The sequence below is a fragment of the Lampetra planeri genome, chromosome 45 (genome assembly GCF_965212315.1).
Source record: "Lampetra planeri chromosome 45, kcLamPlan1.2.h2, whole genome shotgun sequence".
Classification (NCBI taxonomy): Eukaryota; Metazoa; Chordata; class Hyperoartia; order Petromyzontiformes; family Petromyzontidae; genus Lampetra; species Lampetra planeri.
The window spans coordinates 8750760-8854975 of NC_136151.1; the positions used below are offsets into that span (position 1 = coordinate 8750760).

At 46.6% G+C, this 104216-nt stretch overlaps 3 protein-coding genes, 2 long non-coding RNA genes and 1 pseudogene across 11 annotated transcripts; 4 read left to right on the top strand and 2 right to left on the bottom strand.

Annotated features, from left to right (window-relative positions):
- Positions 1 to 6674: 6674 nt before the first annotated feature.
- Positions 6675 to 18755, top strand: LOC144733111 (E3 ubiquitin-protein ligase TRIM11-like; annotated as a pseudogene). The gene is made up of 6 exons (XR_013588311.1): positions 6675 to 7441; positions 8389 to 8484; positions 13845 to 14078; positions 14200 to 14222; positions 14986 to 15089; positions 17740 to 18755. The product of XR_013588311.1 is annotated as an E3 ubiquitin-protein ligase TRIM11-like (transcript).
- Positions 18756 to 25000: 6245 nt separating this feature from the next.
- On the top strand, positions 25001 to 37816 carry LOC144733112 (E3 ubiquitin-protein ligase TRIM11-like). Of its 3 annotated transcripts, none has more exons than XM_078614873.1 (7): positions 25001 to 25752; positions 26994 to 27531; positions 28068 to 28163; positions 29952 to 30185; positions 30317 to 30362; positions 30714 to 30817; positions 36723 to 37816. In XM_078614873.1, the coding sequence occupies exons 1-7, from the start codon at positions 25619 to 25621 to the stop codon at positions 37164 to 37166; spliced, it is 1596 nt and encodes a 531-aa protein (XP_078470999.1). In that variant the 5' UTR covers positions 25001 to 25618; the 3' UTR covers positions 37167 to 37816. The 3 variants fall into 3 exon arrangements, with proteins under 3 accessions (XP_078470999.1, XP_078471000.1, XP_078470997.1); XM_078614874.1 differs by having other exon boundaries at positions 25005 to 25752; positions 36628 to 37816; XM_078614871.1 differs by having other exon boundaries at positions 25005 to 25752; positions 30317 to 30339; positions 36628 to 37816.
- An 8066-nt stretch (positions 37817 to 45882) lies between these two features.
- Positions 45883 to 55402, top strand: LOC144733120 (E3 ubiquitin/ISG15 ligase TRIM25-like). The gene is made up of 6 exons (XM_078614883.1): positions 45883 to 46906; positions 47617 to 47712; positions 48830 to 49063; positions 49681 to 49703; positions 50889 to 51004; positions 54671 to 55402. Exons 1-6 carry the CDS (start codon positions 46349 to 46351, stop codon positions 55210 to 55212), a joined length of 1569 nt encoding a protein of 522 aa, XP_078471009.1. The 5' UTR covers positions 45883 to 46348; the 3' UTR covers positions 55213 to 55402.
- A 7424-nt stretch (positions 55403 to 62826) lies between these two features.
- On the bottom strand, positions 62827 to 64830 carry LOC144733138 (uncharacterized). The gene is made up of 4 exons (XR_013588322.1): positions 64770 to 64830; positions 64445 to 64603; positions 63365 to 63460; positions 62827 to 63232 (listed from the first exon to the last, which is right to left on the bottom strand). It is a non-coding gene; the product is annotated as an uncharacterized LOC144733138 (long non-coding RNA).
- A 7-nt stretch (positions 64831 to 64837) lies between these two features.
- LOC144733137 (uncharacterized) lies at positions 64838 to 73295 on the bottom strand. Of its 4 annotated transcripts, none has more exons than XR_013588321.1 (4): positions 71831 to 73295; positions 69286 to 69403; positions 66730 to 66845; positions 64838 to 65825 (listed from the first exon to the last, which is right to left on the bottom strand). It is a non-coding gene; the product is annotated as an uncharacterized LOC144733137 (long non-coding RNA). The 4 variants fall into 4 exon arrangements; XR_013588319.1 differs by having other exon boundaries at positions 66730 to 68487; XR_013588320.1 differs by having other exon boundaries at positions 68418 to 69403.
- Positions 73296 to 82170: 8875 nt separating this feature from the next.
- LOC144733124 (tripartite motif-containing protein 16-like) lies at positions 82171 to 98181 on the top strand. The gene is made up of 6 exons (XM_078614889.1): positions 82171 to 83104; positions 84980 to 85075; positions 85694 to 85927; positions 86982 to 87004; positions 88203 to 88318; positions 96984 to 98181. The coding sequence occupies exons 1-6, from the start codon at positions 82796 to 82798 to the stop codon at positions 97529 to 97531; spliced, it is 1326 nt and encodes a 441-aa protein (XP_078471015.1). The 5' UTR covers positions 82171 to 82795; the 3' UTR covers positions 97532 to 98181.
- Positions 98182 to 104216: the final 6035 nt, after the last annotated feature.

Consider the following 104216-nt stretch of genomic DNA (forward strand, 5'->3'; position numbering starts at 1 on the left):
TAAAGGTTAAAATACCTGCGACCTTTGGAGACGAACTAGAATTGGAATGATTCAGCAAATACTGGCACAAGGCTCAGCGGCATTCCACAGTGAGCGCCTTACTCTTGAACAGGTACAATGCGAATAGTTTACGCATGAGTTGTCATTCCATTTTGCACTTTAAACAAAAGCAAACAAATCACATGACATATTTCAGGCTATTTGGGGACAAAATGAGGGTATAGTCTATCGTCTCAAAAGTAATCGAGACTGCCTGAAACCACAGATATAGTAAGTTCAACATACATAGTATCCATGCATCTTGTCTGATATTTCTTGAAGTCTGCATGACATTTTTCAGATGTCCCTGAAGTTCCTGATGTTTTTTTGTTATCGTTTACTGGATCAATGAGGTGCACGAAGTCCCATCAAATACAAATACTTCACGTGTGGTTGTCTGGGTTGGGCTGCATGTTGACCGTCACGTCTCTCAAGCATTCTCCAGGTGCTAAAGTGGTCATTTACAGGCGTTCAATACGAAATACAAAAGTTACTTCTACTGTGACTCCTTAAGATGTCAGCAGTGTGCAGCCTAACCGAAGACAATGCACTTGGATTACGAGCGGATGTGAGCACTTGAAGGTTAAAATAAAAAATACTATCCGGGTTGGTGAAGTGGGGTCAAGGCCCATTTAATGATCAACTCTTCAATGATGTTAGACGTGTCCAGGTATTTAACTCACATCACCAGACTCGCCTTGACATCTCTTCACCATTGTCACTGTTAGCCACTCTCCTCCCTTCATTGGCCTCCTGGAATGTCACTTCAATATCAGCGGTCCAGCACTATGTTAGATGATGTCCGGTCAAAGCGGGGAGTCTTTGTCTGCGAAACCGAGCTCCCATGGAATGTCACTGTGCGAGGCCAGGGCGGGATGTATACTGTTGTGTGTACACCCCAGCCACGTGGTGTAGTACCAGCCCTAGTGAAGGATTGGGTGAGCGCTGGTTAAGCGCGGTAGCACCACGCACAGCGTGCGGTGCCGGCTCCCATTGAGAAAGCGAGAGAGTGTCAGCCAGCTAAGGTTACGTTGGGGGCATGATACTCTGGTTGACCCAGGGACACGTGACCAGATGATACTGGAGGGGGGCCACCGGCGGAGGGGGCCACCGGCGGAGGGGGCCAATGGGTGGTCACATGGTCCAGGAAGAACTCTCGAGAGCCTTCGGGCAAGGGCGAGAGAGATCGAGAAGGTGGGTGGGGCGATAGGCGGAGTCGGCCCCAGCCTGGCCCGACATAAGGGTGGGCCCTGAGAGGGGCTCGGGTTTTCACTGTTGGAGAGGCAGGAGATTCATGTCAAGCTTGAAGAAGCCTCCAGCCAAGCGGTCCGGGACCCAGCTTGTGGTCCGGACCTGGATAGTGGAACCGTGTCTAGTTCCGCTGTAGCGTGGTTAGTTGGGTGGTCACCACCCGAGAGTATGTTGTGTTAATCGCTTGGAGTATGTTGTGCTAAAAGTTTAATAAAATGTGTTGCTCCTGGAGTGGATTCCCACGGAGACCCGAGACGTAGCTATTAGAGGCAACACGTTCATTGCAATAAACGTTACAATAACGTTATCTGTCCCTAACACAAAGGGGTGACGGCCCCTTTACCCGCTACCTGGGGAGGTATGGCTTCCGGGCTTACGTGTCCTATCACTGGGACCATGGACTCTCAGTCCTCCAGCTAAGGGTGACCTAGGGGAGGCTACGCTGACCCGACCCAGCCAGGGTACGGGTCTTGACCACTGGCCCGTGCTCGGCCCCGGCCCTTACAAGGACGTCGGGTCCCGGGGGTCCCCATGGTCCGAGCCTAGCTGGTCTTCAGTCTTCGTCTTCAGAGCACTGCCTTGAGCCGTCCTGAGGTCTGTCTTTTATATCCACCACAGGGACTCTCCGCCCCCGGTACCGCCCCCTTTCTGGAACCTTCCAGGGGGCTCTGGAATAACCCCCCAACCCCTCACCTGGGATCGGGGCAGCTCGGCACCCCAACGGTCCGGCTCTCTTTCTCTCCCTATCTCAGCGTGGCACGCCCTACAGACTCATGCCCACAACTATAGGTAAGTGTCCATAGGGCGGCGTGTGCTATGTATTTCCGATGCTACACTCCCAAGACAACGTCTGCGACTCAGTTGGACTCACTACAATAAGTACCGTAACTACTTTGTTTCATCAAACCCTATGCATTTATTAACATTGTACTTTTTTACGATTGATAACCAAATAGTTGCAAATCTGCAGTAAAGGTTAAGAACCACTGCCTTTATATATCTGTTCCTCCAAACAAAAACAAATTCATTTATTACAGATCTCATCAGGCCCATTACCTTCTGGGAGAGTCACATGTCAGTAGCATTGATAATTATACAAGCAGATTCTGCATTGGCTTTGACGTACAGTGTGTCATCAGTAGTCAAATATAGTTTAATCAATATTTGTAAACTATGTTATTCATCAGTATTTCTTGCATGAGGAAATACATTTTGCTCATTAACTATCTAAACACTATAATAACTCCAAACAAAATGATAATTTCTGTTTTACAGTAGAATTTATAATATATATGGATCCTATGTTAACGCAGTATATAACACGTACTGCATGAGAATAAAGTAACATTAGTTATGTATTATATCATTTAACACGAAATATGATTCACAAATATATCATTTGTATCGACCCATATCGTAAAGATAGGCAACTTGCCTATTTTATCTGAAAGTTCAACCAGCATTGATTCGAGAAAGCTTGACTCTGCTGATGAGACACTGTTGTGTCAAACACCGATCTGGAATATGCTTGTACTGAATCAAAACTTTTCAAATGATGCACTCCCAGGAGTCCGTTGGACTGATCGGTGTTATAAATAATAATAAATAAATAATGACACACACATTTGTCAGCTTGTCTGTGTTCTTTCACACAAAGTTATTTGGCCACGCACCGCCAATTGAAAACCCCTACGACCGGTTGTGGCTTCAAATTATCTTTCTCTGCGTGGAAACAAATCTCGGCTTAGAGCAGTGGCTCTCAGTCGAGGGGCACGCCGACCCCTGGTGGCAAGCGGACCCCTGGGGGTACGTGGCAATGTCCCAGGGGGTGAAACGTCAGGTGATTTATAAATTATTGAATACATTAGAGTCATTGGTAAACAATCACGTATGAATCTGGCAAGAAAAATAACTACGACACAATTTATATCCGTATGGTAACCTAGAGCGACACAACATAGCTTTATGAAGTCATTTATCGTAAACCACGTGGTTTTCAAGAGTAACCCACGAACTCCAACAAATGACATCACGCATGCAGAGCGTCCTTTGATTTTTTTTAAGTCGCTTGCAGTTACGAGCCAGTTAGGAAACACCTCACACAAGGGAAAATTGGTTAAAATATTGACGTTTATTCTTCATACATTTATTTCGCAGACCCATGATGGGTCAGGCAAGGGCGGTACTCAGTTGAAACTAAACTCAACAAGGGGGTTAACAGTGGCCAACAAAGGTTGAGAACCACTCCTCGAGGCTGCGATGGCATGAGGGTGTCACTCAGAGCTCCTCAACTAATCAATGAACCCTCGCAGCTGAGTCTGACCCATATATATAAAAAAAATAACATTTTATTTAAAATTTTCTTGGTTTTTTTCGTGTGATGCCATTTGATGCCGTCATAAACCAAGAGCGATGGTAAATCAACGGCTGAATCGGGACAGCTCTGTACAGGATCCGTATGCAACGTGAGGCTTATGATTGTGCGTGACAAGATTCCATTGTATTTTGATGCTTACTAAGGGTGGTGGGGAGGCTTGAGGTGGTTTAGGTAGCGCAGTGGATCTTTTTAACCTGGGGTGCACGCACCTTCTGGGGGTGCGAGATGCGGTCAGGTTTTTTTTTTAAGGTGAATCGAAAAACAAATTAGGTACAGGTACGTAAGTACATTTACTTTGTTTCATCAAACCCTATTAATTTATGAACATTATAATTTTGTTAACGAGTGAGAACCAAAGGGGTGCAAGGCTGCAGTGAATGTTAAGAACCACTGGTGTAGAGAGATAGAGATCTGCAGGTGAGAGCGGAGGGGTTCAGAGTGGGGGTGGCCACACACAGAAGTCGCGTGATGCGTGGGAGGCTTCAGCTGCTTTAGAGACAGCGGAGATATCGGCAGAACCGGCTGAGCACGACCCCCGGAGAACGCCGATTTCGTACCGGAGAACGTTAAAACAACAACAAGAAACCCGTAAAAACAAAGTTTTTCACTATAAATCCTTTATATGCGTGGCGGCTAGAGTCCTCTCGTCCTCTGGCTTGAGATGGCTGCCACCTATGGGTCAGATGATTGTCTGCCACCATTAAGCAATTGGTAATTAAATATTTAATTTGTTTTCCCTAAACAGTGTAAAATTTTGGAAAAATTTTTCACGAAAATGAATTGTCACACACAACGAGTCTGTGTGAAAAATGTCAGCTCGATTGGATCACGGGAAGTGGGTTAAAAAACGAGCGAAAGATTTGCACGGTCGTAAGCAAGCAAGCACGCAAGCAAGCACGCAAGCAAGCGAACTTAATATAAAGGATTTAAAAATAAATGAAATCAACAAATCTACAAAGTCTCTACGAGTAAGAATTCACAGCAAAGCTGGACGAATAAATGTACCCGCCCCCATCATTCGCTCGACCAATGAGAGCGTCGTATGCTCTGAACCAATCAGATGCCACCCCCACACGATTCGATTATCACGATTTGTGGTAACGATTTATATAAAAACATCGATTATTTAGATGTTTTCTCCCCAATGTGATCACGGTGCATGTCGCCTGGTGTGTGTAAGTCACGAGCCCAGGACAGAGTCTCGGGCTCCAGCTGAAAGAGTCCTCGTCACAGGAATGTCGACTGAGGGCCTCGCTAGGACCCGGGGCTGAGAGCGCAGCAGCGGTCAGCGCCTCTAGCCGCGTCTCCCGCTGCTGTCGCCTTGTAGGATAAGTGCAGTAGAACGCGCTCGTGAGTACAGCACGGAATACTTATTTGATGTTATTAAACTAAATTAGTTTTTTTATTTGTGAAATGTTTACCATCTCTATGATAAAAATAAAACATAATAAAATAATTCTCATGACGTTTCGGCCACAACACAAGCAGCCGTGTTGTGGCCGAAACGTCGTGAGAACTATTTTATTATGTTTTATTTTTATTATTTTATTACTTCCCTTCTACGTGACTTTACCGAAAGAACCAAGAAGATGAATCCCTGCAGTCACGAAAGCTTTAGATCGAAATTCATCTCTATGATGTTAGTGTTTGCGATGCCATTTCATACTCTAATATACCATTAGTTGTACATCTAAAGCTGAATCTAGACAGCTATGTACAGTCACCAATAACTGCACAAAAATGCCCATCACGTTGAATCTCGGCACGTAACTTGACTACATTCCATCTCCCCGAAGTTAAAAATAAAACACCAGTTGGCTCTTGGAAAAACGACTGCCATCGACTGTGCCCATGGACCAGAGGTCTCCACTTTGAAGGTTTCTCAGAGGTGCCTCTGTGATGTCTACTTACGTGGGCCGTTATCTAACACAGAGCGCACCGCACTGCTATACGAAGAGATCAAGACTCGATTCACTGATTCATGACGTGACAACGATAGCACAAATGGGTTAATGTGTGTGGGGGAAATAGATAGCTCTGGTGACATCACCAAGCGGCGTGATGACGTCACTACGCCGCTTGGTGACGTCACCACGCCGCTTGGTGACGTCACCACGCCGCTTGGTGATGTCACAACGCCGCTTGGTGATGGCGTGGTGACATCGCTGCCACTTAACGGCGAATGTCGATTGCCGTTTGTGTTGCTGCATGTGCATGCGCGTTAAATAACCGTGCGTGCGTGTGAATGTGAAACAACAATGCAGGTGAATTAAGCAGTGGGTGGGGCTGTGATTGAGTGGCACGGGGATCTCAAATCTCGGTCAAGGTGAGAGTTAGAGAAGGTGACATCGCCAGCAGTGGGTGATGGAGGCAGGTAGAGTTGGTGATAGATTCACACTGCAAGGAAAAGGCTGAAGATTCCAGGATGGGTCACGGGAGGCTCCACACAAATTCCATCTCAGATGCCACAATGACATTCAAGCAACTCGTCACATTGGGGTAATTACCCGAAGATGGAGTTACAGGACATTATGAGATATCTACAACTACACAAACTCTTTTTAACTTTACCAAGTACGACTCACTGAGCTATGTGGCTCTTTGTCAGAAGCGTTCTGCCTATTACAAATGAGAGCGCAATGAAGCGGCTTATGTGGAAATTGATTGCAGCCAAAAGCTCTAAACGTGTGATGTTGATTCTAAATGTAGAGGGGAGAATCGGAGGACCCAGATACAAATTCACGCGATCAAGGGAGACAGATAGAGAGACACAAACTCTAAATATAAAGCAATCAAGAGGCGAGGGAGATAACATCTCTTAGAGACTGTGGCATGCAATCCATTGCTCTGTCTTACCATAGACATCAACTTGTGCGTTAAGCTTTGTCATCTCTCGATGCTCATTTCACGAATCAGCCATCGCAGCTGAACCTCTACGACTTATATTAACAACTACTATCTTTATTTTTTAAAGAGTAAGTTCCGTTGAAACATTTTGTTCATGTAGCGGTGTCTACACTATCATGTGTTCAGGCTGCTGTTTTGAGTAATTCAGGGCGAGGGTTCACATTCCAGGTAGTGTCTCGTGCTGTCAGTGACGACAATGAAAATATTTTTAGTATTTTACTTCCTTCTTCACCGTCCCTATAAGAGAGAGGTCCTGGTCCAGCGTCTCTCTGAGCCACACAGCGAGCGATCCCAGCGAAGCCCATGGGTCATGGCGAGCGCGACTCCCAGTGAGAGTGTGGATAGTGAGCTGCGCTTCTCCATCTGCCTGGGCACGTTCGTCTGCCCCTCCACGCTGAGCTGCGGACACCGTTCTGCCTGCGGTGCCTGAAGGCCGCCGGGTAGACGTCGAGCAGCTTCAGCTGCCTGCAGTGCCGAGCGACCTTCCCTGTGCGACCCCAGCTGAGGAGGAACGTGGCCCTCGCCATCCTGGCGGAGCAGCTCAGAGTTGGAGACAGGATGGCCGCGGCCGTCGTGTGTGACCACTGCTTTGGTAGCCAGACCCCTGCAGTGAAGACCTGCCTGAGATGTGAGATGTCTTTCTGTGCGATGCACGCGAGGCCTCACGTGGAGAATCCCAGGCTGAGAGACCACGTCCTGGTTTCTCCCATCGTGAACCTGGAGGAGCGACGATGCCAGGAGCACCGCAAGGAGCTGGAATTCTACTGCACAGTAGACAGCAGCCTGGTCTGCTCAACTTGCATCATTGTAGGAGAACACAAAGGACATGATGTCACCACGCTGAAGGACGAGCACGAGACACGGAAGGTGAGGCCCTCAAAGTGAGACACCCCAACACGATCTGACCAATTCTGTCACTGGGCTTCACAGAATCTGATGTAAAAAACGTAATTATGTGTTCATGTTTCGATTTAAAGCTTTCGTGACGGCAGGGATTCATCTTCTTGGTTCTTTCGGTAAAGTCACGTAGAAGGAAAATAATAAAATAATACAAATAAAACATAATCAAATAATTCTCACGACGTTTCGGCCACAACGCAAGCAGCCGTCTTCAGGTGGAGAACAGGTCTGTCGAGAGACAGAGTCTGAATGGCAATCCCCAGGCTTGGAGCGACTATTTATGCTGGGATGGAGGGGCTAAAAGCGTATTGACAAAATAATTTGCATATCAATAGGGATTTAGCATATTTATGGGAAATGCAGATATGCGATTAGTACTACTTGTGAAATGCGTAGGAGGTTTGGCGAGGGGTTTAAAGTCATTATGCTCATGCATTATGCAGGATTAGCAGTATGTGTTCATGCTCTCTCTTAGAAATCTCCGTCTCTGCCTGTACAGCTCATTTCCTGCTTGGTGTTTTAGGATACATCCTCAGGATGTATTTCATGCCAGGCTATCACTAAACATAATTCCTGTGTAAAGGAATTAAGTGAATAGAGATGTGAAACCGATATCATTGTCACCTGATAGACAATTCTATTAAATGTATCTTCTAAACTAGACAGCTGTGGGCACATGGACTCTTGAGTCCGAGTCCGTAGGGCCAACAAGCCAGCACGGCTCCCACCGGCTGCTGCTACAACGAGGCATCAGCTTGCCCACTTCCCGTTCCCCCCTCTTAGTCGCCATACAGAGGCGGCGTGGAGATGAGGACCTTCACTGTGGAGGGGTCGGTGTGGAGGGAAAGGCGGTGTGAGGGGTGGCTCAGGGGGGCTGGAGTCACCCCCTGGTGACGTCTCGTCTCTCTCTACAGACGCGCGTTGGGGAGGAGACGCGAGCGGTGGAGGAGAAGAGGAAGAAGGCGGAGGAGTCCGTGAAGTGGATGGAGGCCGCTCGCAAGGAGGCGCAGGTACTGTGGCCGGATCTGGCTCTTTGACCCCCGTGACCTCCATCCAGTGTGGAAGTCTTAGCGGTCAAAATTATTTGGAGCGAACTTCATGCAGCTTCATAACTGTGATACCTCTTACTATAACTATATCATTGACTTTCAAACTCAACATTAATTCCAAGGGGGTTGCACATTTACCACATTAGATAGCCGCATCGGCGAGTCTGCCGCAAGGTCGGGTTACTCGGCTTGGCGTCTTCCACTCCTGTGGCATAAAAAAAAATGTAGAGAGTGCCACGGATTGTCGGGGTGGAGCTGTCGTGCAGCTGTTGCACTGCACTGGAGATCGCGCACCGGCACGGAGGCAGAGGCACGAACACCACACAGCTGCACCTCATGCCGTAACTAATCGCGTCGCCAGAGTTTATTTAAACTACAACTATTTTTATTTTACCAGGTAAGGCCCCCTTAAGCTGTGTAGATTTTTTCAGAAGCTGCCATGGCTGTCACAAACGATAGCAGCTCAACAAAGTGGCTGACCTGATCATCATCATCACGTGGAAATATATAGCAGCAGATCCATAGAGATTACATAAAGACCCATAGAGATAAATAAAGACCCATAGAGATACATAGGGACAAAGAGAGGTACAAAGAGAACCAAATAATTACCTAGAGACCTATAAAGATGCATAGGGATATATAGATACATGGAGACCCATAGACTCAACTATGTTGATTTCACCAGGTAAGGCCCCACTGAGCCATGTAGCTCTTTTGCAGAAGGAACCTGAATATCACAAATGATACCTCATTGAAATGGATTATCAGGTGGAAATTGATAGACGCAACATACTCTATATACTGTACTCTAATCGCTGCTTGAATCCTGAGACACTCTTGGGCTCTGCGGGTTGTTCACAGCAGATAACGAATGCCTTGAACTCTAAACCCGAGCCGCTCTTATGGGAAAACCAGACCTGGATTACGCCGATTTGAAATGTGGAGGTAAAATCTGGAGGACTTGGAGAAAAATCCACGTAGGCATCAGGGTCGTTGTCGAATCCACGCCCACCTGTATACCAGGCGAGGCAGTTAACATCTCGCCACATTATGAGATCACTTTTACCAGTGGCAAAATATAGTAGTAGGTTTTTACCCTTTTAAACTGGTACAAAACTGACACCTTTATTCAAGGCATCATGTTTGCAATAACCACAACACAAGTAGTCAAAAAACAAACAAAAATAAGCAACTCTGATAATGATAATAATATGCACTGTCCTTGAAGTTGATTGGTCCACACCCGAGACGGCTTTCTTTAGAGCCTAGTCCCCATTGGTGTTGGACCAGATGACACCAGAAGGCGTACAACTCAAACAGAGTGCAATATCAGAGTATTGAGAGCTCGGGGTAAGCATTTACACTATGAGATCTCTATTACCAGTAGCAAAATATAGTAGTAGGTTTTTACCCTTTTAAACTGGTACAAAACTGACACCTTTATTCAAGGCATCATGTTTGCAATAACCACAACACAAGTAGTCAAAAAAGCAAACAAAAATAAGAAACTCTGATAATGATAATAATATGCACTGTCCTTGAAGTTGATTGGTCCACACCCGAGACGGCTTTCTTTAGAGCCTAGTCCCCATTGGTATTGGACCAGATGACACCAGAAGGCGTACAACTCAAACAGAGTGCAATATCAGAGCATTGAGAGCTCGGGGTAAGCATTTACACCAGGGGTCCTCAAACTTTTTAAACAGGGGGCCACTTCACTGTCCCTCAGACCGTTGGAGGGCCGGACTATAGTTAAAAAAAACTATGAACAAATTCCTATGCACACTGCATATATCTTATTTTGAAGTGAAGAAACAAAACGGGAAAAATACAATATTTAAAATGAAGAACAAGTAAAGTTAAATCAACAAACTTGCCAGTATTTCAATGGGAACTATGGGCCTGCTTTTGGCTAATGAGATGGTCAATGTCCGGTTACATATTTGTCACTGCTAGTCGTAACAAGTGATGCAAGTGTGCATCCGTTAGTCTAGATCTGGTTGGAGATTTCAAATGTTTCATTCTGGAAAAAGTCTGTTCACAGACATAAGTGCTGCCAAAGATGGTTGCCATATTGAGTGCATGGTTCCTGAGATGAGGATATGTCTCAGAGGGGAGAGATGCATAGAAATTATGAAGGCTGCTTGACTTGAATGCGTCTTTCAGAGAGTCACAATTCTGCAGTTCAGCCAGTTTCATTTGGTAAATTGTATCCACATTTTCAATGTCAATAGAAAATGGGTTACGGAAAAGCTGTATGTCCTGTTCATGGAGATGAAGCTCTTTAAATCTAAATTGGAACTCCTTTTGCAATTTTTCCAGTGAATCCACACATGTTTTGTTTGGGAATGCAACCAATGGTTTTTCCGCTAATAGATTTTGAGTTGTGGGGAGATGGCAGAAGTTTTCCTCCTTCACTTGTTTGATGAGGAGGCCTAATTTTACTTCAAATGCTTTGACATGTGATTGCATATCACAGATGAGCTTCCCCTTTCCTTGAAGTTGCACATTGAAACTGCTGAGTAGTTCTGTTACATCTGTCAGAAAGGCAAGGTGCCATTTCCATTCTGCATCATTGAGCTCTGGTACTTTTTTGTTTTTTGAAAGCAGAAAAGCTGTAATCTGTGGAAGTAAGTCATAGAAACGTTTCAAAACTCTCCCTCGACTCAGCCAACGGACTTCTGTGTGGTACAGAACATCTTCATAGTCAACATTTAGCTCAGACAGAAATTCCTGAAATTGTCTGTGGTTTAGTGCATGAGCTCTAATGAAGTTAACACAAGATACCACAATTTTCATAACAGAGTCCCACTTCAGTGATTTACTACACAGCGCTTGTTGGTGGATGAGGCAGTGTATGGCTATTGGATGAGAATGGTTATGTCTGTCCATCTCTTGGTTAATGCGAGCAATTACTCCTTTCTTAGACCCCACCATGCTAGGAGCACCATCAGTTGTCACGCTGGCTAGTTTAGCCCAGTTCAGCTCCAAACCATTCACAGTTTGGCAAACCTTTTCATAGATTTTGACTCCCTAGGAAACAATGATGTCAAGAAAGAGAAAAATTGACTCGGAGTGTAGGATATTCAAATAACAGTGGACTTATGATTACTTTTTCATGCAGTACAAGGAAAGAGCTGTGTGTCTGATATGCCAGAATATAGTGTCTGTGTTCAAAGAACACAATTTACGTCGACACTATGAAACTCAACATAAAGATAAATATGATTGTTTGGTCGGAGAAGTGAGAAATGATAAAATATTAAAACTGAAAAATACATCTTCTTGGTTCTTTCGGTAAAGTCACGTAGAAGGGAAGTAATAAAAGAATAAAAATAAAACATAATTTTATTATTTTATTACTTCCCTTCTACGTGACTTTACCGAAAGAACCAAGAAGATGAATCCCTGCAGTCACGAAAGCTTTAAACCGAAACTGAAAAATACATTAACAACTCAGCAAAATACTTTTGTGAAGCAGAAGCAGCTACATATTTCATCACTGCGAGCAAGTTTTCAAGTTGCCAAGCTAATAGCGTGCACTGGCAGACCATTCGTGGAGGGAGAATTTGTTAAAGAATGCCTTCTTTCTGTTGCCAAAGAGATGTGTCCAGAGAAGACCGATTTATTTAGTACTGTGAGTCTTTCAGGACCTACAATTACACGGAGGATTGAAGAAATGGGAGACAATTTGCATCAGCATTTGCAAAACTCCACAAAAAAACTTTCCTATTTTTCCTTGGCAATCGACGAAAGCAATGATGTTCGTGATTCTGCACAACTTCTAATTTTTATTCGTGGGACGAATGACTATTTCAAAGTCACAGAAGAGCTTGCTGCACTGCAGCAAGCTCTTCTGTGCTATTAGTAAAATACCAATATATATACAGCGCTACAAAAACAATATACCAGCAATAACTTTGCCCACACAGGGACATACAGACTGCACTGCCCATCAATGCAGTCTGATTGGGGGAACTCCGCTTTTACCCCAGGCTAACACTGGTGCGGGTGCCATTAAAAAGTTAATTACACCTGCAGTTTTGTTCACAGATCGCAGTGCGGTGGGCACAATGAGTGCCCACCGCCGCAGCTCAATCAGTGCCCACCGCCGCAGCTCAATGAGTGTTCACCAGCGCAGCCCAATTAGTGCTCACCAGCGCAGCCCAATTAGTGCTCACAAGCGCAGCCCAATTAGTGACCATGAGCCGGATAAATGTCCTCAGCGGGCCGCATGTGGCCCGCGGGCCGTAGTTTGAGGACCCCTGATTTACACTATGAGATCTCTTTTACCAGTAGCAAAATTTAGTAGTAGGTTTTTACCCCTTTAAACTGGTACAAAACTGACACCTTTATTCAAGGCATCATGTTTGCAATAACCACAACACAAGTAGTCAAAAAAGCAAACAAAAATAAGCAACTCTGATAATGATAATAATATGCATTGTCCTTGAAGTTGATTGCTTTTTTGACTACTTGTGTTGTGGTTATTGCAAACATGATGCCTTGAATAAAGGTGTCAGTTTTGTACCAGTTTAAAAGGGTAAAAAACTACAATTATATCTCGCCACATCTCGTCGGACCCACGAGGGGGCCCCCACCAGACTCCGAGTGCCCGAGTCTCAACATCCACGACCCCAACGCCCTCTAGGGGAGAAACAAGAAGAGAGCGGCACCCATCTTGCACAATTGGCATGGATAGACTCAGTCCCATGGGCGCTTCGTCACTGGGGCATGATTCACCACTCGGGAATATTATTTTAATATTTTACCAGGTAAGGCCCACTGACCTCTACAGCTCTTTATTGGAAGTGACCTGGCAATCACGAATTATAGATCAACCAAGTGGTTTACATCATCATCATCACGTGGAAATTTATAGCAGCAGCAAACTATACAGAGAGACCCATATCGATACATAGACACCCATAGAGACCCATAGACTGAACTAATTTTTATTTTTCCAGGAACGGCTCCACTGAGCTGTGTAGTTATTTTTCAGAAGCGACCTGGCTATTACAAATGAGAGCTTAGAAAAGTGGCTGATTGCAATGTGGAAACTGATAGCAGCCAAATACTCTAAACGTGCCACGTTGATCCTAAATGTGAAGGCATAAACAAGGGGACTCGAAGAAAAATCCATACAACTACAGAGAGAACAAACTCCAAATCTACAGGCATCAGGGTCGGGATCAAAACCACGACCTGCTGAAAACCAGGCGAGGGAGTCAACATCTCATAGCCACCACGATGCCCACACGCACACACGGAGTGACTCATGGCTCAAGGAGCCAACCGTGGTGCCCGCGTCTCCGCAGGAATCGGTGGCCGGGATCAGGGGTCGCATCACGGGCAAGTTCGCCTTGCTAAGGATGTCTCTGAACGAGGACGAGAGGGAGGCTCTCCAACGCGTGGCCGTGAAGGAGCGCGAGCTGCTGTCCCGGATAGACGAGGACATCGCTCGTCACAAGCGGGAGATCGGCGAGCTCCAGACGGCGGCCGCTCGCCTGCGCGCTCTGCAGCACGAGAGGGACTCGCTCGCCTTCCTGCAGGTGGGGAGCGCCTCTGTGGAGACGCCATTTGGGTGTCCAGAACAACAGAGCAGGCAGTGGCAGAGGGGAGCTTGTGGTCCAAGGGTAGAGACTTCACTCATGATCTCTCTCTCTTCCATAGGGTCACGTGGAGGTGACGCGCAGGTACAGATCCTTAATGTATAAATACTCACAACACAGTAGATGTGTGTAAGACACTGGCTGTGTGTGAGACACGGGCTGTGTGTGAGGCACGGGCTGTGTGTGAGACACTGGCTGTGTGTGAGACACGGGCTGTGTGTGAGACATGGGCTGTGTGTGAGGCACGGGCTGTGTGTGAGACACTGGCTGTGTGTGAGACACGGACTGTGCGTGAGACACTGACTGTGTGTGAGACACGGGCTGTGTGTGAGACACGGGCTGTGTGTGAGACACAGGCTGTGTGTGAGGCACGGGCTGTGTGTGAGACACTGGCTGTGTGTGAGACACGGGCTGTGTGTGAGACATGGGCTGTGTGTGAGACACGGGCTGTGTGTGAGACACTGGCTGTGTGTGAGACACGGGCTATGTGTGAGACACTGGCTGTGTGTGAGACACTGGCTGTGTGTGAGACACGGGCTGTGTGTGAGACATGGGCTGTATGTGAGACATGGGCTGTGTGTCTGACACTGGCTGTGTGTGAGACACTGACTGTGTGTGAGACACGGGCTGTGTGTGTGATACGGGTTGTGTGTGAGACACGGGCTGTGTGTGAGACACGGGCTGTGTGGGAGACACGGACTGTGTGTGAGGCACGGGCTGTGTGTGAGACACTGTTTGAGAGACACGGGTTGTGTGTGAGACACGGGCTGCGTGTGCTATGGATGCTGAGTGTTGCAATGCTGTGGTTATACGATGCTGTGTGTGATACTGTTGGTGGTTGTCCCAGGAGAAAGTTCCCAAAGGGAACTGCACCACCACCTCCCATTTCAATGGACGCCACCACGATCTGCTCCCTTGAAAGGGTCGTGAACAGATTCCTGCCTGTCCTCTGTGAGTTCCTTCGTCTTTCACACACGTGTCCCGCTCTGTTGCACTGCACTTCTGTGCTCCCCACCTTCGTCAACATTTTATTTCACCAGGTAAGTAACCCACTGAACCATGTCGCTTTTTTGTCGCAAGCGACCTGACTATCACAAATGACAACTCTACGAAGTGGCTCATCACGTGGATATTTATAGCAGCAGCCAAATCCTCAGAATGCAGATTGATTCTAAACGTGGAAGTAAAAACGCGAGGAACCAAGGAAAAATCCAAGCTACCATGGGGAGAGAGACGCCGACTCTGGAAGAGAGTGACATGGATCAGTGGGCTCTACCTGGTGAAAGATAATGAGTTTAACAGTTTCAATATTCTACTAAACCCTACTGCTGGGTACGGGGGCAAGTGCTGTTAGCGAGTAGCAGCAGCACCTATGAAGGTCGGAACGGCACAAGAGGGAGTGGGTTGCCAGCACCACGCCCGGCCGCCATTGTCTCCCTCGTGCCGAATGTTTACACATCACACCAGCAAATGTCAGTGCAGCGTGAACCATTGTTGTACTGCACCTCTACGCTTCCAACTTCACGATCCCCACCATCACCAACGAGCACCGACAAGAGTGGTGAAGTATTGTCAAATAAACCCCCCCCCCTCCAGGACGCACACGGAGCGGGGAGGCGCTCATCCAGCAGCGGAGTGACACACAATATCTGTGTGTGTGGATGTGAGAGTGTGCAAGGCTGTGACACACAATGTCTGTGTGTGGATGTGAGAGTGTGCGAGGCTGTGACACACAATGTCTGTGTGTGGGTGTGAGAGTGTGCGAGGCCGTGACACACAATGTCATGTTAGTGTAGTACTATTATTATTTATTATTATTCACTAATTCTTATTCACAAGTGATTAACAGTACTAACGGATATTAGTATGTGTACACTAATACTAACTAATCATAGTATGTGTACACTAATACTAACAAATATTAATATATGTATACTAATACTAACGAATATTAGTATGTATACACTAATACTAACGAATATTAGTTTGTGTACACTAATACTAGCGAATATTAGTGTATGTACACCAGGGGTGTCCAAACTTTTTGCAAAGAGGGCCACCTTTGATAAAGTGAAGATGCCCGGGGGCCAATAGTTCCTTCTGACATTTTTTTAACCACAAAAGTTACTTGAAAATACACACTGTTATAAAACAATGTTCATTGTCACAATTACCTTTATTTTTCAAATGACAATGTAACCAAATATAAGCCACTTAGGCAGACGTGAACAACTCTAAAAACACAATTCTGCCTTTCATTCAGGTATAGAATACCTTAAATTTCCATGAGTTAAATATCTGTGCCTCATGAACATTTTAAACAGGAGTTATAAGTAATGCAAAGTGGTCTGTTATCATTAAACTTCATAACAAGTTAATTTTGCCCTTATCTTTACAAGATCTTTCAGAAAGCAATAGTTTGTGTCACATCTACAGGTACATAACATCAACAGTTATAACCAAATCTTATTCAAGAGTTTAATAAAACAAGTGCCATAAGTCCAAGTGCATTAGTGTGCTTTAGGCTTTTCACTGTTAATAGTGACAGATGTTACCGTTCAAAACACTCAATTTCAGATTGATCAAGGAACAGATAACTTGCTGACACTGATGAGAAGTGATACTGAGATATAGATTTCAGTAAAGAGACCAGGTCTGGCTTGAGGGCAGTTGTTGAGATGCGTAAAATGCCACGCAAGTGGGAGTCGCTCATCCTTGACCTCAATTGGTTATTGATTAAGTTCATGACTGAGAATGTTTGCTCACACAAATATGTGGAACCGAATAAGCTCAGCATTTTCTTAGCGAATGACCGCATTTTGTTTGTTGCAGTCGCCATAGCAGAAATGACTCGAGAAGGAGTTTGCGGCACGGATGCAGAGCCAGATAGAATAAGAATGGTGCTGCCACCGTGTGGTCACAGGAGAGTTTTATGATTTATGAGACCGAAGCTGCGGGCCGTGTGAAATCTGACCGCGGGCCGTGATTGGCCCGCGAGCCGGACTTTGGACATGCTTGATGTACACTAATACTAATGAATATTAGTGTGTGTACACTAATATTAACGAATATTAGTGTGTACACTAATACTAACAAATATTAGTGTGTGTACACTAATACTAACGAATATTAGTATGTGTACACTAATACTGACGAATATTAGTGTGTGTACACTAATAGTAACGAATATTAGTGTGTGTATACTAATACTAACTAATATAAGTAAGTGTACACTAATACTAACTAATATTAGTATGTGTACACTAATTCTAACTAATATTAGTATGTGTACAATTATACTAATATTAGTTTGTGTACACTAATACTAACTAATATTAGTATGTGTACACTAATACTAACTAATATTAGGGTGTGTACACTAATACTAACGAATATTAGTATATGTACACTAATACTAACTAAAATTAGTGTGTGTACACTAATACTAACGAATATTATAATGTGTACACTAATACTAATATTAGTATGTGTACACTAATACTAACTAATATTAGTGTGTGTACACTAACACTAACTAATATTAGTATGTGTACACTAATACTAACTAATATTAGTATGTGTACACTAATACTCACCACAGATGGACGCTCACCGATTCTGGACAAAAACTCAGCCCACGACCACCTCCAGATTTCCTCGGATCTCAGGACGGTGACGCAGAGCGGTGTCTCCCAGGGTCGCCCCCATCACCCACACCGCTTTGATGTCTGGCGACAAGCGCTGTGCTCTGAGAGCTTCTCGTCGGGTCAGCACTACTGGGAGGTGGACGTGGGGAGCGCGAGGGGGTATCGGGTTGGAGTCGCGTACGGGACGATCCCACGGAGAGAGGATGGTGCTGAGTGCTGCCTGGGAGGGAGCGACGTCTCCTGGTGTCTAGAGAAAGATGGCGACAGCTTCTCAGTGTTGCATGGCGGGGTAGTGACGTCACTGTCGGTGCCGGAGCCTCCGTGGAGAGTCGGGGTCCACCTGGACTGGGACGCGGGGCTGCTGTCGTTTTACAGCGCCGACTCCATGGCGCCGTTGTACTCGTTTAATAAAACTTTCACTCAGCCCCTACACCCTGGGCTGGGGGTGTGGTGTGATGTTGGTGACTCAGTGAGGATTGTGGATCTGAGTGGTGCGTCCTGAGAGAGGTGAACGTGAAAAGCGCAGAGGGCAGACGCCACCACGACGCACGGCGCTCGCCACCCTCGTCACCGCCACGCGCAGCGCCACGTCCGTGGCTGGTTGGTGGCTGTCGGTGGCTAGGGTCTGCGTGGCTCTCCATTACAACGGGGGGGCTGAGCGTAAACAATCCTCACAACCTTCATTGGGGGGGGGGGGGATAAAATAAGTACCGCTCTGTGTGTGTGTGAAGCCAACGTGGATGGATTCACCCTGCCAGAGGAGTGTGACAGTAGTGTAGGGGTGCAGTGATTAGCAATGATGAACTGGGATGTGTTTATACACTGGTGGTGTCATGGGTTGTGGGAGAGATACAACAAGAATGATATTATTAATTTTAAAAAGTATAAATGTGCGCGTACGACAGTGGCAATGTAACGCTTGTATCGTCGATTCTACAAAAAAAATACAGAACACAAACAACAACAACAATGTAGTTGTGTACAGCGTCATTCGTGCTCACTGCATCCCGCAACGCCGTTCATTAATTAAACACGAGGACCAAATCCTCTACACAGCCACTGCCAAGCAAATTAAATCTACAAATTAATAAACAAATAAAGAGACGGCGCCAAACACAAAAGGCGCCAACAATGTCCGAGCTGTTCAAGTTGTCTTCTGCTGCTGCGTCATGGACGTGGTGACGTCACGCTCCCCCAATGCGGTGACGTCGTCACGCACGCTCCCCCAACGCGGTAACGTCATCACGCACGTCAACCCCCCCCCCCCAACGTGGTGACGTCACGCACGCTGCCCCAACGCGGTGATATCACCACGCAAGCTGCCTCAACGCGGTGACGTCACCATGTCACCCCCCCCTACCCCAACCCCCCCACGCGCTCCCCCCACGCCCGCCCCTCACCACTGCACCATCTGTGAACACAAAGAACTTCACAGCTCATCGGATTCCTCCTGCACCACAAACACAGATTCTGACGTTCTGGATTCCCGCCACTGGGGGAGTCCCTCGCTGTGACGTCATCACGTCACCGCGCTGGCGACAACAAAAACAAACAGATCCTTCTACTGGCGTCTCTGAGGTCGTCCTCTCTGCGCGAGAGCGAGCGACTGACCGTGCAGCGTGCTACAAGTTGAAATTATTGTTGTTGTTATTCTTGTCAACCCACCCCTGGACTCCAGCACCTCTGATTAGCACAGTTGGCTACGTACGGTGCGAAAGAAGTTCAACACGCGTACCTCCGTACACAGACAGAGGCCACTCGATGCCGTGCGGGTTATGGGAGTTCTCTGACCGTACTTCGCCACGCTGCCAAGCGCGGGTCGTGAAGACGGGTCACGTGGACAGACGCCGGGAGCCAATCACAGAGCAGGGACAGCCACGGATGTCGCTGCACTGCCCCCTGCTGCCCACGACGTCGTCTCAGCGTCGCGACCGCAAGGAGCGTCACGGAGACGAAGGCGAGGAGCGTCAAGGAGGGTGTCACGAACCTGCTCCACGTGGCGCCATCTGGCCACCTCGCAGCCCCTAGCGTGACCCTCGCATTCAAAAGGCGTCGTCACAAGCCGGGTTCCATCGCGCGGTGTTCAGCAAGATGGTCGTGAAGCGTGCTCAGTGATTGCAATCGACTGCCATCGCTATGCTTATGGAGCGTCTCACCCCCTTCTCGTTCCTTCCCCCCCTCCTCCTCCCCCCCTCCTCCTCCCACCCTCCTCCTCTCCTCCCCCCTCCTCCTACCCCCCGCCTCCTCCCCCCCCTCCTCCTCCCCCCTCCCCGTCTTCCGCCTGCTCCCTCCTCCCCCTCCTTCATATTTTATGATCTTCATAAGTTAACAAGCGATTAATATTTTATTTCTGTTCAGGATACCGACAGCCAACTAAAGGGTGACAATATGATGAGAAGAATCTTGGTTCACAAGACACTGACACGATGCTCAGAGCATTATTCCACATCAAAGCGCTACGGTGCCTAGGAGATGTTAACTACCTCGCCTGGTGTACAGGAGGTCGTGGGCTCGATCCCGACCCTGACGCCTGCTGTATATTGAAGTTTCCGTGTCTCTCTATCCCCGTGGTCGCGTGGATTTTTCCGATTTGACCTCCACATTTAGAATTATGAGTATTTGGCTGCTATAAATGTTTTTGCAACAAGCCACTTCATTGAGCTGTCGTCACGTGTGGCGAAGTCGCTTCTGTGAGTAGAACTATAAAAGAGCTGCATAGCTCAGTGGGCCTTGCCTGGCAAGTCGCCCGATGCAGCTGCTTGTTGTTGTAGTCACCAGCGAGACGTCACGGAACTCAAATCGTCAACGTTGTAGTGGGTTCACTCTCCAACACACAATCGGTGAGTGCTGAAGTAGTCACCGATTGTCACGTGTTGTGCGTGGTGACGTCACCCTGGGTTTGGAGGCGGGGTTAGGGGGCGTGGTAGGGGGAGGTTTAGGGGGAGTGGGAGGGGTAGCGGGAGGGGTTGGGGTAGGGGGAGGGGTTGCGGGGTGCTAAGGAAGGGGGCGTGAGGTGGGGGGGTTGTCTGGGGGGGGGGGGGCTTGGGGGTTGTCACGTGAGAGGAGGGACCCCTAGGGGGTGGGGGTGTTTGGGGGTCACGTGGGGTTCATTGTTTCACTGCCGGCCCTGCTCCAGAGTTGCGGACCGAGTCACGAATCGCGACCGATTCCCAGACGTCGTTTGGGTCCCTGCGGGTCCTGGAGCGGTGTTGGTGCGCAGGAGATTTCACAAGAGGCTGTGGCCACATCAACCCGGAAAGTCGCCGATTTTTTTTCCAGATCTCGGAAGCTACACAAGGTTGAGCCTGGACTGTGGAGCTGGGATTGGTGAGCGGCGTGCACGTCGCAGCAGCACGGGAACGGTACCGGGGGCAACAGAGCAACAGGAACAAAAGAAACCCGTCACGACCTCAGCGGCGACCACCGACTCAGCAAAGTCAATTTGCAACCGCGTGCAACGAATAGCAGAAGAACATTAAGTAGCAAATAAAGTGAATAATAAGTAAAGAAAATGAATAAAAAGTTAAGGAAATAAATAATAACATTCATAAGATGAATGAATAATAAAATGAAAAAATATATATAAACAATTTATAAGTTACATGAATTTACAAATTTAAATAAAATAACATAAACAATATATTTTTGTTTTCATAATTTTAATAAAGTTAATTATGTACGAATAATAAATTAAAAATGGAATGAATAATTTCAATGAACGTAATAATTTAGATAAATAATATTAGAAAATAATATTTACGAAATATGTAATAATTTAAATCAAATAAATTATCAATTAATAATAAATGAATAATAAAATAAATGACAAGCAATTTAAAAGAATAATAAAACACCGGTCCCCCCCTCCGCCTTGTTAAATGGTGGCTGTTAGGGGCAGGCGAGTGTGAGTAGCTGCGTCTTGTACAGAGCACGGAGTTGAGAGACACTGGGCGCGTTGTGGACGTCGGGTGGACAATCCCGGTGCGGTTTGGATGAATAAACACATCTTAATATCTCATCATACCGTGCTAATCGTGAATATTTAAAACAAAAACGCTTCTCATATCCGAATCAGCCACTGCAGTCATCTCGACCAAGATGTGGAACCAACTCGGCTCGCGACAAACGCTCAACCCGAAGGCAGCCATTTTGTACGTTTTAACCATTAACACTTTAAAAAAAAACATTAAATTGAACAATCTACACAAACAACTGCCTCTATTTATATGTTCGTACCATTGAGAACGTTGTAACCGCATTCCGATCGCTATGTGCGCATTAATTTACCTCAGAATTTCCATAACAAAGTTATCAAAGCTCGTTAATTGTAAATAAATAAGTAAGTAAATGTAACAAAATGGAGTCTGCGACGCCATTTTGTATTTACACTTTTGGCGCCAAAAAAATGAAGCGGCGAATGAGGCAACGTTGAAGACTTTAAATCATTGGCGGAGTTTGACTTTCATATTTGTCCCTCACATTAGGAATCGCGGGAGTATTTAATTTATTTTTATTTGTAAATCATGAAAATAAATTAATAAAGGTGTCCAGTTTTTTTAGGGGGGGGGGGGCGTTGTCCCCCGTGCCCCCTCATCTCCCCCCTTCCCACCCAAACTGGGCCCACGCTGAAAGTTAACTTCTCGCACCGTCACCGCTGGCCAAGAGACCCACGCGGCCACAGACCACTACCACCACCACTACTACTAACACCACTACCACCACTACTACCACCACTACTACCACCACCACCAACACTACCACCACTACCACTACTACCACCACCACTACCAACACAACACCGCTACTACCATCACTACTGCTACTACCACCACTACTACCACCACTACCACTAACACCACTACCACCACCAACACTACCACTACCACCACCACCACCAACACCAACACCGCTACTACCACCACTACCACCACCACTACTACCACCACCACTACCAACACCAACACGGCTACTACCACTACTACCACTACTACCATTACTACCACCACTACCACCATTACTACCACCACTACCAACACCACCACGATCAACCTCAACACCACCACTACCGCCACAGTAAGGGCAGGGGGTCACGGCAAGTTACAGCAGCAAACAATGCTAAATTAAACAGGGGTGTAAAATAGGGAGAAAGGTAAATAAATCACTTAAAAAAGTAAAACTATACAGATTAAATTATACAAAATATACAAATAAAACTAAACGATGTTTTATTTTACCAGGTAAAGTTCGATTACATTAACAACTTGCACATACAACTGAATTATAAATGTGTTTATGTAATTGTTATCCTTGTACAAATACAAATAATTGGAAGCTTTCGTGACTGCAGGAATCCATTCTCTTTGATTCTTTCGGTAAGCCACGTGGGTAGAAATGTGCAGCGATTACATTATCAACTTGAACACACAATTCTAGATTTGAAGCTTTCGTGACTGCAAGGATTCATACTCGTAGTTTTTTTCGGTAAAGTCACGGAGGGAAAAATAAATAATAAGCATAAAAATAGAAATAATAATAGAAATAAAATTATAAATCACGACGTTTCGGAGGCAACACAAGTCTCCGTCATCAGGAGGGACCGTCACAGCTAAATTTGCTGTATCAAGTGAGGCAAAATTCCAAGAGACCAGCTCTTAAATACAAGTTAAGGAGGAGGGGCTTATCTGAATGTGGTAGCCAATGAATGGAACGTGGGCGGGGCTAAACATACAACTGAATAATAAATGTTTATGTATTCGTTACCCTTGTACAAGTAACCAACGAGCGAGTGGCGCGTGTGTGGATGTGACAGTGGTCACTAAACGGCAGCGCACAGACAAAGATCCCCCGCGCAGCCTCCACAGGCGGCGGGGGGCAAGTGCTGTTAGCGAGCGCCTATTAAGACCGGAACGGTACACGGGAGGGCTGTGTGGAGAGCACCACGCCCGACCGCCTTTGTCTCCCCGGTGCTGGCGATGTTTACACGCCGCGCCAGGGAATCATTTGAGGCTGAGTCGACCTAGATAATCGTCGCCGGTGTTAGCCGTGAGCAGGGATCGAACCCGGGTGGCACAGCGAGCTGATCGCTACACACAGCACACACGGGGGCCTGCGTCTCTCTCTCTTACTCACCGCTTGTGTGAAGCCCTCTGTGTCCTGTCTGTATACCACTGTGCACGATTCTGTGCGTCTCTGTGTAGTACTGTACACTATATATACACTTCTGTGTGTATCTGTGTAGTACTGTACACTATATACACTTCTGTGTGTCTCTGTGTAGTACTGTACACTATATATACACTTCTGTGTCTCTGTGTACTACTGTACACTATATATACTTCTGTGTGTCTCTGTGTAGTACTGTACACTATTTATACACTTATGTGTGTCTCTTTGTAGTACTGTACACTGTATATACACTTCTGTGTCTCTGTGTACTACTGTACACTATATATACTTCTGTGTGTCTCTGTGTAGTACTGTACACTATTTATACACTTATGTGTGTCTCTTTGTAGTACTGTACACTCTATATACACTTCTGTGTGTCTCTGTGTTGTACTGTACACTATTTATACACTTATGTGTGTCTCTGTGTGGTACTGTACACTCTATATACACTTCTGGGTGTCTCTGTGTAGTACTGTACACTATATATACACTTATGTGTCTCTGTGTAGTACTGTACATTATTTACACTTCTGTGTGTCTCTGTGTAGTACTGTACATTATATATACTGACAGCAGTGGATCTTAACCTTTTCTGCAGAATTGCACCCCTTTGGTTCTCAATCGTAAAAATGTTGAATAATGTTAATAAATACCTGGGGGTTTGATTAACAAAGGAGTTGTACTTACGTGCCCGTGCTTAAATTGTGTTTCGATGATTTACCTTCTAAACAAGTCTGGCCACGTCTCACAGCCCCCAGAAAGGGCATCTCGCACCCCCAGGGGCTGCGTGCACGCCAGGGTAAGAACCACTGTCTACAGGGACCGATCTCCGCTCATAAACCACGTGACCCCTGAGGCCTAAGGGTCGCCTCCTTCTAAGGACTCCGAGGTCAAGGCTCTGTTCGTGTGGTGAGCGAGTGGGTGAGTAAGTGGAGGTGAGTGGGTGGGTGAGTGGAAAGGTTGGTGAGTGGGTGCGTGGGTGAGTGGAGGTGGGTGAGTGGGTAGGTGGGAAAGTGGATGAGTGGTTGAGTGGGTAGGTGGGTGAGTGGGTGCGTGAGTGAAACAGGATGCGCAGCCGGGTGTGGGCTGTCACCTAACCGGCTCTCCCGGGACGCTGCGAGGATTTTTTTGGCTGCAAAACCCGCGACGGATCACGTTGCCTGTCTGGCCTAGAGCCACTGCACCTCACTCAGCACTGAGCCGTCGCTGCTGCTGCTGCACCGAGGAATGAGCCGTGGACATCGTGGGAACCCCCTTCACTCGCATTGGTGACCTTGTAGAAGGAAGCTTTCAAATGCAGTGTCGCGTTTTTTTCCCGTTAGTAAGCAAAGCAGATGAGTCCAGGCCGTGTGTTCAGTGGAATCAAGGTCGGGTTTTCCCACGAGTCTGGGGTGTAGCGTCCAAGGCATTCGTTATCTGCTGTGAACAACCCGCAGAGCCCAAGAGAGCGTCTCCGGGTTCAAGCAGCGTTTAGAGTGCAGTATTTAGATTATTTGACTGCTATGCATTTACAACATGATGAGCCACTTTGTTGAGCTGTAATTTGTGATGGGCAGGTCGCTTTGGAAAAATAAGCTAATAGCTCAGTGGGGCATTACACCTTGTAAAATAAAAAAATAGTTTAGTTTTATTCGTATTCTCTTTTTACAATCATGGTGAACGCCAATGGGCATTTGTGTTGCTGCGTGTGCATGCGTGTTGAGTAGCCGTGCGTGTGAATGTGAAACAACAACGCAGGTGAAGCAAGCGGTGGATGCGGCTGTGAATGGCCGGCCCGGGGATCTGCAGTCCCGGACAAGGTGAGAGTGAGAGACGGTGACATCGCCAGCAGTGGGTGATGGAGGCAGGTAGAGTTGGTGATAGATTCACACTGCTAGCAAAAGGCTCAAGATTCCAGGATCTGTCACGGGAGGCTACACGCAATTTTTTTTTATTAATACACGCTTTCTTTTAACTCACTCTGTTGTCTGTTGTCGTTGTTGTATCCTCAAATATTGTAACTCAATTTTAACCCACTTCCCAATGTGGCATCGACTGCAAACTTGGTATACTTATGTCACACTGATGACAATGATATGTTCTATCATAAAAATTAAAAAATATATATTTTGAAACATTATTTTTTATATGTTATGTTTCGGTTTGGGTCTAATTGTCCACGGTCAACTGACATTGGCTGTAATTGGCCACGGTCATTAAGTCATGGCAAGCTTCGGGGCCACTTCCTGGAGTCGTGGAGTTCTGCCATTACTAGTACATTTCATAAAAGCGTGTTTAAAAAAAAGTTTTTTTAAATATTACTTGTTTTTCTGATGCCACGATGACATTCAAGCAACTTGTCACGTTGGGGTAATTACACGGAGATGGAGTTACAGGACATTATGAGATATCTACAACTACACCAACTATTTATTTTAATTTTAACAGGTAAGGCTCACTGAGCTGTGTAGCTATTTTTCAGAAACGACCTGGCCACAAATGATGGCTTATCACGTGGAAATGTATTGCAGACAACTACTCCAAACGCGTGATGTTGATTGTAAATGCGGAGGGAAAGCAGGAGGACCCGGAGAAAAATTCACGCGACCACAGAGAGAGAGAGACGCAAACTTTAAATATAAAGCAGGCGTCAGGGTAGGGATCAAATCTCACCACCTCCTGTATACCGGGAGAGGGATATAACATCTTGCCACCACCTTGATGTAGAAGGATGAGTTAATCTCTCGACACTCATCTCACGAATGAGCCAACGCAGCTGAGCCTCACCGATTTATATTAACAACAGCACTAATGTCTTTAAATGTCAAGGTGTGTACAGTAGCCGTGTTCACCTTGAGGCTGCTGTTTGCTCACCTCAGGGCGCGGGTTCACATTCCAGGCAGTGACTCGTGATGTCAGTGACGACAATGAAAGCATTTCAAGTATTTTACTTCCTTCTCCACCGTCGCTATAAGAGAGAGGTCCTGGTCCAGCGTCTCCCTGAGCCACACAGCGAGCGATCCCAGCGATGCCCATGAGTCATGGCGAGCGCGACTCCCAGTGAGAGTGTGGACAGTGAGCTGCGTTGCTCCATCTGCCTGGGCACGTTCGTCTGCCCCTCCACGCTGAGCTGCGGACACTCGTTCTGCCTGCGGTGCCTGGAGGCCGCCTGGGAGACGGCGAGCAGCTTCAGCTGCCCGCAGTGTCGAGCGACCTTCCCTGTGCGACCCCAGCTGAGGAGGAACGTGACCCTCGCCAACCTGGCGGAGCAGCTCAGAGTTGGAGACGGGATGGCCACGGCCGTCATGTGTGACATCTGCGGTGATGGCCAAACTCCTGCAGTGAAGACCTGCTTGAGATGTGAGATGTCCTACTGTGTGAACCATTTGATGCGTCATAGAGAGAATCCCAGGCTGAGAGAACACGTCCTGGTGGCTCCCATTGCGAACCTGGAGGAGCGACAGTGCCGGGAGCACAGCAGGGAGCTGGAATTCTACTGCACAGTAGACAGCAGCCTGGTCTGCTCAACTTGCACCATCGCAGGAAAACACACAGGACACAAGGTCCTGACGCTGAAGGACGAGCACGAGACACGAAAGGTGAGGCCCTCAGAGTGAGACACCACAACACGATCTGACCAATTCTGTAACTAGGCTGCGCAACATGTAAAAAAAATGTGTGTTCATGCTCTCTGTTATGGTTGTCTGTCTCTGCCTGTGTAGCCATCTCCTGCTTGTTGTTTTAGGAAACAGCCTTATGATGTATTGAATGCAATTCTCTCACTAAACATCATTCTCGTGTAAAGGAATTCAGTGGATAGATATTTGACACCGATATCACAGCTACCTGATAGACAATTCTACGAAAGTTATCTTCTAAATTAGACAGCTGTGGGCACATGAGCCTTTGGGTCCGAGTCGGTACAGACACCAAGCCAGCACGGCTCCCAGTGGCTGCTGCTACATCGAGGCATCAGCTTGCCCACTCCGAGTTCCCCCCATCTCAGTCGACGTACAGAGGCAGCGTGGAGATGAGGGCCTTCACTGTGGAGGGGTCGGTGTGGAGGGAAGGGCGGTGTGAGGGGTGGCTCAGGGGGCTGGAATCTCCCCAGGTGACGTCACGTCTCTCACTACAGACGCGCGTAGGGAAGGAGACGCGAGCGGTGGAGGAGAAGAAGAAGGAGGCGGAGGAGTCCGTGAAGCGGATGGAGGCCGCTCGCAAGGAGGCGCAGGTACCGTGTCCGGGTCTGGCTCTGACCCCAGTGACCTCCACCCAGTGTGGACGTCGTGGAGGTCAAAATGCATTCAAGCGATTTTCGTGCAACTTCATAATTTTGATCCATCTTACTATAACTATATCATTCACTTTCAAACTCAACATTAACTACAATGGGGTTGAATGTTTACGGCATTCGATAGCCGCATTGGCGAGTCTGCCGCGAGGTCGGGTTACTCGGCATCGCGTCTTCCACTCCTGTGCCAATAAAAAAATGTAGAAAGTGCCGCGGATTGTCGGGGTGGAGCTGTTGCGCTGCACGGGAGGTTGCGCACCAGCACGGACGCAGAGGCACGACCACCACACAGCTACAACTCACGCCGTCCCTAATCACATCTCCAGAGATGATTTAAACTACAACTATTTTTAGCTGTGTAGATTTTTTCAGAAGCGACCCTGGCTCTTGCTAGTGATAGCAGCTCCAAAAAGTGGCTGATGTCATCATCACGTGAAAATATATAGCAGCAGACCCATGTAGATATATAGAGATACATAGAGATACATAGAGACCCATAGACTCAAGCATTTATATTTTACAAGGTAAGGCCCCACTGAGCCATGTAGCTCTTTTGCAGAAGTAACCTGAATATCACAAATTATATCTCAATGAAATGGCTTATCAGGTGGAAATTGATAGCAGCAAATAATCGAAATACTGTACTCTCGACGCTGCTTGAACACGGAGACGCTCTCTTGGGCTCTGCGGGTTGTTCACAGCAGATAACGAATGCCTTGCACTCTAAACCTGAGTCGGACTTATGGGAACACCCGACGTGGATTACGCCGATTTTAAATGTGGAGGGAAAAGCCAGAGGACTCGGAGAAAAATCTACACAGTCATCAGGGTCGTGGTCGAACCCACGTCCCTGTACACCAGGCGAGGTAGTTAACATCTCAACACATCTCGTCGGACCCACGAGGGGGCCCCCACCGGACCCCGAGTGCCCGAGTCTCAACATCCACGACCCCAGCGCCCTCTAGGGGAGAAACAAGAAGAGAGCGGCGCCCCTCTTGCCCCCTTGGCATGGATCCACTCAGTCCCATGGGCGCCTCGTCACTGGGGCATGATTCACTACTAGGGAATATTATTTTATTATTTTAACAGGTAAGTTCGCACTGAGCTGTGTAGGTCTTTTTCAGAAGCGACCTGGCAATCACAAATTACAGATCAACCAGATTGCTGATATCAGCATTATCACGTGGAAATGTATAGCAGCAGAAAAATATACATAGAGACCCATATCGATCCATAGACACCCATATAAATACTAGACCCATAGAGATACCTAGACACCATAGAGACACACAGATAAACAGAGATATATAGAGATCCCGAGAGAGGCTTAGAGACCCGGAGAGACCCGTAGACTAAACTCATTTTTTATTTTACCAGGAACGGATCCACTGAGCTACGTAGTTCTTTATTCAGAAGCGACCTGACTATTACAAATTATAGCTCAACAAAGTGGCTAATTGTAACGTGGAATGTGATAGCAGCCAAATACTCTAAACGCACGGCGTTGATCTTAAATGTGGAGGCAAAAACAGGGGGACCCGGAGAAAAATCCATAAGACTACAGAGAGAACAAACTCCAAACATACAGGCGTCAGGATCAGGATCGAACCCCGACCTGCTGTATACCAGGCGAGGGAGTCAACATCTCCTAGCCACCACGGCGCCCACACGCACACACGGCGTGACTCATGGCTCAAGGAGCCAACCGTGGTCCCCGGGTCTCCGCAGGAATCGGTGGCCGGGATCCGGGGTCGCATCACGGGCAAGTTCGCCCGCCTAAGAAAGGCTCTGAACGAGGACGAGAAGGAGGCTCTGCAACGCGTGGCCGTGAAGGAGCGCGAGCTGCTGTCCCGGATAGACGAGGACATCGCTCGTCACAAGCGGGAGATCGGGGAGCTCCAGACGGCGGCCGCTCGCCTGCGCGCTCTGCAGCACGAGAGGGACTCGCTCGCCTTCCTGCAGGTGGGGAGCGCCTCTGTGGAGACGCCGTTTGGGTGTCCAGGACAACAGAGCGGGCAGTGGCAGGGCTGGCTCGTGGTGCAAGGTTAGAGACGTAACTCATGATCCCTCTCTGTCTCCTCTCTCTTCCACAGGGGCACCTGGCGGAGACGCGCCGGTACAGATCCTTAACGTCTCACGGTTAAACACTCACAACACAGTATGTGTGTGTTAGACACACGGGCTGTGTGTCTTAGACACAGGGTGTGTTTGTGTGTGTGTTAGACATGCTGGCTGTGTGTGAGACACTGACTGTGTGTGAGACACGGGCTGTGTGTGAGACACGGGCTGTGTGTGAGACACAGGCTGTGTGTGAGACACTGGCTGTGTGTGAGACACGGGCTGTGTGTGAGACACGGGCTGTGTGTGAGACACGGGCTGTGTGTGAGACATGGGCTGCGTGAGACACGTGCTGCGTGTGCTATGGATGCTGAGTGTTACAATGCTGTGGTTAAACGATGCTGTGTGTGATGCTGTTGGTGGTTGTCCCAGGAGAGAGACCCCAAAGGAATCTGCACCCCCACCTCCCACTTCACTGGACGCCACCACGATCCGCTCCCTTGAAAGGGCCATGCGCAGACTCCTGCCTCTCGTCTGTGAGTTCCTCAGTCTTGCACCCGCGTGTCCCGCCGTGTTGCACTGCACTTCAGTGCTCCCCACCTTCGTCAACATTTCATTTATTTTACCAGGTAAGAAACCCACTGAACCATGTCACTCTTTTGTCGGAAGCGACCTGACTATCACAAATGACAGCTCTACGAAGCGGCTCATCACGTGGATATTTATAGCAGCAGCCAAATCCTTAGAATAAAGATTGATTATAAACGTGGAAGTAAAAACGCGAGGAACCAGGGAGAAATCCACGCCACTACGGGGAGAGAGACGCAGACTCTGAAAGAGAGCGACATGTATCAGTGGGCTCTACCTGGTGAAATTAAATTAGTTTAACAGTTTCAATATTCTACCAAACCCTACTGCTGGGTACTGGGGCAAATGCTGTTAGGGAGCAGCAGCAGCACCTATGAAGGCCGGCACGGCACACGAGGGGGTGGGTGACCAACACCACGCCCGGCCGCTTTTGTCTCCCTCGTATCAAATGTTTACACATCACACCAGTAGATGTCAGTGCAGCGTGAACCATTTTTGTACTGCACCTCTACGCTTCTACGTTCACGATCCCCACCATTGCCAAGGCGCACTGAAGAGAGCAAAGTATGGTCAAATAACCCCCCAGGATGCAGACGGCAGGGGGAGGCGCTCATCCAGCAGGGGAGTGATGCAAAATGTCTGTGTGTGGATGTGAGAGTTTGCGAGGCTGTGACACACAATGTGTGTGTGGGTGTGAGAGTTTGTGAGGCTGTGCCACACAATGTCTGTGTGTGGATGTGAGAGTGTGCGAGGCTGTGACACACAATGTCTGTGTGTGGATGTGAGAGTGTGCGAGGCTGTGACACACAATGTCTGTGTGTGGGTGTGAGAGTGTGCGAGGCTGTGACACACAATGTCTGTGTGTGGATGTGAGAGTGTGCGAGGCTGTGACACACAATGTCTGTGTGTGGATGTGAGAGTGTGCGAGGCTGTGACACACAATGTCTGTGTGTGGGTGTGAGAGTGTGCGAGGCTGTGACACACAATGTCTGTGTGTGGATGTGAGAGTGTGCGAGGCTGTGACACACAATGTCTGTGTGTGGATGTGAGAGTGTGTGAGGCTGTGACACACAATGTCTGTGTGTGGATGTGAGAGTGTGCGAGGCTGTGACACACAATGTCTGTGTGTGGGTGCGAGAGTGTGCGAGGATGTGACACACAATGTGTGTGTGTGGGTGTGAGAGTGTGCGAGGCTGTGACACACAATGTCTGTGTGTGGGTGCGAGAGTGTGTGAGGCTGTGACACACAATGTCTGTGTGTGGATGTGAGAGTGTGCGAGGCTGTGACACACAATGTCTGTGTGTGGGTGTGAGAGTGTGCGAGGCTGTGACACACAATGTCTGTGTGTGGGTGTGAGAGTGTGCGAGGCTGTGACACACAATGTCTGTGTGTGGATGTGAGAGTGTGCGAGGCTGTGACACACAATGTGTGTTTGTGGATGTGAGAGTGTGCGAGCATGTGACACACAATGTCTGTGTATGGGTGTGAGAGTGTGCGAGGCTATGACACACAATGTCTGTGCGTGGGTGTGAGAGTGTGCGAGGCTGTGACACACAATGTCTGTGTGTGGGTGTGAGAGTGTGCGAGGCTGTGACACACAATGTCTGTGTGTGGATGTGAGAGTGTGCGAGCATGTGACACACAATGTGTGTTTGTGGATGTGAGAGTGTGCGAGCATGTGACACACAATGTCTGTGTGTGGGTGTGAGAGTGTGCGAGGCTATGACACACAATGTCTGTGCGTGGGTGTGAGAGTGTGCGAGGCTGTGACACACAATGTCTGTGTGTGGGTGTGAGAGTGTGCGAGGCTATGACACACAATGTCTGTGTGTGGGTGTGAGAGTCTGCGAGGCTGTGACACACAATGTCTGTGTGTGGATGTGAGAGTGTGCGAGGCTGTGACACACAATGTCTGTGTGTGGGTGTGAGAGTCTGCGAGGCTGTGACACACAATGTCTGTGTGTGGATGTGAGAGTGTGCGAGGCTGTGACACACAATGTCTGTGTGTAGGTGTGAGAGTGTGCGAGGCTGTGACACACAATGTCTGTGTGTGGATGTGAGAGTGTGCGAGGCTGTGACACACAATGTCTGTGTGTGGATGTGAGAGTGTGCGAGGCTGTGACACACAATGTCTGTGTGTGGGTGTGAGAGTGTGCGAGGCTGTGACACACAATGTCTGTGTGTGGGTGTGAGAGTGTGTGAGGCTGTGACACCCAATGTCTGTGTGTGGATGTGAGAGTGTGCGAGGCTGTGACACACAATGTCTGTGCGTGGGTGTGAGAGTGTGCGAGGCTGTGACACAAAATGTCTGTGTGTGGATGTGAGAGTGTGCGAGGCTGTGACACACAATGTCTGTGTGTAGGTGTGAGAGTGTGCGAGGCTGTGACACACAATGTCTGTGTGTGGGTGTGAGAGTGTGTGAGGCTGTGACACACAATGTCTGTGCGTGGGTGTGAGAGTGTGCGAGGCTGTGACACACAATGTCTGTGCGTGGATGTGAGAGTGTGCGAGGCTGTGACACACAATGTCTGTGTGTGGATGTGAGAGTGTGCGAGGCTGTGACACACAATGTCTGTGTGTGGGTGTGAGAGTGTGCGAGGCTATGACACACAATGTCTGTGCGTGGGTGTGAGAGTGTGCGAGGCTGTGACACACAATGTTTGTGTGTGGATGTGAGAGTGTGCGAGGCTGTGACACACAATGTCTGTGTGTGGATGTGAGAGTGTGCGAGGCTGTGACACACAATGTCTGTGTGTGGGTGTGAGAGTGTGCGAGGCTATGACACACAATGTGTGTGTGTAGGTGTGAGAGTGTGCGAGGCTGTGACACACAATGTCTGTGTGTGGGTGTGAGAGTGTGCGAGGCTGTGACACACAATGTCTGTGTGTGGGTGTGAGCGTGTTCGAGGCTGTGACACACAATGTGTGTGTGTGGATGTGAGAGTGTGCGAGGCTGTGACACACAATGTCTGTGTGTGGATGTGAGACTGTGCGAGGCTGTGACAAACAATGTCTGTGTGTGGATGTGAGAGTGTGCGAGGCTGTGACAAACAATGTCTGTGTGTGGATGTGAGAGTGTGTGAGGCTGTGACAAACAATGTCTGTGTGTGGATGTGAGAGTGTGCGAGGCTGTGACACACAAGGTCTGTGTGTGTGTGAGAGTGTGCGAGGCTGTGACACACAATGTGTGTGTGTGGAGAGTGGCGTCAACATCGTGGTGCTGGCATCATCACCGCTGTTCACTGCCACTGTTCACACACACATGGTCATGTTAGTGTAGCACTTTTATTATTAATATTATTTATTATTCACTATTTATTTGTATTATTCACTTATTATTATTATTCACGAGTGATTAACAGTATGTGTATGCAGATACTAGCTAATATTAGTTTCTGTACACTAATACTAACGAATATTAGTATGTGTACACTAATACTAACTAAAATTAGTGTGTGTACACTAATACTAACTAATATTAGTATGTGTACACTAACACTAACTAATATTAGTATGTGTACACTAATACTAAATAATATTAGTATGTGTACACTAACACTAACTAATATTAGTATTTGTACACTAATACTAACTAATATTAGTATGTGTACACTAATACTAACTAATATTAGTATGTGTACACTAATACTAACTAATATTAGTATTTGTACACTAATACTAATTAATATTAGTATGTGTACACTAACACTAACTAATATTAGTATGTGTACACTAATACTAACTAATATTAGTATGTGTACACTAACACTAACTAATATTAGTATGTGTACACTAATACTAACTAATATTAGTATTTGTACACTAATACTAATTAATATTAGTATGTGTACACTAACACTAACTAATATTAGTATGTGTACACTAACACTAACTAATATTAGTATTTGTACACTAATACTAATTAATATTAGTATGTGTACACTAATACTAACTAATATTAGCATGTGTACACTAACACTAACAAATATTAGTATGTGTACACTAATACTAATTAATATTAGTATGTGTACACTAATACTAACTAATATTAGTATTTGTACACTAATACTAATTAATATTAGTATGTGTACACTAATACTAACTAATATTAGCATGTGTACACTAACACTAACTAATATTAGTATTTGTACACTAATACTAATTAATATTAGTATGTGTACACTAATACTAACTAATATTAGTGTGTGTACACTAATACTCACTGATATTAGTATGTGTACACTAATACTAACTAATATTAGTGTGTATACACTAATACTAACTAATATTAGTATGTGTACACTAACACTAACTAATATTAGTATGTGTACACTAATACTAAATAATATTAGTATGTGTACACTAATACTAACTAATATTAGTATATGTACACTAATACCAACGAATATTAGTTTGTGTACACTAATACTAACGAATATTAGTTTGTGTACACTATTACTAACTAATATTAGTAAGTGTACACTAATACTAACGAATATTAGTAAGTGTACACTAATGCTAACGAATATAAGTGTGTGTACACTAATACTAACGAATATTAGTGTGTGTACACTAATACTAACGAATATTAGTGTGTGTACACTAATACTAACGAATATTAGTGTGTGTACACTAATACTAACGAATATTAGGGTGTGTACACTAATACTAACGAATATTAGTGTGTGTACACTAATACTAACGAATATTAGTGTGTGTACACTAATACTAACGAATATTAGTGTGTGTACACTAATACTAACGAATATTAGTGTGTTTACACTAATACTAACGAATATTAGTATGTGTACACTAATACTAACGAATATTAGTATGTGTACACTAATACTAACGAATATTAGTATGTGTACACTAATACTAACGAATATTAGTATGTGTTCACTAATACTAACGAATATTAGTATGTGTACACTAATACTAACGAATATTAGTGTGTGTACACTAATACTAACGAATATTAGTATGTGTTCACTAATACTAACGAATATTAGTATGTGTACACTAATACTAACGTATATTAGTATGTGTACACTAATACTAACGAATATTAGTATGTGTACACTAATACTAACGAATATTAGTATGTGTACACTAATACTAACGAATATTAGTGTGTGTACACTAATACTAACGAATATTAGTATGTGTACACTAATACTAACGAATATTAGTATGTGTTCACTAATACTAACGAATATTAGTATGTGTACACTAATACTAACGAATATTAGTATGTGTACACTAATACTAACGAATATTAGTAAGTGTACACTAATACTAACGAATATTAGTATGTGAACACTAACACTAACGAATATTAGTGTGTGTACACTAATACTAACGAATATTAGTATGTGTACACTAATACTAACGAATATTAGTATGTGTTCACTAATACTAACGAATATTAGTATGTGTACACTAATACTAACGAATATTAGTTTGTGTACACTAATACTAACGAATATTAGTATGTGTACACTAATACTAACGAATATTAGTAAGTGTACACTAATACTAACGAATATTAGTATGTGAACACTAACACTAACGAATATTAGTGTGTGTACACTAACACTAACGAATATTAGTATGTGTACACTAACACTAACTAATATTAGTGTGTGTACACTAACACTAACTAATATTAGTATGTGTACACTAACACTAACTAATATTAGTGTGTGTACACTAACACTAACTAATATTAGTGTGTGTACACTAATACTCACCACAGATGGACGCTCACCGACTCTGGACACAAACTCAGCCCACGACGAACTCCAGATTTCCTCGGATCTCAGGACGGCGACGTGGAGCGGTGTCCCCCAGGGTCGCCCCCATCACCCACACCGCTTTGAGCGCTGGCTACAAGCCCTGTGCTCTGAGAGCTTCTCGTCGGGTCAGCACTACTGGGAGGTGGACGTGGGGAGCGCGAGTTGGTGTCGGGTTGGAGTCGCGTACGGGACGATCCCACGGAGAGGGGGTGGTGATGAGTGCCTCCTGGGAGGGAGTGACGTCTCCTGGTGTCTACAGAAACATGACGACAGCTTCTCAGTGCGGCATGGCGGGGTAGTGACGTCACTGTCGGTGCCGCAGCCTCCGCGGAGAGTCGGGGTCCACCTGGACTGGGACGCGGGGCTGCTGTCGTTTTACAGCGCCGACTCCATGGCGCTGTTGCACTCGTTTAATGAAACTTTCACTCAGCCCCTACATCCTGGGCTGGGGGTGTGGATTGGCTCAGTGAGGATTGTAGATCTGAGTGGCGCGTCCTGAGAGAGGTGAACGTGAACAGCGCAGAGGGCAGACGCCACCACGACGCGCGGCGCTCGCCACCCTCGTCACCGCCACGCTCAGCGCCACGCCCGTGACTGGCTGGTGGCTGTCGGTGGCTCGGGGCTGCGTGGCTCTCCATCACAACGGGGGGCTGAGCGTAAATAATCCTCACAATCTTCATGGGGGAGGGGGGGGGGATAAAATAGGTACCGCTCTGTGTGTGTGTGTGAAGCCAGTGTGGTTGTATTCACCCTGCCAGAGGAGTGTGATTGTGGTGTAGGGTGCAGTGATTAGCAATGGTGAACTGGGATGTGTTTATACACTGGTGGTGTTATGGGTTGTGTGAGAGATACAACAACATTATATTCTTTACGTTCTTTCGGTAAAGTCACGTAGATAAAAAGAAAGAAAAAAAAAGAAAAATATGAAAAGTTTAATAATAAACATTAAATACAAATTTAAAATGAAAAACCAAAAATTCATGACGTTTTGATCGCAACACAAGCGGTCGTCATCAGTCAAGAAAAGTTTTAAGTCAAAACAATAATATTATTGATTTTAAAAAGTATAAATGTACGCGTACGACAGTGGCATTGTAACGCTTGTATCGTCGATTCTACAATAAAAATACAGAATACAAACAACAACAATGTAGTTGTGTACAGCGTCATTCGTGCTCACTGCATCCCGCAACGCCGTTCATTAATTAAACACGAGGAGCAAATCCTCTACACAGCCACTGCCAAGCAAATTAAATCTACAAATGAATAAACAAATAAAGAGACGAAACACAAAAAGGCGCCAACAATGTCCGAGCTGTTCAAGTTGTCTGCTGCTGCGTCATGGACGTGGTGACGTCACCACGCACGCTCCCACAACGCGGTGACGTCACCACCCAAGCTCCCATAACGCGGTGACGTCACCACGCACGCTCTCCCAACGTGGTGACGTCACCACGCACGCTCCCACAACGTGATGTCACCACGAACGCTCCCACAACGCGGTGACGTCACCACGTCTCCTCACCCCCCCCACGCCCGCCCCTCACCACTGCACCATCTGTGAACACACAGAGCTTCACAGCTCATCGGATTCCTCCTGCACCACAAACACAGATTCTGACGTTCTGGATTCCCGCCACTGGGGGAGTCCCTCGCTGTGACGTCACCACGTCACCGCGCTGTGACGTCACCACGTCACCACGTTGGCGACAACAAAAACAAACAGAGGCCCTGAGGGGCACCCTGCAGCCTCGCTGCTGTGACCCAGCACTGTGGGGGGGGGGGGGGGGGTTAGTGACGTCACCTCGCTGCTGTGACCCAGCACTGTGGGGGGGGGGGGGGGGGTTGGTGACGTCACCTCGCTGCTGTGACCCAGCACTGTGGGGGGGGGGGGGTTGGTGACGTCACCTCGCTGCTGTGACCCAGCACTGTGGGGGGGGGGGGTTAGTGACGTCACCTCGCTGCTGTGAGCCAGCACTGTGGGGGGGGGGGGGGCGCCACGTGACTACGTGGTGCTCGTCAGGAGAAAGTGGTAGAGCAGCAACGACAACCACCACCACAACCACAACAACCACCACTACGACAACCACCACAACAATAACCACCACAACAACCACCACCACAACAACCACAACAATTACCAATACAACAACAACCAGTTTAACACGTAGGCTTTCGCGACCAATGTTATTCATAATCAACGTTTTTGGGTTTAGATCGCGTTATTTATAAATGTGTCGTAACCCTCCACCACCCGACACGGCCAATCAGTAAAAAAGTGTCACGTTGACAAAAGACAAATAGTTCACTGCCCACCGGTGTGTTGAAACCAGCAGAGCCTCACCATTCTGGCGAATTGCCCGATGATGCTGGATGCAATTACCAGAGAATCGTCGTACTCAAATTGTAAATGTTGTGGCTTCAACACACCGGTGGGCTAAAGCAGTGAACTATTTGTCTTTTGTCAACATGACACTTTTTTACTGATTGACCGTGTCGGGTGGTGGAGGGTTACGACACATTTATACAGGGAGGAACAATGTTCCACACTGCCCACCAGGGATTATTTAGCTGTCTGTCTGTCTGACTGTCTGTCTGTCGTACATAAATAAATATATAATACACACAGCTCTTTGATTGGTGGAGAACTTACAAACAGCTCTTTGATTGGTGGAGACCTACTGCCGGGTACGGAGAGGGGAGGTGCCTAAGGGAGGAGGGTCAGGGGAGGGGCCTAAGGAAGGGGGGAGTCAGGAGAGGGGCCTGAGGGGGGGGGGTTTCAGGGGAGGGGCCTGAGGGGGGAGTCAGCGGAGGGGCCTGAGGGAGGGGGGGTCAGGGGAGGGGCCTAAGGATATGGGGGGGGGGGTGCTCAGGGGAGGGGCCTAAGGGAAGGGGGGTCAGGGGAGGGGCCTGAGGATATGGGGGGGCGGGTGGTCAGGGGAGGGGCCTAAGGGAAAGGGGGTCAGGGGAGGGGCCTAAGGGGGGAGGGGCCTAAGGGAGGGGGGGCGATAGTTCAGGGGGCTGTCTGCCTGGCTACCTAAAGTCAAGTTATCTTTTATACATATGAAGTATTGGAAAATGACGGCAGGAAACTCCTTGACGGGAACACACTTCTTTTATTAAATCTTGACTTGTAACAATACAACGCGTGGCCTCTCTTCTTCACAATGCGCTTCTCTTGACTCTGGATTCTGTGCTGCCGGCTCTCTGTGCCTCGTGTAGACTCCGCGCCTCGGCTACACTCCTCTCTCGCCTCGTGTAGACTCTGCGCCTCTGCTACACTCTCCACTCGCCTCGTGTAGACTTTGCATCTCTCTCGCTGGCTACACCGTATGCATACTCGGCTCGTGCAGACCGTTCTCTCTCGCTGGCTACACCGTATACATACTCGGCTCGTGCAGACCGTTCTCTCTCGCTGGCTACACCGTATGCATACTCGGCTCGTGCAGACCGTTCTCTCTCGCTGGCTACACCGTATGCATACTCGGCTCGTGCAGACCGTTCTCTCTCGCTGGCTACACACTATACATCACTCAGCTCGTGTAGACCGTTCTCTCTCGCTGGCTACACACTATTCATTACTCAGCTCGTGTAGACCGTTCTATCTCGCTGGCTACACACTATACATTACTCAGCTTCTACTCTCCATTACTCTCCTTTCCGGGCTCTATCTCTGCACCTTCCTCTTCATTCTTAGATGGTTCCACTTCTGCCCCCTGCTCCTCTGTGCATCACCTTATATACCCCTTCTTCCCGGGAGACGGAGCGGATGCGGACCTCAACGTCGGCACCGCTCCTCTGTTACCCAATCCCCACGCGCTATCCCCACGATCCGGTTCCGCTCAGCGCGTGTTTCCACTCCCCGACCAATCACACCGCGCTGCTACCCGATCACTCCCTCTGGGCGCGTCACCGGCACACAGCCAATCAGCAGCACTACCCCCCCCCGCGCACTGACGCCTGCTCCTCCCCGTCAGCGCGCGTCACCACACACACACCCGTACATACGCGCTGGCACACGACATATACACCCCGCGCGTATCACCACTACACATGCAGGTAGGAACAACAGGTTCCACACTGCCCACCAGTGATTATTTTTCTGTCTGTCGTGCACGAATGCGCTGTCCAACCAAGTTCCTACCTGTTTAACACGTAGGCTTTCGCGACCAATATTGTTCATAATCAACGATTTTTTGGGTTTAGATCGCGTTATTTATAAATGTGTCGTAACCCTCCACCACCCGACACGGCCAATCAGTAAAAAAAAGTGTCACGTTGACAAAAGACAAATAGTTCACTGCTTTAGCCCACCGGTGTGTTGAAGCGTGAAACCACAACATTTACAATTTGAGTACGACGTTTCGCTGGTAATTGCATCCAGCATCATCGGGCAATTCGCCAGAATGGTGAGGCTCTGCTGTGTCTCCCGTTCTTATTTAGAGCAGCAGCAGGGTGACGTCATCATTAACTCATTAACTCATCAGGTGCAAAGATTTGAGGGGGGGGGTTATTGTAATTATATACTTGATTAGTAATAAGGCTATTGTTACGATGCGAGTTGTAGATTAGTAATCATTTGGAATGTGTTCTATTGTGATTATGCTACATTAATAATCAGTTAGTGCTTGTTTCCCTTATAAGGAATTGTAATGCATCTTATTTAATAATACGCTTCCAGGCCGCACTAAGCCTGTAGCTGTCTGAGCGATTAAAGTTATTTCTGTTTCTCTCAATCTCAATGGATTCTCTAATTAGTCTTTGCCAGTAGTAACTAGTTTTACACAACACTTCAACGTTGTCAAAATCAATTGAGTGTCCCTGTTGACAAACTATCGCAAACACAACTGTCGGCAGTGGCAGAACATGCTTGTCAACAGGGACACTCAATTGATTTTGACAACGTTGAAGTGTTGTGTAAAACTAGTTACTACTGGCAAAGACTAATTAGAGAATCCATTGAGATTGAGAGAAACAGAAATAACTTTAATCGCTCAGACAGCTACAGGCTTAGTGCGGCCTGGAAGCGTATTATTAAATAAGATGCATTACAATTCCTTATAAGGGAAACAAGCACTAACTGATTATTAATGTAGCATAATCACAATAGAACACATTCCAAATGATTACTAATCTACAACTCGCATCGTAACAATAGCCTTATTACTAATCAAGTATATAATTACAATAACCCCCCCCCTCAAATCTTTGCACCTGATGAGTTAATGAGTTAATGATGACGTCACCCTGCTGCTGCTCTAAATAAGAACGGGAGACACAGCAGAGCCTCACCATTCTGGCGAATTGCCCGATGATGCTGGATGCAATTACCAGCGAAACGTCGTACTCAAATTGTAAATGTTGTGGTTTCACGCTTCAACACACCGGTGGGCTAAAGCAGTGAACTATTTGTCTTTTGTCAACGTGACACTTTTTTTTTTACTGATTGGACGTGTCGGGTGGTGGAGGGTTACGACACATTTATAAATAACGCGATCTAAACCCAAAAATCGTTGATTATGAACAAGTTCCTACCTGCCCACTCCGAAGGAACGTGTTAAATAACGCGATCTAAACCCAAAAACGTTGATTATGAACAACAACAACCACCACCAAAATCACCACCACAAAAACAGCCACCAGGGGGAGGGGTAGAGGTGGGGGGGGGGTTGTCTGGGGGGGGGGCTTGGGGGTTGTCACGTGAGAGGAGGGACCCCGTGGAGGTGGGGGAGATGGGGGGATGTTGGGGGTCACGTGGGGTTCATTTGTTTCACTGCCGGCACTGGTCCAGAGTTGCGGACCGAGTCACGAATCGCGACCGATTCCCAGACGCCGTTTGGGTCCCTGCGCTGCCTGGAGCGGTGTTGGTGCGCGCCACGCGAGGGCGCTGCCACTCCACCGCAGGGATTCGCGGGGCGCGCTGAGCAATGAAAGTGCACGGGAGATTTCACAAGAGGCTGTGGCCAAATCAACCCGGAATGTCGCCGATTTTCTTTTTTCCAGATCTCGGAAGCTGCGCAAGGTTGAGCCTGGACTGTAGCGCTGGGATTGGTGAGCGACGTGCACGTCAAAGTGCGGTGTGCAGATTGCGCGTTGTGCCTCTCTCCGATGCGCTTTCAGGTTCTGCCGCTTGTTGATCAGCGCGATGTCTGTGACGTTCCCTCCACGTGCTGGGAGCATCGTCAAGATTTGAAGCTTCTTCAGTTGAAAGCGGAAACGTGGGGAGCATTGACAGCTTTCATTCTTCGTGACGGTGGAGCTGAGATTCCAATCATAATTGTTAAGTTATTTAATGAGCTTCAGGATACTCCTCGAGCAATGGGGTAATGTTTTGCATATTTGTTCAAGTAAAGAGACATTGACTGGACACGAAAGGACTCGCTTTTGTCCTCTTCAATCGATCTTCAGTCTGCGTGCCAACGTCGCCCTCACTAAAGTGGGCATCGGTGCACATCGCAGCAGCACGGGAACGGTACCGGGGCCACAGAGCAACGGGAATGGAATTAAAGAAACCCGTCACGACCTCAGCAGCAACCATCTACTGAGCAAAGTGAACTTGCAAATGAGCGCAAAGAATAGCAGAAGACCATTACTTAGCAAATAAAGTGAATAATAAGTAAAGCAAATGAATAATACAATGAATAATGCGAATGAATAATAAAATGAATAAAAAACATGCAAATACAATTACTAAGATATATAAATTTACTAATTAAAATAAAAAAAGTTATATTTTGGCCATGCTGACACCTGATGTCATAACCCCTCTAAAACTCTAAAAACTCCCCTCTCTGCCTCCGGAGGTCATCCCAAGATTGTGTGAGCGCAGATGTTCTTAATTGCCCCTGCTGTGGTGTGTGCCTGTCGTCTTGTTGATTGTGAAGCGGCCTTCCCCCCTCTATAGGTCGACTCATCCTTAATATGAATTCCTGCTGCAGCATGCAATGACAGCCACTGGGAAGACAAAGGCGGTTGGGCAGGCTCTGGATATACCCTTGGGATACATGTTATTCTGGACGTGGAGAATTTACATAATTCGTATGATGTGTTTTTTTTAGAACGTACTAAATCCAGAGAAAAAAACTGATACGTTAAAAATAGGCAATATCACTCTTAATATACATTTTTGGAAAAGGCAAATATACAACACGGACGGGAAACAGATGACTTTTTATAGATATATGCAGGCTCGAGGGAGACGCGCGGGCTCGAAAAGAGACGCGCGGGCTCGATGGAGACACAGATTCATGTACGGGAGCATACAGACGGGACAGAGACGGCTTTATACAAACGGTGAGTGAGAAAGAGAGAGACAGACCGTAGGTCCGTGTGTGAGTGTGCGAGTGAGTGAGTGATTGTGTGTAAGTGTGTGTGAGTGAGTGAGTGTGCGAGTGTGTAAGTGAGTGTGTAAGTGAGTGAGTGTGTAAGTGTGTGTGAGTGAGTGTGTGTGAGTGAGTGTGTGTAAGTGTGTGTGAGTGTGTAAGTGAGTGAGTGTGTGAGTGAGTTAGACAGTGTAACCGAATGCATAGCTGGGTGTGGGCTGCGCGGCACCCGAGGGGTGCTGAGCTGTCACCGAACCGGCTCTCCCGGGACGCTGCGAGGATTTATTTGGCTGCAAAACCCGCGGCGGATCACGATGCCTGTCTGGCCTGGAGCCACTGCGCCTCACTCAGCACTGAGCCGTCGCTGCTGCTGCTGCACCGAGGAATGAGCCGTGGACATCGTGGGGACCCCCTTCACTCGCATTGGTGACCTTGTGGAAGGAAGCTTTCAAACGCAGTGCCGCGTTTTTATCCGTTAGTAAGCTAAGCAGATGAGTCCAGGCCGTGTGTTCAATGGAATCCAGATTGGGTTTTCCCACGAGTCCGACTGGGGTGTAGAGTCCAAGGCATTCGTTATCTGCTGTGAACAACCCGCAGAGTCCAAGAGAGCGTCTCCAGGTTCAAGCAGCGTTTAGAGTACAGTATTTAGATTATTTGGCTGCTATGCATATCCAACATGATGAGCCACTTTTTTGAGCTGTCATTTGTGATGGGCAGGTCGCTTCTGAAAGATAATATTCCAATAGCTTTGTGGGGCATTACACCTGGTAACGTAAAAATAGATTTCGATTTAAAGCTTTCGTGACTGCAGGGATTCATCTTCTTGGTTCTTTCGGTAAAGTCACGTAGAAGGGAAGTAATAAAATAATAAAAATAAATATTATTTTATTATGTTTTATTTTTATTATTGTATTACTTCCCTTCTACGTGACTTTACCGAAAGAACCAAGAAAATGTAAAAATAGTTTCTTTTTTTTTTTACAATAACGATGAACGCCGATGGGCATTTGCGTTGCTGCGTGTGCATGCGTGTTGAGTAGCCGTGCGTGTGAATGTGAAACAACAACGCAGGTGAAGCAAGCGGTGGGTGCGGCTGTGAATGGCCGGCACGGGGATCTGCAGTCTCGGACAAGGTGAGAGTGAGAGACGGTGACATCGCCAGCAGTGGGTGATGGAGGCAGGTAGAGTTGGTGATAGATTCACACTGCTAGCAAAAGGCTCAAGATTCCAGGATCTGTCACGGGAGGCTACACGCAATTTTTTTTTATTAATACGCTCTTTCTTTTAACTCACTCTGTTGTCGTTGTCGTTGTGGTGTCCTCAAATCTTGTAACTCAATTTTAACCCACTTACCAATGTGGTATCGACAGCAAACTTGGTATACTTATGTCACACTGATGACAATGCTATGTTCTTCATAAAAAATTAAAAAATCTATATTTTTAAACATTCTTTTTCATATGTTACGTTTCGGTTTGGGTCTAATTGTCCACGGTCAACTGACATTGGCTGTAATTGGCCACGGTCCTTACGTCATGGCAAGCTTTGGGGCCACTTCCTGGAGTCGTGGAGTTCTGCCAGCGATTACTAGTACATTTCATAAAAGCGTGTTTAAAAAAAGTTTTTTTAAATATTACTTATTTTTCTGATGCCACGATGACATTCAAGCAACTCGTCACGACGTTGGGGTAATTACACGGAGATGGAGTTACAAGACATCATGAGATATCTACAACTATGCCAAGTATATATTTTAATTTTAGCAGGTAAGGCTCACTGAGCTGTGTAGCTATTTTTCAGAAACGACCTGGTCACAAATGATGGCTTATCACGTGGAAATGTATTGCAGGCAACTACTCTAAACGCGTGATGTTGAATGTAAATGTGGAGGTAAAAACCGGAGGACCCGGAGAAAAATTCACGCGACCACGGAGAGAGAGAGACGCAAACTTTAAATATAAAGCAGGCGTCAGGGTCGGGATCAAACCCCACCACCTCCTGTACACCGGGAGAGGGAGATAACATCTCGCCACCAACTTGCTGTAAAAGGATGAGTTCATCTGTCGACACTCATCTCACGAATGAGCCACCGCAGCTGAGCCTCACCGATTTATATTAACAACAGCACTCATTTCTTAAAATGTCAAGGTGTGTACAGTAGCCGTGTTCACCTTGAGGCTGCTGTTTGCGCACCTCAGGGCGCGGGTTCACATTCCAGGCGATGTCTCGTGATGTCAGTGACGACAATGAAAGCATTTCAAGTATTTTACTTCCTTCTTCACCGTCGCTATAAGAGAGAGGTCCTGGTCCAGCGTCTCTCTGAGCCACACAGCGAGCGATCTCAGCGAAGCCATGGGTCATGGCGAGCGCGACTCCCAGTGAGATTGTGGACAGTGAGCTGCGCTGCTCCATCTGCCTGGGCACGTTCGTCTGCCCCTCCACGCTGAGCTGCGGACACTCGTTCTGCCTGCGGTGCCTGGAGGCCGCCTGGGAGACGGCGAGCAGCTTCAGCTGCCCGCAGTGCCGAGCGACCTTCCCTGTGCGACCCCAGCTGAGGAGGAACGTGGCCCTCGCCAACCTGGCGGAGCAGCTCAGAGTTGGAGACGGGATGGCCGCGGTTGTCGTGTGTGACAACTGCACTGTCGGCCAGACTCCTGCAGTGAAGACCTGCCTGAGATGTGAGATGTCCTTCTGTGCGACGCACTTGAAGCCTCACTTGGAGAATCCCAGGCTGAGAGAACACCTCCTGGTGGCTCCTATCTCGAACCTGGAGGAGCGGCGATGCAAGGAGCACAGAGAGGAGCTGAAGTACTTCTGTGAACAGGATAAGATCCCGGTCTGCACAGGCTGCACCATCACTGGAGACCACCCCGGACACAGAGTCATCACGGTGGAAAAAGCGCAACAGACAAGACAGGTGACGTGTAATGCTCCATTGCAATCCACATTGTTACAGGAGGTTGAGAGATTCACATCAGTTGGTAGTGACCCCTCACCTCGACCAGGTGAACTCATGTTAAGACCAAACGCCCCTTTACAGGGAGACCCAGGTAGAGGTGGCAGGGTGGCTCAGACGTCAGAACGCTGAGACGGTAACGCTGTAATGCTCAGTTGGAATATTGTCGGCCGCCCATGGTTTAAACCGGATTCTCAAGTTTAGTGAGTTGATGGTCTAAGCCCAGTCAACATTTGATAGCACGTTAAATAATATTTTACGTGAGAATTCATTCAAAATATTAGTTTGACTAAGTGAGAAAGTTGCTATGTATAGTAGTGCGTGTGAGAAGCCACTTCACTCATCACTGGAAGAGGTTCAAAACATATTTTAGAATGTTCGTGATATTTGTTGATGATGTAGGAGGATATTGCATAGCTCCACGGTAGTTCCGTTTGGATTCTTCATCTCAATATATAACACGGATAGTGCAGTCACGATACAATCATGGTAAAAGTAAAAGTATAAATGGAGACGCATGCTGAAATCTGACAACAAATGTGTGTTTGTGTGTTGAACTTTTTTCGTAGGCAACGGTCCTAATCGGAGAGATGCGGGATGAGGTCTATTAGTGATCCACCAATGGCAATAGTGAGCACCGCGTATTTATTGATTTGTCTACCACAACGCAGGAGGAGCTCAGAGTCAAGAAGGAGGGGAGAGAGGAGAAGAGGAACACGGCGGCGTCACGGACATGGACACTCAGGGACGACTACCGGCGCGTGGAGGTTTGCCTACGAATCGTATTTTATTAAACTTTGCTCTTATCATTGACGAGCACTGCCCCACAGGTTGGCACGAGATATAACTTCGGTGAATTGCAAGCGGTGTGGATTTGAAGCGAATCATTTCCCAATGACAACTCGTTGGCTGCCTACTTTAAATATACAAAATCAACGACGTAAAACTGTAACGAAGAAAAGTGTTAGTTCGTAACCGTGTTTGTCTGTCCGAATTTTTTTTTGAAGCCCACTTTTTGAGCATGTAACCTTTCTGAAACTTAAATCTTCAATGAAATATATTGCTTTTGTGTATGTTTACACATTAGGAAAAAAAAGTGGAAACATTACAACCGGCTTAGGATGGCCCCATTTGCAACACACGTTTACGGCGTGATTATAAGGCCACCACGGAATCACACAGAAACTTAATTGACGACGCAACTTCCAACATGACAGCAGTTTTGGTTTAGGGGGGATGGAATCGATCCGCGCTGGACAATGCATTGGCGACTTGCCCTGTCGATTCCTTTATTGCTCATAGCCACGATGCTAGCCATGGAAGCTTGCGATTCCTCCCTTCTGACCCCCAACATCTGGACAGCACCAACTTAGCCGGAGTGCAAGGGAGAGTGGACGTGAGTATTGCCTTCAAAATCAGCATTGTTTGTCTATTTCAGCACATTTTAATTTTAAACCATCGAGCAATGTCACGTATATTTGTTCTGTATATTCGCAGACCTTTGCCACAATTTCCTGGGAATGTCCTCGGCAAGACTTGGTTTTGATTTAATTCACGTTTCCTCCGACGCATCGTTTGGTAAATCCAGAGTGGGACGGACATACAGACAGATGCGAATGATACCCATAGAGATGTATTTAATATCGCCCAGATTGACACTTAGCAACAGACAGAAGTAATTCCTATACTACCCTTTGCCTATGATATTTTCCCCTTATATCCCATTCTCATTCTCCCTGTGCTTTATATGCTCACGAGCTCCCAATGCACACGTCGCTCACCTCCGTGTACATAATCAAGATATGGTAACAATCATTGCCTGTACGACACCACATTGCGTCGTTACCTAACAAGTGACTCAACAACTCGGCACTGTCTCTGTAGGAGTCTGTGCGTGGGATCAAGGCGCGGATCAGCCGAGAGTTTGAGCGCCGGAGGGAGCAGCTGAAGGAGGAGGAGAGGGAGACGCTAAAGCGCGTGGACGAGGAGGGCCGCTCCGTGCTGTCCCGCATCCAGGCGGACATCGCTCGCTACGAGAGCAGAGCACGCGGCCTGGAGCAGGAGATCAACCAGCTGCTCGCCGCCCTCGCCGTGCAGGACCCGCTCTCCTTCCTGCAGGTGGCACCACCTCCATTCACTCGCCGCGGTGACGAGGAGATGTTAACTACCTCGCCTGGTGTGCAGGAGATCGTGGGTTTGACCCCGACCCTGACGATGCCTGCTGTAAATTTAGAGTTTGCGTTTTTCTCTCTCCCTCCCCATGGTCCCGTAGATTTTTCTTCGGGTCCTCTGATTTTTTCTTCCACATTTATAATCAACATCACACATTCAGAGTATTAGGCAGCTACTATAAATTCCCACGTCATAAGCCACTTCGATGAGCTGTCATTTGTGATCGCCAGGTTGCTTATGAAAAAGAGCGACATAGTTCAGTGGGCCTTACCTGGTAATCTTTTTAAAAGTTAAGTTTATTGAGAGTTCAATACATGAGTTGTTGCGCATTATTAAACCATTCGTGTAGGTGCTGGACTAGACCTGTTTAGAGTGGTTTTGTCATATTTAGACGTCAGTCCGTGTCCAGTTAAACGAACCCTGTTTTTCACCATTTTCAGTGAGCAGGTATTTGCTAATTCCCTGATGTCGCACTCCACTGTAAATAGCAGGTGACTGTGTGGATGCGGGGCATCTGTTTAGGATGTCAATGTTAATGTGAAATGCGGGTTTGTGTTTTTCAGGATCCCCTGCATGAGAGTCTCAGGTCAGTACCAACCCAGACTCAAACTCGAGCTCTGTCTGCCACCTGGTGGACAAATCAGCGAACGGTCGTGATGTGATTCCTAATAAACCCAATTGTATGCAGTTATTTCCCATATGGTCAATTTTATCCCATACAGGCAGTCTTCGGGTTACGCACGTAATTTGTTCCTGAGACTCGTTCGTAAGTCGAACGGTTTGTAAGTCGAAAACAATAATGCACCATATTTAAATTTTGACATCGTTATAAAATGTGTTACGGTTCAACAAAGAGGGAGGAATTGTTAAGCTCATAATAAAGAAGAAATGTTTTACATTTGCATCTAACAATTAAAAAAAAAACTGTATGGTAAATCAAACATAAATAACATAAATAGAAAAAAATATGTTATTTATGTTCTCTTACATTTACGCTAGCTTGAAGTCGGAAGGGGGGAAATGAGTCACCACAACAAACGGGGCACGCATGCACACACAAAGACAAAGACACCCCAACGACAACAATCCCCCGTGTAGCCTTGACAGGCTGTTTGGGGCAAGTTCTCTCAGCGAGCAGCGCCCAAGATGGCCGCCACTGTGGCACACGAGGGGTGGGTGGCCAGCGTCACGGCCCACTGCTTTTGTCTCCCCGGTGGCGATGTTCACACCCCACTCCAGGTGCTGGTGCTGGCCGTGAGCAAAAATCGAACTCGGATCGCCGTTTTCGTAGCACAGCGCACTCAACGTGACACTACCGCTCCCCACACCAATACCCGCCATTCACCACTAAGTGATGGTGAGGTCACCACGGCGCCTGTACCAGGCCAGGTGCACTTTGAGGCCACGTGAAATGTCGAAGGCTCGCTGACAGGAGGTCTCGGGACAGACCCAGAGACTTTGGGTTGGCTTTGACTGAGATGACTGGTAGATGAACCAGCTGTACCCCCCGCACTTTCACACACACAATATTCATACACACGCAAACACTCCCAGCACGAGGTCGACTCATTACATCTCGCGGAGGATCACTCCTCTGAACAAAATAGTTATGATGTTCAGTTTGTAAGTATGGGCGTTCGTAAGTCGAGGACTGCTTTATTGTCCATTTGTAAAGAGACATGGACCCTCATTAGACTGAATCTCATGCTGTGTGTGTAGAGTGACATGGACCCTCATTAGAATCTGTATGTGCCCCGTGCTATGAGTGCAGAAGGAGCTCCGTCTCTCAGGAGACTCAGGATGACCCAACCCCTGTCTCCAGCCGCCTGAACCTCGCAAAAGTAATCTCAGTGGGAGGCGTCCAAAGGAATCTCCTGGCTTCCCTATGTAAGTCTCTCTGCTTCACTCACAGCTGCAGCCCCATTCGCTACAAACACAAGGTTAGCACCACGAGGCGGGCCTATGTCGTGCGTTTAAGCCAGGCGAGAGTGCACAGGCACTTGCCAACTTGGGAGGGGGAGACGTGAGGTGGAATCAGCGATAAACGCGGTCACCGAGGTGATAACAAAGAGAGCCTCAGTGTATCAAGAGGTGCATCACGCAGCGGGCAAAGTGTGCATTGAGAGCAGCCAGGGGTCGGTAGCCAAAATAACAATAAGAGAATTTTGTTTGATTCCAGTATATAAAAAAGACAACTCTATGTTTCAAAAGCCACCACAATGCATGAGGTGAACAAGAGGCGGTGGTGACCTTGATAAATAACATCACAAAGCGGTCCCTTAAGGAGAGTCGCAGGTTACAGACCCCTGGTCTAGGGAGATCAATCACTATGCAGAGTTTCTGCATTAAATGTCGACAATGGTGACCGTAAGGCACCCTCAGGCGGGCACCCATTCTGTCACGCGGGGTGGAGTGGAGAGCGGAGGAGGGTGACGGTGCTGGCTGCCGAGTTGGACTCAGGGATGATGTGAGCCAAACACGTTGTGCCCAGCAGGTGTTCTAAACAAGGTACAGTAATACGAATATATTTTACCCTTTCTGGCAATAAAACAGCTGTGTTAAGATGTTAAAACACCAAACTGAAATCGTTTGCAAGGAATCATGTCTGCATTAACCACGTACACTTGTGGTGAACATGCAAACAAAAAACATATTTTTTATATTTTGATACTGGCAAGGGAGGTCCCATGATGTAGCTGCTGTCCCCGAGCTCTCAATGTCCTGATAGTGGCATTGTCCTTGTGCTGTTCGCCTTTTGGGCGTTGTCCTCTGGTCTAACACCGTTTGAGACGAGGCTCTAAAGAAAGCTGTCTCTGGTGTGGACCAATCAGTTTCAAAGACAATGCATCATATACTACCAGAGCATTTTTTGGTTTGCATGTTCACCACAAATGTAGTAAATGCAGACATGATTCCTTACAAAAGGTTTCAGTTTGGTGTTTTAACATCTTAACACGACTGTTTTATTGCCAAAAAGGGTGAAACCTATTCTTATATTTTGATACTGGCAAGGGAGGTCCCATGAAGGTAGAGCGATTATTGTAGGGGCACAACTCTCACAGAGCAGAGTGTGTGGGAGTCAGAGAAGACTGGGATTAAACAACTGAGATACAATGAAGGGCGGGGTGGAGACTGAATGCAATATAATAATCATCACCCAGGCAGCCTTCACAGCCAGTAATTATTATCACCTTGCCGACTTCAAGACGTGCATTAATTATCAATTGCAACTCTAATTGGGCTATTTATTTCTAGATGCTGGACCACAATTTTTAAAATGATGCCCAGAGCTTAGAGAGTGGATGCCACTGTGGCGAGATGTTCACTACTTCGCCTGACATACAAGAGGTCGTGGGTTCGATTACAACCCTACCAATCCCTGCTGTATATTCGGAGTCTGCATCTCTCTCTCTCTCCTCGTGGTGGTGGCGTGAGTTTTCTCTATGGGTCCTCCGGTTTTTCCCTCTACATTTAGAATCAACATCACACGTTTAGAGCATGATAAGCCATTTCTCGTTGAACTGTCATTTGTGGCCAGGACACTGAGAAAAAATGAACAACTAAATAGCTCAGTGGGCCTTACCTGGTAAAATAAAAATATTTAAAAGTTTTTTAAAATTTATTTATAAAAGGATGCTCAGAGACCCACACTGCAGCAGAGCTGTAAGGAGATGTAGGAGTGACTAGACTCAGTGTAGTCACACACCAAGATGGTGAAGTGCACGCTCCAGTACAAGCACTGTTGTTTACACCACGGTGGCGATGTAGATGTTAACTACCTTGCCTGGTACACAGAATGTCGTCGGCTCAATCCCCACCCTAACGCCTGCTGTCTGTTTGAAGTCTGCATGTTCTCTCCGTGGTTGAGTGGATATTTCTCCTGGTCCACGAGGGTTTCCGTCCACATTTAGAAAAATGTGTTTAGAGTTAGTAATTGTGTACGTGTACTAGTAATGTATGTGTACACAAATACGAATGAATGCTAATATGTGTACACCACTAATAACAAATGTTAGTATGTGTACACAGACACTGAAGAATATTAGTATGTCTACAATAATACTAACGAATATTAGTATTGTACACTTATATTAACGAATATTAGTATGTGTACACTAATACTAACTAATATTAGTGTGTGTACACTAATACTAACGAATATTAGTTTGTGTACACTAATACTAACTAATATTAGTATGTGTACACTAATACTAACTAATATTAGTGTGTGTACACTAACACTAACGAATATTAGTATATGTACACTAATACTAACGAATATTAGTTTGTGTACACTAATACTAACGAATATTAGTGTGTGTACACTAATACTAACGAATATTAGTGTGTGTACACTAATACTAACGAATATCAGTATGTGTACACTAACACTAACGAATATTAGTGTGTGTACACTAATACTAACGAATATTAGTGTGTGTACACTAATACTAACGAATATTAGTGTGTGTACACTAATACTAACTAATATTAGTATGTGTACACTAACACTAACTAATATTAGTTTGTGTACACTAATACTAACGAATATTAGTATATGTACACTAATACTAACGAATATTAGTGTGTGTACACTAACTAATATTAATTTGTGTACACTAATACTAACGAATATTAGTGTGTGTACACTAATACTAATGAATATTAGTGTGTGTACACTAATACTAACGAATATTAGTGTGTGTACACTAATACTAACGAATATTAGTGTGTGTACACTAATACTAACGAATATTAGTGTGTGTACACTAATACTAACTAATATTAGTGTGTGTACACTAATACTAACGAATATTAGTGTGTGTACACTAATACTAACGAATATTAGTGTGTGTACACTAATACTAACGAATATTAGTGTGTGTACACTAATACTAACGAATATTAGTATGTGTACACTAATACTAACGAATATTAATTTGTGTACACTAATACTAACGAATATTAGTGTGTGTACACTAATACAAACGAATATTAATTTGTGTACACTAATACTAACGAATATTAGTGTGTGTACACTAACTAATATTAATTTGTGTACACTAATACTAACGAATATTAGTTTGTGTACACTAATACTAACGAATATTAGTTTGTGTACACTAATACTAACGAATATTAGTGTGTGTACACTATACTAACGAATATTAGTGTGTGTACACTAATACTAACGAATATTAGTGTGTGTACACTAATACTAACGAATATTAGTGTGTGTTCACTAATACTAACGAATATTAGTGTGTGTACACTAATACTAACGAATATTAGTGTGTGTACACTAATACTAACGAATATTAGTTTGTGTACACTAATACAATATTAGTTTGTATACCCTAATACTAACGAATATTCGTATATTTACACTAATACTAACGAATATTAGTGTGTGTACACTAATACTAACTAATATTAGTATGTGCACACTAATACTAACGAATATTAGTGTGTGTACACTAATACTAACGAATATTAGTATGTGTACACTAACACTAACGAATATTAGTGTGTGTACACTAATACTCACCACAGATGGACGCTCACCGACTCTGGACACAAACTCAGCCCACGACCGCCTCCAGATTTCCTCGGATCTCAGGACGGCGACGTGGAGCGGTGTCCCCCAGGGTCGCCCCCATCACCCACACCGCTTTGACTACCAGCCACAAGCCCTGTGCTCTGAGAGCTTCTCGTCGGGTCAGCACTACTGGGAGGTGGACGTGGGGAGCGCGAGGTGGTGTCGGGTTGGAGTCGCGTACGGGACGATCCCACGGAGAGGGGATGGTGCTGAGTGCCTCCTGGGAGGGAGCGACGTCTCCTGGTGTCTACGGAAACATGGCGACAGCTTCTCAGTGCGGCATGGCGGGGTAGAGACGTCACTGTCGGTGCCGCAGCCTCCGCGGAGAGTCGGGGTCCACCTGGACTGGGACGCGGGGCTGCTGTCGTTTTACAGCGCCGACTCCATGGCGCTGCTGCACTCGTTTAATGAAACTTTCACTCAGCCCCTACACCCTGCGCTGCTGGTGGTGTACAGTGACTCAGTGAGGATTATGGATCTGAGTGGCGCGTCCTGAGAGAGGTGAACGTGAACAGCGCAGAGGGCAGACGCCACCACGACGCGCGGCGCTCGCCACCCTCGTCACCGCCACGCGCAGCGCCACGCCCGTGACTGGCTGGTGGCTGTCGGTGGCTCGGGGCTGCGTGGCTCTCCATCACAACGGGGGGCTGAGCGTAAACAATTCTCACAATCTTCATAGGGGGGGAGGGGTGATAAAATAAGTACCGCTCTGTGTGTGTGTGAAGCCAACTTGGGTGTATTCACTGTCAGAGGAGTGTGGCTGTGGTGTAGGGTGCAGTGATTAGCAATGGTGAACTGGGATGTGTTTATACACTGGTGGTGTCATGGGTTGTGGGAGAGACACAACAACAATAATATTATATTCTTTATGTTCTTTCGGTAAAGTCACGTAGATACAAAAAATAAGAAAAATATGAAAAATGTAATAATAAACATTAAATAAAAATGTGAAACCAAAAATTCAAGACGTTTTGATCGCAACACAAGCGGTCGTCATCAGTCAAGAAAAGTTTTACGTCTAAACAATATTATTGATTTTAAAAAGTATAAATGTACGCGTACGACATTGTAACGCTTGTATCATCGATTCTACAATAAAAATACAGAACACAAACAACAACAACAATGTAGTTGTGTACAGCGTCATTCGTGCTCACTGCATCCCGCAACGCCGTTCATTAATTAAACACGAGGAGCAAATCCTCTACACAGCCACTGCCAAGCAAATTAAATCTACAAATTAATAAACAAATAAAGAGACGGCGCCAAACACAAAAGGCGCCAACAATGTCCGAGCTGTTCAAGTTGTCTGCTGCTGCTGCGTCATGGACGTGGTGACGTCACCACGCACGCTCCCACAATGCGGTGACGTCACCACCCAAGCTCCCATAACGCGGTGACGCCACCACGCACATTCTCCCAACGTGGTGACGTCACCACGCACGCTCCCACAACGTGGTGACGTCACCACGCACGCTCCCACAACGTGGTGACGTCACCACGCACGCTCCCCCAACGCGGTGACGTCCCCACAAACGCTCCCACAACGCGGTGACGTCACCACGTCTCCCCACCCCCCACGCCTAACCCTCTCCACTGCACCATCTGTGAACACAAAGAGCTTCACAGCTCATCGGATTCCTCCTGCACCACAAACACAGATTCTGACGTTCTGGATTCCCGCCACTCGGGGAGTCCCTCGCTATGACGTCACCACGTCACCGCGTTGGCGACAACAAAAACAGACGCCCTGAGGGGCACCCTGTAACCTCGCTGCTGTGACCCAGCACTGTGGGGGGAGGGGGTTGGTGACGTCACCTCGCTGCTGTGACCCAGCACTGTGGGGGGAGGGGGTTGGTGACGTCACCTCGCTGCTGTGACCCAGCACTGTGGGGGGGGGGGGGGTTGGTGACGTCACCTCGCTGCTGTGACCCAGCACTGTGGGGGGGGGGTTGGTGACGTCACCTCGCTGCTGTGACCCAGCACTGTGGGGGGAGGGGGTTGGTGACGTCACCTCGCTGCTGTGACCCAGCACTGTGGGGGGGGGGGGGTTGGTGACGTCACCTCGCTGCTGTGACCCAGCACTGTGGGGGGGGGGGGGGGGGTTGGTGACGTCACCTCGCTGCTTTGACCCAGCACTGTGGGGGGGGGGGGGGGTTGGTGACGTCACCTCGCTGCTTTGACCCAGCACTGTGGGGGGGGGGGGGGGGTTGGTGACGTCACCTCGCTGCTGTGACCCAGCACTGTGGGGGGGGGGGGGTTGGTGACGTCACCTCGCTGCTGTGACCCAGCACTGTGGGGGGGGGGGGGTTGGTGACGTCACCTCGCTGCTGTGACCCAGCACTGTGGGGGGGGGGGGTTGGTGACGTCACATCGCTGATGTGACCCAGCACTGTGGGGGGGGGGGGGGGTTGGTGACGTCACATCGCTGCTGTGACCCAGCACTGTGGGGGGGGGGGGGGGTTGGTGACGTCACCTCGCTGCTGTGACCCAGCACTGTGGGGGGGGGGGGGTTGGTGACGTCACCTCGCTGCTGTGACCCAGCACTGTGGGGGGAGGGGGTTGGTGACGTCACCTCGCTGCTGTGACCCAGCACTGTGGGGGGGGAGTTGGTGACGTCACCTCGCTGCTGTGACCCAACACTGTGGGGAGGGGAGGTTGGTGACGTCACCTCGCTGCTGTGACCCAGCACTGTGGGGGGGGGGGGTTGGTGACGTCACATCGCTGCTGTGACCCAGCACTGTGGGGTGGGGGTTGGTGACGTCACATCGCTGCTGTGACCCAGCACTGTGGGGGGGGGGGGGGTTGGTGACGTCACCTCGCTGCTGTGACCCAGCACTGTGGGGTGGGGGTTGGTGACGTCACCTCGCTGCTGTGACCCAGCACTGTGGGGAGGGGGGGTTGGTGACGTCACCTCGCTGCTGTGACCCAGCACTGTGGGGGGGGGGGGGGGTTGGTGACGTCACCTCGCTGCTGTGACCCAGCACTGTGGGGTGGGGGTTGGTGACGTCACCTCGCTGCTGTGACCCAGCACTGTGGGGAGGGGGGGGTTGGTGACGTCACCTCGCTGCTGTGACCCAGCACTGTGGGGGGGGGGGGGGTTGGTGACGTCACCTCGCTGCTGTGACCCAGCACTGTGGGGTGGGGGGTTGGTGACGTCACCTCGCTGCTGTGACCCAGCACTGTGGGGTGGGGGTTGGTGACGTCACATCGCTGCTGTGACCCAGCACTGTGGGGTGGGGCTTGGTGACGTCACCTCGCTGCTGTGACCCAGCACTGTGGGGAGGGGAGGTTGGTGACGTCACCTCGCTGCTGTGACCCAGCACTGTGGGGGGGGGGGTGGGTTGGTGACGTCACCTCGCTGCTGTGACCCAGCACTGTGGGGTGGGGGTTGGTGACGTCACATCGCTGCTGTGACCCAGCACTGTGGGGGGGGGGGGGGTTGGTGACGTCACCTCGCTGCTGTGACCCAGCACTGTGGGGTGGGGGTTGGTGACGTCACCTCGCTGCTGTGACCCAGCACTGTGGGGAGGGGGGGTTGGTGACGTCACCTCGCTGCTGTGACCCAGCACTGTGGGGTGGGGGGTTGGTGACGTCACCTCGCTGCTGTGACCCAGCACTGTGGGGAGGGGGGGGTTGGTGACGTCACCTCGCTGCTGTGACCCAGCACTGTGGGGGGGGGGGGTTGGTGACGTCACCTCGCTGCTGTGACCCAGCACTGTGGGGTGGGGGTTTGTGACGTCACCTCGCTGCTGTGACCCAGCACTGTGGGGGGGGGGGGGTTGGTGACGTCACCTCGCTGCTGTGACACAGCACTGTGGGGAGGGGAGGTTGGTGACGTCACCTCGCTGCTGTGACCCAGCACTGTGGGGGGGGGGGGTTCGTGACGTCACCTCGCTGCTGTGACCCAGCACTGTGGGGGGGGGGGGGGTTGGTGACGTCACCTCGCTGCTGTGACCCAGCACTGTGGGGGGGGGGGGGGTGTTGGTGACGTCACCTCGCTGCTGTGACCCAGCACTGTGGGGTGGGGGTTGGTGACGTCACCTCGCTGCTGTGACCCAGCACTGTGGGGGGGGGGGGGGTACTCAATCCACAGCATATTACACTACACAGACACACAGCCTACTCTCTACCCTGTATACACACGATACACAGTGTCTCCTCCCTGCACACAGAAACACACATACTAGAGACACACAGATACACACACTCGAGACTCACAGAATCGTGCGCAGTGATATACAGACAGGACACAGAGGGCTTTATACAGAGACACACACAGAAGTGTATATATAGTGTACAGTACTATACAGAGACACAGAAGTGTATATATAGTGTACAGTACTACACAGACACACACAGAAGTGTATATATAGTGTGCAGTACTACACAGAGACACACAGAAGTGTATATATGGTGTACAGTACTACACAGAGACACACAGAAGTGTATATATAGTGTACAGTACTACACAGAGACACACAAGTGTATGTAGAGTGTACAGGACTACACAGACACACAGAAGTGTATATAAAGTGTACGGGCGGAGGAGGGGGGGCACGGGGGGAGGAGGGGGGCACGGGGGGACAACGCCCCCCCTAAAAAAACTGGACACCTTTATTAATTTATTTTCATGATTTACAAATAAAAATAAATTAAATGAGGGACAAATATGAAAGTCAAACTCCGCCAATGATTTAAAGTCTTCAACGTTGCCTCATTCGCCGCTTCATTTTTTTTGGCGCCAAAAGTGTAAATACAAAATGGCGTCGGAGACTCCATTTTGTTTCATTTCTTTATTTACAATTAACGAGCGTTGACAACATCGTTATGGCAATTCTGAGGTAAATTAATGCGCATATAGCGATCGGAATGCGGATACAACGTTCTGAATGGTACGAAAATATAAATAGAGGCAGTTATTTGTGTAGATTGTTGAATTTAATGGGGTTTTTAAAGGGTTAATGCTTAAAACGTACAAAATGGCTGCCTTCAGGTTGAGCGTATGTCGTGAGCCTAGTTGGTTCTGCGTCTTGGTCGAGACGACTGCAGTGGCTGATTCAGAAAGGAGAAGCGTTTTTGTTTTATTAGTTCACCATTAGTACGGTATTAATTGCCTAATGAATATGATGAGATATGAAGATGTGTTTATTATTACACTTAAATATTGTTTCATTTCCGTATTATAGCGGGTTTGAATAGCAAATGTCGGCTAACATATATATTTCAGGAGTGTTGGATTGTGGCATGTGGGATGATGTGAACTAAAAACAATTTTTTTTATTTAACTAGGCAAGGCTCACCGAGAGAAGTCGCTCTATTTAAATCCTTTCTATTAAGTTCACTTGCTTGCTTACGACCGTGCAAATCTTTCGGTCGTTTTTTAACCCACTTCCCGTGATCCAATCGAGCTGAAAATCCACACAGACTCGTTGTGCGTGACAAATGATTTTCGTGAACAAGTTTTTTCCTAAATTTTCAACATTTTAGGAATTTTTTTTTTATATTTAATTACCAATTGCTTAATGGTGCCATGCAATCATCTGACCCATAGGTGGCAGCCATCTCAAGCCAGAGGACGAGAGGACTCTAGCCGCCACACATAAAAAGGATTTATAGTGAAAAACTTTGTTTTTACGGGTTATACTTGTTCACATGTGACGTGGTTATCACAAATGACAGCTCAACGGAGTGGCTTGTTATAGCAGCAGCCAAATCCTCTGAATGCAAATTGATTCTAAACGTGGAGGAGAAAAACGGAGGACCCAGAGATAAATCTACGCGACATCGGCGAGAGAGACGTGATGACTCAACATATACAGCGGGCGTTAGGATCAGGATCGAACCCACGACCTCCTGTATACCAGGCGAGGTAGTGAACATCTTGCCACCAATGCAGTGACGCTTTGCCACTGTTGCAGAGATACGAGGGTTACCCAGAAGTGATTTGTTGGCTTTTGTCTAGAGTGCACAATTAAATTATAACTTATTTTAAACTATTTTCACTGGAGATATTCAGGAGATAAAACGCTCCACTTTGCTGAACCTTGTGCCAGTGTTTGCTGAATCATTCCACTTCGAGTTGGCCTCCAAAAATCGCAGGTACATTAAGCTTTAAGCTGGCTGTCAGTCCTCAACGTGAAAAAGCCTCCTGTATAACTTGTAGACGTATTATTATTATTTGATGATACTACGTTGACAGTTGTGCACAAGATAACACACTCTAAAAACATTGCTCAAAAACAGCCAGATAATAGAAAACGCACAACTGCCGACGTTTCAGGCAATTGCTTGAGAGCATATTGCAAATGAATATAAGAAAAATAGCAATTGCTATAAACGTCGCGTTTTATGTGTATGAATGCATTTTCTTTAATGGTGGTGTTATTTATGAATGTGTTGAGTTGTTTTGAAAAACTATTAAGATTATAACAATTCTTAAAGCGGAGCGCTTCGTCAGTATAACACACGGCACAGCCTTAAGAGGCTTCACCACCATATTTATCAGCATCATTCGGTGGAGCTCACCTGAGTGGAAGCCTTTTGATGGAGTTGGGGGCTTGGTGGATAAAAAATATTTGTGAAACTCAAAAATAGCTGAGGCTGTAAATTAGCCAGATATTTAGATTTAAAGCTTTCGTAACTGCAGGGATTCATCTTCTTGGTTCTTTCGGTAAAGTCACGTAGAAGGGAAATAATAAAATAATAAAAATACAACTTAATAAAATAATTATTAATGAAGTAAAAAAAATAAGCCATATTTAAATTATAAAATGTAATGCTTTTTTGTTTTATTATTTCCCTTCTACGTGACTTTACCGAAAGAACCAAGAAGATGCACCGGGATTGTCCACCCGACGCTGGGGGGACGATTTTTGCGTACCTACAAAATGGAATGCCCCTTACTCAGCGGCCCCACGAATCCCTGCGGTGGAGTCGCATCGCCCTCGCGTGGCGCGCACCAACACCGCTCCAGGCACCGCCGTGACCCAAACGGCGTCTGGGAATCGGTCGCGATTCGTGACTCGGTCCGCAACTCTGGACCAGTGCCGGCAGTGAAACAATGAACCCCACGTGACCCCCAACATCCCCATCTCCCCCACCCCCTAGGGGTCCCTCCTCTCGCGTGACAACCCCCAAGCCCCCCCCCCCTCACCCAGACAACCCCCCCCCCCCGCCACCTCACGCACCCTTCCCTAGCACCCCCGCACCCCCTACCCCTCCCACTACCCTGTGGTGGTTTGGGGCAGGGGGCTGAGTGGTGTTGGTGGTTGTGGTGTTGGTGGTAGTAGTGTTGTTGGTGGTGGTACACTGTAAAAAAGAAAAAGTTAGTTCAACTCAAATTTTCAAGGCAACCGACTGCACAGAATTTTTGAGTTGAAGATATCAACTTAATTTTTTAAGTTTTGAAGAACAACAATTATTAAGTTGCGTCAGCTAAGTTAGTTCAACTCAAATTTTCAAGGTAACCGACTGCACAGAATTTTTGAGTTGAAGATATCAACTTAATTTTTTAAGTTTTGAAGAACAACAATTATTAAGTTGCGTCAGCTAAGTTTTTCAAGTTCGTACAACTAAGTTTTTTTAGTTCAAATTACTGGAACTTTTAAGTCTGTAAAAGCTTACTATTTTGAGTTTAAATTACCCCCCCCCCCACACACACACACACACTAAATCATCCACTGACAGTAAAACTGTTAATTTATGCATGTTTATTTGAACGACTTTGGCACAGCTTTACAATTCCATAATGACATCAGTATGGGCATTGGGCAATGTAAACGAGTTATACCCAAAGCAAATACATCTTTTTTTTTACTTTCCGACTCTTGTTGAGACCTTACAAATAATGCAATATTGTCAAAGATGACCGATAAACAGTTGTATAGTGCCTAAGTATTAATTCAGAAATGTGTAAATCCCCAGCTGAAAAAGCCAAATTGTCTAAACGTTCTGAATTATCTGAACTTTGAAATTAGCCAAAAATGCAAACACGCAGGCTATAACAGTAATTGTGAAACACAGCTTGCTTCTACTGAGAAACAATCAATATTCTCGTGACAGTTATATGACAGCTACAAATAACAGATTTTTTTTTAGTTAAAATAAAAGAACAACATAAAAACTATAAGGTGGTCCATGTGAAGACTTACAAAATATCCAAACATAAATGAACAAACATGATAAAATAAATCTTCCCCATGGAAAATGAATCACTGGTTTAACAGCTTGGTCTTGAAGCTCCGGACACGCTGTGAGCAATTGGTGGACATTTCCATGAAAATGTGCTGGATAGTTTCACAGGTATACTTGATGTCTTTTGGGAACTCCATGTTAAGGGCATAAAGCAAGCCAAAAAAATACGCAAGCGCAGTCGGGGTGTCTGGGATGTCTTTCAGGACAATGGTTTCCTCCAACACAAGGGCAATATTAATGACTGTGTCGTCATCATCATCAAGCACTGTGAGGACCCCCATCTTGATGCCTTTCACCTGTTTGTCATCTGCATCAGTTGCCTGACAAAACAAAAACACCACTGAAATAATGTCCTGTAGAAAACTAGTCAATAAAGAGTGATGTCTATTTGTGTATGGCCTCTTTGCTATACAACACTACTAAAAGCTGAAGGTCTTCCAAGCTGCACTCACCAGGCATCTAGAGAAAAGCTTCTCAGTATTCTCCCGCAGAAATATGGGAAGACCTTCCACAGCTGCCTGTCTGCGATGACTTGTGATGTCAGATGTCTGTTTTGGAAGAATATAAAAACAAACAAATACTTTTGTTTAGCTCTGTGAAATGTACTCCTGTATGTGCACTTGGTTCCATTTGTATTCCCATCTCTACAATTGTGCATGTAGGCAGATAAAATAATTGCAGGCTCTGTTAGTTGTTAGTGTTTATTTTTGTCTTTTAAGGATAAGTTCACTATTTTGCACTTTGAGCCCTTGCACTTTTATCTTGGCTGAAATAGAGTGTTTGACGAACACTCAACGAACACCACTAACCAATCGGTGAGTTGCACATCTTTGAAAACGAACGTTTAGGGTTGATTTAAAGACAGGTTTGTGAATGCATGTAGCTAGCCATTCAGAAGCATGGCAGGGCCGATTCTAAATCAGCCAAAAGCTCAAGACTGGACCAATAGTCAAAATTCGGGTGTCAAACACTATTTCATCAACCCACAGAGGAGGCTCAAAGTGCAAAACCGTGAACGTATCCTTTAAATATTACTGTATTAAATAGACAATCAAGATGGAACTCGCTCACCAATGTAGCTGATGCAAAAAAATTATTAAGTTATATTCCATCAAAAGTGCAGAGTGCTAGCTTGGTAGTTCCTTCTTGATTAATGGTTTAAATATTAGTGGACAAACTGAAGAAAAGGGTAACACTTTACAATAAGGTTCATTTATTAAACATTATTTAATGTATTAACTAACATGAACTATACATTTGTTATAGTATTTAATAATCTTTGTTAATGTTAGTTAATATGAATAAAGCTGTTCATTGTTTGTTCATGTTAGTTCACAGTGCATTAACTCATGTTAATAAGATTTTAATAAAGTATTAGTAAATGTCGAAATTAACATTAACAAAGATGAATAAATGCTGTATAAGTGCAGTTCATTATTAGTTAATGTTAACTAATGTAGTTAACTAATGTTAACTAACGAACCAAATTGTAAAGTGTTACCAAGAAAGGGCCTTGTAGTCAATATAACAACCTGTTTGTCAAGCATTTCCAAAAGGGTTTCCATCTCTCGACTAAAGGCGCACTTCCTGGCACGATACAATTTCAGCAGACGAGGGGTCAACATCTCAAGGGCAGCTTTAAATGTTCCCATCAGGTCCTTGGTGGTCACACGAGTGAACTCTTGACAAATCTGAATTAAACAAATGCAATACAAATACAACAAGCTGATAGTGTGATTTCATTGTTATAATTAAGACTGCAAACTCAAAGCCATAATACAAATTAACCTACATACACTATCATGGAAAAAACATAACACAAATGCACCAAGTTCAAGAAAAAAAAAGATTCCTTACCTGTTCTTCAAGAAATAGACCGGGCCACCTCTCCAGAACCTCTGAGACCATGGGCTCCATCACTACAATCTCCATTCTCCTAAGGGAGAATGTGATGTCCATCTTCTGTTTGATGAACTCCATGTCCTTGTTTTTCTTCTTCATGGCTTCAACCAGGGAAGACCTCAGGTCTTCCAAGTCATCCTGGGTGTAGCTTTCAGGATGATCTGGTACATGGTTGACCTCACCTCGTTTTGGTTTTTTCAAGGAAAACCTTCCCTCCGGACCACCATCCCCATCATCATCATCTCTTCTTTGCCTGTTGACACCATGATCATCCGCCTCCTCCCTTCTTGATCTCCTGTTGACACCAACCTCATTACATCCAGCTTGACGTAGTTTTGATCTGTAGTTCCCCATCTTGTACTTTATGCTGGTTGTCCATCCCGCATATCCAGTACCACCACCAGGCTCTTTGAGGCAGGGATGTTTGTTGACAAGTTCAGCAGCAACAGAATCAAACTCATGTTTTTCAGGGTAGGCTTTCACAGAAAATATTTCTTGTGCCAACTTGTCCAGAATCTCTTTTTTCACATCTCTGGTTACATGTAAACCCTTCCCTAATAATTCAAACGTGTCATTCCCCTTGCGGAGTATCAGTTCCACATCATATGAGAATTCTGGTACTGGGAACGGAGTGGGCCACTGTGAAACATTCCTCCTATATGTCCGCACAACTGAAGATAAGCTGTGGATTGAGCCTGGAGATCCAATGATGGCTGTGTCAAGGGAAGAGATGGAGGATGACCGAGTTGGTGTTGGAGGTGGTGGTGATGGCATGTCCTCATTGCTCCACAGAATATGCAAGACAGCCTTTTCTGAAGGTAACTCTGCTATGTCAATCAGGTTGCAAACTGCCTGGCCAAAGTCTGAGTCTTCATACTGTATACAGAATTCACCCACAAGTTCAAGTTTTTGACGCAGTTCATTGTACAGTTCCTCTAAAGTTTCAGGAGCTTTGGTCAGCCGAATCTTACGGACGAGTTTGGGATTTATGTGGACCAGAAGCAACAAAGCCTGTGAGGACAAAAGAAGAACAGATATTTGCATGACACTTTAAACTGAAGCCATATACAGTCATGGCCAAAAGTATTGGCACACCTCAAGAATTGTTGGTTTTTAAGCAAAATTCGCAAACTTTTGAAGGTTTTTTGATAAAATAACCAAACCAGGATATTTTCAATAGCTCAACACAACTGAAACAACAATTGGTTTCCCCAAATGTAACAGAATATATCACCAAAATACTGTGGAAAGTGAATACTGCATGGTCGAAAGTATTGGCACCCTTCACAACAAGTGTCTTTTGCCGTGATAAAAGCACACTTTTCAGTGTTAAAATCCAGTGCTAAGGTTATGGGTAGTCAGACGTCAGCTGTGGTAGCACTCCTGAGAAATATCAGCCCATTTCTAACGGACAAAAATCTCCAGTTTACTTACTATACATCTGTTGGTTTATATGGACAGTATAAGGTTTTCTTCAAGTAGAATCGACTTTATTATCCTTTAGAAATGGGCTTATACTTCTCAGGAATGCTACCACAGCTGATGTCTGACTATCCATAACCTTAGCTGTGGATTTTAACAATGAAAAGTGTGCTTGTATCACAGCAAAAGACGGTTATTTTGAGTGCCAATACTTTTGACCATGCAGTATTCACTTCCCGCAGTATTTTGGTGATATTTTGTGTTGAATTTGAGGAAACCAATTTTTGTTGTTTCAGTTCTGTTGAGCTATTGAAAATATCCTGGTTTGGTTATTACATTAAAAACACCTTCAAAAGTTTGTGAGTTTTGCTCGAAAACCAACACATCCGGAGGGGTACCAATACTTTTGGCCATGACTGTACCTTGAAGACTTAAAATCAAGTCATTAACACATGACAAAATTATGAAAACATACAAACAGAAAGGTGCTTACCATTTCAATTTACTGCAGTAGCCAAGCCCTTGGGGTCACCATCAAAGTTCTACCAACTTGGTATGCAGCCAATGGGTGGTAATCGTTCAAAGTCTCTGGATCCAGGATCTCTACATCTGAGTGACAGTTATCAATAAGTTGGTAAGACCGATAATGTTCCATGTACCAAGATGATAATCTTGCGGTGACAAAATACACTTTACACCACTTGTCCACCAATATGTGTAGTATTCTAAAGAATTCTGGCAGTCCACTGCATTCACCCGCAGACACTATCATGTCCCTCACATACTGGGTCCCATACAAATGTACTTCTTTAGCAAGAGACACATCATCTTCATTTGGGTACTTCTTTTCTAGTCCTGTCCTGAGCTTTTCATCTAAAGATGATATTTTCACTCTATCTACACTACCAACATGCAATTTTGGCTTGAACAATTGCTGTGTGTAAAGAAGATATGCCATGAGGTGTTGATGCTTAGTGGAAAGGGTGAGTAGTACATTCTTAAAACAGTGAGCATCATTGATTGCCTGTTTGAAAAAACTATGCTTAGACTCAAATCTAAACGTCCACAGATCCACTAATGGCCCAAAGCACCGTGTGAGATGCACATAGTGATCAATGAAGTGATGCTTTGGTTTCAACTTAAATTCAGGAAAGGTGTCAGTGAGTAACTGGCGATGGTCAGACAATTTATTCCCCAAGTAACATAATGTTCCCTCTGATAACGTAGTAGACACCGTAATCTCCACAATCTCTTTAAGGTCCATTAAAATTTCCCATGACTGCTCTTGTTCAGGTATATAGTTCCCGATCAAGAGAGGTAGCAAACGTAAAAGTGCCCAGTTTTCATGTCCGTTACCGTTTACCTTTCCAGATACAAGGCTTGTCTTTGTAATTGCATGTGGCTTGTTGACCAAATCAGAGAATTTGTATGGAAACTGTTTTATGCGGTTATTCAGTCCATCGAATGTAATGAAACCTTTTCTAATCAATTCTTTTAAACACAAACTTAATTCCGCTGCGACAACACCTTCAAATAGATCATGCAAAAGATCAGGGGGAAATCCAGTAACTGGGTGGAAGAAAGACAACTTACTTAAAGCACAGGATGATTTAACACCATTCACACATGGCTTAGGCTTATCACTCAACTTGAGTTGTTCCACAAAAGAATCGTGTTGCGTAGCAGTTCTCAGTGGAAAGTTCCTTGGCTCACAATTTCCAATTTGGTCTCGACTGATGCAACAAAATCTGCAGAATTTTTCGACATTTAAAGCTTCCTGAAAACCTGCTAAGCTATGTGCACCAAGGTTATCAGCACAGACACAGAACACTGTTCCCTTTACAAATGTATCTAGAGTCTCAATATACACTCCTATCTTTTCAAGATATCCAAGATCCTTAATCAAAGGATAAAGAAAGGCATCATACCCAAATTGTCTGACATCGACAGTTTTTCCAAGACAAGCCAGTTGAATTAGGGGGAGAGTAGAGCGAAACTTGCTTGGTAAATTCAACAAAATCCAATAGACAGCAGTAATTTTATGGATTTTTTTTGAGGACCCCAAAGGATTACATAGTTCCAGGTCATCTATGTAAAGTCCTATAGAGATACTTGCATCTTGCACACCCAGAAGACCATTGTCTTTGTAGTACTGTCCGTCTCGAAAAGAGCAAAATTTACCTGGGTTGTCCCCTTGACTAAACACCAACTTCTCCACAAAATCTGGCTGTCTCAACAAAGTCCCAAGAACCTGGAGGATTGAAACATAAACAAATGTTTGTTTATGGGTTATTTTATATGTATACTCAGTAGGCTGAATTACAGGGAACTTATCTTTAAAAAAAAGATTTCTCCTGTGATCAGTGGCCAATGCACCCTTTCCTTGAGTGCTTACAATTAATGGATTTGTTTCCAAGACAGCATCATTAATCTTATGGAGAACGCTATCATCTAATTCAATGCCGTGTTCTGCAAGCACTGCTTTGATACCTGGTTGCGAGTGGGATTTTGAAAGATGTAAAATATCATTAAACCCCTCAACTATTTTCTGTACAGCGTGTCTACTAACATGTAATTCAGTTTGCATACGTAGAAAAAATCCAGCAGCCCTGTGTTCAAGAGTCTCAGCATCTACATACTCCTCCTTTTCTTGGACATCTGAATTTCCAGAACTACCTGGAAGTGTATCTTCCTCACTACAGATACCTAATGGTTGGTCAGAGGAATCTGTCTCAATGGACACAGGTTCATTTTCTAAGTCTGCTCTTAAACAGGTTCTGATATCACCATGCTTGTGTTTCCTACTTTTGTGTGAACTAAAAGTCTTTAGATTGTTTGTTTTAAAACTACATCTCAAGAAGGGGCAACACACAGTCTCATGTTTTTTTAAATGGCGTCCAAGGTGTTTGAAGAAAGACTGTTGCGTGCAGATTTCCCGGAATTCACATAGATTACAAAAAAAGGTGAATTTATCATGTATTTTGGCTGTCCTAAAATGTGATCTGGTCAAATGTGACTTTAAGGCGCCAGGTGTTTTAAAAGTACATACACAGTCACCGTAAACACACGGCCAGTAAGCTCCTCTACCGTGCCTGAGCCGATGGTGCCTAAGCAGACGTTCTTGACTGGCACTGGCAAAGCTGCAGAAGCGACACTTCATAGAAAACCTAGCACAAAAATAAGAGGAGAAAATTAACACAGTGACATACTTCGCAACCGTTCACATTAATGCTGTTGAGCTTCAGGGCTAAAACACACAAAGGTAGGGCTGGGTATTGTTCAAAATCTTTCGATCCGGTGCCAATTTCGATACCTCAGTTTCGATACCGGTTCCTAGCGATACTTTTTTCGATACCAATTTTATGAAATCCATTTTAAAAAGATTACATAACTAGGGATGGGAACCGAGAACCAATTTTTCTTCAGAACCGGTGCCCAGTGAATCAATTCCTTGGAACCGTTAGCATGCCTGCTTAACAATTCCGCGTATCGGTTCCGCTCGTTGCAAATGTGTCATGATGTCACACACGCGCTGCATTGTTTTGATTAAGAACGTGGCAAACATGGCAGAGGCAGAAGTTCGACGCAGAAGTATAATGAGGCCTTTAACGGGACGCCATGTTGCTTTCCGACAAGCCATCGCGTGCTATCTCACACACATTCATACACTCACTCACTCTCATGCGCACACACACACACTTGCGCGCGCACACACACTCTCTCGCGCTCACTCACTCACACACGCGCACACATACACACTCACTCACTAGTGCTCACGCACACACTCTCGCTCACTCACTAGCGCACACACACTCTCTCGCGCTCACTCACTCACACACAAACGCACACATGCTCACTCACACACACACTCACTTTGAGAAGTAGCTCACCTATACTTTTAGATTTGTTCTGAGGTTGCTACACATAATTTGTGTATACAGTATGTGCTCTGTCTTCTGATCAGATATTAAAGCGAGTTAATACAAACAAACACATTTGTACTTATTCCCTCACCCAATGAGAATCGATAAGGAATCGGATCGATAAGCAATCGTTAAATCCTTATCAATTCCCATCCCTATACATAACACATTACCTCAGAAAAACTTTGGTTTTATTTTTTTAGTTTGACTCATGCTCCTTAGCCAGTGCACAAAGGAACACATTTTTTTTATAAAGAGCTCATGCTCACCAAAACTGATTTTTAAAAAATAAAAAAATACAGTAAAACTTAATATTGTGAAATAGTATTACAATTTAAAATATTATTTTAATATATTTCAAAATGTAATTTACTCCTGTGATATCAAAGCTGAATTTTCAAAATCATTACTTCAGTGTCAAATGACCCTTCAGAAATATGAAAACAGTTTGCTGCTTAATATTTTGGAAACTATGATAAATTTTTTCATGATTATTTGATGAATAAAAAATTCAAAAAAGATTTATTTAAAAACGAAATATTTTGTAACATTACACGTTGTAATGTCACCCTTTGATAACTTTAATGCATCCTTACAGAAAACAAATTCTGACAAACCAACACATTTTTGAACGACAGTGTGTAACGTTACATTCAGTAGGTTATTTATTGAAATATAAACACTGGAGTGATCAACAAGGTATCTCTTCATTTACCAGTCGAAGACGGAGCAACTTTCTGCTCTTATGTTTACTCCGTGCACTGTCAAGGTCTTCATCATATTTGTCGTGGTACCGGTCTTTGCAGCAATTATTTTAATGCGAATACTGAATCGCGCGCTGTTGGCATTGAGCCTGGAGAAATGTACCCACACTTTTGATCGACTTTTCCACATCTTTAAGGTATTATGTGTGTGTGCTCGCGTCTCATATGAATATGTGCGCGGAGAGTTTGTGTGTGTGTGCTTGCGTCGTCTCATATAAGTATGCGTGTGAAAAGTTGTGGGTGCGCGCGCGCGTCTCATAATATGAGTGTGCGTGAGCGACTTTATGTGTGTCGTTGTGCATTTCATATGTATTTGTTTGAGCACTGACGTTGACGAGTTAACTCCTTAGGTAACGTTATCGAATTCTGGAACTGGAACCGAACCACATGTCATTTTTAGATAAAGTTACTCGATAGTATCGAGGCAATTCGGTCGGTAACGTTACCTAAAAAGTATCGAACTCGGCAACTTACCCAGCCCTACACAAAGGTCGCATGCTAGAAGCTATATAAATCTAGTTAACCGTATCAAACCGAAGTTTTGTATCAAAGTTTTAGCACGTTAGTTCTACCTTGATCACGAGCAGCAATGTGAACTGTTACCGCCGGTGCTTCGGTTTCAGGTCAATGAGCAAAGCAGACGTGCATAAAACAATGCCATATCATTCATCGAGAATAACAAACATAACGGCAACACAAATCTTTCAATTAATATGTGGACAAGAATTATATTGAGCTTAGCTGTTCAAAATAAGCTACGTTAGCTTCTAACCAATTAACGTTAGCAAGTGTGGGATTTTGTATTGCCATTAACGCCTCGCCTGGTTATGATTTATCGATTTTGTTTCGCGCAATGAAATGTAATACAAATACCAAATGCATATACATATTCATATGATTAGCTTACCTGTTAGAATGAATGTTGTTTATCTTCGGCCAAGAAGTCAGAGAAATTTACCGCTGGCATCGTGACAAAATGGCGGACGCAAACTTTCAAACTGTCGAAGAGAGCTCCTGGCAAAATCCTTGGAAACCCCGTGGCAGCCGGTTGCCATGACAAATTTCAAATGAGCATGCGCAGATAAGTTGACCTCACTTTAACTGGGTGTCAACTACAACTTAAAAATAAAATCAACTCAATTTATAAAGTAAGATGAACTTTTACTCAGAAACGTCTGAAAGTGAGTTCAAGTGGCTTACAACAGATAGTTCAAGTTCCAACTAGCAATTTTATTGTCAGTGAATGCAAAAATCTTAGTAAGGTGAACAATTTTGAGTTGTCATTTTTACAGTGCACCGCTTTGATGTCTGGCCACAAGCCCTGTGCTCTGAGAGCTTCTCGTCGGGTCAGCACTACTGGGAGGTGGACGTGGGGAGCGCGAGGGGGTGTCGGGTTGGAGTCGCGTACGGGACGATCCCACGGAGAGGGGATGGTGATGAGTGCCTCCTGGGAGGGAGCGACGTCTCCTGGTGTCTACAGAAACGTGGCGACAGCTTCTCAGTGCTGCATGGCGGGGTAGTGACGTCACTGTCGGTGCCGCAGCCTCCGCGGAGAGTCGGGGTCCACCTGGACTGGGACGCGGGGCTGCTGTCGTTTTACAGCGCCGACTCCATGGCGCTGTTGCACTCGTTTAATAAAACTTTCACTCAGCCCCTACACCCTGGGCTGCTGGTGTTGTGTGCGTGGGACGATGATGTTGGTGACTCAGTGAGGATTGTGGATCTGAGTGGTGCGTCCTGAGAGAGGTGAACGTGAACAGCGCAGAGGGCAGACGCCACCACGACGCACGGCGCTCGCCACCCTCGTCACCGCCACGCGCAGCGCCACGCCCGTGACTGGCTGGTGGCTGTCGGTGGCTCGGGGCTGCGTGGCTCTCCATCACAACGGGGGGGCTGAGCGTAAACAATCCTCACAACCTTCATGGGGGAGGGGGGGTGATAAAATAGGTACCGCCCTGTGTGTGTGTGAAGACAACGTGGATGTATTCACCCTGCCAGAGGAGTGTGATTGTGGTGTAGGGTGCAGTGATTAGCAATGGTGAACTGGGATGTGTTTATACACTGGTGGTGTCATGGGTTGTGGGAGAGACACAACAACAATAATATTATATTCTTTATGTTCTTTCGGTAAAGTCACGTAGATAAAAAAAAAAGAAAAACATGAAAAATGTAATAATAAACATTAAATACAAATTTAAAATGAAAATCCAAAAATTCATGACGTTTTGATAACAACAAGCGGTCGTCATCAGTCAAGAAAGTTTGAAAGTCAAAACAATAATATTATTGATTTTAAAAAGTATAAATGTCCGCGTACGACTGTGGCAATGTAACGTTTGTATCGTCGATTCTACAATAAAAATACAATACAAACAACAGCAACAATGTAGTTGTGTACAGCGTCATTCGTGCTCACTTCATCCCACAATGCTGCTCATTAATTAAACACGAGGAGCAAATCCTCTACACAGCCACTGCCAAGCAAATTAAATCTACAAATTAATAAACAAATAAAGAGACGGCGCCAAACACAAAAAGGCGCCAACAATGTCCGAGCTGTTCAAGTTGTCTGCAGCTGCTGCGTCATGGACGTGGTGACGTCACCACGCACGCTGCCCCAACGCGGTGACGTCACCACGCACGCTCCTCCCCAACGTGGTGACGTCACCGCGCAAGCTCCCCCCCCAACGTGATGACGTCACCACGAACGCTCCCCCAAATTGGTGACGTCTCCCCGCACGCTCCCCCAACGCAGTGACGTCACCACTCTCACCCCCACCCCCAATGCGCTCCTTTCACCACTGCACCATCTGTTACCACAAAGAGCTTCACAGCTCATCGGATTCCTCCTGCACCACAAACACAGATTCTGACGTTCTGGATTCCCGCCACTGGGGGAGTCCCGCGCTGTGACGTCACCACGTTACCGCGCTGTGACGTCACCACGTCACCGCGTTGGCGACAACAAAAACAAACAGAGGCCCTGAGGGGCACCCTGCAGCCTCGCTGCTGTGACCCAGCACTGTGGGGGGGTTGGTGACGTCACCTCGCTGCTGTGACCCAGCACTGTGGGGGGGGGGGGTTTGGTGACGTCACCTCGCTGCTGTGACCCAGCACTGTGGGGGGGGGGGGGTTGGTGACGTCACCTCGCTGCTGTGACCCAGCACTGTGGGGGGGGGGGGTTGGTGACGTAATCTCGCTGCTGTGACCCAGCACTGTGGGGGGGGGGGGTTGGTGACGTCACCTCGCTGCTATGACCCAGCACTGTGGGGGGGAGGGGGTTGGTGACGTCACCTCGCTGCTGTGACCCAGCACTGTGGGGGGGGGGGGGTTGGTGACGTCACCTCGCTGCTGTGACCCAGCACTGTGGGGGGGGGGGGTTGGTGACGTCATGTCGCTGCTGTGACCCAGCACTGTGGGGGGGGGGGGGTTGGTCACGTCACCTCGCTGCTGTGACCCAGCACTGTGGGGGGGGGGGGTTGGTGACGTCACCTCGTTGCTGTGACCCAGCACTGTGGGGGGGGGGGGGTTGGTGACGTCATCTCGCTGCTGTGACCCAGCACTGTGGGGGGGGGGGGGTTGGTGACGTCACCTCGCTGCTGTGACCCAGCACTGTGGGGGGGGGTTGGTGACGTCACCTCGCTGCTGTGACCCAGCACTGTGGCGGGGGGGGGGGGGGGGGGTTGGTGACGTCATCTCGCTGCTGTGACCCAGCACTGTGGGGGGGGGGGGTTGGTGACGTCACCTCGCTGCTGTGACCCAGCACTGTGGGGGGGGGGGGGGTTGGTGACGTCACCTCGCTGCTGTGACCCAGCACTATGGGGGAGGGGGGTTGGTGACGTCACCTCGCTGCTGTGACCCAGCACTGTGGGGGGGGGGGATGGTGACGTCACCTCGCTGCTGTGACCCAGCACTGTGGGGGGGGGGAGGTTGGTGACATCACCTCGCTGCTGTGACCCAACACTGTGGGGGGGGGGGGGTTGGTGACGTCACCTCGCTGCTGTGACCCAGCACTGTGGGGGGGGGGGGGGTTGGTGACGTCACCTCGCTGCTGTGACCCAGCACTGTGGGGGGGGGGGGGGTTGGTGACGTCACCTCGCTGCTGTGACCCAGCACTGTGGGGGGGGGGGGGGTTGGTGACGTCACCTCGCTGCTGTGACCCAGCACTGTGGGGGGGGGGTTGGTGATGTCACATCGCTGCTGTGACCCAGCACTGTGGGGGGGGGGGTTGGTGACGTCACCTCGCTGCTGTGACCCAGCACTGTGGGGGGGGGGTTGGTGACGTCACCTCGCTGCTGTGACCCAGCACTGTGGGGGGGGGTTGGTGATGTCACATCGCTGCTGTGACCCAGCACTGTGGGGGGGGGGGGTTGGTGACGTCACCTCGCTGCTGTGACCCAGCACTATGGGGGAGGGGGGTTGGTGACGTCACCTCGCTGCTGTGACCCAGCACTGTGGGGGGGGGGTTGGTGACGTCACCTCGCTGCTGTGACCCAGCACTGTGGGGGGGGGGGGGTGACGTCACCGCTGACACTGCTGGGAACTCCCCGCGAGGGCGCCACGTGACCCTGGTGCTCATCAGGAGAAGCAACAACAACAACAACCACCACCATCACTACAACCACCACAACAAGAACAACCACCACTACCACCACGCGTGAACTTCACGCAGTGACAGGGACTGGGAATAAAAAATAAAAGTCGTCCCCAGGCTTTTTGTCAACCGGCAGCACACAAATTCCGGCTGTGGTGCTGGTGTGATGACAGCGGTGTGGTGGTAGCTAGACGGTGTCACGTGACGCACCGTGTTGCTGGCGTGATGACAGCGGTGTGGTAGCGGTAGTACGACACATTTATAAATAGCGCGATCTAACCCAAACACCTTTATCATTAATAATATTGGTCGCGAAAACCTACGTGTTAAAATAAATATGTATTAATATATTTTACTTTGATTACATCCCCTCCCTCCTCCACATTCGCCTCCTTCTCCCCCCTGCTCCCCCCCTTCATATTTTCTGATCTTCATAAGTTAACAAGCGATTATTATTTATTTCTGTTCAGTATACCGATAGCCAACCAAAGGGTGACAATAGGATGAGAAGAATCTTGGTTCACAAGACACTGACACGATGCTCAGAGCATTATTCCACATCAAAGCGCTACGGTGCCTAGGAGATGTTAACTACCTTGCATGGTGTACAGGAGGTCGTGGGTTCGATCCCGGCTCTGACGTCTGCTGTATATTTGGAGTTTATGTGTGTCTCTCTCTCCCTGTTGTAGCATGGATATTACTCTGGGTCCTCCAGTTTTACTTCCACGTTTAGAATTATGAGTATTTGGCTGCTATAGATTTCTACACAACCAGCCACTTCATTGAGCTATCATCACTTGTGGCGAGGTCGCGTCTGTGAGTAGAACTAGAAAAGAGCTGCATAGCTCATTGGGCCTTGCCTGGCAAATCGCCCGATGCAGCTGCTTGTTGTTGTAGTCACCAGCGAGACGTTACGGAACTCAAATCGTCAACGTTGTAGTGGGTTCACTCTCCAGCACACAGTCGGTTAGTGCTGAAGTCGTCACTTATTGACACGTGTTGTGCGTGGTGATGTCACCACACACGTCCCCATGCATAGTGACTGTGGGACACGTCTCCATAGCAACCAGCCTCTGTATTAATCAGCTGTTTGTATTGAAGTCGATAAAACAACTTGTATCATTAGATAGCAACACAGCGCTGACTAGTGGAGACATCGACAAAGATCCCCCGTGTAGCCTTAGCAGACTGTTGGGGCAAGTGCTGTTAGCGAGTAGCAGCACCTGTGAAGGCCGTCACTGTAGCACACGAGGGGGTCGGTGGCCAGCACCACGCCCGACCGCCTTTGTCTCCCTTGTGGCGATGCTTACTACACCGTACCAGGTACACATTTGAGGCTGAGTCAACCTAGGGGAGGCCCAGGAGCGGTTGTTAAGAAAATTCGACACCGGTGTTGGCAGCAGTGAGCGGGAATCCAACTCGGTTGGCCCGGGTTCGTAGCGCAGCGCGTCGCTAACCGCTGCGCCACCGCTCCCCACGCCGGGTGGCAGCGCAGCCCTGAGCGGCAGAGACGCGGACACCGTGGGGCTCCCATCACGAGGAGACCCCCACGTGGAGACGTCTCAACGTGAACTCGCGCCGCTTGCGTCGCTCCTTCACACCGTTGCCGTAGTCCAGGATGCCTCTAACACGACGCGTTGCGTTGAGCGAGCGAGCGGCCTGGCAGAGCGGCAGCGATGGAGCGCGCGGAGGGATCCGCTGAGCGAGCAGCTGACTGTCATCTACCACGTGACGAGCACGAGGCATGGCCCAGCCCTCACCAATCAGAGAGCAGCACATGAAGTGGGGTGCGAGGAGGGGGGGGGCGCCCTGGGTTAGGGGGAGGGGTAGGGGGAGCGGGACGAGTCGGAGGAGAGGTGGGGGGAGGGGTACGGGGTGGGGTGGTAGGGGGAGGGGTCGTGGGAGGGGTAGGGGGAGTGGGAGGGGAGTGGGAGGGGGTGCGGGGTGCTAGGGAAGGAGGCGTGAGGTGGGGGGGGGTTGTCTGGGGGGGGGTTGTCTGGGTGGGGGGGGGCTTGGAGGTTGTCACGTGAGAGGAGGGACCCCTAGGGGGTGGGGGAGATGGGGATGTTGGGGGTCACGTGGGGTTCATTGTTTCACTGCCGGCACTGGTCTAGAATTGCGGACCGTGTCACGAATCGCGACCGATTCCCAGACGCCGTTTGGGTCCCTGCGCTGCTTGGAGCGGTGTTGGTGCGCGCCACGCGAGGGCGCTGCCACTCCACCGCAGGGATTCGCGGGGCGCGCTGAATAATGAAAGTGCACGGGAGATTTCACAAGAGGCTGTGGTCAAATCCACCAGGAATATCGCCGATTTTCTTTTTTCCAGATCTCGGAAGCTACGCAAGGTTGAGCCTGGACTGTAGCGCTGGGATTGGTGAGCGGCGTGCACGTCGGAGTGCGGTGTGCAGATTACGCGTTGTGCCTCTCTCCGATGCGCTTTCAGGTTCTGCCCCTTACTGATCAGCGCGATGTCTGTGACGTTCCCTCTACGTGCTGGGAGCATCGTCAAGATTTGAAGCTTCTTCAGTTGAAAGCTGAAACGTGGGGAGCATTGACAGCTTTCATTCTTCGTTACGGTGGAGCTGAGATTCCAATCATAATTGTTAAGTTATTTAATGAGCTTCAGGATACTCCTCGAGCAATGGGGTAATTTCGATGTAAAGCTTTCGTGACTGCAGGGATTCATCTTCTTGGTTCTTTCGGTAAAGTCACGTAGCAGGAAAATAATAAAATAATAAAAATAAAGCATAATAAAATAATTCTCACGACGTTTCGGCCACAACGCAAGCAGCCGTCTTCAGGTGTAGAACAGGTCTGTCGAGAAGGCAGAGTCTGACTGTCGAGAAGGCAGAAGGCAGAGTCTGTCTTCTCGACAGACCTGTTCTCCACCTGAAGACGGCTGCTTGCGTTGTGGCCGAAACGTCGTGAGAATTATTTGATTATGTTTTATTTTTATTTCTTCATTATTTTCCTTCTACGTGACTTTACCGAAAGAACCAAGAATACAATGGGGTAATGTTTTGCATATTTGTTCAAGTAAAGAGACATTGACTGGACATGAAGGGACTCGCATTTGTCCTCTTCAATCGATCTTCAGTCTGCGTGCCAACGTCGCCCTCACTAAAGTGGGCATCGGTGCACATCGCAGCAGCACGGGAACGGTGCCGGAGCCACAGAGCAACCGGAATGGAATTAAAGAAACCCGTCACGACCTCAGCAGCAACCATCTACTGAGCAAAGTGAACTTGCAAATGAGCGCAAAGAATAGCAGAAGAACATTACGTAGCAAATTAAGTGAATAATAAGTAAAGCAAATGAATAATACAATTAATAATGTGAATGAATAATAAAATGAATAAAATACATGTAAATAAAATTACTAAGATATATAAATTTACTATTTTAAATAAACAAAAAAAAGTTATATTTTGGCCATGCTGACACCTGATGTCATAACCCCTCTAAAACTCTAAAAACTCCCCTCCCTGCCTCCGGAGGTCATCCCAAGATTGTGTGAGCGCAGATTTTCTTAATTGCCCCTGGTGTGGTGTGTGTCTGTCGTCTTGTTTATTGTGAAGCGGCCATCTCCCCTCTTTAGGTCGACTCATCCTTAATATGAATTCCTGCTGCGGCATGCAATGACAGCCACTGGGAAGACAAAGGCGGTTGGGCAGGCTCTGGATATACCCTTGGGATACATGTTATTCTGGACGTGGAGAATTTACATAATTCGCATGATATGTTTTTTTAGAACGTACTAAATCCAGAGAAAAAAAAACTGATACGGTAAAAATAGGCAATATCACTCTTAATATACATTTTTGGAAAAGGCAAATATACAACACGGACGGGAAACAGATGACTTTTTATAAATATATGCAGGCTCGAGGGAGACGCGCGGGCTCGAGGGAGACGCGCGGGCTCGAGGGAGACGCGCGGGCTCGAGGGAGACGCGCGGGCTCGAGGGAGACGCGCGGGCTCGAGGGAGACGCGCGGGCTCGAGGGAGACGCGCGGGCTCGAGGGAGACGCGCGGGCTCGAGGGAGACGCGCGGGCTCGAGGGAGACGCGCGGGCTCGAGGGAGACGCGCGGGCTCGAGGGAGACGCGCGGGCTCGAGGGAGACACAGATTCATGTACGGGAGCATACAGATGGGACAGAGACGGCTTTATACAAGCGGTGAGTGAGAAAGAGAGAGACAGACCGTAGGTCCGTGTGTGAGTGAGTGAGTGTGTGAGTGTGTAAGTGAGTGAGTGTGTACGTGAGTGAATGTGTAAGTGTGTGCGAGTGAGTGATTGTGTGTGAGTAAGTGTGTGTGAGCGTATGAGTGAGTGTGTGAGGGTGTAAGTGAGTGAGTGTGTAAGTGTGTGCGAGTGAGTGATTGTGTGAGTGTGTGTGAGTGAGTGTGTGAGTGTGTAAGTGAGTGAGTGTGTACGTGAGTGAGTGTGCAAGTGTGTGTGAGTGAGTGATTGTGTGTGAGTAAGTGTGTGTGAGCGTATGAGTGAGTGTGTGAGGGTGTAAGTGAGTGAGTGTGTAAGTGTGTGCGAGTGAGTGATTGTGTGAGTGTGTGTGAGTGAGTGTGTGAGTGTGTAAGTGAGTGAGTGTGTACGTGAGTGAGTTTGCAAGTGTGTGTGAGTGAGTGGTTGTGTGTGAGTAAGTGTGTGTGAGCGTATGAGTGAGTGTGTGAGTGAGGGTGTAAGTGAGTGAGTGTGTAAGTGTGTGCGAGTGAGTGATTGTGTGTGAGTGTGTGTGAGTGAGTGTGTGAGTGTGTAAGTGAGTGAGTGTGTACGTGAGTGAGTGTGCAAGTGTGTGCGAGTGAGTGATTGTGTGTGAGTGTGTGTGAGTGAGTGTGTGAGTGTGTAAGTGAGTGAGTGTGTACGTGAGTGAGTGTGCAAGTGTGTGCGAGTGAGTGATTGTGTGTGAGTAAGTGTGTATGAGCGTATGAGTGAGTGTGTGAGTGAGTGTGTAAGTGAGTGAGTGTGTAAGTGTGTGCGAGTGAGTGATTGTGTGTGAGTAAGTGTGTGTGAGTTAGTAAGTGTAACTCATTGCGTAGGCGGGTGTGGGCTGCGTGGCACCCGAGGGGTGCTGAGCTGTCACCTAACCGGCTCTCCCGGGACGCTGCGAGGATTTTGTTGGCTGCAAAACCCGCGGAGGATCGCGCTGCCTGCCTGGCCTGGAGCCACTGCGCCTCACTCAGCACTGAGTCGTCGCTGCTGCTGCTGCACCGAGGAATGAGCCGTGGACATCGTGGGGACCCCCTTCGCTCGCATTGGTGACCTTGTAGAAGGAAGCTTTCAAACGCAGTGCCGCGTTGTTATCCGTTAGTAAGCTAAGCGGTTGAGTCCAGGCCGTGTTCAGTGAAATCCAGGTTGGGTTTTCCCACGAGTCCGACTGGGGTGTAGAGTCCAAGGCACTCGTTATCTGCTGTGAACAACCCGCAGAGCCCAAGAGAGCGTCTCCGGGTTCAAGCAGCGTTTAGAGTGCAGTATTTAGATTATTTGGCTGCTATGCAAATCCAACATGATGAGCCACTTTTTTGAGCTATAATTTGTGATGAACCGGTCGCATCGGAAAAATAATATTCCAATAGCTTTGTGGGGCATTACACCTGGTAACGTAAAAATAGTTTAGTTATATTTGTTTTTAATTTTTTGCAATAACGATGAACGCCGATGGGGATTTGTGTTGCTGCGTGTGCATGCGTGTTGAGTAGCCGTGCGTGTGAATGTGAAACAACAACGCAGGTGAAGCAAGCGGTGGGTGCGGCTGTGAATGGCCGGCACGGGGATCTGCAGTCTCGGACAAGGTGAGAGTGAGAGACGGTGACATCGCCAGCAGTGAGTGATGGAGGCAGGTAGAGTTGGTGATAGATTCACACTGCTAGCAAAAGGCTCAAGATTCCAGGATCTGTCACGGGAGGCTACACGCAATTTGTTTTTATTAATACGCGCTTTCTTTTAACTCACTCTGTCTGTTGTCGTTGTTGTTGTTGTATCCTCAAATCTTGTAACTCAATTTTAACCCACTTCCCAATGTGGTATCGACTGCAAACTTGGTATACTTATGTCACACTGATGACAATCTATCATAAAAAATTAAAAAATCTTTATTTTTAAACATTATTTTTCATATGTTATGTTTCGGTTTGGTTCTAATTGTTCACGGTAAACTGACATTGGCTGTAATTGGCCACATTCCTTACTTCGTGGCAAGCTTTGGGGCCACTTCCTGGAGTCGTGGAGTTCTGCCAGCGATTACTATTACATTTCATAAAAGCGTGTTTAAAATTTTTTTTTTTAAATATTACTTATTTTTCTGATGCCACGATGACATTCAAGCAACTTGTCACGTTGGGGTAATTACACGGAGATGGAGTTACAAGACATCATGAGATATCTACAACTATGCCAACTAATTATTTTAATTTTAGCAGGTAAGGCTCACTGAGCTGTGTAGCTATTTTTCAGAAACGACCTGGCCACAAATTATGGCTTATCACGTGGAAATGTATTGCAGCCAACTACTCCAAACGCGTGATGTTGATTGTAAATGCGGAGGGAAAACCGGAGGGCCCGGAGAAAAATTCACGCGACCACGAAGAGAGAGAGAGAGAGACGCAAACTTTAAATATAAAGCAGGCGTCAGGGTAGGGATCAAATCCCACCACCTCCTGTATACCTGGAGAGGGAGATAACATCTTGCCACCAACTTGCTGTAGAAGGATGAGTGTATCTCTCGACACTCATCTCACGAATGAGCCACCGCAGCTGAGCCTCACCGATTTATATGAACAACAGCACTCTTTTCTTTAAATGTCAACGTGTGTACAGTAGCCGTGTTCACCTTGAGGCTGCTGTTTGCGCACCTCAGGGCGCGGGTTCACATTCCAGGCGGTGTCTCGTGATGTCAGTGACGACAATGAAAGCATTTCAAGTATTTTACTTCCTTCTTCACCGTCGCTATAAGAGAGAAGTCCTGGTCCAGCGTCTCTCTGAGCCACACAGCGAGCGATCCCAGCGAAGCCATGGGTCATAGCGAGCGCGACTCCCAGTGAGAGTGTGGATAGTGAGCTGCGCTGCTCCATCTGCCTGGGCAAGTTCGTCTGCCCCTCCACGCTGAGCTGCGGACACTCGTTCTGCCTGCGGTGCCTGGAGGCCGCCTGGGAGACGGCGAGCAGCTTCAGCTGCCCGCAGTGCCGAGCGACCTTCCCTGTGCGACCCCAGCTGAGGAGGAACGTGGCCCTCGCCAACCTGGCGGAGCAGCTCAGAGTTGGAGACGGGATGGCCGCGGTTGTCGTGTGTGACAACTGCACTGACGGCCCGACCCCTGCAGTGAAGACCTGCCTGAGATGTGAGACGTCCTACTGTGCGAAGCACTTGAAGCCTCACATGGAGAATCCCAGGTTGAGAGAACACCTCCTGGTGGCTCCCATCGCGAACCTGGAGGAGCGACAGTGCCAGGAGCACAGACAGGAGCTCATTCTTTACTGTGAACAAGATAAGAGCCCGGTCTGCACAGTGTGCACCATCGCTGGGGAACATCGAGGGCATGAGGTTATGACAATAAAGAATGCACAACAGACGAAGCAGGTGAGATATTAATCGCTGCTGTAACTAAATATCCCGCCGTGTGACTGCATCATCCTGTGTGTGTGTGTATTGTTCAGATAGAGATTGTGTATTTTATCATTTAGATCTGCGTATTATTAGGTACCTCCTATTGTGTCAGCATGGTTGACGGTCAATCAAATCACACGGAAGAGGGCAATGTTGATTTGAATGGACAGCAAAGCAGTTTGTTCCATGGTTTCGTTAGAAGACAAATCACTTTGTGACATGGCTGGCAAAGTTGCAAAATACACTTGGCATTATAAGATTCGTACTTGTGAGTAGCAATGATGGGTAGAAAGAAATTTGGACTAACACAAGATACTTCAAACGTGAGACGGTTCAAAAGTGCACTGACCTTGGACTTAGAATAGGCAAATGTAAGGCCATTCCAGTGGGAGAGACAGGCCGTCAGGCATAGGTTGATTGTCCATAGGGCAGATTTAGATTTGATTCTGTAGCAATGTTTTGTGTCTAAAATGCCACCCTGCCTCTAACATAGACGCCGTGTGTTTGCATTCCGTGACAGAGCAGTGGATTGTGGTTGAGCGCTGTCACGATGACGCTTGGCCAACTACCAGAGCGTTTAGCCTGCGACGCTTTTATTGGCAGGTGAAATGGGGCAACAGAGTGCGGGTCTAAGGCCACACAGGCAGCAGACTGGGTGGGACTTGACGTGGTCAGAGATTCACGTTCACAGCGCTTAATCCTGCCAGTATCAGGCCCTGCCAGGGGCAATAAAATGGGGACAGCTTAAGTCAAACATCACAATAAAGGATATTCAAGTCAATCATCATCATCATGACTATGGATGTGCTTGTTGTTTCTGTTGTCGTTGTTGCTGCTGGTAATATTCCTCTTATCGTTAGAATGTTAATATGATAGTGTTAATATTGACATTATTGTGTTTCCTGCTACTGACAATGTTATTCTGCATATTCAATTCTGGCTGTCGCCTGATGATGCTGGTTGTAATTAGTAGTGAAGCAAACCGTCATGGTACTCTAATTGTAAATGTTGTGAGTTTACTTTCCAACACACCGGTGGTGCTGAACTAGTAACTAATTGGCACGTTTTGTTAACATGACGAACCTTACTAATTGACTGAGTCGGGTTGTGGCGGGTTTAACGACACATTTGGATTTACACGACCTAACCCAAAAAAGATTTTATGAATAGTATTGGTCGCCAAAGCCGACTTGTTAAATTTAATCTGCATATATGTACTTGTAGCAATATTCCTTAAATTACTATTACCACACACACTGCATTTCTAGAAATGTTTAAACTGTGACATGAGTGTGCGGTTGTTCCTGCTTTGGGGAGCGGTGGTGTAGTGGTTAGCATGCTCCGAACCTGGTCACATGGCTCTCCCATCCCCTGAGTCCTGTCCAACTTGTCCCAACACACGCGAGCAGCAGCCCCATCAGCACCAGAGCTGTCTGCACCCTAACACAGCTCTGGCACTCAGCTTGGTTTCCTGTAAGATTTCGGATTTAAGTTTTGGTATTTACTTCACCGTCATGCAAAGTGTGTGCTGTAGATATCTCGGAGGGTTATGTTGATCGGTTTCGCAAGATTCCATTGTTGAAAAAAACTGGAGAAAACACGAGCGTGGGAGTGGGGACTCCTCAATACACCACGCTGTGATCCAGCCACCTACCTCAGACACGGCTGTTGTGTTGCCTCCTGAAGACCACAGCACAATGTGGGAGGTTGGAAGATTCAAAGGGCGATGATTATCCCTGGGCGATCCAGAAAACTGGCCTGCAAGGCTCCGGGTTAAAGACATGGGCTAGTTGATGATGATAATGATGGGAGTACCAAACATTGCGTATTTGTCTACCGCGTGTATAGGAGGCGTTCAGACTCGAGAAGACGGGGAGAGAGGAGAAGAAGACTACCGCAGAATCACGGACACAGCAGCTCAAGGGTGAATACAAGCGCGTGCAGGTACACAGAGACACACAGACACGTGCAGATACAGAGAGACACACAGACACGTGCAGGTACAGAGAGACACACAGACACGTGCAGGTACAGAGAGACACACAGACACGTGCAGGTACAGAGAGACACACAGACACGTGCAGATACAGAGAGACACACAGACACGTGCAGGTACAGAGAGACACACAGACACGTGCAGGTACAGAGAGACACACAGACACGTGCAAGTAGAGAGAGACACACAGACACGTGCAAGTAGAGAGAGACACACAGACACGTGTAGATACAGAGAGACACACAGACACGTGTAGATACAGAGAGACACACAGACACGTGCAGGTACAAAGAGACACACAGACACGTGCAAGTACAGAGACAGACACGTGCAGATATAGACAAACACGCAAACAATACGGGTACTTAGATTTTGGCATGAGTGCCATGAATATCCTCACTAAATCTCCTCCTTTCATGCATTTCATTACTCGATGTTCTCAAAAATTAAGTCACCCGCCTCTTTGTACGGAGTTATGAGACGTGGCCGTATCGAAGTCGTATATGAAGTCACATCGCAATGTGTCGTGTTGCGTTTCAACAGCGTGTCATCGTATATCTGCGTAGGAGTCTCTGCGTGGGACCAAGGCGCGGATCAGCCGAGAGTTTGAGCGCCGGAGGGAGCAGCTGAAGGAGGAGGAGAGGGAGGCGCTGGAGCGCGCGGACGAGGAGGGCCGCTCCGTGCTGTCCCGCATCCAGGCGGACATCGCTCGCTACGAGAGCAGAGCACGCGGCCTGGAGCAGGAGATCAACCAGCTGCTCGCCGCCCTCGCCGTGCAGGACCCGCTCTCCTTCCTGCAGGTGGCACCACCTCCATTCACTCGCTGTGGTGGCTAGGAGATGTTAGCTACCTCGCCTGGTATGCAGGAGGTCGTGGGTTCGATAACAACCCTGACGTCTGCTGTATATTCGGAGTTTGCATCCACATTTAGAATCAACATCACGCGTTTAGAGTATTTTGCTGCTATAAATTTACACGTGATGAGCCACTTTCTTGAGTTATCATTTGTGGCAAGGTTACTTCTGAAGCAAAGCTATATAGCTCAATGGGCCTTAACTGGTAAGGTATAAAAACTATGTTTATATTTTATACTCACAGCCTTGGTTTATCAGAGGGTTTATCTACAACCAGCAGAGGCGCACCGCTCTGTGAGACGTTGACAATGTTGGAAATCTTATTTCAGTGTTTTTCGACCTGGGCGCAAGCGGCGGTGTCCAGAAATAGACGCGCGTTTGCTTCCGTGTGACATTCAGACCTGGACTTGTCCAGTACATCGCCATTTACCTCGCCTGCTATGCAGAAGGTCGTGTGTTTGACCCCGACCCTGACGATACCTGCTGCAAATTTAGACTTTGCATTTTTTTCACTCTCTTTCTCCCCATGGTCCCATAGATTTTTCTCCGGCTCCTCTGATTTTTCTTCCACATTTATAATGAACATCACACTTTCAGAGTATTAGGCAGCCACTATAAATTCCCACTTGATAAGCCACTTCGTTGAGCTGTCATTTGTGATCGCCAAGTTGCGTATGAAAAAGAGCGACATAGTTCAGTGGCCCTTACCTGATAAAATGTTAAAAAGTTAAGTTTATTGAGAGTTCAATACATGAGTTGTTGCGCATTATTAAACCATTCGTGTAGGTGCTGGACAAGACCTGTTTAAAGTGGTTTTGTCATATTTAGACGTCAGTCCGTGTCCAGTTAAACGAACCCTGTTTTTCACCATTATCAGTGTGCAGGTATTTGCTAATTCCCTGATGTCGCACTCCGCTGTAAATAGCAGGTGACTGTGTGGAGGTGGGGCATCTGTGTAGGATGTCAATGTTAATGTGAAATGCGGGTTTGTGTTTTTCAGGATCCCCTGCATGAGAGTCTCAGGTCAGTACCAACCCAGACTCACACTCGAGCTCTGGCTGCCACCTGGTGGACAAATCAGCAAACGGTCGTGATGTGATTCCTCATAAACCCTTTTATGCAGTTGGAACCCATATGGTCAATTGTATCCCATACAGGCAGTCTTCGCGTTACACACGTAATTTGTTCCTGAGACTCGTTCGTAAGTCGAACGGTTAGTAATTCGAAAACAATAATGCACCATATTTAAATGTCAACACGGTTTTAAAATGTGTTACGGTTCAACATAGAGGGAAGCATTATTAAACTCATAATTAAGAAGAAATGTTGTACATTTGCATCTAATTCTGAAAAATGTACTCTATAGTAAATTCAACTTAAAATAAATTAACATGAATAGAAAACTAACTTTATTTTCACTTACATTTACGCTAGCTTGTAGTCGGAAGGGGGGAAATGAGTCACCACAACAAACGGGGCACGCATGCACACACAAAGACAAAGACACCCCAACGACAACAATCCCCCGTGTAGCCTTGACAGGCTGTTTGGGGCAAGTTCTCTCAGCGAGCAGTGCCCAAGATGGCCGCCACTGTGGCACACGAGGGGTGGGTGGCCAGCGTCACGGCCCACTGCTTTTGTCTCCCCGGTGGCGATGTTCACACCGCACTCCAGCTCCTGGTGTTGGCTGTGAGCAAGACACGAACTCAGGTCGCCGCGTTCGTAGCACAGTGCACTCACCGTGACACTACCGCTCCCCACACCAATACCCGCCATTCGCCACTAAGTGATGGCGACGTTACCACGGCGCCTGTGCCAGGCCAGGTGCACTTTGAGGCCACGAGAAATGTGGAAGGCTCGCTGACACGAGGTCTCGGGACAGACCCCCCACACTTTCACACACACACACACAATGTCCGTACACATGCAAACACTCCCAGAACGAGGCCGGCTCATTACACCCCGCAGAGGATCGCTCATCTGAACAAAATAGTTATGCGGTTCAGTTTGCAACTGCGAGTTTGCACTTTCAATCAATGTAATTTTTTTTATATTCAATGGAAGCTGGTTTGTAAGTACCGGCGTTCGCAAGTCGTGGGCTTTCTGTATTGCCCATGTGTACAGAGACATGACCCCTCATTAGACTCTGTGTGTCCTGTGCTGTGTGTAGAGAGACATGGAACCTCATTCGACTCTGTGTGTTCCTGTGCTGTGAGTGTAGGAGCAGCTCCATCTCTCAGGAGACTCAGGATGACCCAGCCTCCGTCTCCCACGGTCTGAACCTCGGAAAAGTCATCTCAGTGTGCGGCGTCCAAACTAAGCTTCTGCCTTTTCTCGGTACGTCGCTCTGCCACGACGATCTTCGTTAGACTCCATTACAGACTCTGCATTGTCGACAAATCCAACCTATTTTTAGGGCGTCCTTTATTTCACCAGGCTTGAGTGCATTAATGCAGCGTGACCCCTTGGCAAGGGAGACCTGCATACATTCAGGTCATGAAACGGGCACCCAGGTGCTGGGTGAAAGATTGTCAACAACACAAAGGGTAAATGATTGACTGGGTCTCAGAGTTTCAGTGCAAGATCCTCATTTTTTCTCTGAGTCTTCCGGTTTTTTCCCTCCACATTTAGAAATCTGCCTTTAGGGTATTTGGCTGCTATACATTTCCACGTGAAAAGCCACTTCGATGAGCAATCAGTATGTGTGGCCAGGTCGCTTCTACACGCAGTGCAGTGTGCATACCGCTACGTTACCACTCCTCACACCCACTCATTCACCCACTCACTTACTCACTCACCCACTCATTCACCCACTCACTAACCTACGCACACCCCGACTCACCTACTCATTCACCTACTCACTCACCCACTCATTCACCTATTCACTCACCCACTCATTCACCTACTCACTCACCCACTCATTCACCCACTCATTCACCCACTCATTCACCTACCTAAACCCCCACTCATTCACCCACTACCCACTAGTTTATATGTTTAACAGTTAGTATACACACCGAGGGAGCGATGGGACAGCGGCTGACGCGCTGCACAACGTGGGGTCGATTTCTGGCTAAGCAGCGTTGAGCTTGGCTAGTGCTGGGTGACAACCATGCATAGCAGGTGCTATAGGCTGCGGGGCTCTCTGACCCACCTATTTAACCAATTTTTATTTGACCAGGTGTAGGGCCCCACTGAGCTAAGTAGCTCCTGTTCAGAAGCGAGCTGGCCGTCACAAATGATAGCGCAACCAAATGGATGACATCATCATCGTCATCACGTGGACATTTATATCAGCAGTCAAATATACATAGATACCCATATAGATACATTGAGACCCATATAGATACTAGACCCATAGTCACACAGCGAGAACCATAAAGATACAAAGGGACTAATAGAGATACATGGAGAACCATAGACTGAACTTATTTTATTTAACCAGACAAGGCCCCACTGAGCTGTGTAGATCTTGTCCAGAAGCGACCTGGACACCACACACGACAGCTCAACCAAGGGGCTCATATCGTCACCGTGTGGACATTCATAGTAGCAGGCAAATAGTCGCTGCTAGTGGAGGGAAAACCCGGAGGCAGAGCTTTGGGCATCGACATTTATTTAAATAAATAAATAAATAACACTTTTTACTGTTGTGACGGGGTGGGCAGCAGAGGGCAGTGCAGCGTGAACCATTGTTGTACTGTACCTCTACGCTTCTACGTTCACGATCCCCACCATCGCCAACGGCACTGACGAGAGTGGTGAAGTATGGTCAAATAACCCCCCCAGGGCGCGCACGGCGCGATGAGGCGCTCATCCAGCAGCGGAGTGACACACAATGTCTGTGTGTGGATGTGAGAGTGTGCGAGGCTGTGACACAAAATGTGTGTGCGTGGATGTGAGAGTGTGCGAGGCTGTGACACACAATGTCTGTGTGTGAGTGTGAGAGTGTGCGAGGCTGTGACACACAATGTCTGTGTGTGGATGTGAGAGTGTGCGAGGCTGTGACACACAATGTCTGTGTGTGGATGTGAGAGTGTGCGAGGATGTGACACACAATGTCTGTGTGTGGATGTGAGAGTGTGCGAGGCTGTGACACGCAATGTCTGTGTGTGGATGTGAGAGTGTGCGAGGCTGTGACACACAGTTGTCTGTGTGTGGGTGTGAGATTGTGCGAGGCTGTGACACACAATGTCTGTGTGTGGATGTGAGAGTGTTCGAGGCTGTGACACACAATGTCTGTGTGTGGGTGTGAGAGTGTACGAGGCTGTGACACACAATGTCTGTGTGTGGGTGTGAGAGTGTGCGAGGCTGTGACACACAATGTCTGTGTGTGGGTGTGAGGGTGTGCGAGGCTGTGACACACAATGTGTGTGTGTGGATGTGAGAGTGTGCGAGGCTGTGACACACAATGTCTGTGTGTAGATGTGAGAGTGTGCGAGGCTGTAACACACAATGTTTGTGTGTCGATGTGAGAGTGTGCGAGGCTGTGACACACAATGTGTGTGTATGGATGTGAGAGTGTGCGAGGCTGTAACACACAATGTCTGTGTGTGGATGTGAGAGTGTGCGAGGCTGTAACACACAATGTCTGTGTGTGGATGTGAGAGTGTGCGAGGCTGTGACACACAATGTGTGTGTATGGATGTGAGAGTGTGCGAGGCTGTGACACACAATGTCTGTGCGTGGGTGTGAGAGTGTGCGAGGCTGTGACACACAATGTCTGTGTGTGGGTGTGAGAGTGTGCGAGGCTGTGGCACACAATGTGTGTGTGTGGATGTGAGAGTGTGCGAGACTGTGACACACAATGTCTGTGTGTGGGTGTGAGAGTGTGCGAGGCTGTGACACACAATGTCTGTGTGTGGGTGTGAGAGTGTGCGAGACTGTGACACACAATGTCTGTGTGTGGGTGTGAGAGTGTGCGAGGCTGTGACACACAATGTCTGTGTGTGGGTGTGAGAGTGTGCGAGACTGTGACACAAAATGTCTGTGTGTGGGTGTGAGAGTGTGCAAGGCTGTGACACACAATGTCTGTGTGTGGGTGTGAGAGTGTGCGAGGCTGTGACACACAATGTCTGTGTGTGGGTGTGAGAGTGGCGTTTACATCGTGGTCCTGGTATCATCACCGCTCTTCACTACCACTGCACACACGAATATTAGTATGTGTACACTAATTATAACGAATATTAGTTTGTGTACACTAAAACTAATATTAGTACGTGGACACTAATAGGAACTAATATTAGTGTGTGTACACTAACACTAACGAATACTAGTGTGTGTACACTAATACTAACGAATATTATTATGTGTACACTAATTCTAACGAATATTAGTTTGTGTACACTAAAACTAATATTAGTACGTGTACACTAATACGAACTAATATTAGTGTGTGTACACTAACACTAACGAATATTAGTGGGTGTACACTAATACTAACTAATATTAGTATGTGTACACTAAAACTAACTAATATTAGTGTGTACACTAACACTAACTAATATTAGTTTGTGTACACTAATACTAACGAATATAGTGTGTGTACACTAATACTAACGAATATTAGTTTGTGCACACTAATACTAACGAATATAGTGTGTGTACACTAATACTAACGAATATTAGTATGTGTACACTAATACTAACGAATATTAGTAAGTGTACACTAATACTAACGAATATTAGTAAGTGTACACTAATACTAACGAATATTAGTATGTGTACACCAATACTAACGAATATTAGTTTATGTACACTAATACTAACGAATATTAATTTGTGTACAATAATACTAACGAATATTAGTGTGTGTACACTAATACTAACGAATATTAGTGTGTGTACACTAATACTAACTAATATTAGTTTGTGTACACTAATACTAACGAAAATTAGTGTGTGTACACTAATACTAACTAATATTAGTTTGTGTACATTAATACTAACGAATATTAGTGTGTGTACACTAATACTAACGAATATTAGTATGTGTACACTAATACTAACGAATATTAGTAATTGTACACTAATACTAACGAATATTAGTTTGTGAACACTAATACTAACGAATATTAGTAAGTGTACACTAATACTAACGAATATTAGTTTGTGTACACTAATACTAACGAATATTAATTTGTGTACACTAATACTAACGAATATTAGTTTGTGTACACTAATATTAATGAATATTAGTAAGTGTACTCTAATTCTAACGAATATTAGTTTGTGTACACTAAAACTAATATTAGTACGTGTACACTAATACGAACTAATATTAGTGTGTGTACACTAACACTAACAAATATTAGTGGGTGTACACTAATACTAACTAATATTAGTATGTGTACACTAAAACTAACTAATATTAGTGTGTACACTAACACTAACTAATATTAGTTTGTGTACACTAATACTAACGAATATAGTGTGTGTACACTAATACTAACGAATATTAGTTTGTGCACACTAATACTAACGAATATAGTGTGTGTACACTAATACTAACGAATATTAGTATGTGTACACTAATACTAACGAATATTAGTAAGTGTACACTAATACTAACGAATATTAGTAAGTGTACACTAATACTAACGAATATTAGTATGTGTACACCAATACTAACGAATATTAGTTTATGTACACTAATACTAACGAATATTAGTATGTGTACACCAATACTAACGAATATTAGTAATTGTACACTAATACTAACGAATATTAGTTTGTGAACACTAATACTAACGAATATTAGTATGTGTACACCAATACTAACGAATATTAATTTGTGTACAATAATACTAACGAATATTAGTGTGTGTATACTAATACTAACTAATATTAGTTTGTGTACACTAATACTAACGAAAATTAGTGTGTGTACACTAATACTAACTAATATTAGTTTGTGTACATTAATACTAACGAATATTAGTGTGTGTACACTAATACTAACGAATATTAGTATGTGTACACTAATACTAACGAATATTAGTAATTGTACACTAATACTAACGAATATTAGTTTGTGAACACTAATACTAACGAATATTAGTAAGTGTACACTAATACTAACGAATATTAGTTTGTGTACACTAATACTAACGAATATTAATTTGTGTACACTAATACTAACGAATATTAGTTTGTGTACACTAATACTAACGAATATTAGTGTGTGTACACTAATTCTAACGAATATTAGTTTGTATACCCTAATACTAACGAATATTAGTTTGTGTACACTAATACTAACGAATATTAGTGTGTGTACACTAATTCTAACGAATATTAATTTGTGTACCCTAATACTAACGAATATTAGTGTGTGTACACTAATACTAACAAATATTAGTTTGTATACCCTAATACTAACGAATATTCGTATATGTACATTAATACTAATGAATATTAGTTTGTGTACACTAATACTAACAAATATTAGTATGTGTACACTAATACTAACGAATATTAGTATGTGTACACTAATACTAACGAATATTAATTTGTGTACACTAATACTAACGAATATTAGTATGTGTACACTAATACTAACGAATATTAGTATGTGTACACTAATACTAACGAATATTAATTTGTGTACACTAATAATAACGAATATTAGTATATGTACACTAATACTAACGAATATTAGTATGTGTACACTAATACTAACGAATATTAGTATGTGTACACTAATACTAACGAATATTAGTGTGTGTACACTAAAACTAACGAATATTAGTGTGTGTACACTAATACTAACGAATATTAGTGTGTGTACACTAATACTAACGAATATTAGTGTGTGTACACTAATACTAACGAATATTAGTTTGTGTACACTAATACTAACGAATATTAGTGTGTGTACACTAATACTAACGAATATTAGTGTGTGTACACTAACACTAACTAATATTAGTATGTGTACACTAATACTAACGAATATTAGTATGTGTACACTAACACTAACTAATATTAGTGTGTGTACACTAATACTAACGAATATTAGTGTGTGTACACTAACACTAACTAATATTAGTATGTGTACACTAATACTAACGAATATTAGTATGTGTACACTAACACTAACGAATATTAGTGTGTGTACACTAATACTAACGAATATTAGTTTGTGTACACTAATACTAACGAATATTAGTTTGTGTACACTAACACTAACGAATATTAGTGTGTGTACACTAATACTAACGAATATTAGTATGTGTACACTAATACTAACGAATATTAGTGTGTGTACACTAATACTAACGAATATTAGTTTGTGTACACTAATACTAACTAATATTAGTGTGTGTACACTAATACTAACTAATATTAGTATGTGTACACTAATACTAACGAATATTAGTATGAGTACACTAATACCAACGAATATTCGTATATTTACACTAATACTAACTAATATTAGTATGTGTACACTAATACTAACTAATATGAGTATGTGTACACTAATACTAACGAATATTAGTTTGTGTACACTAATACTAACTAATATTAGTGTGTGTACACTAATACTAACTAATATTAGTATGTGTACACTAATACTAACGAATATTAGTTTGTGTACACTAATACTAACTAATATTAGTGTGTGTACACTAATACTAACGAATATTAGTATGTGTACACTAATACTAACGAATATTAGTGTGTGTACACTAATACTAACGAATATTAGTTTGTGTACACTAACACTAAATAATATTAGTGTGTGTACACTAATACTAACGAATATTAGTGTGTGTACACTAATACTAACGAATATTAGTGTGTGTACACTAACTAATATTAATTTGTGTACACTAATACTAACGAATATTAGTGTGTGTACACTAATACTAACGAATATTAGTGTGTGTACACTAATACTAATGAATATTAGTGTGTGTACACTAATACTAACGAATATTAGTGTGTGTACACTAATACTAACTAATATTAGTGTGTGTACACTAATACTAACGAATATTAATTTGTGTACACTAATACTAACGAATATTAGTGTGTGTACACTAATACTAACGAATATTAGTATGTGTACACTAATACTAACGAATATTAGTATGTGTACACTAATACTAACGAATATTAATTTGTGTACACTAATACTAACGAATATTAGTGTGTGTACACTAATACTAACGAATATTAGTATGTGTACACTAATACTAACGAATATTAATTTGTGTACACTAATACTAACGAATATTAGTGTGTGTACACTAATACTAACGAATATTAGTGTGTGTACACTAATACTAACGAATATTAATTTGTGTACACTAATACTAACGAATATTAGTGTGTGTACACTAATACTAACGAATATTAATTTGTGTACACTAATACTAACGAATATTAGTATGTGTACACTAATACTAACGAATATTAGTATGTGTACACTAATACTAACGAATATTAATTTGTGTACACTAATACTAACGAATATTAGTGTGTGTACACTAATACTAACGAATATTAATTTGTGTACACTAATACTAACGAATATTAGTGTGTGTACACTAATACTAACGAATATTAATTTGTGTACACTAATACTAACGAATATTAGTATGTGTACACTAATACTAACGAATATTAGTATGTGTACACTAATACTAACGAATATTAATTTGTGTACACTAATACTAACGAATATTAGTGTGTGTACACGAATACTAACGAACATTAGTTTGTGTACACTAACACTAACTAATATTAGTGTGTACACTAACACTAACTAATATTAGTATGTGTACACTAATCCTAACGAATATTAGTGTGTGTACACTAACACTAACGAATATTAGTGTATGTACACTAATCCTAACGAATATTAGTGTGTGTACACTAATACTAACGAATATTAGTGTGTGTACACTAATACTAACGAATATTAGTGTGTGTACACTAATACTAACGAATATTAGGGTGTGTACACTAATACTAACGAATATTAGTGTGTGTACACTAATACTAACGAATATTAGTGTGTGTACACTAACACTAACTAATATTAGTGTGTGTACACTAATACTAACGAATATTAGTGTGTGTACACTAACACTAACTAATATTAGTATGTGTACACTAATACTAACTAATATTAGTATGTGTACACTAATACTACCTAATATTAGTGTGTGTACACTAACACTAACTAATATTAGTGTGTGTACACTAATACTACCTAATATTAGTATGTGTACACTAATACTAACTAATATTAGTATGTGTACACTAATACTGACTAATATTAGTATGTGAACACTAATACTAACGAATATTAGTATGTGTACACTAATACTAACGAATATTAGTTTGTGTACACTAATACTAACGAATATTAGTTTGTGTACACTAATACTAACTAATATTAGTATGTGTACACTAACACTAACTAATATTAGTATGTGTACACTAATACTAACGAATATTAGTGTGTGTACACTAACACTAACTAATATTAGTGTGTGTACACTAATACTAACGAATATTAGTGTGTGTACACTAACACTAACTAATATTAGTGTGTGTACACTAATACTAACTAATATTAGTGTGTGTACACTAATACTAACTAATATTAGTATGTGTACACTAACACTAACTAATATTAGTATGTGTACACTAATACTAACGAATATTAGTTTGTGTACACTAACTAATATTAGTGTGTGTACACTAATACTAACTAATATTAGTATGTGTACACTAATACTAACGAATATTAGTTTGTGTACACTAATACTAACTAATATTAGTATGTGTACACTAATACTAACTAATATTAGTATGTGTACACTAATACTAACTAATATTAGTATGTGTACACTAACACTAACTAATATTAGTATGTGTACACTAATACTAACGAATATTAGTATGTGTACACTAACACTAACTAATATTAGTGTGTGTACACTAATACTAACTAATATTAGTGTGTGTACACTAATACTCACCACAGATGGACGCTCACCGACTCTGGACACAAACTCAGCCCACGACGAACTCCAGATTTCCTCGGATCTCAGGACAATGACGCGGAGCAATGTCCCCCAGGGTCGCCCCCATCACCCACACCGCTTTGATGTCTGGGGACAAGCCCTGTGCTCTGAGAGCTTCTCGTCGGGTCAGCACTACTGGGAGGTGGACGTGGGGAGCGCGAGGTGGTGTCGGGTTGGAGTCGCGTACGGGACGATCCCACGGAGAGGGCGTGGTGCTGAGTGCAGCCTGGGAGGGAGCGACGTCTCCTGGTGTCTACAGAAAGATTTCGACAGCTTCTCAGTGCGGCATGGCGGGGTAGTGACGTCACTGTCGGTGCCGCAGCCTCCGCGGAGAGTCGGGGTCCACCTGGACTGGGACGCGGGGCTGCTGTCGTTTTACAGCGCCGACTCCATGGCGCTGTTGCACTCGTTTAATAAAACTTTCACTCAGCCCCTACACCCTGGGCTGTGGGTGTTGGGTGGTGTTGGTGACTCAGTGAGGATTGTGGATCTGAGTGGCGCGTCCTGAGAGAGGTGAACGTGAACAGCGCAGAGGGCAGACGCCACCACGACGCACGGCGCTCGCCACCCTCGTCACCGCCACGCGCAGCGCCACGCCCGTGACTGGCTGGTGGCTGTCGGTGGCTCGGGGCTGCGTGGCTCTCCATCACAACGGGGGGGCTGAGCGTAAACAATCCTCACAACCTTCATAGGGGGGGTGGGGGGTGATAAAATAGGTACCGCTCTGTCTGTGTGTGAAGCCAGCGTGGATGTATTCACCCTGCCAGAGGAGTGCGACTGGTGTAGGGTGCAGTGATTAGCAATGGTGAACTGGGATGTGCTTATACACTGGTGGTGTCATGGGTTGTGGGAGAGATACAACAATAATAATATTATATTCTTTACGTTCTTTCGGTAAAGTCACGTAGATTAAAAAAAGAAGAATATGAAAAATGTAATACTAAACATTAAATAAAAATGTAAAATGTGAAACCAAAAATTCATGACGTTTTGATCGCAACACACGCGGCCGTCATCAGTCAAGAAAAGTTTTACGTCAAAACAATATTATTGATTTTAAAAAGTGTAAATGTACGCGTACGACAGAGGCAATGTAACGCTTGTATCGTCGATTCTACAATAAAAATACAGAATACAAACAACAACAATGTAGTTGTGTACAGCGTCATTCGTGCTCACTGCATCCTGCAACGCCGTTCATTAATTAAACACGATGACCAAATCCTCTACACAGCCACTGCCAAGCAAATTAAATATACAAATTAATAAACAAATAAAGAGATGGCACCAAACACAAAAGGCGCCAACAATGTCCGAGCTGTTCAAGTTGTCTGCTGCTGCGTCATGGACGTGGTGACGTCACCACGCACGCTCCTCCAACGTGGTGACGTCACCACGTCACCGCGTTGGCGACAACAAAAACAGAGGCCCTGAAGGGCACCCTACAGCCTAGCTATGACGTCACCACGTCACCGCTCTGTGACGTCACCACGTCACCGCGTTGGCGACAACAAAAACAGAGGCACTGAGTTGCACCCTGCAGCCTCGCTGCTGTGACCCAGCACTGTAGGGGGGGTTGGTGACGTCACTGTGGGGGGGGGGGGTTGGTGACGTCACCTCGCTGCTGTGACCCAGCATTGTGGGGTGGGGTGGTTGGTGACGTCACCTCGCTGCTGTGACCCAGCACTGTGTGGGGGGGGGGTTGGTGACGTCACCTCGCTGCTGTGACCCAGCACTGTGGGGGGGGGGTTGGTGACGTCACCTCGCTGCTGTGACCCAGCACTGTGGGGGGGGGGGGGGGGTTGGTGACGTCACCTCGCTGCTGTGACCCAGCACTGTGGGGGGGGGGGTTGGTGACGTCACCTCGCTGCTGTGACCCAGCACTGTGGGGGGGGGGGGGGTTGGTGACGTCACCTCGCTGCTGTGACCCAGCACTGTGGGGGGGGGGGGGTTGGAGACGTCACCTCGCTGCTTCGACCCAGCACTGTGGGGGGGGGGGGGTTGGTGACGTCACCTCGCTGCTGTGACCCAGCACTGTGGGGGGGGGTTGGTGACGTCACCTCGCTGCTGTGACCCAGCACTGTGGGGGGGGTTGGTGACGTCACTGTGGGGGGGGGGGGTTGGTGACGTCACCTCGCTGCTGTGACCCAGCATTGTGGGGTGGGGGGGTTGGTGACGTCACCTCGCTGCTGTGACCCAGCACTGTGGGGGGGGGGGGGGGTTGGTGACGTCACCTCGCTACTGTGACCCAGCACTGTGTGGGGGGGGGTTGGTGACGTCACCTCGCTGCTGTGACCCAGCACTGTGGGGGGGGGGGTTGGTGACGTCACCTCGCTGCTGTGACCCAGCACTGTGGGGGGGGTTGGTGACGTCACTGTGGGGGGGGGGGGTTGGTGACGTCACCTCGCTGCTGTGACCCAGCATTGTGGGGTGGGGGGGGTTGGTGACGTCACCTCGCTGCTGTGACCCAGCACTGTGGGGTGGGGGGGTTGGTGACGTCACCTCGCTACTGTGACCCAGCACTGTGTGGGGGGGGGGTTGGTGACGTCACCTCGCTGCTGTGACCCAGCACTGTGGGGGGGGGGTTGGTGACGTCACCTCGCTGCTGTGACCCAGCACTGTGGGGGGGGGGGGGGTTGGTGACGTCACCTCGCTGCTGTGACCCAGCACTGTGGGGGGGGGTTGGTGACGTCACCTCGCTGCTGTGACCCAGCACTGTGGGGGGGGGGGGGGTTGGTGACGTCACCTCGCTGCTGTGACCCAGCACTGTGGGGGGGGGGGGGGTTGGTGACGTCACCTCGCTGCTGCGACCCAGCACTGTGGGGGGGGGTTGGTGACGTCACCTCGCTGCTGTGACCCAGCACTGTGGGGGGGGGGGGGTTGGTGACGTCACCTCGCTGCTGTGACCCAGCACTGTGGGGGGGGGGGGGTTGGAGACGTCACCTCGCTGCTGCGACCCAGCACTGTGGGGGGGGGGGGGGTTGGTGACGTCACCTCGCTGCTGTGACCCAGCACTGTGGGGGGGGGTTGGTGACGTCACCTCGCTGCTGTGACCCAGCACTGTGGGGGGGGGGGGGGTTGGTGACGTCACCTCGCTGCTGTGACCCAGCACTGTGGGGGGGGGGGGGTTGGTGACGTCACCTCGCTGCTGTGACCCAGCACTGTGGGGGGGGGGGGGTTGGTGACGTCACCACTGCCGCTGCTGGGAACTCCCACACACACACAGACGACTCTCTACCGTGTAATCACTCGATACACAGCCTACTCCCTGCACACAGAGACAAACACATACTAGAAACGCAGAGAAACATAGACATTACTATACACAGACTAGAGAGACACACACACTACACCGATATACACACAGACTCGAGACAGATACACATCCTACACAGGGACTCGCATGCTACAGACACGCAGAATTACGTACAGTCCTAGACACACATAGACACACAGACGACACAAGAGGCATGCACAGTACTACACACACCGACACAGACTAGAGAAACAGATTACACACAAATTCCCGCCAGTAGATGGTGTGGACAAGTCCCGCTAGCGAGTGGCAGCAGTGCCTAGGGAGGCCGTGACGGCTCACGAGTTGGTGGCTGTCAGCACCACAGCCGCCTGGCTTCGCCTCTGCCCAGCAGCGATGTTCACTGCACAGCGCACCAGGCAGGATGCATTTGGTGCCGAGTCGACCTAGGGGAGGCCCAGGGCCGCTTCAGGTCATTGCCAACACTGCTGCTGCTGCTGCTGGTGGTGGCCGTGTACAGCGGTCATGTACACACAGGACACAGAGGGCTTTATACAGAGACACAGAGGTATATATATAGTGTGCAGTACTCCGTTGGTGGGCATGGAGCAGGGTGGTGGTGGTGGTAGTGGTGTTGGTGGTGATGGTAGTGGTGTTGGTGGTGTTAGTGGTGCTGGTCTGTGGCCGTTTGGGTCGATGCGGTGTCTCTTGGCCAGCAGTGACGGTGCGAGAAGTTAACTTTCAGCGTGGGCCCAGTTTGGGTGGGAAGGGGGGAGAGGAGGGGGCACGGGGGGACAACGCCCCCCCCCCCAAAAAAAAACTGGACACCTTTATTAATTTATTTTCATGATTTACAAATAAAAATAAATTAAATACTCCCGCGATTCCTAATGTGAGGGACAAATATGAAAGTTAAACTCCGCCAATGATTTAAAGTCTTCAACGTTGCCTCATTTGCCGTTTCATTTTTTTGGCGCCAAAAGTGTAAATACAAAATAGCGGCGCAGACTCCATTTTGTTGCATTTATTTATTTATTTGCAATTAACGAGCTTTGCTAACTTTGTTATGTAAATTCTGAGGTAAATTAATGCGCATATAGCCATCGGAATGCGGTTACAACATTCTGAATGGTACGAAAATATAAATAGAGGCAGTTGTTTGTGTAGATTGTTCAATTTAATGTTTTTTTAAGTGTTAATGGTTAAAACGTACAAAATGGCTGCCTTCGGGTTGAGCGTTTGTCGCGAGCCGAGTTGGTTCCACGTCTTGGTCGAGATGACTGCAGTGGCTGATTCGGATAGGAGAAGCGTTTTTGTTTTAAATATTCACGATTAGCACGGTATGATGAGATATTAAGATGTATTTATTCGTCCAACACCGCACCGGGATTGTCCACCCGACGTCCACAACGCGCCCAGTGTCTCTCAACTCCGTGCTCTGTACAAGACGCAGCTACTCACACTCGCCTGCCCCGAGCAGCCACCATTTAACAAGGCGGAGGGGGGGACCGGTGTTTTATTTTTATTATTCATGTATTATTCATGCATAATTTATTTTATTTAAATGATTACATATTTCATAAACATTACTTTCTAATATTATTTATCTAAATTATTACGTTCATTGAAATTATTCATTCCATTCTTAATTTATTATTCATACATAATTAACTTTATTAAAATTATGAAAACAAAAATGTATTTGTTATGTTATTTTATTTAAATTTGTAAATTCATGTAACTTATCAATTTTTTATATATATCATTTTTTCATTTTATTATTCATTCATCTTAAAAATGTTATTATTTATTTCCTTAACTTTTTATTCATTTTCTTTACTTATTATTTACTTTATTTGCTACTTAATGTTCTTCTGCTATTCGTTGCACGCGGCTGCAAATTGACTTTGCTCAGTCGGTGGTGGCCGCTGAGGTCGTGACGGGTTTCTTTTGTTCCATTCCTGTTGCTCTGTGGCCCCGGTACCGTCCCCGTGCTGCTGCGATGTGCACCGATGCCCACTTTAGTGAGGGCGACGTTGGCACGCAGACTGAAGATCGATTGAAGAGGACAAAAGCGAGTTCCTTCATGTCCAGTCAATGTCTCTTTACTTGAACAAATATGCAAAACATTAACCCATTGTCTTCTTGGTTCTTTCGGTAAAGTCACGTAAAAGGAAAATAATAAAATAATAAAAAGAAAACATAATAAAATAATTCTCACGACGTTTCGGCCACAACGCAAGCAGCCGTCTTCAGGTGGAGAACAGGTCAGACTCTGCCTTCTCGACAGACCTGTTCTCCACCTGAAGACGGCTGCTTGCGTTGTGGCCGAAACGTCGTGAGAATTATTTAATTATGTTTTATTTTTATTATTTTATTATTTTCCTTGACTTTACCGAAAGAACCAAGAAGATGAATCCCTACAGTCACGAAAGCTTTAAATTGAAATTACCCCATTGCTCGAGGAGTATCCTGAAGCTCATTAAATAACTTAACAATTATGATTGGAATCTCAGCTCCACCGTAACGAAGAATGAAAGCTGTCAATGCTCCCCACGTTTCAGCTTTCAACTGAAGAAGCTTCAAATCTTGACGATGCTCCCAGCACGTGGAGGGAACGTCACAGACATCGCGCTGATCAGCAAGGGGCAGAACCTGACAGAGCATCTGAGAGAGGCACAACGCGTCATCTGCACACCGCACTACGACATGCACGCCGCTCACCAATCCCAGCGCTACAGTCCAGGCTCAACCTTGCGGAGCTTCCGAGATCTGGAAAAATAAAATCGGCGACATTCCGGGTTGATTTGGCCACAGCCTCTTGTGAAATCTCCCGTGCACTTTCATTGCTCAGCGCGACCCGCGAATCCCTGCGGTGGAGTGGCAGCGCCCTCGCGTGGCGCGCACCAACACCGCTCCAGGCAGCGCTGGGACCCCAAACGGAGTCTGGGAATCGGTCGCGATTCGTGACTCGGTCCGCAACTCTGGACCAGTGCCGGCAGTGAAACGATGAACCCCACGTGACCCCCAACATCCCCATCTCTCCCACCCCCTCGGGGTCCCTCCTCTCACGTGACAACCCCCAAACCCCCCCCCAGACAACACCCCCCCACCTCTACCCCTCACCATGGTGGCTGTTGTTGTGGTGGTGATTGTGGTGGGGGTTGCTGTTGTACTGATAATTGTTGTGGTTGTTGTTGTGGTTGTTGTGGTGGTTGTTTTTGTAGTGGTTGTCGTAGTGGTGGTTGTTGTGGTTGTTGTGGTGGTTGTTGTTATGGTGGTTGTCGTAGTGGTGGTTGTTGTGGTGGTGGTTGTTGTTGCTGCTCTACCACTTTCTCCTGACGAGCACCACGTGGTCACTTGGCGCCCTCGCGGGAAGTTCCCAGCATCGTCAGTGGTGACGTCACCAACCCCCCCCCCCACAGTGCTGGGTCACAGCAGCGAGGTGACGTCACCAACCCCCCCCCCCCACAGTGCTGGGTCACAGCAGCGAGGTGACATCACCAACCCCCCCCCCCCACAATGCTGGGTCACAGCAGCGAGGTGACGTCACCAACCCCCCCCCCCCACAGTGCTGGGTCACAGCAGCGAGGTGACGTCACCAACCCCCCCCCCCCCACACAGTGCTGGGTCACAGCTGCAAGGTGACGTCACCAACCCCCCCCCCCACACAGTGCTGGGTCACAGCTGCAAGGTGACGTCACCAACCACCCCCCCCCACAGTGCTGGGTCACAGCTGCAAGGTGACGTCACCAACCCCCCCCCCACACAGTGCTGGGTCACAGCTGCAAGGTGACGTCACCAACCCCCCCCCCCCAAAGTGCTGGGTCACAGCAGCGAGGTGACGTCACCAACCCCCCCCCCCCCCACAGTGCTGGGTCACAGCAGCGAGGCTGCAGGGTGCCCCTCAGGGCCTCTGTTTGTTTTTGTTGTCGCC

Excerpts from the sequence above, each read along its gene's own strand:
- LOC144733112 (XM_078614871.1), top strand. The coding sequence starts at position 25,619 with ATGGGCATTTGTGTTGCTGCGTGTGCATGCGTGTTGAGTAGCCGTGCG. Across the intron at positions 25,753-26,993 it reads GATCTGCAGTCCCGGACAAG|TGAGAGTGTGGACAGTGAGC; the intron begins GTGAGAGTGAGA and ends CGCGACTCCCAG. Across the intron at positions 27,532-28,067 it reads ACGAGCACGAGACACGAAAG|ACGCGCGTAGGGAAGGAGAC; the intron begins GTGAGGCCCTCA and ends CTCTCACTACAG.
- LOC144733120 (XM_078614883.1), top strand. The coding sequence starts at position 46,349 with ATGGCGAGCGCGACTCCCAGTGAGATTGTGGACAGTGAGCTGCGCTGC. Across the intron at positions 49,704-50,888 it reads CCCCTGCATGAGAGTCTCAG|AAGGAGCTCCGTCTCTCAGG; the intron begins GTCAGTACCAAC and ends CTATGAGTGCAG. Across the intron at positions 51,005-54,670 it reads GAATCTCCTGGCTTCCCTAT|ATGGACGCTCACCGACTCTG; the intron begins GTAAGTCTCTCT and ends TACTCACCACAG.
- LOC144733124 (XM_078614889.1), top strand. The coding sequence starts at position 82,796 with ATGGCCGCGGTTGTCGTGTGTGACAACTGCACTGACGGCCCGACCCCT. Across the intron at positions 85,928-86,981 it reads ACCCGCTCTCCTTCCTGCAG|GATCCCCTGCATGAGAGTCT; the intron begins GTGGCACCACCT and ends TGTGTTTTTCAG. Across the intron at positions 88,319-96,983 it reads TAAGCTTCTGCCTTTTCTCG|ATGGACGCTCACCGACTCTG; the intron begins GTACGTCGCTCT and ends TACTCACCACAG.